General features: G+C 43.2%; 4 protein-coding genes and 1 long non-coding RNA gene across 7 annotated transcripts; 3 read left to right on the top strand and 2 right to left on the bottom strand.

Moving 5' to 3' along the window:
* Nucleotides 1-26535: 26535 nt before the first annotated feature.
* On the bottom strand, nucleotides 26536-90969 carry nf1a (neurofibromin 1a). 3 transcript variants are annotated; one of them, XM_041045516.1, is made up of 57 exons: nucleotides 90786-90969; nucleotides 79836-79979; nucleotides 78483-78566; nucleotides 76972-77162; nucleotides 76739-76845; nucleotides 76381-76448; nucleotides 76156-76231; nucleotides 75025-75182; nucleotides 74742-74915; nucleotides 73841-73969; nucleotides 73640-73714; nucleotides 73413-73544; nucleotides 73094-73231; nucleotides 72887-73000; nucleotides 72289-72368; nucleotides 71991-72114; nucleotides 71511-71757; nucleotides 71159-71232; nucleotides 70846-70929; nucleotides 70045-70428; nucleotides 69560-69699; nucleotides 68897-69019; nucleotides 68610-68693; nucleotides 68394-68510; nucleotides 67841-68022; nucleotides 67517-67728; nucleotides 67155-67316; nucleotides 66957-67054; nucleotides 66017-66152; nucleotides 62956-63018; nucleotides 58713-58871; nucleotides 58124-58221; nucleotides 57198-57344; nucleotides 56965-57111; nucleotides 55941-56051; nucleotides 41893-42325; nucleotides 41419-41759; nucleotides 40359-40561; nucleotides 39272-39465; nucleotides 39047-39187; nucleotides 36675-36954; nucleotides 36277-36491; nucleotides 36117-36178; nucleotides 35884-36025; nucleotides 35299-35400; nucleotides 34585-34725; nucleotides 33829-33955; nucleotides 33391-33522; nucleotides 32979-33114; nucleotides 32496-32656; nucleotides 32277-32399; nucleotides 32014-32132; nucleotides 31798-31898; nucleotides 31511-31653; nucleotides 31314-31360; nucleotides 30761-30977; nucleotides 26536-30536 (listed from the first exon to the last, which is right to left on the bottom strand). In XM_041045516.1, the coding sequence occupies exons 1-57, from the start codon at nucleotides 90843-90845 to the stop codon at nucleotides 30394-30396; spliced, it is 8325 nt and encodes a 2774-aa protein (XP_040901450.1). In that variant the 5' UTR covers nucleotides 90846-90969; the 3' UTR covers nucleotides 26536-30393. The 3 variants fall into 3 exon arrangements, with proteins under 3 accessions (XP_040901450.1, XP_040901451.1, XP_040901452.1); XM_041045517.1 differs by having other exon boundaries at nucleotides 70045-70425; XM_041045518.1 differs by lacking the exon at nucleotides 62956-63018.
* On the top strand, nucleotides 42649-43872 carry LOC121186739. The gene is made up of 2 exons (XM_041045521.1): nucleotides 42649-42770; nucleotides 42942-43872. The coding sequence occupies exon 2, from the start codon at nucleotides 42966-42968 to the stop codon at nucleotides 43620-43622; it is 657 nt and encodes a 218-aa protein (XP_040901455.1). The 5' UTR covers nucleotides 42649-42770; nucleotides 42942-42965; the 3' UTR covers nucleotides 43623-43872.
* LOC121186736 (mucin-5B) lies at nucleotides 45625-50302 on the top strand. Its single transcript, XM_041045519.1, has 2 exons — nucleotides 45625-45738; nucleotides 46349-50302. Exon 2 carries the CDS (start codon nucleotides 46386-46388, stop codon nucleotides 47652-47654), a length of 1269 nt encoding a protein of 422 aa, XP_040901453.1. The 5' UTR covers nucleotides 45625-45738; nucleotides 46349-46385; the 3' UTR covers nucleotides 47655-50302.
* omgb (oligodendrocyte myelin glycoprotein b) lies at nucleotides 50724-55219 on the top strand. Its single transcript, XM_041045520.1, has 3 exons — nucleotides 50724-50915; nucleotides 52143-52355; nucleotides 53022-55219. The coding sequence occupies exons 1-3, from the start codon at nucleotides 50911-50913 to the stop codon at nucleotides 54001-54003; spliced, it is 1200 nt and encodes a 399-aa protein (XP_040901454.1). The 5' UTR covers nucleotides 50724-50910; the 3' UTR covers nucleotides 54004-55219.
* A 7299-nt stretch (nucleotides 90970-98268) lies between the features above and the next one.
* LOC121186751 lies at nucleotides 98269-101562 on the bottom strand. The gene is made up of 3 exons (XR_005894544.1): nucleotides 101416-101562; nucleotides 100103-100214; nucleotides 98269-98302 (listed from the first exon to the last, which is right to left on the bottom strand). It is a non-coding gene; the product is annotated as an uncharacterized LOC121186751 (long non-coding RNA).
* Between the last annotated feature and the right edge of the window lie 9215 nt (nucleotides 101563-110777).

Below are 110777 nucleotides of genomic sequence, written 5' to 3'. Positions count from 1 at the left end.
TCTACTCTACCACACACACATGCAAAATGCCAAGACGTCATCAGGGAGGATGTATTAGCAGGAGAACGATGCCCCCCCACCACCACCACCACCTCCACACAGAGTTCCTCCCTGTCTCGGTCTGAGAGCTGCAGATTACAAGCTCCAGCAGTCATGAGTAGAAAGGTCAGGGCTTCAGTGTGTCAGCAGAGACAGACTGGCCTAATTTGATTCCTCCTTGTCAGGTCTCAGGGATACATATTCATTATGAATTCCTCTTGTCCTCAGAGGTCCACAGAAACAGTCTCTCCACGACTCGCTCACTATTAGAGAGACACAAGCAGAGAGCTGCTCTCTGGACCAGAAATAGCTTCATGAACTCAGAAGTGGATCATTCTTCTCAAGGACAAATGGGCAGAGAGACAGTGTTCGAATGGAGACAATTTCTGTTTCCTTTAGTGCACGTTCAGATGGAAGTGACTGACAATGTTTCCCTTAGCGGCAGTGTTTGAGGACAGGGCTGGATGGGGACACCCCATTACGAGTTCGGGTCCAGCACTTTGGTATCTCTACTACAGGACTTCTGAAAGACCAAAAGACCACTTTGCAACATTGCACATTATACTATTATTATTTGTACAGACTTTCTTCCTCTTAGTACTTCTTTCTTTCTTCTTTCTCTTATTTTAGTATTTAAACTTTTTTTTTTTTCTTGTTCAACTTTGTGTGTTTTGGGACTTGTCAGTCCAATTCGTCTGTTTTTTGCACCAACAACACCACGTTAAATTCCTTGTATGTGTAACATACCTGGCAATAAAGTTTTCTGATTCTGACTGAACTTTGCTGAGAATAGTCATGGTCAATAGAGGATGATTCTTGATGAGTCTCATGACCCCTGACCTTTCCTATAGCTCTGCGCCCGTTTCTTCTAAATCTTTCAGTCCTGGTTGGTATGTGGTTACTGTGGTAACCACAGGTGGTGGTCACAGCATGTGCATCTGTTTCTGTTTCCTCGCAGCAGTCGACACTGGTGTCAAGGACGTCTTCCTCCAACCGTGAGAACAAACATTCTTTGACCTTCAGTGAGCATTTATTGTAACCTGAACCACAACATTTCTCTAAAGTCAACCAAACCTTAACAACATCAATGGCACAAAATCAGTTTTTGAACAATGAGCAGGTTTGGAAAGCACTGAGCGATGATGTTTCTCATGGATGACAAATCTGTTCAGATGTTTAGTTTAGAGGACATGTTGAGATATATGAGTGCTTATAACTATATAAACACACTGATTTCAGTTTTTTATAAGGACTGATTTCATTATCAGTTCATCAGCCAACTATTCTCTTGGTTCACTGATTAATCGCTTGGTCCAAGGTGACCAACAGTAGAAAAGCCGTAGATATTCAGTTTACTGTCAGGGAAGACTGAGGAAACCAAATATTCACATTTTAGGAGCTAGAATCAGAGAATTCTTAGCATTTTTGCTTAAAGAAAAAACTTGAGCAGTCGATGATCTAAATTCCTGTAGATTATTGTAGATACTTGGTCCTGAATCAAAGAACTGGACAAATTAAAATGTTAATCTGTCACATTTCAGTTTGGTCTAAAGTGGTAGACCAACCTACTGACACTGCCATTACTGTACCCCTGTGTTTTTTTTTATTTTATTCAATTCAATTTTATTTATATAGCTACTTCCACAATCACAACTGTCTCAGAGCGCTTTACAGAGACCCAGAGCCTGAGACAGTGGCAAGAAACTGCTCCCTTTGAACAGGAAGAAACCTTGAGCAGAACCTGGCTCATATGGGGACCCTCCTGCTAATGGTCGGGCTGGGTGAAAGGAGGAAAAGGAGGAAGACAGGACAGCTGGGAATGGAGGAGAGGAGGAGAAGGACATGCAGCATATAAAACATGATACAAACAGGGCTGGCAATGGACAATGTTAGAGGGCCAGCATTCAGATTACAGAACAGTTAGTGGATAATGTGTGCTCAGCAGATTACAGTTATGATAGGAAACAGAGCACAGAAGCAATAAACAGCAGCAGGTGGGTGGAGCCAGGACCACAGACAGAGAACATGCAGCTCCGGAGCCAGAGATACCTGCAGAAAGGTACAGAGAAAGAGAGACCAGAGAGAAACAAACACAGGACTGCGGGAGAGAGAGGACACAGAGTTGATGACATTTAATAAAGGCTAATACATGTGAGAGTGGGTCTGAGGAGAGAAAGAGAGAAGAGGTCTGCAGAGAATCATGGGAAGTCCCCCAGCAGCCTAGGTCTATAGCAGCATAACTAAGGGATGGTTCAGTTGCCTGAGCCAGCCTTACTATGGGCTTTATCCTTAACTGTAACAGTGTCTTTAGAAATAATTGTGACTAACTATAGGTTTAGTCATAATAACTAAGACTGTAGCTACAACTAATTATAGCCTAAGCTTTGTCAAACAAAAAGGTTTTAAGCTTAATTTTAAAATTAGAGAGGGTGTCTGCTTCCTGAACCCAAACTGGCAGTTGGTTCCATAGGAGAGGGGCCTGATAGCTAAAGGCTCGGCCTCTCATTCTACTTTTAGAGATTCTGGGAACGAAGCAATCTGTTGGGATAATATGGTACTATCAGCTCTGTGAGATATGAAGGAGCCTGGCCATTGAGGGTCTTATATATAAGACAATGAAGAGAAGTTAATACAAGACTAATATGATCTCTCTTGCTAATTCCAGTAATAAACTTTGGCTGCAGCATTTTGGATCAGCTGGAGGCTTTTTAGAGAGTTAACTGGACATCCTGATAATAGGGAATTACAGTAGTCCAGCCTAGAAGTAACAAATGCATGGACTAGTTTTTCAGCATGACTCTGAGACAGAATGTTCCTAATCTTACTGATATTGTGCAGGTGAAAGAAGGTGGGCCTAGAGACTTGTTTTATAGGCGAGTTAAAGGACAAATCCTGATCAAAAATAACTCCAAGGTTCCTCACAGTTGTACTGGAGGCTAAATGAATGCCATCCAGAGTAACTATATGGTTAGATAGACTGTTACTTTTATTGAAACCAAAAAGTCAGCTGATTAATCAAGAAAAGGATCGGAAGACTGATTCACAGTGGAGAGTTAAAATGACCTGCACCCCCACCAACAACAGTAAAATGCTGCTTCTTTGTCAGTCCATGATAACATAGGATGTAATATGTACTTTCAAAACTCTTCTTCGTCTGTTTTCCTGATTGTACTTCAAAACTTTTACGTAAATAACATTTTCACTCAGGACACTCAACTCAAGACTCTTACTAGTATTGGAGTATTTTCACAACGTGTTATTACTTTTATTTGAGTAAAGTATCTGAATACTTCATGCTCCACCACAGCCACAGCCACTCTGAGAGCGTAGCTAACAATGCTGCTGTGCCGGCTCTTGCTTTGTTGCTGTGTGGAGGTGGTGAAGAGTTTCATCCATCGCTGACTGGTCCACCTGTGTCTGCAGAGAGCTCTTCGTGCTTCTGTGTATGACACTCTTCACACACAGTGTGTATTCATCACTGTCTGACCCGTGGATGAATATACTGTGTGCCTGGGGTGTGGGGGGGGGGGGGGGGGGGGTGCGGGGGTGGGAACACACGCTTTACTGCTACTGGAGATGACACACATACATGAGCAGACACAGTTTTACTTACCAAACTGGACCAACAGAGATGTAGGACAACAGAGAATGTGAATGTCAATATCTGATGGTCAACCACACACACACACACACACACTCACACACAGAGAGAGAGAGAGAGAAATTCACACTGCTGAAATCCATCACAGTGGAACAACACAAAATCAGACATGCCCAGGGGTAAGCAGAGAGAAAGGGCACACATACCAGCTGGATATATGTGTGTGTGTGTGTGTGTGTGTGTGTGTATGAATATAGTAAAACAAGGGTGTGTACGTACCTCGGGGGCTGCTTGTATGGAGTGGTATTTATGGGGAGCAATTCACTGGGACAGAAAAGACCTGCAGGGTTCAAATCACACAGAGGTCCAATAAAGAGGAGGAAAGCCCACAGGTGGAAGGAAGAAAGGAAGGAAGGAAGGAAGGAAGAAACCTGAGGAATTCATTCAAAGAAAAAAAAGCTTCCAAATGAAATGGCTGTGAGAAGAGTAAGAGAAAGTAAGAGTGATGTTTGGATGTTCGAACTGTGTTAGTGGACGAGGGTCATGTAGAACTGACTTGCTGGAAACCATAGTGGTGTAAATCACCAGACTGGACACGGTGAGGATGAGGTCAGACTGTGACCCCAGCTTCTTTCATACTCGCCTGTCAGTTACTGCTCTCAGCTTCCCCCTGAAAACAATCAAGCTTTTATGAAGCTGAGGTGGCCTGTCATTTCCCAGAGTGCAACCTGAAATGTGACCCTACTGTGCACCCATCCAACAACGCCCCCCCCCCCACCACATATACACACTCACAGTGAGTGAGAGAGAGAGAGAGAGAGAGAGAGAGACTAAGACTCAAACACCGTCCACAGTGTAAGGTATTCTTCCTTTGTGTACAGTAAAACGACAACATCTCATCCAGAGCTCTGCCACTCACTCAAATTGTGACACGGTCTGAAGACCTGTAGTCCACTCAGCTGTTCTGGAGCTGTCAGTCATATCACATTTTCATCCTCAGAAGGTGAAATTTGTCCATTTGTCACGTGAAGTTCCATGGCTCTAATTCCACATCATATACACTTCAAATAAAACCAAAAACCTGATCTTAAATACAACCACCACATCCAGCGTTGGTTTACTAGATGTACATTAAACATTAATGAACATAAATTCACCATGAATCCTCTGACTGACTTCATCTTTATCATCCGTAACACTCTTCTATCCTCAAATAACAGAAAAGAAAAAAAATGTTATAGTAAATGTGTTGTTATAAACGTGTTGGGTTTTGGTGTAAGCATTCAAAAGACAACCAAACTTAACACACTGCGCATTCTTAAGGTGTATCAAACATGTTGAACATATTTCCTTGTTGTTTATTTCAGTTAGATGAGACAAAATAAGCAGAGGAGATGGAAACCATTGCAGAGCGGCCCACAAGTTTCTCTGAATGTGCAGATCAAGGTGTGCTCTTTCTCCTAATTTCTTACTGAAACAGGTCAAATCGCGTGTTGTGTGCGTGACAACACATGTGGAAACGAATGACTGCAGGGATTCGTTAAGTGTAGATAAGCTCCTCACAGCATGCATCATCTCTGCCTGTCTCTGTCTTTTTCTTTTTCAAATACAAACACATCAGCTCTGCTTTAAGCTGCGGTGTTTAACCACATTCTCTCAGTCATGTGTGAAATAACTGGAGAGAGAGAGAGAGCATTTGGTTTCCAGGCTAACTTTGAAGCAGCCAGTGAGAAAGACAGAGGGAAGCATCCAGCAGCAGACAGAGTCACTGGCCTAAGAGCAGCCTGTCTACATTTAGACAATCATAGAGACGGGACTGTACTGGATCATGGTTTGGTTGGAGAAAGTATTTTCCAGTTTTTTATACTTAATCCACTACATTTACTTGACAGCCAAAGACAGGAGTTTGTTTCATAATGAGCCTGCTCTCCCATTTTTTTCTCTTTAAAGGCACAGTAAGAAAAAGGCTGTTTGCACTATTTTCCCCAAACTTCAGTTATTTTTTCCCCTTAGCTGTACTTGCAGGTGCCCAGTGTTCACAAAATCACAGGAACCAGTCAGAATTTTCCTGGTACAGAAAAATGACACTGGAACTCATAGCCTGGAGTATAAAGATGAAAGAGTGTTTCTGAGAAATGAATGGGATACTTCCCCCTACCACAGCTGTAACTACCTGTTTAACACCCAGCCTGCATTTGGCTCTCTCTAAGGATGCTGATGTTCCAGTTGTCTACACAAATGCCACAGGGAACATGATTCTGCATTTTCCATTGAACTTATTTAGTCCTGAAACGAGCTGTTCAGACCAGGACTGTACCTCCACTTTAGTTTATGTGTGGGTAGCCTTTAACAGCACTTCACGCCATCCATGACCCGGCCTGCTTTCATCAGCGTCTACTACAAGCTGATAGGCTCGCTGAGCTCCAGCACACATCAGCAAATCAATAATGCTTTTTTTAAATCCTAGAATCTGCACGGTGCAGTTTTCCACCAATCAATGAAACTCAACTAAACTTCCACAGCCTGAGCTGACACTGACGCTCAACAGCTACGGGAGTCACGCTTCAATCCAACTGTTGACAAAAGCAGGCACACACATTTCACAAGGTGCAAACAGTAAATGTTGGTTTTTAGCATTTTACTAAGAACACCTCACTAACACTGGGTAGTTCCTTTCTGAGCTAAGAAAACAAGTTTGCTAACGCCCCAAAAAAAATGACTCCATGGTCTAATTAACTCCCAGCAGTGGATAACTCCAAATAAATTACACCAAGAAAAGTGAGGAATCCAGTTTTTAACTACTGCATAGCAACCAGTTTCTCAACCACAGTAAGGCCAGCAACAATAAGTCTTTTCTGGTACCCAGGAGCCAGCAGCTGTGATAAATCATTCAGGAGTAAAGCAGTTACAGACACACTCCCAGAACGTCCGGCAGCCAGGAACACGAGGGAAGAGAGGACCCTAAAGCAAAAAGACAAGTGATGAGTAAACTAAAAAATATTTTAATTAACTCAAAAATCACTGGAACAGTCCAGGGCCAGAGAACAAAACTTAAACAACTAAAAATCATCCACGAAGGAGGGAAAACGACTGGAAACATTAAACACAAAGCAACTCAAAAAGTCCTTACTTGAAATCAACAGGTAACCAAGGTAAGTCCATGAGGTGGAATAGAAACACAAGGCACAGATACAGGAACAAACATGGGGACTTGGCAAGGCAGAAGTACACATGGGAATCAACACAGGTAAATGGAGGGAAAGTAGACAAAGACAGGAAGCAGAACATTTTCTTAAATTAAATGAAAATAAAACTGAGATCATAAATTAAATGAAAATAAAACACAGCTTCTCCTATGCCACTGCTTATCCAATCACACCAGACCCTAAGCAAAAAGAAAACTTGGAATACTATTCAACAACACTCCTAAATTTGATAGGCAGGTTAACACAGATGTCAAATCTAGCTCAGAACGACAGAACGATATACACTACTCACAACAAGTTAGGGATATTGTGAGAGACTCAGTGGATGTCATACATACGGTGTTTGTTTCACTTCAGAGATTTTTGGGATATGGAGGCAATTGTATTGGGGTGATAGACGCACCTCATTTTGTGTTTTCCACGTAATGGTCTCACTGTGTACAGTGTGCCTTACATATTGGGGCCAAAAACAACCCTTTTCAATGTGGCATCAATTTCAACATTCTGTGGGTATAAAAAGCTGGTATTGTCAGCAAGTCATTCCAAGTTCACCATTCACTTCACATCATACTAGGGTTTCTAGACAAACCATTCGCAACCGACTCCACCGCTTTGGCTTGAATGGCAGACGACCGTTGCAGGTGACTCCACTGACACCAAGACACCGCCGTGTATGTTTGCAGTGGGCACAAGACCATGTGACCTGGACAATGCAGCAGTGGTCTACCGTCCTGTTCACTGATGAGTGTCGGGTCACCTTGCATAGAAATGATGATCATCAGCGTTGCTGGAGAAGGTGAGGTGAGCGATACGCCGAGGTCAACATGGTCCCCAGGGTTGGCTTTGGTGGAGGAGGTGCAACAGTCTGGGCAGGCATCACCAGTCAGCGCAAAACAGATTTGGTTATTGTAGATGGCTCAGTCACTGCACGTTCTTACCTCAGAGACATCATAGAACCCATCATCATCCCCCAATTCTGCCAGCACACCCCCAACTTTCTGTTCATGGATGATAATGCTCCACCACATCGCGCCAGAATTGTCACAGCTCCACTTCAGGAAGTCGGAGTGTCTCATATGGTATGGCCAGCAATGTCCCCTGACCTGAACCCCATAGAGCACGTCTGGGACCATCTGAAGCAGAGACTGGATGATCGTACCCCACCCCCACTTGACCTGGCAGAACTGCGTGTAGCACTTGTGGAAGAGTGGAATGCATTGCCTCAGAACAACATCATGAGGCTAGTGAGGAGCATGAGACGTCGCTGTCAAGCTGTCATTGCGGCAAATGGTGGAAACACCCGCTACTGACATTGTCAATTTTTGTTATTTGGGGCTATCTTTGTTATTGTCTAAATTTTTGGGGTAATAAATATTAAACTAATGAAAATGATGTTTCTTCTCATTCATTATTAGTAATATAAAAGGGAACTTTTACTTATTTCATTAAAATTCAGACCAAATAGGAAAAGCACTCATATAAATAACAATATCCCTAACTTATTGTGAGTACTGTATATGAGCTCTAAGCCCTTCTTAACACTTAAAGATTTAGGGAAAGTCAGCCACAATCTAATTTCATTGTAAGACTCAAGAGTCATATCACATGAATGTGTGCGCCACACTTAATTTCATTTGCACTCGTAATGTTGTTGGAGTATATTACATCTAAGTGGAACCTCCACTGTGAGTTGCAATCATTCAACACATGTATATGCTTTCATATTCACCCAGTCTGGCTCAGAGTCATGAAAGCATGGCATCAGACATTTTTCTATACATCTTTTGTTCATTTTCATAATTTTGCACTGACACGTTTGATACAGCTCTGTGCTGTGAAGTATTTGAGACTCCAAGACCCACAATGCCCCTGGGCCATTCTCAGCGAATGCTGTTGACATCACAAGGAGAGGAAATGTGTCACTATTATTATTCCCTGAAGCAACACTGACTCGCACTGTGGTCACTGATGCATGAGCTGTGTGTGTGTGTGTGTGTGTGGGCTGATATAGTTCAGGGATGCTTCTTCTGTGCCTCAGCACCTTAAGCATTGTGTGTGCTGAGTGCAGTAAAAGTCTGAGAAAGCATCCCCACCCACCACCACCACACCACCATCTTTAAACATACACAGATGTTTCTTATATCTTCTACAGTTGAAATGACAAACTTGAAATTGTTAATGAAAAAAAAAAAAAAACTTCAGAGGACTTGATCATGAATGACTCAGATTCCATAAATAGCAGCTCAGTTTGCTTAAGCTTGCTGGTTATATGATTTGTGATACTGGAAATTCTAGAACTCTCAAATTCTCAAATTCATGGAAACCAAAAACTGAACGCACAGAGATGATTCAGTGATGATCTAATCATCTCACTCTGGGCAAACAGGTATATTTCCCAAAATGCTGATGTGATGTGATGTTTGTCTGCAGCCCTCTTCAGTACTTTTAGAACACTTCATTGTGTTGTATCTTAAATTTAAAACTGTTAATTATTACATTTAAATTACTCAACCAAACTGAGTAACCGGGCAAGAATGGCCTTGGCCAGGGAAGTGACCAAGAACCCAATGGCCACTATAACAAAAGTCCTCTGCAGAGATGGAGAACCTGCTGGAAGGACTAGCAGTTCAGCAGATCTCCATCAGTCAGGCCTTTATGGTAGAGAGGTCAGATGGAAGCCAATTTGAGTCATATGACAGTCAGTTTGTCAAACAACATTTGAAGGACTCTGAGACCACGAGGGACAAGATTCTCTGAGGAACAATGGCGTGGCTTCAGGACAAGTGTCTGACTGTCCCTGAATGACTTTAAGACAAGTCTCTGACTGTCCCTCAATGACTTTAGGACAAGTCTCTGACTGTCCCTTAACAGCTTCAGGACAAGCCTCTGACTGAAGATGGAAGTTCACAGATGCTTCTTATCAAATCAGACAGAGGCTGAGAGAATTAGACAGGAAGACTGGAACAAACTGCACAAATCCAGCTGAGAAAGCTTGTACAGACTTGCACAAGAAGACTGGAAGCTGTAACCCCAAAGAGGGTTCTCAAGAGAACCGAATTAAGGGTCTGGATATTTGATAAATGAGAAATTCCAGTTTTTACTTTTTAATGAAACTGGTAAACACATTTAGTTACCTCCTGGGACTAAGGAGGTAACTGGTCTATCTCCACACCTGTTCGCCTACCTCCACACCTGCTGCTCCCCTGAACATCTGTCGTGTGTTGTTTTTAAGTTTCCAGACGTTTTTCCCTGTGCCTCAGCCTACCTGTGTTCCTGCCTGCCAGCTGCACCAACCTGCCTCCTTATGAGTTTACATTTGGGTCCTTTCCTTGTGTTCCTGGCTTCAGCCGTGACAGGTAAAAGTTATTTTGCTGGTGTCAGAATTTGATAAAGATTTTTCTTTATTGTATTTTAGGATAATATTCACTTCCCGCTGTGGTTTTGAAAAAGTAAACCAATAGTAGTAAGTAATAGTAAAATTAGTTAAGGTATGAGAATGTATTTCACTTTTTCTCAAAACTCAAAGAGCATGAACATGAGATGAGACAACGTGAGGCCAAGAAGATGATGAAAAATAAAGCAACCCAACTTCCTGCTGGCTCAGTGGATTCAGGAGCAAACCACACACACACACACACACAGTATATAATACGCCCTCTAGCCTTGGCTGCTCTTTTCTCCCACAAATAGGTTTCCACTCATTTATTACCAGGATCAAGAACAGATGCCTTCTCTCCACTTCACTTTCTCTTCCTCTGACTGCATCTGATCTACTACCACTCAGATACACAGAGTGGAATTATTATTATTGGCCTGATAATCACTAACAAACAGTTTTGAAATTAAATACCAGGAGAAAGGTGACACTAAAAAATGATTCCCTCCTGGCATGCACATTATCTGTTATGCGGTATTCTTCTTGGAACTTGTGCAACGTGCCTTTTTCAAACCCACATCAGAACTCATCTAGCAACAAGAGGTTAAAATGATGGAACAGTGGGAAATCATTTCTATAACAGACTTTATAGGCAGGATACAAGACAGGAAATGAGATATTTTAAGCCACCTTATACATTTTGGATGTCTCAGAGATCTGTAAGAGGTGTGTGGGAGTGTGGGGTCCAACCAGCAGGCCTGAAAAGTGTTGAACAGAAGGATTCTGAACATTCTGATGGTTCTTCTTATACTACAGCAACACCAGGGTCATCACATTTAGACATGTTTACTCCCCTTGAGAACAGAATGTGCTCAGAAAATTTCATTGGCATTCTGTCAGTTTTCTTGATTCATGAATGCAAGTGGAAATTTTGGTATCATGTTGGAGCTGGAGGAAAGATAAGAAATGAGATAAAATAAATTAACACATGATAAGACTCTTTACGCCCAGAGGGAAAATTCAGTGTACACAGGGCAGCTTGAGTTCATGCCCAGGCACATAAACCAATGGTTTTATGTTGGCCCCAGGTAATAAATAACAAAGGTCTTAAAAACAGGTTTTGACACAGGGCCCTCACATGATAGGGACACAAGTTTGGCTGATGAAGCAGGATTTGCCTTAAATGCTGTTGTACTTTAATGGTGCAAGTTCCCTTACAAATGTACATTTGTTCATATTTACCAAAACCCAGCAAAGTGCAGTGAACCCTGGACTTTCTGTACCCACTGGTTGTTGCCCACTTTGCCCAATTCATAACTTTTAAACTTTTAAACTGAGTTCAGCTGAATTACATTAAATAAATGACATTCAAAATACATTTCAGACAATACCTTACAAAATCTGGACTCAATGTATGTTGTACACATACATGGTACAGATGAATGGGAGAAATAGGGTACAGTATACATAAAAATATACACAGCAGTATATGTACAGCAGTAAATGTAAGAATGTATTATAATCTAAGGTATATGTATAATTTAAATAGAATTTAAAATTTTAAAAAACAAATCTTTGACAGCAATTTTTGCTTGCTAAATATAATTTAGCTCCATTTATCCTGACATTAGTCACAGAATCCTTTCTCAGTATCAAAGTAAGGTAAGCTAAATGAGAATGTTTTGTGATCTGTTTTTTTCCTCCTTATTGAACATTGTGTTTGTATAGACATCAAGCTGAACGTGTCATTGTTGGTAGGTTATTGGCTCAGGTAACTCACCGCACCACTCCAGTCACACTGATCCTGTCTGGTAACCACAAGAGAATATTTAACTCAGTGTAATCACTGCTCCTAAGACACCCCTGGACCTTGGTTCAGTTTGCATAAGACATCGACATCAACGAATCACCAGTTGGAACCATTTCTGTCATTCCCACTTTCTGCAGTCTGCCTTGTCTCCCATAGAGGGCAGCGCAGCTCCTCCCAGTCCCTGCTCCTCCAGAACTCTCATCCATTTCTGCTGAGTATCGTGACCTTGGAGAGATCCTCAGAGACGATTTGGCAGTCTTGCATCTTCACCATGCCTATGATTGTGCCATCGACCTGCTGCAGGTCGCATTGACTGTACAATCTTTCCAATCCAGACAGGGAGGCAATGGAGAAATACAGTATACCAGGGACTCGCTCGCTGCTGAAATCATCTGTCCCTCCTCCTCTTCCCTGGGGGCAGGATTCTTCTTTGTGCCCAAGAAAGATAAGTTACTTTGCCCATGCATTGATTTCAGTGGTATGAACAACATTACTGTCAAGAATAAGCATCCCCTACCTCTGTCTTTGAACCTCTGCAGGGAGCCACAGGCTTCACTAAACTAGATCTCACAAAAGCCTACCATCTGGTGAGAAATGAAGAAGGCAATGAGTGAAAGACGGCCTTCAACACACCACTTGGTCACTTTGAATACCTAGTTATGCCCTTTGATCTGACCAAAGCTCCCACAGTCTTAGCTTCCACTAGTGAATTTTTTGTACTACTTTTTGTTTGTGTATCTTGATAACATCCTAATTTTCTAAAAGGATAAAAGCTGTAGTGGAATGGTCCACTCCATCAACTCACAAACAACTGCAAAATTCCAGGGATTCTCCAACTTCTACCATCAGTTCATCAGGAATTACAGCCAGGTTGCATCCTCAGGGATTTCAGTAGAATAGCATCCCCAGCATTCTTGTTTACCTGGTAACCAGAGGTTGAAAAGACCTTCCAGTGTTTGAAAGAACGCCTACCGCCTCTGCCCTCATACATTATGACCAGTCTTGCCAGTCGAATAGACTCCGTCAACAGGCTGTTAGCTGTCAAGCTAGCACTGGATGAGTGGAGGCACTGGCTAGAAGACAGAGCAGGCATTCGTAGTCTGGACTGACCATAAGAGCCTGACCAACATTCAGTCAGCCAAAAGACTGAACTCCCACCGAGCTTGTTGGGCCCTGTTTTTCAGTTGGTTCAATTTCACCATCACCTACTTCCATGTTCTCACAATGTGAGAATACCTCAGAAGAAACTTGCTCTTGTCCAGATGCCATCCTGCCTCTGTCTGTGTGGTGGCTGGCCTCTGCAAGGTGAAGCCCATGGTTCGAGAGGCTCAGTGGTCTCAACCAGATCCAGGTAGTGGTCCACCTAACAACCTCTTTGTCCCTGACTCAGTCCATTCCCTGGTTTTACAGTTGGCACATGACTCCTAACTCACCTGCCATCCTGGAATCACTACCTGCTCCACCTGTGCCAGGGGAAAGGCTATTCACCATCCAGCCGTCCCTGGTCACATATAGCTCTGGACTTTCTTACAGGTTTATCCCCATCACCCCCAAAGGAACATGGTCATCCTTGTTGTTGTGGACCATTTTTCCAAGGTAGTTCATTTTATGGCCCTCTCCAAGCTTCCCTCTGACAAAGAGGCAGCCAATATGCCAGTAACCCATCTGTTCCGCCTACGTGGCATGCATCGTATCAGACCATGGACTTAATTTATTTCTCAAATGTGGAAGCCCTGGGTGCTACAGTCAGTTGGACATCTGGTTTCTAGAGTAACAGACAATCTGAGATAGCCAACCAGGACCTGGGGGTAGCTTTGAGATACATTACCAATCCAGCTTCTAGGAGTTCACACTTGACTTGTATTGAATAGGTGCATAATTTCCTCACCAGCACCGCCATAGGTCTGTGTCCTTTTGAGTCCTGGTTGGGTTATCTGCCTCCCTTGTTTCCTTACCAGCAGTCCAGAGCAGTCCAGATACTTGGGCCACACTATTAAGGAATCCTGACCACCACATTGCAGCACCAACACATGAACCAGGTCAGAGCATTTGACTTTCTTCCAAGAATATTCCATTGAAGGCTGACTCCACGAAACTCTCGCCTCAATACATTGGCCCCTTTGAAACAGAAAGTATTGGTAACCCTTCTGCAGTCAAGCTCAAATTACCCAGCTCCATGAACGTGCATCCCACATTCCTCATTCCAGTCTCAGCAAAAACCAGTCTCTAGTCCACCCAGCTTGTTGATGACCAGCCTACGTTTACAGTCCCACAGCTCCTAGATGTTCATCATTGGGGCTGGGGTCTACAGTACCTTGTGGATTGGGAGGGCTATAAGGCCATTAAAGAGGTCATGAGTCCCAAGGTCCTTCATTCCTAATGTCCAGATGGTCTAGGAGTTCCACCGGACTCACCCTGACAAGCCAGGCGGGTACTGTGAGGAGCTGACAGTCTCTCCCTCTTTCCCAGTGTTTCCTTTGTTTCCCTTGTTTCCTGTGTTTGTCTGTTTTCTTGTCTGTGTGTCTAATTCTGGACTGTAAGCAGTCTCACCCATCCTGTGTTTCCAGAATCCCGTGTGGGAAAAATCGAAAAATAAATGTCAATCATAACTGGAAGGATGGTAACAATGGTGCAGCGGCTAGTACTGTCACCTCACATCAAGAAGGTTCTGAGTTTGAACCCGCTGGCTGAGGTTTCTCTGTGTGGAGTTTGCATGTTCTTCCCATTGTTTGGGTTCCCTCCAGGTCTTCCAGCTTCCTCCCACAGTCCAAAGACATGCAGATTAGACTCAATGACAACTAAATTGTCCATATATGTGATTGTGAGCGAGAATGGTTGTTTGTCTCATTACATCATATGATATTAACAAAGCCTTGATACCTGCAGTGAGAGAGAGAGAGACCCTATGATACAGCTACTGCCATCAATGCTTGTACTGGTCATATTATCACCCATACCACTGCCTGAGGTGTTAGCAGGACTATCAATGCCACAAATAACATCACCCATGGTCCTTCAGGTATGCTCCTGAGTGCTCCTTCACATCCATTTGTACAAATACCCAGTATTCGACAGCTGATTATCTTGGATACTCACTGAGCAGCAGGCACATTCAAAAGGTCTCCAGAAATTTTCTAGTTAAGATGTAGCCAGTGTTTTATTTGAAGGTTAAGCTCCTCATCAAACCAGCACACTGCTTCAATCATGACCAAATGTCAGGCAGGCAGCTTTGTCAGCAACATAAAGAACCAGTGTCTAAATGAGACAAGGGAGTCAGTGGTCAAATTACCCAGCATTCATTAGAATCAGCAACAAGGGCTCTCATTTCACAGTGGAACAGGAGGGAGAGCTGAGGAGGGAGAGCTGTGGCAGTACAACCTGAAAAACAGGCCCAATATTTGTGATATTCAGTACAGTGAAGTAATGACAGTAGTTTTAACAGCACAGACACAGCCTCCACCGCCTCCACCTCTGGATACATATTCACAATATCTAATAAGATCACAAAAGGCGATCTTATTAGATGGAGTCTACTGGCACACAATTCCTGCAGAGGTTCTATTTTCTTTCTCTTAAATATTAAACACCCTCAGTGGTTTAACACAAAACCTGGGCCCTGTACACAAGCAGCCTCACAGGGCCTCCTTATCTCCCTCATGCATCCATTGTCATATTAAGGAGGTAAGGGGAAGTAAATATGCAGATCATCTCTGTTAAGGTCTTCATTGTACTGTCAGCAAAAGACAAAGGTGGAAATCCAACTGTCCTACATTGAGGAAGGATTACTACAGAACTGGATTTCATAATAAAGGACGACCACATTAGACTGGTATCATATTTTATTTGCAGAGTTAAGGTGAATTAGTTTCCAACAGGTTTCCAGTGATGATTTGAACTTAAAAATATAATATAAACTTAAAATATATATATATGTATTTGTGAATTTAAACCAGATTGTGTGAACTGTGAATATTCTGTTTCCTAATCTGGACAGAAAAAGTGGTGGATCGTTGTTTTGCTGCACTAAGGCAGAACTACGCCTGTGATGATGATGATGATGATCATGATCATGAGGTGATTCACTCTCTGATTGCGTTTATCAAAGTGAACACAGCATCAACAAGATAAGTAGTGCACTGTTAGCTAGCCAGCCATGTTGTACACCAAAATCAACCCATTCTGAAACACTGCGGGCAAGTTGTGTTCACAGCTGCTTTCTCTCTGATACTTTTACTTCTTTTCTCTTTTTTGAACTGTTTTTGATCACCCTACTGCAGGAGTGGACTTTCAGAGCAGGGTGGGCATGGAGGGGATCTGTGGTTGTTTCTGTTTGAACTATCCCTCCCTGCATGATTTCAACCTGATCCACACAGAGCAGAATACGAACATATCTGGCTGATTCGAGTTGTCTTTATTGAAGAACATCACTGGATAAAAGCCTCCATTGCAAACATCAGCCTGAAGGGCCAAGGTGATGTGACTCCCCCTGGTTCTTTTAACTTACAGTGAGAACTCAAGCTGCTGCAGCTGACAACTGATGGTGCTGAATCGAACAGTAACAGAGGTTTCACAGGGGTCTATGCTTGGTCTACTACTTTTTCTATTATCTATAAATACCATCATTGGCTTTAACTCAGTCTTTGCCTTTGATGTCCCACAGATTTCACCTGGCAGTCCCTGCTGGCTTGTTTTCATTTTCTCCACATCTGCCCATGTCCCATGACTGTCCTGTGATTCAAACGGATTTAAATGGTAACCGTGTCACTCCTGCTGAGTCATACTACATAAATGCTGTCTGTCATTCCTACATCATAAGTTTAATCAGCTTTACTGTGTGCACCAAATCTAACCAATTAACTAATCTGCTAAACAAAAACCTAACCAAACCCCAACCACAGTACTGACACATCATAAAACAGATTTCCTTTCTAACAGTGATGTGTAGCGTGGTCCTGCTGATGGTGGATCAGATCTGTTATTGAATCTGGAGCACCTGTTGGCTGGCTATGGTGAGGGCAGTGGAGATGAGGAGCCTCTGTCTTTCATCTGCCCGGGAGGTATGGAGCTCTGAGTCTTGATTTCAAGGTGATTTACTATGAGGATCATAGACAAAAGAAGGCAGGAATCCAAAACCAGCCTTTCCTCTCCTTACAGTGAAAACACAGCCATAAAAGACGGAGAAGACAGAACCAGTGTCTCTCTGTCCTGTAGGCCGGTCATGTTCAGCCCGGCCTCCTGCCGCAGACGGTATCTAAATGCAACGAGCTAAATAATTCAGCTGACCGAGCAGCAGGACCTGAACTGGACCTGCTCAGCAGAGCGTGGATTCTGAACTCTCATTAGCACCACACAGGATCATATTGCTCCAAGTCACAGCACCCTAGGCTCTTAAAGAGCCACTCTTTTTTACATGTCAAAGCTTTTCACAATGTGCGAAACTTCTGGACTCTGCTGGAGGGATGAACACCATTCTTTCAAAAGATACACAGTCTGACCCTGTTCAGTGACGTCTTCCCCATAGATCTAAATGTAGATGTCACTTTAATCGCTATTCCTGTTCAAACAGCCAGTTGAACAGTCTCTGAGACTGAAGCTCCTCCATCTTAGATGGAAGATCTTTTCCTCTTCTTCTTCTTCCGCATCTGCATTTATGTTTGTCTCATTTAATCAGGTTTTTCCTTCCATTCATCTCCCTCTGTGTGTATACAGTAAAACCATTTTCTCAGTTTCTAACCAGCTGACATAGCATTTTACAGTCCACAGCAGCATGGCTTGAAAATTCATGTCTTACTACACCCAGCATTAAGAAAAATGCATCAGTTCTTTCTTCCTGGACTCAGCCATCAACACAAGTTAAAGGTAAAATTTCAAGGCCAGTGGACCATGTGTTGAACAGGTGTCTGAAGTACAATATCTTGGCCTCAGGTTAGAATCTCCCACCTACTTTGTCTCTTTCTCTATGTTTGGGTCCAGTGCAGTTCACTGTGTAGCTCAGTGAGCTGCACAGTAAAGAATTTCTAGGCAAAATAACAGTAAAGAGCTGGCAGCAGAGACGCCAGCTCTTTTACTGTAGGTGTTTATCTTTGTCTGACTAGATGTGGACAGTCCTGTTTCAAAGATCAATCTACTCGGCCAGGGAGAGATTATGGTCACCTTGATGGTCATTGTTGCACTCCCTAGCTTTAATGTGGCAAATAATAATGTCATTCTGTCAGAAATGTCTAAAATCCTACATGACAAAGCTCTCACCGTCTTCCGCCAATCTGCTCTTTGTAAGTCACCAAACGAACTGATCGTGTTCCAGCTGTAAAACCAGAGGACAGCTGGACATCATTTGGCATCAGTGAAGTTTTCAGCTCATCGTAGCTTCATGATCCAGAATCTGGGCAGACAGACACCCTGCAGATAGGCAGTGAAAATGTGCAGCTAATTGAAATGAGCTCTTTTTCATCTCCACAAGTCTGTTAAACAAAATTTCATTTTATTGTACATTAGAAACAGTAGAAATCATTGGTTTTATATTGATGTCATAGGATGGGATGCATACAGGTCTGAATGATAACTAGGCTCAGTTTCAAGGATCAGCTGAATTTACAGTCCGGTCCCTAAGAGTCCTGGTGTTGATGGAGAAGATGTTTGACAGAACAGTCACATTATTTAGTTAGATTAAATATAAGTTAGTGACTGACTGGAGATATTTGATGGCTCCTGCACCTGTGGGGCTCTCCTGTACGTCAGTCTGTGTCTCATTGTTACTGACACGTAGACTGTAAGATTCAGAAGCAGATGAGTATTGTTTTAAACATACTGTGTCAGCTGTGGAGTTAGTCATTGCTCTGTCTCTCCCTGGGCATTTAGTTTGTTGTTCGGTTGGGTTTAACCTTGTCTTTCATCTCCACACAACACTGTTACTAATGTACACGCCTTGAGTTATTTTATATTTTGTAGTGAAAAAGTCATGTTTGTACTTCCTTTGAGCACTCCACAACAACAAGAAGCTGCTCATCAAAGCCTCATTCCACAGAAGAACGGAGAAGACTGTCCTGCCAAGAGGAATGACAGCATCAGCTGTCATATATGAGTGACATCGCCCCCTAGTGCCTGTAGCGGCCCCCGGGCAGCTGGGAAGCCAGAGTGGAAGGGTGGCTGTAACAAGACAGACGGCCCTAAGAAGAAGCCCATGGTTCATCACCAAGCAGTTCAGGTTTCAAGCAGGTTCTCCCCACTCAGAGATACACCTGCTGACAAACCAGCTCTGATTATTGGCAGCTTTATTATGAGAAACATGAAGTTAGCTACACCAGCAGCCGTGTTGCCAAACGTATTCCTGGGGTCAGAGTGGGAGATGGGGAATCCTATCTAAATCTGCTGACTGAGGATAAACATAAATACACTAAGATTGTTCTTCACACTGGCTGTAACAACACCTGGTTACACCAATGGAAAGTCTAACATGAACTAACATGAATGATGAGTCAGTGTACACACGATCATAGAGAGTCGGACTCCGTAGTTTTCTCTGGGCCCCTGTCTAATCTGACCATCGATGACATGTAGCGTCACATGTCATTGGCTGTCGAGGTGGTGTCCAGCAAACAACGTGGGTTTTGTAGATAAGTGGTGGACTTTTTGGGGGAAACCTGGTCTGACTGAGGAGAGACAGCATCCATCCCACTTTGGACGAAGTAGTTTATGAGTAAACCAAAACCATGACAGACCAGAGGTCAGACCAGGAGGTCTGGAGGAATGGAGCAATAATGTGTGTTTTCTCACTGATTTCTGCCGCTCTCTCTCTCACGTGATGAAAGGCTCTAGCTGTGATGACTTTAAGAAACCTACTATGAGGAGCAGGATTCATCATTAATGACCAAACCAGACCATCTTGATGTTGTTTGAAAGGCCTCAATGAGAAAAAGGTCCCTTCAAAATGTTGTTCCCCCAGCTGCTTCCTGAACAGTGTACTTACACAGACACACACACACGCAAAGCACTCTCTGGTTATAGTTGTAGGATTTCAACTTGAAGTGATTTCGTAGAAGAGGGAGAAAGAAGAAAGGAAAATGTGGTTACAGAGTTTTATTAAGGTTTGTCACAAATTTGAGCACTGAGGGTAGTTTTCTCACCTTTCTCATTTTTAAAGTGCTCTTTTGAGTCAGAGTTGAGAGACTCGAACATGTTAGAGCAATTTCCAGTCATAAGTGCCTGATGGCCAAATAACGAGGAGAGGAAATGTTCAGCAGAATGCTATTCAAACACTGTATTTCTAAACAAAGAATCTCCAGAGGGATTCTGTTTCCTGCCACGCCCTTAACTGAACCACTTCCACACTGGATCTTCATGGTGTTGAGACACATGGTCGCCCACTTTGCTAACGCATCTTCTTGTAGGAAATAAATGCAGTAGAATCCTGTGTAGAATGGCTGATGTGAGTGTACCTGCAGCTCTGTGGGTTTAAATGGCTGTTTAACAGAAAGATATGTGGTGATTATTCACACACACACACACACACACACACACACACACACACACACACACACACACACACAGAGTACATACAGGGTCTGTGCTCTGATAAAGCTTGAGAAAACAGGGAGGACAGACATGGTCAAGGCCTGGACTCTCTGCAGAGAACGGAGGCTTAGCTAAAGAGAGATGTCTTGTTTTTTTCTGACTGTGGTTTTTCTCTCTCCAAGCAACACGAAAGTACTTTATCTGTTTCATTGTTCTGCCTTTCATCTCAACACTTTCTCTTTTCTGTCTGCAGAAATCAATAACGTTCTCCTCTTGAATAGCTCTAATTTTCTTATGGAAATGAAAACTTAGGTTTGGGCTTTAGGGTGTATGTTTCTGGTTTAATAACTATCCAAATTTCTCCTCTGGCTCAGGGCTGGTGAACAACATTCCCATGGAAGATACCAGGATTACCTGGAAGGGGTCGTTTGGACTGGACCTTCACGTGGTGGAAATCCATCCTCTCTGTCATAGGTGATGGTTGATGGTTGACCAATATCACATCCACTTCAAAGTCTGGCAGGTGTCATGGTACCTGTATAGACTGCAGGATATTTCTCCTTTCCTTGTGTTCTCCTGCTTACCCCTCCCTTGTAGGTCTCTCTCTCTCTCTCTGTGTCTCATCCTGCTCCAGTCAACACCACCTCCAGATTGCATCAGCCAGCACACCTGCCTCTCATCAGTTCATCAACAGAAGTACTCCTGATTCTCCATCCAGTCACCACCAGATTGTTCAGCCTTGTTCTGTTTTATAACATCAGGCCAGCTAGCTCAAGAGTTTTTTTGTGCTTCTCTCTTGTGTGCATGTTTCCTAAGAAATGTCTCCTGTGCTCCAGGATCACCCTCTCCTGTTTACTGTCCATGCTTGACAGTAAACAGGATGGTGTACTGGTCAGGACACAGGAATGAAGATAAGGAGACATAAACATAAACTACTGTAAAGCACGGATATCTATATCTATCTATATCTTTCTATATCTTTCTATCTATCTATATCTATCTATCTATACATATATATGTATAGATAGATAGATAGATATAGATAGATATAGATAACTATAGATAATTATAGATAATTATACATACATACATACAAATGTATATATGTATGTATGTATATGTATGTATAGATAGAGATAGAGAGAGATAGATAGATAGATAGATAGATAGATAGAAATATAGATAGATAGATAGATAGATAGATAGATAGATAGATAGATAGATAGATAGATAGATAGATAGATAGATAGATATGTGTGTGTGTGTGTGAATGGCACATAGTGTGTAAAGTGCTGGTATGTTAGAAAAGCTCTTTATAAGTGCAGACATTTACCGTCTCAGCCTGGCAGACTGGTCGGAACAGTGGTTAGAAAAGGATGAACTGCTTAGGAAGGTTTCTAACAGAGTGAAATGACCCAGAGGAATCCAAGCGTCAGCCATGAAGAGAGCAGGTCGATTCTCTAAAGGCCAGGTGCTTCAGTGCTTCCTCTCTTATTTCCTGTAGCATAAGGTACAGTGGACCATCTTTTCTGAAAGGATGGTCCCACAATTCCTTGCAACAGCAATATTTAAAGCGACACACATCGATAACATCTGTCATGGTATAATTATGTACGATTGTGTAAGTGCAGGATTCTCTCAGCACCACGGCTGACTTTTTCTAAGTCCTAATGACTTCTCCTTCACAGCTGTCCTTGGCCTCATGACCTTTTCCATCAAGGAAAAGTGGTCAGGGAAGGACATAGGACATCTTTTTTTTTTTTGACACTATGCTTGTTAGTAGGACACATTCAGGGTTGGTTCAAGTCTGAACATAGAATTTACTGTTACTAAGAAAGATGCAAAATATGGCTAGTTATTCTTTAATCTGAAGAGGCGGTAACAACAGGTGGAGTTAGTCACCATTGCATCTAGATGCTGTGTGATGCATGCTGGGATACTTGTCCACCCCAAATTCACACACACAAGAGGCTCATGTTATAGACCACTTCTATTACAACTTCAGTGTGAGCAGATGTGACTGTACTGATAGTGACAGAGAAAACATGATTTAAGTGATCTAATGCAGATGTTAAAACAGGTCAGTGTTTCAAAGAGAAACAGAAACAGAAATAATGTTTGAGGGCTGAACTTGAAAGAAAGAGAGGTTTTCAGTTCCAGGAGATTCAGGCACTCAGCAGAAGTGGCCTTGAATCCATCAGAGCTGGTAGGCAATGTGCAAGCTTTCACATTATTACCAAAATAAACACCCCCTTTGTCTAACAGCACACATGCAACATTTAAAACAACATATTTATTAATATTTTCCAGCAGGCGCAGTTCCTGAGGAGGAGAGTTATCTGGTGGAAAACAGCTCCACCCTCTGGCAGCAGGGCCTCATTATTCCACCGTGCTGTTCATTCTGATTATTTCAATGTCTTCAGCCAAGGAGCTGGACCTATAGAGAAGGAAAAGACAGGACAGAATAGATGACACATTGTCCTGCAGTGTTATTAACAGCTGGATGTGAATCATCTGCTCACTGTGTCAGTCTTTAAAAAGGAAAATTATTGTTTTTATGTTTTATCTTGAGCCCACAATAAACAAAAAAACCCAAAGTTTCATTTCTGTTTTTTTTTCTGTTATTGTGCGTTATACTGTGTCATATTTTACTATAATGACCTATAATGTAGTTCATTATAGCTCATTATAGTGATGTCACCACCTTCATCAGTGGCGGATCAGGTCAAACAGGAAGCATCATGGTCACATACAGATTCCACAGTAAAGGGGACGTAAATTGTACTGTCTGTGTGTGTCCTCACAGCCGAGCTAAAGTCATGTGACCTGGCTCGGGAGCTTGGTCATTCGTCATCTGAAGGCATCGTTTCTGGACTGGAGACCATTCAGAGTCTGTGGCGTCTGGGTCGGCATCAACATCCATCAGCCACAGCAGAAAGTCAGAAACATGTAAACAGCTTGTTCTTCATCCTCAGTCTGACAAACAGCAGAACTGGACAAACAACAGGACAAGTTCATGATGTTGGAGGAGTGGTTTCACTGATCATCATGTCTTCCACAGCAGGCAGTGAGTCTCATCTCAGCTCTTCAGCAGCTATAATGGATCATTTTTCTAAACAAATGAAAACAGTGTGAGAATGTGAAAGTTGCAGCTGAGCCCAAAGTGACACCTCCTCTGGGAAAAGCAGAGAAAATAATGACTCAGTTAATTAGTAAGTCATTAGCACACATCACCAACTGTGCTCAGCTTGTGAATTTGTGTGGGGATGTTGTCCCAGACACCCAGTTCATAACACTGTAAATGCAAGGACTATATAATTTAATCAGTAGGTCATAACTTCAACCAGCATTGTGTTACCTCATTCAGCAGCAGACATTTATTCAAATGAAAATCTTGGAGATCGATGCTTTAAAAATCGTTGAAGTGTGGTTTCATTGAATGACAGCTCATTTCCAGAAATCAGACCAACACACAGCTGTGTCATTAAACTCAGTATGAATGATAATTATTCACATTTGAACTGAATCAACAAACTGGAGTCCAAAACTTGGTCAGCCTTTACTATTCAGTGTGCTCTGAACTCTGTCTGACAGACAGGGTCAGAGTCTAATGATGACGGATTAACTCTGGGTTAATACTAGGTGGTAAGAAAGTACAGCAGCTTCATAAAGTCTTCAGAGCCCTTCATTTTTTCACACTTTATTATGTGTGATTTGGTTTTAAGTGGAGAATAAAGCCATTTTGCTCCTCAGTCTCCACTCAGTGACCCACAGTGAGACAGGGAGACTTTACACTGTAAAGTGTGAATTGTGGGACATTATATACACATGTGTGTGCCTTCCTAGACCAAATGCAGTCAGTTCATTTTTCCACAAATGGACTTCAGTCAAATTCTAGACTCATCTCAAGGATGATTAAAGCAAACAGAATGCAGCTGTCATGGTTCTGGACAGTGCTCCAGGTGTTTTTCCCTTTTTCCTTGTGTTTCCTGTGTTGTGTGCATCTCTCTCTCTCCCTGTGTGTGTGTGTGTGTGACTTCCTTCATCACCGGATTCTCCGCTTTGCCATTCGTGACCTGCCTGCCTCTCATTCATCGCCCATCTCCTCTGATATCCAATAAATTCAGTTCAACCTGCTCACCTGAGCAGGTTCTGCTTTAGGATACTAGTCTATACACTGAATCGGTCTTGGGCATGTTTCCTCCTTGTGCTTTTAAAGTGTTGTGGGGGTTTTCTTGTAGATTGTGCTAACCTTATCCTGGGAAATGAAAATTGGTTTGATGTTAAAAACCCCACATTAACTGTCAAATTCCAACTTCAAACAAAAATGTTTAAATTTGCTTTGTATGGATTTTGTTGGCCCGACATCAAGTTTTAACAAGGACACGTTTTGTTGTAAATGAAAAATCAATATACTGAGAGAGCGGATGGTGTTTTACCAAGTTTTGACAGATATCAATGTCAAAATGAACAAACTTCAAAATCTTAGTGGAGCTGGACTGCACAAGTATTTGTAAGTTTCACTGGATAAATTACAAAGACAATAACCTTTTATTGGAACCTAAAAAAAAAAAAAAAATCTTTTGTAGCCCTCTGGACACTGTCTGTAATAGCTACACTAAACAACAACAATGTGAAGTTGTTGTTTTAAAGGAGTCAAAGCCCGTCTGTCCAACTGAAAACACTGAAAATCTGACATTTCTCCTGGGTGAAACTGCTCCATGGCCGCTCATTCATGATCAACAAAAGGCAAATGATTTACATCGGAATAGTTCACTTACATTATGAACTGCTGAGTTTTATATCTAATGCAGATATCTCACTGGTTCTGCTGGTCCACTCACCCAAACTGCCACGCTTCATTGTTCGGCAACACAAATGATTTCTTACAGTTTCGAAAGTCAGCACCTTGGCCTGGAGTCGATGCTGAAGAGCAGCGAGGACGTGAACCTTTACTTCAGGGTGGTTGTGGGCATGTACACAAAAACAGGGAACGAAAAAGACAACAAAAACAAAAAAAGTGAGGATGCAGTCACAATACATGGCCATGAGGTGGTGCCAAAAGCAACTTTTTGGGATGTGTTTAAAAAGCTGTTGTGTTTCAGCAGCTGTTACCACGATCTGCCCATGTGACTGACTCTTCTTCCTGGAGACTGTGTCATTTCCTGGTCTTATTTTGAAACTACATTTCTTGTGTGTCCATTTACTTCCTGTCCTCATGTTTCGTGTGCAGCTGAGAAACATCTAAACAGACGGAGCAGCCAGATTCACCCTTCCTTCTTCTTTCCAAAAAGAATCAAGGGTCATCATCAGATATTTTTCAATCCAACACTGAGCCAAAAAGAAACTGTTCATAGAGTTTAAATTACAGCACCATGGTGACCGCCACTGACCTGAATGCTGTTTGAAACCATCGATATCTGGAGACATCTGGAGAACATCTGGGTTGGTTTTTGTAGCATTTGAATGAAGATTTGTGGAGATATAGCCGTAAACCAGCTCTTCTTGTTCTGAAAACACAGATTACAGATACAGATTGATGGATTCTGATTTAGAGTTTTGTAATTAAGCCACGCCCACTTTAATCAGTCATTAATAAATGTATGCATCGGCTGAGCTGTGACCCTATATCAAGCAGATTTCCTATGAGCCCATGCTGCCAATTACAAAATAAACTTTGTGTGTTTGTGGCGCTTATAGTACATATAATGCATACGCTTAGTGAGAACCCCTGAACATGTGTGTCAGATTTCAGGTTGATTTCAGGTGTGTTCATCCGTTATTGCAAACTTCTGATAGAAACTGATGAATCAAAATTCTTGTAATCACATCTGATCATGATAATCGATTAAGTATGTGCAAAAGAAAAAAACATCTTTAAACACATTCAACTGCCATAAAGAAAAATACTTTCCATAAAGCACAGTTTTGGGTTTAACTTAGTTAAAAAAAAAAGAGGGTTTGTGTTTTATCACACACAATCAAATAATGTGGAGAGCAAAACATTTTATTACTAACACTGGAATATTTCAATTTGTATATTATTATACAGAAACTAACTGCTTTACAAAAACAAAATGATACAATATCACATGTATGTACAGTGTAGTAAATATACCATCTCAAATTGTACACAAAGTATTTACAATTGTCACACATACTGCATTAAAAACAAAACTCAGACTAATACTCTACAGACATTAGATTTTGCATAACATCAAATAAAACATGCCACACTTTGAGGTTTTTCCATCTTTACAAACCCATGACTGTTTTTAAATTAGTGCAAGTCAACCACTTGTTTAAGAGGTTATGGATATATAATCCTTACTACTTCCATTCACACACAAGTCAAACTAAAACCTGGAAACAATGGCCATCTGCTATAACACGGTGCTCGAATAAAGCTTGCCTTCGGATTTTTCCTGGTTGTGTTTTGTTAAAGGTACACTCGCTGATTGCGTTATTCAGGGTTCGTGGACGTGTCTTTGAAGGAAATCAGGGAGTGTAGCTTAACTAAGAACAGTGAGACGGCGAGGAGTGGCGAGGAGAGACAACAGAGAGACGATAAAGATATACGATGAGACGTTTCTGGGTTGAAGTCCCGGACTTCCAACCAACCCCCCCCCCCCACCCCCCCACCGTCCTTCCATCATGGACCTTCATAGGAAACTGATGCAAAAACATCTTGTGTGTTAGAAAGAAGGGACTCTGAAGCGGGGACAGGCCTATTTACAATGAGAAGAAGGGCTGCTGTTCAGCCGGTCAGTATGGTCCAGCTCTGCTGTGTTCAAGTTAAAAGACACGTTTCATTTATTTGTTCAATCACATCAGCAGCTGAAGCCGAAACACACAATGTGACCTACTACTACTCGTACTCTGACAGAGCCACGGGCCAGCTGTGCTGAGGTGTGACAACAGGCAGGGTTTGGACTTTTAAATGTGTCCAACTGTGGACGAACTCTGGGGAAGTAATATTCTGACTGGCAAAAAATAATTTCTTGGTTTGGTCCTTATTCACTTAATGAGAGCAAACGTCAGAGATGGAAGGGCAGTAAGAAAAGTTCGAGCCCAGTCCATTTAAACTCATTCTTTCCCTTCATGCTGTTCTTTATGGCTGAACTACAACATGTTGTTTCTGAGGCTGCCTAGAACAAAAAAAACCTTTTCATGGCGTTCAATTGAGTAACCGTGTGTCGACTGAATGAACTGCGTGGACAGAAGAAAATAACACTTCCCCTCAGTCGACTGCAGCACAGGGAAAAAAACCCAAAAACAAAAAAACAAAAACACACTGTGACATCCAACACTTCACAAAAGATGTGAGGCTGAGCAGCGGACGAGTGGAGATGCTGCTCAGACCAAAAGAAAGTCAGAGTTGTACAACAATACTCAACTCTTGCCATGCATAGATGTTAAGGCAAGGTAGAAGCGTTTGACCAAACCGACCCCAGGGGTTGGTGGGGTGGGTGTAGTGGGGGGTGGGGCGGAGAAGGGAGCGAGTGGAGCTCAGGCTGGAACAGGCTCACTGTGGACCTGCTCCACCAAACAACCCAACCAGTACACCAGCTGCTGTCAGTCTGCTAGTTTTAGCATGTGACCATCTCTACAGCTAACCTGTCAGCGTGTGTTTGCACTCTCTCGGCAGCCACTGGTTCCCCCGTCATTTCAGTACAACACGTGAATCGGCCTGCAGGCAGACGCAGTCCATCCTGGTCTCTGTCAGAGAGCTGCTTCTTCTTCTATGGTCGTGCTGATTCAATGTGCCTGAAAAAGTCCAATAAAGACTTTTTAACATGTCTAGAACTGAAACCACGTGTCTGTCTGTCTGTCTGTCTGAGGTGGACCCACAGAGTCCTCATAGTGATGAGGATCCCACCACTGTTGAAGCACTGTGGGTGAGTGGAACATTTGACAGTGTAAAAAATAAACTGCTCTGTGATGAGAGCTCTCTCTTTGGTTTTCGATCATGCGGATGTCTGCGTCGGGCTCTGCTCTCTCTGTCTACGCTCTGTCCAAGCACGTGCTCTCTCTCTCTCTGAAAGTGGATGAAGAAGCCAACGGCCGCCTGAAAGGTTAGAAACACAGCTGAAATACCACAGCACGCTCTGCAAAAAACAGTCTGCGCTGATGTGATCTGTGGGGCGTGAGTTTGTGTTGCTGCAGCACAGAGATCCTGTTTGGTGTCCACCAGGCTCTGCTTGCTCACCAGATGTGCTCTGAGAGGACGGACGGCAACTATGACCTGAATGATCATCAGCATAGCTCTTAAAGGAAAAATCATTTGTCTCACACTCAGAGTTAGTCAGAGTGTAAAAGGCTTGACTAAACTAAACCAGATGTTTACTGTCTCTGTGGAGTCTGTGCTGTGTGGGAATCAGAGACAACACCACAAAATAGAGCCCAGCTCTTTCTGACAAAAGTGTGTGTGTGTGTGTGTGTGTGTGTGTGTGTGTGTGTGGCTACAAGAAGAATCCAAGTGCTGACAGTTGACTAGCTGTGGCAAACGATATTCCACCTCTGTCACAGCGACAGTGAAACAACCACCTGCCACAGGTGGATTTGTCCTTTAATGAGCCCACAGGACAAACCTGTCACAGCTGCGGGTCCACTCAGACAGCTGAGATCAAACAAGTGTTGTGTGTGTGTGTGTGTGTGTTTTGTAGTAATCGATAAGAGCTCAGGACTCGGCTTCCTGCGTCACCCGGCTGACAGCGATGCGTTCCCTCTGCTCGCTGCACAAATAAAATGGGTGGCTGACAAAGGAGTTTGAGAGTTGAGGATTATTGCCTATTACACAATTTTCATTGTCACTGTGTAAACAAACGAAAAGTCAATGCTGCTGAAAATACACTTAATACTAAAAATAACCAACAAAAAAAAACAAAACAAAATAAAAGCAACTGCACTAAAAACAAAGAAAGGAAAAAAAAAAAAAAAAAGCTCGGAGCTATTTACACTGTTACATTTCCCCTAGTGTTTTGCAATCTTCATGTTGATTCTCTGAAAGTGTTTTTAAAAGAAGAAGAATTTGTGTAGCACTATCTAGCTGTACAGGATAAATACTTTCAGGCAACATGGGTATATGGATGATTGTATACTTGACGATCATTGGAGGCCAGTCGCGACGCAGCTCGTGTGAACTCGTGGTGATATGGACGGCTCACCTCCATAATTAGTACCTGTTCTTTGTCCCCAGCAAGGTTTGACTTTTACTTTACAAATTGTACACATTGAAAAACCCTGACAAAGGCACACCATGGAGAAAACGTCAACATCGAAATTAGCATTAAGGACTAGTTATACATAATCTGTCTATGTAAAATATGTACAAGGCTGGGAGAGGGGAGCTGACGTGTCCCAGCAGGACCAGAGCCCGGGTCCTGTCTGACCCCCCCCTCCCACCACCTCCGGCTGCTGCTGTCATTTGGTCCATCTCGCTGACACAGGAGTGTTTATTTGTGAGGAAGGCCAAGGGACGCGTTACGGTTGAAACACGAGCCGTCCATGTCCAAACTCAGCCTTCATGTCCACACTTCATTCCCATCAGCCTGTTCTGCAGGTTGACATGTGACGCCCCCCTCGCTGCGGGAGTGTGATTAGGAGCTCAAACACGAAGAGAAACCGATCGACTGAAGCTTCTCCTCCACCAAAGATCAGGGAAAAAAAAAAAAAAGACTTCAAGTTGGTAATACTCCTCCTCTCTTCTTCTTCTGCCAAAGCAACAAGATGGAAGAAGAAGGAGGAAATAAAGAAGAGTGGAGTGAAGCATGATGCCCGGCAGACTGGGGGGAGGGTGGAGAGAAGGTGGTGGAGGTGGAGGAGGTGGAGGTTTGGTGTTCTCTGGTAATCAGACAATCTTCTTAATGCTGGGTCTCTTGAAGCTGCCGGCGCTGCGCTGCTTCTGGACCTGACTGGCTGAACCGTGGCGAGTGCGGCCCCCACTGGACAGAGCAGAGCTGGGGGAAAGCTGGACGTTCTCCTTGTCCACACCTGGAGGGAAGATGCATAAGACACAGTTTTAAAGCTGGATAAGAGGCCCGTGTTTACGGTCTGTAACTACTTCAGGACAGAGTCCAGGATCCCCCTCTGACATTTCCTCAGAATGTCTAATGGTGGCAGTCTGACATTAGCAACTAATGTCCAGTAAGACAAAAACACACATGATGTATCATTCCAGGTGTGTGTGTGTGTGTGTGTGTGAGAGAGAGAGAGACCTGGTGAGTGCTGCGAGGTGGCCAGTGAGGTCATGGAGTTGGACAGGTTGAGGTTGGCAGTGATGCTGAGCTGGCTCTGGCTGGTGGGGGGGTAGGGGGAGGTGGGCGTTCTCAGCTGCTCCTCCCCTCGCTCCTCGTCAGCCGCCGGCAGGTAGCTGTCAATCAACGCCTCCAGAAACTTGACGATCAGCTCGGCGTAGTCCGGTATCTGGGTTTGCTGAAGGGTTAGAGAAGAGGAACAAACGCTGTGATGAAATATGGCTGGATGACACCTTCACTTTTAATACTCTCCTTCAAAGTTTTTAAACCCAAACAGTGCCAATCTTGCACTCTCTAAAAGAAAAAAAAAATCTTGTTTGGTCCATATTTTTTAGCTCTTCACCTGAGTCCGAACTATACACTCTGGATAGTAGTGGATAATAGTGTCAATAAACTGTGTTATCCGCAAATTAAACATGTTTTAAACTGCTCTCTTGTAAAAGAGATACTGTACCTGTTCAAATGAAAGTAAATAAAGAAAAATGAAAAGATGACAGGACAGAACCATACACACCTTAGAGAAGGGTCCAGCAAATCTCCAAAGTCCATTAAAGCCGAAGCCTGTGAAATGAACGGAAGGGGAGGGGAGGGGGTGGGGGGGGGGGTAGTTATCAATTTCAGCCATATTTTTAGGAAACCTCTGTCCAATCTGCATGACCAGAGTTAACCTGCTTGTCCTGTACAGAATGTGTAAATGTCAGCATGTATTACTTTGTAAATAGGAGGGCTGGTACTGAGGGGGCGACTCCTCATGGTACACCACACTCTGCACGATGCCGTGGACGGGATTCAGGAGGTTGGTGTCTTGGCACATGGACAGCACAGTGTTGATCTTGGAGTCCAGCAGGTTGTGGCTGAGGATGAGACATACATACAAACACCTTTTGTTAAGTCTGTATAAATGATACTCAGTATTAGGGCTGACCCAAACGTCTCAAAGCTCACACTGTTGTTGTAGAAATTGATGTAAAATAAACAGCCATGTGTTGGCTACTTACACAACTGGGAAAACCTTTGGGAAGACAACGCTAGCTTCAGCCAAGTACTCGTACAGAATCCGCTGGTCAAAGTCATCAGTGGTGTATTTGACCTGGGTGGCCTGGAAAGATTGGAACACGTCTGTTAACAGAGTCACTGTTAACAAGGATGAAAACTCACAGCATTTGATTATTGTCAGTTATGTTCCACTGGTTTGAACTGGCGCGTTTCCTCACCAGCACAGTGAGCAGCAGAGCCTGGATCTTTGGGTCGGTCAGCACCTCCTCATCTAGCAGAACGTTGGACTCTGATACAGACACTTTACGAAGGTGAGAGTTTCCAATTCTTTGCGTCTCTGAAATTATAACATGGGGGCATTACATGAAATATCTCTGTGAAGACTCTCAGTCATGCTGGTCGTGGTATTTCTGAAAGCCTTCAGAAATACATTAAATGTCTCTATCAGCTCCTTCAGGAAATGCCAGGATTGTACTCTCACCTATTTCATAGTCATTCTCTGCTACGCGCCTCATCTTGGGAGGGGTGGTCATACCCGACTCCATCTCTGGTCTCTTTGGTGCTTTGGAGTCTGATATGAGATGATCAAAGCTCTTCCTGGTGCCTGGACAACAAACAAGCACAACTTTTTTTTTTTTAGGGATGCTCCACCTGAGGAAAGATCAACACGTACGATACACAGCTAAGGGACAACTCATACCCAGGAGCTTCTTGGTGTTGGCCTGTGAAGGCTGACCCATGTCAAGGCTCATGGACTTGCGTGTTCGTGGGCTGATCTGGCCAACTGTGGGGTAGTGATGGGCTGAAAGGTAGCGTTCGGAAACCTGAGGTGACGTCCACGGCTGAGTCTCTCGTAGAGTTCTGAAAGGAAGGTGGACGGACAGCGTGACGATTCCGTTAAAAGCTTAAACCTGAACAACAACTGACACAAACCAAACTATGACACATTCTCACCACCTCTGATTCTCACTTTGCTTCAGTTATCTATCAGATTTAAACTCTGTTTGTTTTAAGGCAGCAGTCTGCACCATGGCTGAAACCCGAAGGCAGTGCACAGATGCTTAGGGACACACAACTAAAAGAATAACCTCTTGATATCCTATCATCCTTGTGATTCTTCAGACACTTTGTGTCTGGATCAGACCACCTCACCCTTGGTTTTCTCCTGTGTTCACTGGCTCACCTGCAGCTGGGATCAGTGATGTGACTGGAGTAGGTGTCCATCGGTACCGGGTCCATGGACAGGTCAGAAATCAGTAGTGACTTCCTGTGTTTGAGGCTACAGCGACTTCGGACCTCCTCAGATACAGTGAGCAGCGCTGCACCAAACAGGAAGAGGTAACAGTTCATACATTTCTTCTTCGTTTCTTATGTAAAGGCTCCAAGCTACAAGAAATGACTGGATGCACAAAGAGGCAGCAGCTGGTAAATAAATATTAATACAAAAATACTCAGTGCTACCAATTTATCACATGATCCTGAAAGAGTCAAATCTTTGCATACCAATATTGTTTAATTACCAATGAATACATTTTTCTGTGCTCCATCGTATTTCTTCAGTAACATTATATTATGTCAATGAGTGTGTTACATACCAGCCAGATAGGCCACACTCTGGGTGTTGACCTCAAACTTGTCACATTTCAGATGTTTGCTGATGAGAGCCAACAGTGTGTGCAGGATTCTCACTGTCCTCGCCACTGTGGTGGGTGATGGGTGTCTGTAGCCTAGAGACACAAGTTAGAGACAGAGTTTACAGACACTGATCCAAGGTTGTTCGGCATGTTAAAACATTTAGAAGCAAAATATATATATATATACAATGTTAAACCGTCAAGTCTGAAGATGACTCTGACTTCCTTCATGAAACTTCACTTCCTGTTGAAAATGAATTGCTAAAAGCACAGATGTGTGTTCACTGTTGTCGTCACGGTTTCTGTGGTAACACATACACCCAGTGAGCCAACAAACTGTGGCGGTTGAGCACTGGATGACTGCCTGTGAATGTATATCCCTGTTAGCAGGTGCTTTACCTTTGAGTAGGTGGCCCACGAGTGCAAAGTTGAAATTGGCGCTAAAATTGAGGCCCACAAAGTGATCCATCTGCTTACAGTGCCACTCTAAAGGACGTCTGATCTCCATGAACACTTCTTCAGGACTCTGGAGGAAAAAAGATCAGGAGGAAAAGAGGTGTATGAGGAAAGTGTGCTGGATCATGTCAACATTTCAATACGTCAACACATGTCTGGACTGCAGAGCATGAAGCCCTCATTTCAAAGATGACGGTGCAGAGACCAGAGGCCCTGGTCTACAGAGTGTCAGTGAGTCGTCCTTCTCCATGAGAGACAACCAGTGCTGTTCTGGTGGCCCATCACCACCCTCAGACACGTTGTTTTTCCTTTGTCACCTGTCTGTTTCAGTCATCCAGGTTACTGTACAGTCCAGACCGGAAGTATTTGGACAGTTACACATTTCTTGTTTCTATCGATGAGTGTATATGTAAATTTAGTGCATTTAACCTTAAATATACAATACAATGAAGTGTGACAGAGAGTATGAGAGTGTAGATATGAATTTAGCATGAAGTTATTCTTTAAACACACTATCATGCGTGCTTTACCACATCTCACTGCGGCACGAGTGAGCTGTCCAACCCAAATGATGGACTGACTATGAGAAGTGCTGTGGCTTTTAGTTTACACAACCTCAGAGTGTGTGAATGGGTGAGCAGAGGAGACCTAGTGCTTCTTTCGGTGGTGTACAGCATGCGGTTTGTACGTGTGTTTTACCTTGTCATTAAAGACGCGCATTGTGTCCAGAGTGTGGAGGTTCTGCTCCAGCAGGGCTGTTCCCGCAGAGTACAGGTTCACTTCATCCAGCTGCAGCACAGCTACTGCCACCCAGAACAGAGCTTTGTGCATGGGAGACTCCTGTAAACACACACACAGGGTGGAGCTCATTCAGACAGGAACTCACACACATTGGACTGGAGTTACATCAAGTAGCTACTATGTCTTGTATGTAACTAACTAACCTCTCTTTTAACCTGGAACCTTTATCCAACCTTTACCTAAAACTAGCACATGATTGGCCTCGTGCCCAAAGCCAACCTGACATTACCCAGTTATACTCACTAATAGAAGCTATCAGGGTGAACACAGATCCAGTTACAGCTGCCAGGGAGAATGAGCCTTAGCACAGAACATGGGGACATAGGGACCTCAGGGACCCACATTCCAACACAGCTAAGTAGGTTTTTTTTTTTTCAGTCTGGAGATGTTACACCTGCCTACCAAATTCTGTTCAGGTAGGAGCTTTGACTCTAAAATTTTCAAAAAAAAAAATTTCAAATACTGAAACAGTTTGATCAACCTGAAACTTTTCATTCATTTGATAAAACTGAGAAACAAAAGTAAAGTAGACAGAGACTGTTCTTAAACCCCCAAACTAAGAGCTGCAGGTAAAGTAAGACTGGTTGAAGGTGGATTTACAGGGCTGTATACCTTGCTCAGTAGAGGCTGCAGCTTGGTCAGAGCAATGACTGTGGCCTCTATTAATACTTGGCTGTTGTAATTGTCCGGTCCCTTCAGACAGCTCTCCAGACCCTGTGATGGTGGGATGAGGACAGAGGTTAGGGATGGAACAGGAGCAGGAGGGAGGGACAGGAAACGATGAACAGACAGTAGCACCTTATATAGAAATTAACACCAATGAATTACTTAATGACTGCTAACAGACAACCAGCATAAACGCTGTTCTACAGAGTCTAATTACATCCTGTTTAAGAGCCCGAGGGTCACAGAATTAGACAGAACACATCGAGGTGATGGAAATGTGTCCATCTAATGATGAAAAACAAAGTTGGTAGTAGCCTAAGTTGACAATAAGACAGCGTTGAAGGGCATGTGGACTGCACCTTCTACTGAAACACACATCATGTTCATGTTCACGTGAAGATCCTCAGTCATCCAGGTCATTATATTTCTAAATGGTATTCTATGACACCTGGACTTGTTTGAGGTTCTTCATCCAAAAGGAAAAGCACAGGTCTGAAAGGGAGAGTTGTGTACATGAATGTGTGCCCTCACCCGGTCTATGCTGAGCAGAGGGCTCGCTTTGCTGAGGATTCGAATGATCTGCTTGATCTGGCCGTGGCTCACTCTCTTACTGATGCAGCCAAACACGACCAGCGCTCTGGGCTGGAGAGACGGGTTATACTGGAATGCAAACCTGGAATCCAAACACACACACAAACACATATGAACCACACTGCACATTCATGTTCTTAGCACAGATGGATGGAGGACGGGGAGGTTCATACTTCTGTGCGAGCTCTGTCCACTGGTCTAACCACTTGCAGGCTGGGATGTCCCTCATACAAGCCTGAGGAAAGACAACACAGAGCAAACAGACTGAGAATCTCTTCCTCGGATAAAGGAGGGAAAAACTGATGTCTATAAGGTTTGACTGTCTCTGCTGACCTCCATGATCTCCAATAAGGCCTCAGTGACGGTCTCCAGGGAGGACAGGGCGAACGTCTCCCTCTCGTAGGAGCCCGGTGAGAAGGAGCGGTCCCTGTAGCTGGAGCGGAAGGCAATAACGGCAGCTGACTTGACTTTGCTGATGCCGAACAGCAGGTAAAACTTGGGCAGGGAGAACTCAGTCAGGCTCAGCCTCAGGACCTGCTTTGTCTCCTCTGGAATCATCCAACACAGCAACACACATTTATTTTTGATAAGACTCAAGTTATTTTATGTTTTTGTGAGTGCATCCACTATGGTGTGTTAGGTTGTTCTTTCCATGCACTGTGAGATGACTGAAATGCTACACTACAGCAGCAGGCTGCGGGCCTAAACGCACAGCTGAAGTCAGTCCTCACCGCTGAAGTTGAGCTGCGAGCAGGTGCAGAGGGAGTGGATGATGTTTATAACCAAGCCGTGGGTGGAGGCCCTGAGGGACAGCGGCCCCGTGGCTACCAGCAGGGTCACTACGTGGAACAGGTAGGGCAGGTGGGCTGCAACATCCAGGGAGTTGTTGAAGGACAGCATAAGCATGTAGCGTGCCAAGATAGCGATGTCGTCCCACATCAGATGCTGCTCCAGTGTGGGCGTCGGAGACAGGCACGTCTTGTCTATGATCTTACACATCCGACCAATAACCTGCCACAAAGAATGAGAGAAGACCAAAGTTCATCTGGAGTGCTGTTTGTCTTCACCTGATGAATCTCAGCCCTGTGTTCCCTGTCTTTTAGCTCTGTTGTTGGTCTCCACCAGCTTCTGAGAGAAATACCTGTCTCTTGAGCTGCTAAATGCTCCACTATGTTCACCAGCTGCTCTCTGCCTGTGTGTGTCTGCTGTTTGCTGCTCAGCAGGTGGAGGACAGAGGCTTTTTCTCTGAAAACAGTGAGAGCAGAGTTTGTGGGCCCCAAATTCAAACCAATGAGCCGAAACAGGCTTTGACTACTGAGTAGATCTGAGCTGATATTCTTCTGTGGCTTCATCACTACCAGCTGCCCTTTTTACACTGCACATCGTTTGATTTCATTGGTGATTTAAAAATAACAATTAGAGCATCAAATCAACCCTGAAAGAGGCTTTAGTTAATGTTATCTTCAGCTTAATGCTGGCGGCTTACTTTAGCTTCAACAAGGCTATTTTTAAGTTCTCAAACTCCAAATGTTACAGCTCACATCAAATAAAGTCATCATGTCAAACTTGTAGTGAGACTTTAATCATGTTTTGATCAATCTATGGTTCCAAAACCTTTAAGAACATGTCCCAGATTCACTGACAAATAAGAGTCGGAAGAACCAGTGGACAGTGAGGAGCCTGGGAAAACACTGTGTGTGTGTGTGTCTGTGAGGACATGGAGCTGATGTGCTCGACAAAATGACTATGGTTAAAAACCAATCAGAAAACAGCATTTATTCAACCCTTGAGTGACAAAGAGTTCAAGAGCAGCAGACAAGGGTCCATTGTGCTCAGTAGGCTGTCCTGCCATGACATCAGACAGTAACCCTGTGGATAACACCAGCATAAACACCCCTGTATGATCCCACAGACATGTACACGTGTTCATCTGACATCCTTTCATTCTGTACAACACTTTGGTAAAACTACACTAAACCATAAAGGACAGCAGCACGTCGACTTAAACACTAACTGGTTTTTCTTAGTCAACAACCTTCACAAAGGCCACTATTCAGTGCAGTGCTGGTGTCTGCCATAATAGGAGCCAGGGGCTGGCTTTTCTTTTGTGTCTGTCTGTGTATGTTGTGTTTGTTTAATCTGAGTAGCAGGCTGAATTTGGATCCAGAGCAAACAGATGATGGATAGTGAGTGGATGAGATTGTCACTCTGGATTCTCTAAGTCAGGAGACATTTCCAGCTCCGGATTCATTTCTTCCATTAGTAAGTAAATCACTATTTCATTTAACGCTGATTTCTAATACCGAAAATAAACCTTTAACGAGAAAGATGTATTCGTGTTGTGGATTATAACTTTTTAGATTTTACTTCAATAAAAATGTTCAAACCTCATCGCAGATATGTTGCCTAAAATGCCTTGTCAAACTATAGGGGTAGCTGGGTAGCTGCGGATGTTGGTATTTGTACGCAGGCCTGCAAACTGAGGTGGGATGAAGAAGTAGAGGAGATGTGAAACTAAACCTCTGCATGGGGCTAACTGTCTTACTGAAAGTGGAAATGGAGCATTCTGGTGAACTCTGAGGTGAAAACGGAGGAAAAGGATAGATTTTTAACCTGCAATAGGTCAGAAGAAACAGGACAGTAACAGCAGAGGTGGACTGAGTGCAGTATGTGCATGTGTATTTCTCTGTTGGTCTGAAGCAGGACATCATGTGGTTGTCATTGCTGCTGGGTCCTTTCCTTCCTCAGCCACCTCTCTCTCTCTTCTGCGTTTTGAAGACTGGCTGCAGTGAAACTCCTTTTCGTGCATCATGCAGCAGAGGCTCCATACACACAGAGGTAACAGTGGTGGTACAGTAGCTGTACAGAAGCTCAGTGAATTTCGTGCCTTACAGTGGCCGGGAGGCTACGTGCGGCTGGTGTGTGAACTGTTACATAAAGGACGTTCTGATGTTTTGTGCTGTCGACTCAGGGCTTTGAAAGGTTAACAGTAATATTTTCAGGCCTCAGTAAAGAGAATCTGTCCAGGTTAACATACGGGCTGAGTACCACGTCTGTGCAGACATGATTCCAGCATGTCTAACCTCACAGTGGAGAGTCTCACCTTGCTGGAGACCAGTTTGACATTCCCTGAAGCCAGAGCCACTGCAGTATCAGCCATGACCTCGGCTTTGATGGAGCCCAGGCCTCCTGTGGCACTGGTCTTAATGAAGCTGTCCAGCACCACATCCAACAGGTCTGTTATCTGAAGACACAGTGACAAAGTTAGAGGCCAAATCCACCAGACATTTTTTTTTATACTCAACAAATGATGCCATGGTGCACTCACCTGGCCCAGACTGCCCCAGATCTTGGCCTGGATAGAGGGATACATCTGCTTTTCATTGATGGTCATGGTGATGAGTTTGTCCAAAATCGCGGTGACACGCTGGCGCTTGGCGTCGTCGTTGTGCTTGCAGAAGCGAACCAGGTTGAGTAGCCAGGGTGTCATGTATTCCAGGCAGAGATGCTTCAGCTCAATACCTGCAACAGATCAACGACGAGACTGTCAACACAACTACTGGTTTACTTTAAAACACAAGGTAAAGCCAAAGTCAGCATCAGGTCGATGCTAAAATCAGAGAGAAAGATTTTCACTCTACATCAACGGAGTTCACTCTTCAGCCTCTGAAAACAGTCGGCAAATATCTTTTGAGGTCTGCAGGAGAACAACTGTGATGATGCCATAGTGATGTCATCAGCGTTATCTCACCCTGGGCTTGGCGACTACAAGTTTATGACAGAAAGGCAAGAGAGGCGAACAGGGAGGGACTAACAGACTGATACTGGCTACAGTAATGTAGGATTCTGCCTAATACAGACACAGTAGTTACAAATTAGAAGCAATATGGTAAGATGGTCTACTTGATGTAATCAAACACTTTTAACTTTTAGAAACATTAGAAATTGGATAAATGGATATGATGGCAACTATATTTGGATTTTACTAAAAAACATTTTTAAGATTGAAAATGTTAGTTTTAGATGTCTTAGCGCCTTGACTGGAGTGTTTCAGTGTTTCAGAATCCTCAGTGCTGTACAGTGCAGCCTTGTGATACACTGCATGACACCCGCTTCACATCACGGAAGAGACCCTGAATATTTCAAAGACAAGGATTCATCATGACTTTTTATGACCTTCCAGAACTAACTTAAAAGTCCTTCCATCAACTGTAACACTTGTCCTGACTGGTTGGTTATTTTAGTCTCTGAGGGAGAACAGGACTTTAAGGATGACAGTACTGGAGGCTGGTCCAAACTGCTTTGGTTCAGCTGTATGTATGGATGCCTCAGTGCTGCTGATGAAAGAGTGAAGGGGTCTGAAGACTTCCTGAATGGACTGTATGTCTTCCAGTGTCTCTGTTGAGTGGACTTACTGGACTTGCTGAAACCTGAGATGCACTCCTCCAGAAACTCCAGAGTTAGATGGGGTTCGTTGGCAGCCAGAGTCTTGCTGATGGAGACTATGAAGAGGGTGTTGTTGGCTGGGATGCAGAGGCCTGACGTCTCCAGCAGCTGGCCCTCTATCTTTAGGTTGAAAGTGCAGGTCAAAGCACACAACAGATTGTAAGCCGCAGACCTGGATGTGAGAAAGACAGCAAGTCAGAGGACTCGAGCCCAAGCTAGAGCAGTGTAGAAACAGTTTAACCATTCCTCAGTTGTCCTTTTTCCCCCAGATAAATTTGGACAGATATAACAAATTATTTTAAATGGAAAAGTCAGATTTGATGTCAGGGTGTTTAAAGCCCTGAACCTTCACAAACTACACAACATGGCTCAAAGTAGGTCTTAGTTCCACTTAAGGGAAGTCTTATGGTTACAGTTTGCAATGTTTTTTTTTAGACAGTAATGTCCTTCCCACTTTTGTGCTCTGTCGTCTCTTTCCTGTTTCAACATGACAATGTCCCCATGCACAAAGCAACTCAATAAAGAAATGGTTGTCCAGTATGCTGTGGGCAAACTGGACTGGCCTGGACAAAAGGCAACTTTGGGATGACTATGAACCATAAACCAGAGCTCATCACAGAGCATGCTGTAGTAGCTGAATGGGAGCATTTTAATGCCCACGTTTTTGAAATCACACGTTCTGTACAGACATAATGCTCAAGTGACCACATACTTTTGGTCCTGTAGCATAATCTAACTCAACATGTGTGTAAAATTACCTTTTGTGGTTTTAGCAATGTAAACTCAACATGTGCGTCTACATTGCTAAAACCACAAAAGCTAATTTTACATTTGCAGCCCAAAAGGTAGGTGATTAGAAATGTTGGTATCTACGAACCCTCATACAAGTTTAGACACCAGTTAAACTTTAATCTTAAATCCTTGCTGTCTCACATGGATCAGACCTCTTTTCTTTTGCAGTTTCATTTCTTTCATGAAAGCTGGAAAGACTATTTCCTAGAGTAACTCTACATGTCCTGCAGGACTGACCTGAGGCTGGGGTCAGAACTGCCCAGGTTCAGCAGAGCGATGTTGAGCAGAGTGCCAGGGACATCTTTTGGTCGGATCTTGGTGTGCTGTGGGATGGAGTCGGGCTGCGATAGCTCCCAACGTGTCCGGATGTGGATGATGGACTGGACGATGGCATCACACTCCTGGTGCATGAATGTGAGCGGTGTGCCCTGGTTGGCCATGGTGAGGGTGAACTGGCTCTCATCCACCAGGCAGATCTCCTCAATCTCTGAAGCGTAGTAGACGTCGTTGAGGAAGACCGGCTGTCCAAGGACGCGGGTCCGCTCGGCTGAGGTTACCTGCACTGCTGTCGAACCCACCTGATCAACAAGAAAAGTGTTGTTTTAGGAAACCCAAGGCTTGTCTGACTTTCTCTAATGAGTTTACTAATTTCCCCTAATCTAATCCAGCACTCAGCACCTTTTAGTGGTACTGCTATACGTGTATTCTTACCTTTATCGAGACCTTGGTGTCTTTGTGTGCCAGCTTAAGGGCATTGTGGAACACTTTAAGGTCTTCCTCCAGGGTCAGAGTAGCAGCAGGCAGCTTCTGTTGGTCGGGTTCGATGTGCTCAGCCAGCTTAGCCGGAGAGTCGATGAACTGGAGCCGCTTGCTGCCCTTCAGGCCAGTCAGCAGCCGCTCATGGTACTTGGTGTACTCCCTCACCCAGGTGTTGCAGTTGTAGACATAAACAGCTGCTACGTTCTCATAGGCAAAGCCGGGAAAGACCACAAACCACTTGGACAGGAAGTCGGTCTTGAAGCGATTGCTGGGTCCTACATGTGTCAAGTCCACCACTATCTCGTAGGGCTTAGCATAGTAGGGTTTGAGGGTAAGGAGGACATGGTAAATGAGCAGGTCGCCATTGATCTGGCCTGTTTTGAACCTAAAGAAAGGAGATTAAAATAGACAAAGTCAAATTTAAATGCAGGCCCCTTTTAGAAGATGATGTATTATTTGGTTAGGTGTGACATTTATATATGCGCCTCTCTAGAACTGTTCATAACATAATGTGTTTTGATTTCTGAGAAACTACTTTTCATTTTTATCTCTTTTCTTGTAAGAGCTCTTCAGCCTCTGTGGTATCAGACCAGAGGCCCTGAAATAAGCAGACCAGAAATATACACAGACAGGGGGTGAGGAAGTGAGTTCAGAGCATCTCAAGAGCGCGTCTGCTGCAGGTGTCTCAGTCCATCTCTCCACCACGACTACCACCGTAAGACTACTTCAAGAAAATTTTGCTCAGTTTCTTTCTGAATCACTTTGAAATTGAAATTTCTTCCTACTGAACATGATACAAATCAGATAGAGAGAAAGAGGTAACCTCGAAGGTAAAATAAACTTTGTGTATTTTTTTCCGTGGGATTAAGAAAGTAGTTGAAGAGTCACTTCACCAGGGTGATTCAGTATATTTGAATTGACCTTAAACTGTAAATTTTCAGGCTGTAAATGACGCAGAGAGTTCAGAGAGTGTGTTTCTGACTTGGATTTATTCTTTGCAGAACTGTCTCAAATTTCAGAGCACAATGGAAGGAACCGGAACGGCTCTCTGGATGGTTCTCCTGCTCAACCAGCTGCTGTTCTGTTCCACCGACGCAGGCCAACACCTTTCAACTATGCCGACAAATATATCCAATACAGAAGAACAAAGCTCCACCACTGCCATGCAGCCCAACCTCACTACTACTGACCGCACAAACTATCCTGATACAGACACCAACGGCACTCGTGCCGACTGCTTGATCGACACTGAGATGGGTCTGATTGCTATAGGCTCCGCGGGGGGGCTGATTGTCTGCCTGCTGGCTGCCATCGTGGTACTGGCATGCCAGGTTTGCCACCTTCAGCGTCGTGTTTATGCTCCCCGAACATCCCGGTCTAACATGGACTTGGTGAGCAGTACAGGCTACTGGGGAACTGATCAGCCAGAAGTCGAAGGAGTGGTCGGGCCGTGTGACGCCAGTGTCATGCTCGAGGAGGTGAAAGCAGACAGCAACATAGAGGAAGAGAGGCTGGCTGAAATACAAGAGGCAAGGGGGGATGCTGGGGCAAGACTCGGGGAAGGGGCCACGACAATGGCCTTTGACCCAGAAGAGAAGGCCAGTCAGATGCAGAGCTCCAGCTCCAGGGACTCCTGTCTTGAGGTTCCCAGGGATCTAGAGGACATGCCCCTTGTTGTGTGAGGAAGTAACCTCAGTAAGCTCCAGCCTCAGACACTTCAGACAAACAGCGACAGTTCAGGTCAAGTGCTGTGGTTTAACTTCTCATGTTTCATTCACATTCTTTTCAATTTATTCCACCTCACAGAATTTAATTTCAACCTGAGTAAAATGTCAGAAATTGGATATAATAGTCCTAAAAGAATATAATAAGAGTTTTGGCACCCCTACCAAAAAGGGTGGTTTTTTTATACCTTACTTAAAGGAAAAAAAAAAAGACATATAGTCATATTAAAACCGACAAAATTATGTTTTTAATCAGGAACTATCTGATCAATGAATAAGTAAATCTTATAATCCATCCAGTCTTTGATTTTCAGTGATACAGACATTTTGGTTGGTAACAAAAGAATACTGAAGTTCAATATCCAGTCCTACTAATGTGGATACATTTTGATATATGATTGAAGCAGTGGGATTTGTTCAAAATCACTCTATTTATATATTTACTCTATCTATAATTACAAATGCTTTACGATAAGAACAGCGAAGCTGACTGTAACTACACTCTGCCACCTGGTCAAGTCTTTAGCCAGGAGTAAAGCAGCAAACAGGTCTTCTTCAACCGTTACACATGGGAAACACATATCTGAAAAAAAAGTGAGGTGTACATTTTTCACGACAATTTGTTAAGTATAACTTTTAAACATGTAACATGACGTGCTAAATATTCTTTACGTATTTGCTTAGCAATTTCAACGCTTGCTATAAGACTGCTTGATTGGGCTTTCTCTCTCTTTCTCTTGTTTTACAACGTAACTGAGTGAACACAATAATTTAAGAAACAGACAAAAAAGGATGCACAACAACAAATACATCAGCACACACTTTTAAAGTATCAAAGATCTCTTTGACATTGTGTGCTGTTAAAGCCACGTTGAAATGATGGTCAGAAAGTTGGGTACAATGTCTACTAACAGTCCTTGGTCCTTATTGTATTACTAAATGTCAGTGTAGCTGTCTATGACCTCTGACCTTTCCTTCAGACTTTGTAATATTACTGTTCTTTTATAACTCGTGTAGATGAAAAAGAGCCTGTTAAATGTGAGGTTTTAAATAAATGGATTTTTGCATTGTGTCAATGTCTTGTGCTTCCTGTCAATATTCAGAATTCAGGTCACTGTGCATATATTTATACTGGATTCTACAAGGAGTGTAGAGCTATGGAAAAAAAAAGGGGGTTTGAAGAATAACGGTGAGAAATGATCAGCCAGAAGTAAAGAGAGTGCAGTGAGCACAAATGTTTATTATGATTATGGGGAATTGTGTTATTCAGTGTGCGTGACTATGTTGTGACAACTGCAGGAACAACAAGGTTTGGGGGGACGGTTGCACGCTGACTGATAGTGATCTTTGTGTGAGCTAAAGCTTGCAGTCAGAGGTGAACTTAGCACTCACTATATGAGATACTCTGGTCGTTGCACATGGAGAAGTACTGCACAAGAGTCAGTGTGTAAGCATCTTTTATATGAGCTCCCTGTGCTTTCACACAGGCAGGCTGAGCACAGAGCAAAGTTTCTGATGTTAAATCACCTGTATCATGTAAATATCACATATCATATGTGCACGGTTCAGTCGCTGAGCATGTGTTCACATTTCCATGCCTCTCTGAAAGAGCAGCAACGTGGGCCACGTGGACCTGCATCCACTGCTCTGCTCGATGACTCAACAGAAGAAAGGGTCTGAATTTAGTGGCTGCTTATGCAAGACATCAGTGTTTTTGTCTCACAGATCATTAAAGTCACTTTACTGGCACTGGTGCTCAGTTCAGCGTTTTGGTTACACATTTTAAAAGAAATAAAGCTTTTTGATGTGATATATGAAAATGTTTAGCATAGCTGCCTGAGACTGCAGAGGGCTGTCATCAGTTTCACGTCATCACATTTCCTGTAAGTGTGACAAACATCGGGCTTGAGATTTCAGCCGACAGAAGCCCTCCATGTCATTAGTTCCTGCTTTCAGTCAAGGGACATCGTGCCCAACAAGCAACGGTTAGAATATCCTCAAGCTGTTTCACTCTGCACACATCCTACAACAACACAGCTAATGCTTTACGGAGGATTTCAGTGTCAAGTCACTGGTAAGTACATTTTAAATTATTAGCGTAGTCTCGTTTGCACCTGTGATTTTTGAGAGCTTTGGACTGATGCTGGAGCCAAAAATGGGGCACAGCCCTCACAAAAACGTATTCAAACTGAGCCGAGGATGATAACAGCTGTCTGTATACAGACAACTTGTGCATTTTGGATGGATTTAAACAGTCCGAACCACAACAACTTACCAGTGACAATCACAACTGCATGGCCTTGAAGCCACTTGTTACTGAGAAATAAAGTTGATTTAAAATGTTCAAAGCAATATATATATATTTTTTAATTTTCTTGATTAAACTTTTATTTTAATATGGTTAAATATAAAGAAAGACCAGGGGAGAGGTGAATGTAAGTGAGACGAGCCTCCCGACTGCTGTGTGTATCGTACTGTATGTGTTCATTTAAAAATACCAGTATGCACCCATGAAACACATGACTGTATAAGAGTTGAATTTTGAGGAAATGGTGCAACATCAGCTTATGTTTCACAACACCATCTCTTGTTTGTCAGCTATTTCCTCATCAAATGAGACCGCTTTGGTGAATTGGCTGTGTAACTTCCTAAATAACTTCCTAAACCTCCTCTGTTCTAGCTAGAGAGACACAGCAACAAGCCAGAAAACAGAAGAAAATAATGACCATCAGTTTCATAAGCCTCGTTTTCATATGGCTGCTGCCACTGGCAGAGAGCAGCGCAGTGACATCTGGCCAGAGTCACAACTTCACCGATGTGACGACAGGGGAGGCAACAGGAAATGAGTTCACTCAGGGCCACCTGACAACACAGGAGGCATCCAGCTTAAATCCACTCTCACAGGTCTCTGGTCATAACACTGCACCATCCATTACAGCTGGTGTAATTCCAACTACAAAACCCAGCACTAAACCGCTCCTGCACACAATTCAAATGACGCCTCCTAAGACATTGTCACCGCTGAATGAAAGCACAGCAACCAACTCCATAATGTCTCAGTTAAACAGGTCAACAGCAGAAGAGACCCCCACAACATCAGCAACAAAGGCGGAAAACAGTTCAGCCAGCAACCTAACCACAACTGCAAGGGTTCCTCCAATACTAAGCAGCTCCACCCAAAGCCAAGCCAAGCCATCCACCTTCCAATTGACGAGTGATGAAATGACCCATCCATCTACACATCCAGCACAGTCCACACCGCTGCCCTCTACAGCAACCACCTCTACCAAGCCTGCTGCCAAGTCTACAAGTCCAGGCCCAGTCACAGGTGGTGATGCTACACTGGCCACGACAAAGACACCGTTAGTCCACATCACCAGCGCAAAGAAAACACTAAATTCATCAAAAGAAGAAGCAAAGTCCAATAAGGGAGAAAAGCAGGGTAAAGTAGTGGCAGGGATAATAGGTACAGCCCTGGTACTGATGATGGTAGGATTCCTGGTCATCTTCATAAAGAAACGAAAGCTTCAGAAGCAGCAGATAACGACTGCAGACTGGGCCGGGCCTTCACCATTTCTACAGAGTGGAGCTGACAATGGCAACGTAGCACTGAGGTCATCTAACCAGATTTCTCTCTCCAGCTTCCTGCCTCAGAGACTGTCCAAAAGGTTGTCCCTGCTACAAGAGACAGATGAGGAGTTAGAAGACATGACACCAAGTACCACATTTGGAGATAAAGGTCAAGGGAATACATCTGGAGGACAGGTGAATGGAAAGGATGCACCGGAAATGAACGGGACTGCTGCAGTTGTTACAGAAATGAAAAGCGAAGGAGACGTTCCAGAGACTGTTGAAAACTCTGTCTTGCTTTCCACAAATAACAACTCAGAGGCTGCAAACCTCAGTCAAGAATCTGAAAATCCCCCTTCCCCGCCTGCAGCTGTGGAAAATGATCCGGCACAATTGAATGATGGCCTGGGCCAACCATAAGTGAGCTTAATGCCCAAACCCACCCACCCCAACACATCCATGAGCAGTCACATTCCCTAAAGCGCCACTGTCACTGGTTTCTAGGCAGTAGCTGTGACTGAAAACATAGGAAACTGGTCAAATTTTCTTCTAAATTATAGCTGTCAGCAAGGCAACTGTGTCTCTCCCCATCAACACTTCCTCACACCTCAACCCTGCAGGATTTCCTTTATAAGTATGTAAAAATGTCACCCAGGCCTGAAGTCAATCTAAAATGCTTTCTGCCCTCCCTGACCTGTGGAGAGTACTACTGTTGAAAATAGAACCATTGGGGAAAAAGGGCCACCTTTGTACTTATCTCGCAGCTGATAGAGAAAAGCAGAAGGAAACGTGGTGGTGAGGGACATGCTAATGCTTTCAGTACATGACAGGAGCTGGCATACTGTTTAACATATGAGTAATGTAAAACGCTGATGAGGAAGTGTGAATAGGGAAAGGGGTGACTCACTTTTCATCTAACAGAGAACTTAGAGAGAGTCCACATGACATGAAAATAGGGGGAGGGGGGGGTAAATCTGGTCTCACTGATTCACTGTCTGCAGGGTAATGTGGCATAAACATTGGGCAAGAGAGAAGATTCAGTACCCTCTGCAGTGGAGGTACATTGCCTTTTTATTTTATAGGTCATGTTTCAGAATTTTCAGAATCATTTAACAACAGCACATTTTTCAAGGATTTGTCAAGTTTGTGTCATAAGTCTAAAGATAGCCTTACAGACTGATCTGCTTACAAGGGAGTTTTGATCCTCCAGTGGAAGTGTGGACACCACCATCATAAAACAGAGGCCACTCACAACGCGGCTGTCAGCACAGCCCATCCTCCCCAGGCTCAGCTCTTTACAGCTCCCAGCTGCACATATTGCTGACTGTCAGCGTCTTTCTATGGGACACAGAAATGGGACTATACTCATATAAAGCTTTGGAAAGCAACAAAACCACTGAAATGAAACTATGCAGAATGAAAACATGTAGAACAGCAAAGCTATTGGATGGATTCACTGTGGACTGTTGCACTGGCCTTTGGAAATATTATTATAAATGATCCATCAGCATGAGCAAATAAACGTGATGATTTGTTGTTGTGAATCTGGATCTAGAAGCATTTCAACTCATTTCCATTATAACTGCCTGTGCAGCCTTAACCATGTTGTAGTTCCTCAGCTCAGTGTGTGGTTATGGGGTTTTCATGATGTACCATTTTCAGGTTATGAGTCATGAGAGGTTTGTACTTAATGTCGTTGTCAGGTCATCTTCTTCCTTTGCAAGTTGGTAATGATCCTGATGCTTTTTTAAAAAAAAATAAATGTCTCTAACTTTATATGTTGTATATTTTGACTTCTGTTGTGTTTCTTACATTGTATCTGAATGTGAAGTAAAGCTAAAGCCTAGTGAAACTGGTTTCTGAAACATCTGTGAGTGGTTGCACTTGTGGTTTTTATTGTCACATCAAAAACAAACCCACTTCCACATTTCAAATTGTTCTACAATATTCACTGGTTGCCTCCAAAAAGCTGAACTATGAAAAACAGTAAAAAAAAAACAAAAAAAAAAACATTAAAAACCAAGAAAAACCATGGTTTAAGTTAATTTAAGTTGCATGCAGCACTGAATAGGTCTTCACACTTGTGGGGAGCCTGTGGGGGGAAATGGCAGCCATGGTGTTAATGTAGGCTGCATGGTTTGGCTGTGAATTTGCATGATCATCTGATATAGAACCAATTAATTAGACGTCAGTCGCTTATCTGTATCGTGCATGACGGCAGACACATGCAAAGACAGACCCTGAGCACAGACTGCAGGATGCTGGCTGAGTGCTTTTGCGACCATTGGACACTACATGAACGAGCAAGACGTTATTCCCTGCATGGAGTGCGTGGGAGCGAACGTGTCGCACATTTTGTATCACTTCCTGTGTCCAGTATGTGAAGTTGGCACCAAACACGCATGATGTTGTTTTATATCAAGTGTAGAAAAAGTTGACATGGCAACAATTGCCTATTTACATATCCATATTTGTTAAATACCAAAGATGAAAACACACAATATCTAATCTAACAAGTGGGACTGTATACAGGTGTGTGTGTCAGTGTGTATATATGTGTCTCTCTATGGTTGTGAGGACATTTAAAGTTCATGTCGAATAAAGGTTTCAGGTTAAAAGAGATCTTTGTTAGCTACATACAAGACATACTAGCTACTGGATGTAACTCCAGTCCAAAGTGTGTGAAACACACTAACATCAGCGTCGTGGTGTGGCTGTCCAGTAACCTAACAACATTACAGTTAGCCACTCAACGCTAACTCTACTTTGTGTCTTCTGTCACAAAATCAGCTCTAGACTTTGTGTCATAGCTGCTGGCGCTAAATTAAACTTGTTCACTGCTGATTCATCCGAGGCAGGTTCCCATGTCACTGTCACTGAGAAACTGAGCCGGCCTGCAGAGAAGAGAGCTGTGAAGTGAAGAGCTGCTGCTGCTGAAGAACGAGAGGAAGACACCGAGGGTGGTTTGTTGACCTGGTGACATCATGAGTCCTGGACCACACAGTGGCCCCGCCCACCATTTTTGCGTGGGCGGAGGCGGTGCAAATTTGTTCCATTGTTACTTAAAAAAAAAAACATGATCAGTACAGCTTTGAAAAAAACAATTCCTGTGACTTGACAGAATGTGCTGACAAATCTTTCCTTCACTTACAGTGGATGTCACAGATAACAGGTCTGTATATATACGTGTGTCCACAACATAAATGAGAAAAAGGGCTCGGTAGGCAAATTAAGAGCCATTGTTTCTTCAAGTGTGTGTAAGAAAGCATGTGCATAGGAGAGTGAGAGCTGCCGCTGTGAAGCCTGCTGCTGTCAGCACACACACACACACAATACACACACACACACACTTACACACACGCACTTTTCCAACTCTAGCTTGCCTCATCAGCAGCAGAGTGGGCTGGCTTGCTTGCTGCTATCTCCCCCCCCGCCCCCCACACCATCCCCACCCCCAGCTCTCCCGCTGCATCGGGAGCCTGCAGAGCGGTGAGCAGGACGGGAGCCGGGTGCTATAGCAGGCAGCATGTTTCATGCCTCACCACGACATCCACAACAGGAAGAAAAAAGAGCGTGACACATCACCTTCTATCAGAAGAGAACCAACAGAAACACGAAGGAAAAAGACAGCCGGAGCTGGAGGAGGAGACGACAGGAGAAAAGGAGAGATGACACGATGAGGTGAGTGACTGCAAATGGAAAGAGGAGGAGGAAAAAAAAAACGTACGACCCACATACACCTGCTGGGCAGGGCAGTGAGCAGATTCCTCCTGAATCCCGTTAATGCAGTAAACCACAGAGTAATTGTTGTGCTGGTTGGTGAGGAAACAACTCCCTGCTCTGTCACTATGCAGATTTCTCCTGTTAGTGTTCCAGTGGCGACAGTGGGAGAAGCCATGTTACAGTATCTAAACACACAGAGGAACCACAGTAGAGCGACCGCTGCAACCGTCAAGAGGGACCATCAGACAGCCTGAGGAAATTTCTGGAATACATTTCAAGGGTGCTCACGTGTCCCACGGTCCTGTGTTTAACAACACAAACGCACACGGACCTTCAATCTTTAGATCAGGACGTCTGCAGTTGTGGACACACACTTATTGTATCGTCTCAATGCAGCACTCTAGTCCCACTGGCAGAGCTTCAAGCCAGTTGGCAGTCAGGATGACTAGCATCCTTATAAAATGTATCAGGAGCAGAAAGATGCTGTGTGCACCACTTCAGAACAGGACTGGTCCTGACAGGACCATGTGACCAATGGCCTGGGTTTAACTGATGGGTCACAATGATCAGACTGAAGCTGAGCTGAAGTTTGGTGAGGACTCCGGTGCAGGAACTTGAACTGAGCATCTGTGATGCCCATATAATTGACTAAAAGGTCGACCGTCATGGCACAGAGGAGGATTCCAACAGAATCCACAAAAGACTGTGAAAAACAAGTAGAAGACAGTAACCAGATCTCATTTCAAACAAAAGCACCCGTGTTCAGGAACTTCCAACAAAGTATTAGGACACGGCATTCGATTCATCATCTGGGAACCATGAAAGTGTCAGTCCATGGAGTACACTGTGCACAAAGTCTGACCTGATGATGGCGACAGATGAAAAGTCCCTCATCCAACAGCTGCTGAGATATTTCAGTCTGGACTAAAGTGATGGACCGACTGACCAACAAACCTACACACACACACACACACACACACACACACACACACACACACACACACATATTCTGCCGTGTGTCACTGAATTGATTCCATTTTCACATTAAGAGTTGGGACAGGGCAGAATTTGTAATAATACTGTGGAGTTACCACAATAAAGCAAATCCATTGTGCATGAAACAGTGTAAACTCTTCCAACTCTACAATCACCTCAAGAAGTCTAACCCTCTGTATCACTCTGTAGAGGCCTGACCATGCCTGCCTGCTCTGCCTCTCTGCTCTGCCTGCTCCTCCTGCTGCTGTGTGGGCTGCTGGGAGGTTGGGTGCTGTCTATCTGCCCCACTGTGTGCTCCTGCAGCCGGGGACACCGTGTGGTGGACTGCTCCTCGCGAGGCCTAACCAAGCTGCCGCCTGGCCTGCAGCACAACATCCGCTTTCTCAACCTCTCTTTTAACAGGTAAGCAGGTCCCCAAAAAATCTATTCTTTACTTAAAGAGGTTCAGGTTAGAGACAAGAGAGATTACAAACAGCTGAACCTTTTACAGGCAACCAACATCCCATCAACATCTTCCCTGCCTCCCTACCAACATCATGTTCAGCAACACTGTATATGCAGTAGTCTTTATTTATATGTAGTGATCAATGCTGTTTATTGACTCCTAACAATACTGTGTTGCCCCCGAATGTTGCACCATGTAGGACCTGACTGTTAAAAATACGTGGCTGTCCTAGATTAGGATCAGTCTGTGGCTCTCATATGACTAAATTAGACCATCCCATCTAAAGCTTTCACACTTGCCATCTAAAGTGTCAGGATGATGAAAGTAACTGCAGCGTTGGTGGGGAGGCACTCACAGTGCAGAGAGGGCACGGTGAAAAGAAGAAGCAACTTTCTCCCTCTTACTCATGAAAAGGTAGATTCTCTGTTTTGGTATAAGCAGTAGCCCACGGTGACTAACAAACGTAAACGTAAGGAAAACAAAATTGTGGAACACTCATTTATAGCAGTGGCTGCTGCTAGAAATGAGTGTTACAGATCCGTAGTGTCAGAACAACAGCAAACTGTTGACTGTACGTGTATATGAATGTGTTTTTTTTTTTTAATGCGACATTCCTCTGACAGCTTGCAGGGTTTTGACAGCCAGCTCAGCCACTATGCCCACCTGCGCACACTGGACCTGTCCTACAACCGCATGGAGAGCCTGCCCCCTGCCTTGCCGCGATCTCTGTGGGACATCCGAGCGGCGGGGAACCACCTACGCTCGCTGGACAAAAACGACACAGCTTACCACTGGAACCTGAAAGTGCTGGACCTGTCGGACAACGAGCTGGAGAGGGTGGTGTTCATCAACAACACGCTGCCCAGCCTCCAAGCTCTCAACCTCAGTCACAACAGGTTCTGGACTGTGCCAACAAATATGCCGCACAACCTGGAGAGCATTGATTTGTCGCATAACTATCTGGTGCAGATCCTGCCTGGATCGCTGGATCGGCTGCCCAGGCTGACTCAGTTCTACCTGCATGCTAATCGCTTCTCCTGGTTGTCAGAGGGGATCTTTGATAAGCTGACGGGGCTGGAGGTGATGACTCTCGGAGATAACCCGTGGGCTTGTGAAGAAGAAGAAAACATGACAAGGCTCCTGCGATGGGCTGAGCAGACCCGTGCAACTGTTTTTGGCTGCCCCTGTTACACAAGATCCATCTGTGGACAATCCCATGTGGCAACATCAGGGACGGGGTGGCTGATCACGGAGCCACCGCTCTGGGTTAACAGCAGGGGTGGAGGGCAGGATGGTCAGTCGCCTGCAAGGACTGCAGAGGTCACGTCGGGTTACCAGGCCAAATCTGCGCTTTTTGAGACAGGAATCTATCAGGACAAAAGAAGGGTGAACGAATCTGAGGACCATGTGGTGTTTGTCTGGACGCCATCCACAAGTTTTGACAGCTTCTCCGCGCACACAAGCACAACAGCACGTCCTCGGTCGTCGACGAAGAAGCCCAAAGTAGCTAACTCACACAATAAAGGTCACGGCCTCCTCGTTGAGACTCAGCAAACTGTCACCCTGACTGTTTTAGTAATGACAGCAGCATTCAACACCTTCTGAAGCACCTGGACCGGACACAAACTCTGCTACTTACCAGATTATTTTAGACAGTGAATGTATGACCAAGTAACTCTACTTAGCACCTTCTTTTTCCCCTGGTAAAAATCTGCTGTGACTGTTACTGCCTTCTGTCACTACCATCATCCTTCTCACGAGCTCAAGATGTGAAAACCCAACAATGTCTCTCAAATTCCTGTACACAAAGATAAAACTGTACAAACACACAAGACAGGAAACTTCTCAAAATATCTGTAAACATGATTCAACTGGTGTGGTAATATCAATATGCTTTCACACTGACAGACTGCTGCGCTCTATGCTTCCCTCACAATACTGACGATTGTGCTGCTCAAAACTGGATTTACTAATACACATATACATACTGTGTACATATTCATTACATTATAGAACATTCCATATAGCGCCTGCTGCTCCCCCAGCTCACTGTCACTGAGTTGTGGGGGCAAAAAATGTCTACACAACAAATTAGTTACCGGTAAAGGGCTAGTTAAATGAAAGAGTTCAAAGGAAGACGTTCATATAATAGTTCAAGGTGTTCCTGTCTGCAGCTGATATAAATATAACATGAATAACAACAGTACAATGCAGTGAATCCCCTATGATGTAAGAGAGTATGCAAGAAAATAAAGTCTAAGAAATAAAAGAAAAAACAAAGCACAAGAAACAAATAATCAAGTTGAAAGAACAGAGGAAGACAGCCCATCAAATGTCCAGCCCGTCAAACGTCCAGCCCGTCAAGCTTTCAGCCTTCCTGTCAAAGATACTCCACAAAAAGTTTACTAAGTCAAATTCTCTGTTTCTGGTGTGTTTAGTAAGCTCTGTTTCCTAATCAGAACATTGGTGCTGCTTTTTTTTTTTTTTTTGTTTGTTTTAACTGGAAGTCTATTCAAAACTACCCCCGCCCCTCCTCCCCCGCATGGCTACTGGCAGCACTGTGAACTGCAGCGGTGATTACACTGGGCAGCAGTGAAGGAAGCGGCTCGGTCTGGTCTGGATGGCCAAACCTGCAAGCATTCAGCAACTAAAAGAAAAAGGGCAGAGCAGAGCGCAGTCTTCCCTCCTACTTCCTCTCGCTTCAATTTCCTCTTCCTGACTGATGATTCAGAAGAAAACAGCTGAAGCTCAGTGGGTCTACAATCTGTCACTCAAACACGTTCTGCCTTTATTTTTTTATTCACATCTCAAAGCACTCCACTTGCTGCTGTTACAGGTGTTTGATTCAAATACTGCAAATGTCCTGCAAATAAAAATACCAAAATTAAAAAAAAAACATAGGCTGACACTTGGTCATGTATGTTCTGACTGATAAGCCTTTTATAAGGGTTTTTATAAAAGCCATCATCATCACAGTTGCTTCACAGTTGTAGTACGGCAGAATTCACACATCACAAAACCGAAAACCTGATTTATCAGAAAGAGAAACTGTTGAGCGGTTAGAGCAACCGCTGTGGGTAGGTGTGTCAACATCTCGGATATTTCGTAAAAACAGCACCCGCTGGGTATGTTTCACCACACAGACACACACATCAGCATGAATGACCAAAAAGCACAACCATATCATAACAGTCTGAGCACTATGCCAAGACAAGCCAATTAACATGTCACACTGACCTCCAAACAGATACACCTGTATGGTGTAACCCCACGATAACTAACCAAACTCCACAGCTAACGCATGAAGACTGTGCAATATGGCTGAAAGCAGAGATGTCCTGAGCCGATACTGGTACAGTGATCAGGCTTGGAGCCAATCCTAATGATCGGTATATCAGATTCAGAATCAGAAAAACAGCATAACACGCAGTTAAGAAAGAGGAGGTCAAGTTTAAAAGTCAAAACTACTATAAATTAGTAATACTAATAAATACACAGTGAATAGAAAAGAGAGGGAGGGAAAATGGATGTTCAGGTCCTACCTGCGGGCCACGTAGTAGAACACTGGGTTCCCAGTCTTCGAGGTCCCTGCTTGGTAGAAGATGTTAAGGGTCTTTAAGGCTTTGAACTCCTCCTTCTCATGGACCTGGTGCCTGAGGAGCAAACCAGAGAGCTTCATTTATTTAACATGGTTTGGGACTCGGTGTTGTTGTAACATCAGGTTTTATTAGAGGTTTTATTGAGGACATCTGTCCATAGCATTTGACCAGTTCAACCAGTTTAGAGTTGCTGCAATATGTATTTAAGAGATCATTACTAAGAGGGTTTTAGTTTGTGAGTGCAGACAAATTGAAGTTGTAGATAACCATTTGGCTTAAAACATGGACAGAGAGACTGAGTGAGGGAAGATTTAGCAGAGGAAGAACAGCAGCTACAAAAACCCTAACTTCAGCATGAAGTCATGAAGTTTGCTGCTCAAAGGAAGCCAAAGAGGAAACGGACCGAAACTCAGGAAGACACTTTTAGATCAAACCTTAAAGCAACAGTGACAAATCATAGATGTTCCGTCATCTGTGAGAACGAACGCAACGGTGTAACTGCATTACCGCAAGGAGTGATACCGTTAGAAAGAAAAGGCTGGAGAAAGGTGGAGAGAAGTGATTATAAAGCACTGTCAAACTCATCCAAGAGCTGGATTTAGAGTGAGAATATGAAAAAGTGTCTCTGCTGCAAAGGAAAAAAATAAGGAATATGCAGAGAAAATTCAAGATTTATGAAATCTTACTGACATTGTGAATCACACACACCTTCCTTTATGCAAACGAAGAGGCGGCAAGTGAGAGTTTAGAAAGAGCACGCAGCTACACTCCAAAGCAGTTACACCATCCAGGATGTATTCTAACAGTTCTAACCATTTTTCAACGTGTTTGTGACATTGAATGTGACACACCAGAGAAAAAGAGCACACAGAAAGGCAAAAACCAGAAGCCTTTTTCAGCCAGTTGCATATATAAGTGCTAATTTTGGAGTAAGAGGGTCTAAATTACAATCTGGTAGGAAACCCACCTGGTCATGAACTCCTCAAACTTGGAGCTGGTCAGATTGAGACTGGACCAGTGAGTGTCAGCCACAGGTTTGTGTTCAGGAGGTCCCAGGTAGGCCAGCAGGGTGGCCATCTTGTCAAAAGGTCGCCTGCCTACAGCCTTGTGATCTCTGGGAAGAAGATCATAATTCATATTTTACAAACTGAGTGCTGAGATCATACAGCAGCACATACTGCTAACAGCACGTATCCTGACCTGTTACTGGAGAGGTACTGGCCGATCCTCTCCTGGTTGTTCCACAGCAGGCGGTGGAGGGCTAGGACGTTACCATCACTGATGAAGGACAGGCTGTGGTTGACAGAGTCGCTGGGTGGAGAGTCAGACGCTATGTCCAGGAAAAACCTGTGATGGAGAGAGGAGAGCACACACTCAAGCTACAGACAGGTAAAGCTCTACAGGTGGCGCCTCACTGTGTTAGTACACCACTGCAATCTGTACATCTCCAGCTTTACTCGGAACTATAAATACAAATCCAATCATGAACTGAGTCTCTTTAAAAAAAAAAAAAAAAAAAAATAGGTAGAGTTCAGTTTGTTCTTCACATGTTCCCCCTCTAATTCCACCGTCATGTCATGTGACAGTTTAAAGACAAACACCTCAGATGGCCTGGACCATAAAGCCTGGAGAAGTCGTGGTGTTGTTGGCTGTGCTAACAAAGACACAACACTTGTGTGCAGCTCAGAAACCACCCCTGAGGGAACAGACAGCTTGATAGAGAAGTGATGCTCTGAGTCCTCTGGAGGCAGGTGATGCAATTTTCTACATGAATCACGCTTGAGGTGGTTCAGCTAACACCTCGCTTTTTCTTCCATCGCTCAGAGGGCTTTACAAAGGTTGCGCTGAAGCTCCTTGACGGCTTCTAACCTCGCCCTCAGAGTAGTGATTACATCCTAGCATGCTGATGACGTCACTGGGCAACACGTCCATTTTGTTGACCCAACACAATAAAACATTTATTTTCACCTCTTCTTTCACAGTAACATCAAAAGCTAATAAATAGATGGTTCCATCCTGCGTGAGAGAAGACGGTCCAGATGTTTCAGCACAGGAGAAAATGTGTGTGTGTGTGCGTGTTCACAGAGTGAGTAAGGTTCGTCAGCATCATGCTCCAGGTGTCTTACCTTCTGGCTGAATCAAAGTTGCTCTTCACAAAGTCATTAAACGGCCTCATGTGTTCTTCTTTTGTAAATAAGACATGGTTTGCAATGCTCTGCAGAATCTGATGGACAAAGACAGAAACGAAGAAGGAGAATATTAAAACCTATCCTGACTGCCAGCGTAAGCAGGTCTCCACCTGTTCAGTAGCTGACATGACTGAGCCAACCGATGAACGCTGTCTATTTGTATTCTGTTAGACTGTGTTTTTAGCTTTAGCAGGTCTGTATGGTTGGAGTTCTGTACGCATTCTTTACCTCCACTTTGTTCAAACCAGCTCTAAACAACATACAACCACACACCCAGACTGTAAGCTGCCACTGTAGCAGAGAAAGCAGCAGCTTTCACTGTAATAAATGCATTTCAGTGTATTTCCCTGCATTCAACACTAGTGCACGCCAAGACTAGGGTTTAGTTTCATCCTCTACCACCGTTAGTTTCATTTACTCAGTGGGAACAGTGGATTATACTGTGACATCCTTCCGCTCAAGCGAGCACGTATTTTGGTTTAGCTGTTGTATGTGTGTCAGCTGCCGTTCTATCGACCAGCCTTACCTTGGACATCAGTTTGAGACCCCGTTCTATCCTGGGCAGAGGCTTCTTGTCCAAGATGCCGGCCTCGTACGGAGACACAATAGCTGGGTTGACGAAGCGCAGAAACATGGCGCTACCCACCGCACCGATGCTGTTCTGTGGGAAGCGCTGACTCACCACCTGTGTGAAAGAGGATGGAGGGAGCAGGGAAAAACAAAAGGGAAATGTAGAACAGATGGAACAAAAGAGAAAGGGTTGAGCAGGGAAGGAGAAAATATTGAAAATGGACTTCAGTATATTTAAGAGCAAAAGAGGGAATGATGAGAATAATAAAATATACACATATCGACATATATGTGTGAGAGAGCAGAGTGAGGTGAAGATGTCAGGCTCAAGAGGAGGAACAGTGGAGGAGGACACATAAAGAGAGACTTCATTCTGGGCTGTAGCAAGAGCGAGAACAGACTCAAGTTACAGCCCGAGAAAGAGACAAGAGGAAGAGCGAGACAAGAACCCAACCGTGCCCTCTCTGCTGGTGAACAATGAAAACTGGAAGTCATCACCAAAAAAAAGAAAGAAAGAAAGAAAGAAAAAAAACAGGAGGCGGATGATAGATGTAGAGCCATTAGTTTATGGTGTGAAGTAGTGGATGAGCCGTACAGGTGATCATCCAAAAAATATAGACTGGGCCCATACAAGTACAAGTACCCATGAGTCATTCCAGGGTACAACAGCTTAAGGCTTATTTTTGTAGTTTTGCTCATCATTCCTATCAGTAAAAAAAAAAACAAAAAAAAAAAACAACCTATGAATTAGCAATAAAAAAGACGAGCAAGAAGGTAAAAGGGGCAACTCAGATCAACTGGCCATCATCCATGAGGTTTCACATGCAGTCAGCACAGCCACACACACCGAGCAATGTTTCAAACACCATGCAGCAGGCCTGGCTATAACCCACGGCTCGTCTCCCTGTCTGACTTCATTCCCAGATCTGAGCGGATCTTTGATGAGTACAATATGATCACACCTCATAGAAATGATGGCAGGAAACTATGAGAATAAGACCCACTTTACCATAAAGTGCAATTATTCTCTGACACAAGGCTTTTACACAGCTGGAGACTATTTAACCTTTCGGTGTTGTCAAAGTGATACTCCACCCAAATCCTGTCTATTTTCCCACCATAAACCTGACACAGAAGACAACCAACAGCTACTCAAGCGGTGACATGGTTTGATTCAAATGTCCACAGAAGCTTCTCAAACACTCAGTCTGGGCGGAGTATCAGTCTATGACTGTGAAGTAAGAGTAGGGTGTTTAAAAAAAAAAAAAAAAAAAAAAAAAAAGAAGAAGACTGAGCAGCACATCAGGAGGAGTCACGTCCAATAAAGGGAGGAGTGACGTTAACCCAGACAACACATACTGTGTCCGCATGCATGAGCGCACACACACACACACACACACACACACACACACACACACACACACACACCCATACGATCATGGTTCAAACAAGGCCTGAGCTGTCTATCTATGCTGAGTTCCCTCTCCCTCACATTTTCACTCACAGCAGCCGCCTTAGTCTGACCCTCCTGATTTTACTGTAGCATCAACAGTATCCAGCCAGACAGAGGGGTGCAGTGGGCGGGTTCACCCACAGCTGGTGCCTAAGGAACTCCCTGACACACAAATAACAACCTAGACTAAATGTTTTTTCTTGCTGAACAATGCCCTACATGGAAAAGGGTAATAATGAAGTTTAGTAATTCAGTATTCATGTGTTCATTTTTGTTCTTGTAAATATCAAAACCAGCATTAACAATATAAAAAAAAATAAAAAAAAATAAATAAAAAAAGTCAAGAGTGACGTTTTGGTTGGATTTTCACTTCCTGATTGAGATGCCAGCTGTAGGATGTTCATTCTTAAAGAACTTGTGCTTTCTGTTTGACGGCAACACGTCATGTTCACGTGTTCAAACAGGTTTGTATTTCCAGCGCTGTCCCTAAAGCCTCAGCCCTTTGCATGTTCCTCCACTCAAATATAGTCTTCATCAAGTCTCATGAGTCTTCTTTGCAGTCGCATCCCTTGTGCTCTGGAGATTCAACCAGAATGTCTCCTGCTCAGACAGCCAACCATGTATATATACAAACATACATATATATATATACATTTACACACACACACACACACACACACACACACACACACACATACAAATTAAACGAAAAACTCGAAAAATGAGTGAAGAAACAGGATGACAGTGCTGTCTTAGTGAGGTGTTGAACAACTTCAGTGCTCCCTGGACTCATCAGACCATTCAGTGACTCCTCCAGCTCTTCTGTGGATGGAGACAGTGTCATCCTGTTGCCCCAGTCATTTATCAGGTTTTTCCTTTGTCAGTCATACATATACATACATACATACATACATATACATATAAATATATACACACACATATATATACAATGAGGCAAAAAAAAGTGTTTAGTCAGCCACCGATTGTGCAAGTTCTCCCGCTTAAAATGATGACAGAGATCTGTCATTTTCATCATAGGTACACTTCAACTGTGAGAGACAGAACGTGGAAAAAAAAAATATTCAGGAAATCACATTGTAGGATTTTTTAAAGAATTTATTTATAAATTCCTGTGTAAAATAAGTATTTGGTCAATAACAAAAGTTCAACTCAGTATTTTGTAATATAACTTTTGTTGACAATGACAGAGGTCAAAGCTTCCTGTAGGTCTTCACCAGGTTTGCACACACTGTAGCTGGTATTTTGGCCATGCAGATCTCTTCTAGAGCAGTGATGTTTTGGGGCTGTCGCTGGGCAACACGGGCTTTCAACTCCCTCCACAGATTTTATATTGGGTTGAGGTCTGGAGACTGGCTAGGCCACTCCAGGACCTTGAAATGCTTCTTACGGAGCCACTCCTTCGTTGCCCGGGCGGTGTGTTTGGGATCATTGTCATGCTGGAACACCCAGCCACCTCTCATCTTCAATGCTCTTGCTGATGGAAGGAGGCTTTTGCTCAAAATCTCACGATACCTGGCCCCATTCATTCTTTCCTTAACACGGATCAGTCGTCCTGTCCCCTTTGCAGAAAAACAGCCCCAAAGCATGATGTTTCCACCCCCATGCTTCACAGTGGGTGTGGTGTTCTTGGGATGCAACTCAGCATCCTTCTTCCTCCAAACACGAGTTGGGCAAACTTTAGACGGGCCTGGATATGTGCTGGCTTAATCGGGGGACACGTCTGGCACTGCAGGATTTGATTCCCACGGGATGAGATCTTGCGTGGAGCCCCAGATCGAGGGAGATTATCAGTGACCTTGTATGTCTTCCATTTTCTAATAATTGCTCCCACAGTTGATTTATTCACTCCAAGCTGCTTGCCTATTGTAGATTCACTCTACCCAGCCGTGTACAGGTCGACAATTTTGTTCCTGGTGTCCTTCGACAGCTCTTTGGTCTTGGCCAAAGAAAATGACAGACCTCTGTCATCATTTTAAGCGGGAGAACTTGCACAATCGGTAGGTGACTAAATACTTTTTTGCTCCATTGTGTGTGTGTGTGTGTGTATTTTATATGTGTGTGTGTGTGTGTATATATATATATATATATATATATATATATATATATATATATATATATATATATATATATATATATATGAGAGAGAGAAAACTGTGGCTTCAGAAAAGTCCCATCAAATTCAGACATTGCTCTTCATATATGGTGGGAGAAGGATACAGTTGAAGAATCCAACCCATGACAGAGAGAGGTCAGTTTATCAGAATATTTCATCTAAAGACCATCTATGTCTTTTATATGGCAATGCCAGCTGTGAGGTGGGCAGGTATGTGTGTGTGTGTGTGTGTTTGGGGCTGGTGGGGCGGTTTGAGTCATATAAGATGGAGACACATGATTTGAATGCAGATGAAACGTTCTGAGAAAATGGCTCTCGGAGTGCAAACAGAGAGTTCAGAGAGAAAAGAGAAGAGAGAAGGCCCCTGTTTCCTGAGAACTGTTAATCGAAAATACATCAAATGGTGCCGATATTAGTACAATGATTTTCAGAGAGGGTTGCAGACAAAGTTGGATATGGAGAGAATAAAACATTTCCATAGAAACACCAAATCAAAAGCAAATTTTCAAAAATGAAGAAATTTAAAAAAAAAATGAATAAGATGCAAAAAAAAAAGGCTTTTTTGCTTTAGGGGGGAAAGTGTCTGAGGGAAAATAGATTCTCCAAACTTACTGCTTTTTTGTTTTCCTTTTTTTCTTTTACTGTTGCTTTATTCAGTAGAGAGTGGCAAGTAGCCTACAGAACAGAGATGAGCACAATCATGGTCACAGCACCAGCTTAACACCCACACACCCACACACCCACACACACACACACACAGAGCACAGCCCTAACCACTTGAGGTTTCAACAAATTCACATCTAGCAAAACACAGAAAATCAAAACTGCTGTAAGAAAAGGGTTCATCGCTGCTTAGGGGACTTCAAGCGTGTCCATGCATGCGTTGGTGTGGTTTGACTTCAGCAGACTGTATTTGTGTGTGTGTGTGTGTGTGTGTGTGTGTCTACACAGCTGCAAACGGAAATCCAAGATGGAGTATGAGAAATCAAAAATGTCAATACATGGAAAATCAAAAATCCACACCACTTGTCATGGGTGTGGGTATGAGGCACTCTGATTTAGTAATAACTGGAAAACACTTAACGATACAGTCTGTTCACTGAGTTGCTGAGTGTGAGCGCGTGGAGCTGCTTTTTACTGTAGTGAGGAGCGAGACAGCAGCAGAAGCATTGTGAAGCTGCTCGGAACGTTCAGGTGGAAACAACAGCAAAGTCAGACTTGGTGCTCAGTGGAAATGGTATGTGTGTACTAAGGTTAGACTCGAAGGATTATCTGGGGATAGATTTGGTGAGGCAGGCTGGTCAGCTGTCATCCTCCTATCTTGTGATCACACCTAATCCATCATTAATCCCTACCGACATCCTACCAACAGGGTGCTAGTGAGAAGCCATACATTCCTTCTATAACCAGTGTGAGAATTGAATTCTCAGCAGGAAGTCAAGCACATTTCGCCAGGGTTGTCTCCTGTTACAGATCCTGGTATGATTTTCATGGACAGGACCTCAGACTGGGGCTGGGATGAAGGAGACTGCCTGGTTTAGGGACCTCAGGATTACCTCTGCTTCTTGCAGAGATGATGTGCTTCTGTTGGCACTAGGTGGGTCTGCAGATGAGTGTGAAGTGATTGGGATGAGAGTCAGCACTTCCAAATCTGAGGCCATGGTCCTCTGCCACGAAATGGTGAACTGCTTCCTACACACTGGGAGTGAGTTGCTGCTAAGTGAAGCAGTTAAAACTATCTGGGGGGTCTTGTTCACAGTGAGGGTAAAATGTGAGGTGAGCTGGATGGCAAAGTCAATATACATTCCAAACTTCCCCTATGGTTCATGAGCTCTGGGTAGTAACCAAAAGAATGAGACTCCAAATACAAGCACAAAAAACCATGCTGGAGAGACTATAGATCTCATCTGGTCTGGGAATGGTTCGGGATATGCCAGGAGGGGCTGTAAAACGCTGCTGAGGAGAGGGATGCCTGGACTACCCAGCTGAACCTGCTGCCACCACGACCATAAGCAGCAGGAAATAAATGATAAGAAACCCTAACCCTTTCTAACCACCTCAAACAACCATGTCATTTTAACTCCACACAGGGTTAACTGCAAAAGTCTACGTAGAGCTGCCAGATACGATGGAGAGTGAGACAGCAAGATATGAGGCACACCTGACCTGATGATGAATGTGCAGCAGCAGATGGTATTTACAGTTGGAAAGATTCAAACATCACAGACTTACAAATCATGTCTAACAGCAGTCCCATTTCAGAGGTGAGAGTCCTCATAACACCAAGCAGTTTCCTTAATGTGGGAGAGCACTGCCCCAGAAAGTGGCAGACGGAGGACATCACATCCTCATCCTCACATTTAGTAAAACAAAAATCAAACACACACTCTTGTTATCACTGCGTACAAACTGGACAATGCACAGCCATGTTGTGTTTCATGTATTTAGTCAGTGTGGCTCTCTGTAAATATGTGTGAGGTGCAATCAAAAAGTTCTGACTTACGACTGCTAACAAACAAAAACCTTATCTGATTTCAATATGACTGCCATCCTCTTTGAAGTAGTCACCTTGTGCCGTAACACAGAAATGTAGTCCTGCTGGGCTGGAGGTTACTGTGACTTCCAATGCTGCCAGTTCACTTCTCTCTCCCTCTCTCTCCCCCTATTTCCTGTCATCTCCCTGATGTTCGTACCAAAAAATAAAGACACTAAGACACTACCCCCATTTAATTCTCACAGAGATCGTGATCATGATCAGTTGATGATTTTGTTCTCCACTCAGAGGCAAAGGATTAGGTGTGATCACAGTTTGCATGTTGATCGCCATCACGTGTCTGAATCACTGTGGCGGTGTGGTCTGGGAGATTGTCGGACCCCATCTCAACCAGTTTTCTGTAAGCAGAGCCATGTTTTCCTAGTTTTTGCCATCGTCAGTAAGACTCCGTCTTCACCTGGTGTTAGCATGATCTGTGTCTGGTTGTGATGTGTGTAATATGTCTGAAAAGGTCAATGAATTGATCCGTAGAAAACAAATAGGCAGCAGTTTAATAAAAGACTCACTGTTATAAATTTCAAAAATGCCACGGGTCCAGTGTCTTAACTGTGAGCGTTTGTTGCTTCTCTTAGTCTTCTGTTCCAGTGAACTGAGTCTCTGTCAGGTTTTGGACTGTTAGTCAGACAGAAATTTTAATATCTCATGTTAGGAATTAAGAAATGGTGATGGACATTCAGTCAATACGTTCTGACACTGTATAGATCTAATGACCAATCCACTACTGGAAAAAAAAACAAAACAGAAAACAGGTCAGTAAACAAATAACTGCGATGATGGCAAAACCTAGGAAAACAAGGTCCCCTGTCGTGTCCCAATGGTGCTTCAGCAGTTTGAAAATCCCGGGGGTGTAAAGACTGAGCACGTGGAGCTTTTGGGCCATGTTAAATGATCAGAGAGAAAGGTCTTAGAACTGATACAGCTGAAAGGGTCTGTACAGCTATGCACTGATGCCTGTAAGGTAGAGCAGTGAGTGGAGCAGCATCAGGAAATCTCAGAATGAAGAGGCAGGAGCTTGAAATGTGTAAGTGACACTGCACACATACAGTTAAGGGCAAAGAGGCTGGGTGAGCAGCTGGGGGCCTTTGGTTGAGTGGGGGTGGGGAGTCGGGGGGTCCCTACCTGGTAGAGACAGTGGCAGACGCTGCGCAGCTGTGGGGGGAACTCGCTGGATGAACCGATGATGGCCTGGAAGAACCGCTCAGTGATCTGCAGCAGGTTCCTCTGGTTCTCCTCCAGGTTCTCTCCTTGTTCCAGCCTGATGAGACAAACAAGCAGCTCCTGTCTGTAAGGCCTCATGTTTCAAAGACCTGAATCTGATTGGACAATGACATCTAGTCATTGACAAGCCAATCACAGAGCCTAAGTCCAATCAGAGGTGCAGTTACTTTGCTCTTATGCTAGGTAACAAGTTGTAATGCACTTATTATGTCTTATTATAATTTTCTTTTTTTTTTTTTTTTTACAAATCCAAATATTTTCTACACAAACTTGAATTTCTCATGCAGATTTATTTTACAGCTTTACAAAGGTTGATTTACTCCTACAAACTGTTGTGAACCTAGTTTAAGCCCACAGTCATCAGTCAATGTGAAACTTGAGCTGACATCATTTGGAAACACACAATGAACATTTGACAACATGCTGTTGTGTTAAAACTGAAGGACGTCACAGCATTTCAAATGAAAGGAGGATTCACCACAAACGTATCTAAAACGCAGCTAAAAGACAGATACCCGGGTCTGTTCACAGAACTAAGGGTGAGTAAGCTAATGTTGGTCAGCTTAGCCTACTGCTTATACACTGATTATATGGTGTGTGTGTGTGTGCGCGCTGTAGTATCCAGAATGGAGGGTACCCACTACCAAAATCCTGGTATAGTGACATCCCTCACACGTGCTGTAGAGAGAGTGTCCTCTGTGCTGTAATGCTTCCCTCTACTGTTCACTCAGTTACAAACCTCTGACCAACTACAGACCAGTAACAGTAGTCATAGTAGTTATTTTTATTATCTGGCAACATGAACACTACCTGCTGTCAAAGCAGAGATGCATGGACTCACCTGGTGGGGTCCACCTCAAAGCTAATGTGTTCAGGAGTGGTGATGACCCCTCTTAACAAAGGCTCCAGTAGTTTCTGCAGGTATGCTGCCCCGTATACCTGCCATAATACAGCATGGCACAGGGTTAAGCAATTCTCTGATGTTCGACGCTGGCATTTGTAAATTATATTATGGCAGGAGTTGTGCTGTGTTTCTCACCTTAAAACAGAAGGTCATTATTTTGCTGGCCAGGCTGTTTCCTCTGAAGAGAGTCTGCATGGAGTCGGCCAGCTCCACCTCTTTAGAGAACATGTTCCATAGCAGCTGGTAGAGGAGGTGACGGGAGTCGAACAGCGTCACCAGCACTCGGGCCAGCTCATCCTAGGAATACAAAGAACGCATATACACTCACTGCTGGAAAACTTTTACGATATTTTAATGTAGTTTTTTTTGGCATTTTTTTATTCCATATGTATGCATAAACTTTCAGGGCCATACTTATTTAAATAGGAGGACATATTTAAATATTAACCGTTAACATGATGTTTAAAATCAATCCTAAATCAGCAGGTGGTACTCACCCACTGAGACCCAGGAACCACGTTAGCCAGAGCCATGGCAATGGGAAGCTCTCCCTGGTCTCCCATCATGGTGACCAGCTCCACCAGCCTCTCGAAGCGGTCAGCCAGCACCGTCTCGGCCAGCGTGTCGAACTCTGTTCCCTGCTGCAGGATCTTGGTAAGAACCTCCATGAAGGTGGCTCGTGTCTGCAGGTCCTTGTGGTAGCCCAGACCTGGAGAGGGAAAAAAAAATCAATACTGGCACTTGCGGGAAAACTCTGCCGAGATCCTCACAATCAGCTGTATTTTCCCCAGGGAGTGGTAGTAATACTGTGGCTGACTTACCAATGGAGTGCATGAGGCCACTGTCTACGTTAGCGTTGAGCAGGTTGGACATGGCCAGGACGGTGCAGTGGCGTAGGGAGGCCAGTCGGCGAGACATTCCTCTCTTTCGTCCCCCCACTGCCTGGCCCTCATCCTCCACCTCACTGCAGTCATTCAGCAGGTTCATGAACAGGGTGAAGTACCTGCACAAACGACAACAGATCAGTCATTAGAAAAGGCGGCCAGCCATGTCCACGTACAGCCATGTACTGACTGAATTATTAATTATTCTTCATTATCTCTTTGCTGTGTTTGTCAGCTGGTTGTACACTTGTTCTCAGATACTGCTAAAGCACTGCTGTCCTCTGTGCTTCTCCAGCAGAACCCACTGCTGCCGCTCACAGCTGGTGGTCCTCCGGTTTCATCTTTAAATATCTTAAAATGACTGTTGTTAAGGTGATTTCAGGATCAGGTGCTGCAGGGGCACTGAGGAGTTTTTTTTTTCTTTTATTATCAAAATTCAGATTTATATTTATATGTATATAAAGGAGGCTGAGTGCAGGTGTATTCTTACTTGAGGAAGAGCTGAGATTTGGCCTCCATCAGTTCTACTCCGTCCCCCTCCTCTGGCTGCAGAGGAAGACCAGCTAACAGAGACACTACTGCCTCCATACTGGCTTGATCCAGGTCCCTGCACATCACACACACAAAGGAGAAAACAGTGAGAAGGGAGCTCTCTCAGCCCCTCACAATGCATTAGTGGAGATGAGCACATGTAGCCGTGCTGCACCTTGTCAGGCACTTGATGTCATCATCAGCAGCTTGGTTGGAGGTTCCCATCACCCAGTCCGTCAAGTACTCCACCATCTTGTTCCTACAGTATGAGTGAAATAAATTAGCATCTGAAGACAGCATAATGTGTCACCACCCTCTCACACTCTGAATGTGTTGAATTAATATGCTTATTTCCTTTTCTAAGGTCTAATAAACAAAAAGGTAGCTGTGTGGAGACCTGGAAGGGACTTTCTCAAAAACCCAGACCGATGTGTGCATCCCTAACCATCAGCTGCCACTCACCTGAACTTCATCTCCTGGCAGAAGGACAGGTCGTCTCTTCTCTCCATCATAACCTCCACCAGCTGGCACAGCTTGGTTTTGATCTGGATCGCATGGACCGCGTTGCCCAAGATGCGCACATACCTGAGGGGAGGGAAGGAGCACAGGCCAGCATCAGTATCAGACCATGACGATGTTCTGTCTTTAAGTCACACTACAGAGAAAATGAACTTTGCTGTTTTTACATCTGGGTGAGCTGAAGAATAAACTTGTATTCTTTTCTCTTCTTTCTGTCCTGTAGCTCTTCACAAATATATGACCAGTACTACTTATTTTTCTACTTCTGTATTTACCTGTAACTGTAACATTAAATGATTTTTTTTTTTAATTTTTTATGGTGGTCATATTCTGTAAAAGGGTCTTTACACCATTTTTCCATGATTTGTCAAAAGGCCTGTCTGCAATATTTAAAAAAGCCCCATACAGACAGGAGCAGACAGAGAATTGGAAAAGAGTTGTCATCATTTCAGACAGTACAGTGTAGTTAAAGGTCCCACCAGTCACCACAGGGTGCCACCAAAACCACCATTATAGAAAACTGAAGAAGGCCTGCGGTGAACAGCCCAGTACAACCACACCTACAGTTCATTTAGACAGTTCCTGGGCTAAAAGAAAGGTCCTGACCTGACCAGGTTGAGCATCATGGTCTCGATGCTGGCCTGTCCCAGGTGTTCAGAGCTGCCCTCTGTGTGGTTATCTAACAGGTTCTTCATGATGGCTATGGTCTGCTCCACAAACTGGGTGTTAGTGTCATTGATAGGAACCTGAAAATAGGAGGACAACTGAGTACATTTCAGACAGAGACGTAGCTGGGGTTCCACACGCATAACAACGCCCACAAATAACACTAAATATTACAATAAATATAGCAGCTTTTTAATTAAGTACCAAGATCAGAGATTTATCAAAGATGTGTCCTTTATGGATTATAAATTATACAACTTATGTGTTTTCTCCAATGGCCCAGTCCAAACAGATTTGGGATGGAGGAGATATCTGCCCTTCAACAGTGTCTTAAACTGACTACACTCATCGGGGCCATTGTTTTTGCACCACGCTGGTACAAGCCAGACTGTCACATGATTACAAACAGCCACAGTTGCACTCACCGGTCCCTGTGTGTCAAAGAACTTGCCAATGCTGTTCCTCAGCTTGTTGAAGAGCATGGGGTAGAGAGCGGGGCTGAGCTCCAGCCCCAGCAGGTCTTTAACATTAGTGCGAACATGTAGGCCCACTCTGTCGTGGCCGCATACGAGCAGGGCCAGGAGCCGGTCCAGGAAGCGGCTGACGGGCGTCTCACTGGAGGCCGACGAGGAGCAGGACGAGGCCGAGGCCATGGGGTTGGATACGTCACCCATGGAGATCATGGAGGGTTTGCGCTCGCTACTGGGGCCCATAGGCGGGCTGTAGGTGGCCGGGCCGGGGGTGCTGCGCTGCTGGAGACACACACCCCCCAGAGCACAGAGGAAGCCGGTCATGTTGATCCACTCCTGCTGTAGGGGGGGACACACAACAGCATAAGACGGCAGATATTGATCAACAGGCCATGTCCACTTTCCCCAATCTATACAGCACCTCAGATCTAGGTTAGCACTTGACCCCAGAGCATGTGCACCAAATTTTGGTGTAATTTGATCCGCTGAATTTACAGATACAGATTTGTACCTGTGGTGCGGGCTTTGCAATCGTTTTCCCCCGCCATGGACCGTGATGGGAAAAATCATTCTGTGCTTCAGATTCAAAAGACATGAAATGAGTAAACTAATGTTTCTCTGGGCTTTATGTGACAGCACCCCCACCTGGCCAGTCAGTGTAACATCTACACTAAACCTGTCCAGCACTGTTTGTGGACTGGACTTCATCTCTGTCCATGAAGTCCAGTCCACATATCCCTTGTGTAGCATCCTTACCTGCCCATCATCAGCCTTGTTTTTGGGAAAGTTAAGAATCTGTTTGGTGGCCTGGTCCCATTTAGAATGTGTGTCCTCCCACGCCTGAAGTTGGAAACAACAAACAAATGCAGATTAACAACAGAGCACAAACAGAGATAAAAGAAAACTATGCAGTGAACAATGCTAACCCGATATGATACACATGGAAGTGTATGGGTTTCAATCATAGTGTTTGCTACATGAAAAAGGTGAAGACTGATACCATGCCATGTCCAAGGGGATTCATTTAAAGAAGACAGTAACACCCACTGGAATTTGGACTGAATCTTACCTCAATGTTTCCCGGTGTGGGGTGCTCTATCCTCCTTAACAAGGCCATCACCCTCTTCTGCAAGGTAGATCGGCCTGAGGAAACAAGAACCACACTGTAAATAGAAATGCTAACGTCTAGAATTTGTACTTTTGTTTACTTCTTCTCTTTCTCTGGAGGAAGGCATCCCATTCTGCTCAGTGGAACAACTGGGAACTGGGAGACCCTTAGACACAGATTTAACAGTACACCATGCTTTTTATTTGCACAACATTCATCTATCTAGCTGATATTCATAATGTAGGGGTTTGGAGGCATGATTTTGGTGGATGAGGATGTCCCTCTTTGGGCCCTTGGAACAAGCAGTACTGACCTGTTCCCATCATGTTGCTGACAGAGGCCAGTTCGCTGAAGGTGGCGTAGTTGGGCAGGATGTTCTGGACGGGCACCTCGTCAGCGGCGCTGCGGATGTCAGCCTCCTCACAGAGGTGGCGGAAACACGACATGGCCACCAGCACCGCCTCAGTGTCCGGACTCCACAGGAACTTGTAGAGACACACCTCCAGCTTTGTCTGCGCCTGCCGGCAGATGGGGATCCCACCACCCATAGTGGCACACTCCTGCAGCGATCGAGGACCAAACACACAGTTTACACACACATCACCGAAGCCATCACAACACAATCCACAAGGACTGCGCTGCTCAGGGGGCAGGTGAAACTATACCACTGAGTATTCACTGACAAAGAGAGACCACATCATTTACTGTTACACTGGTGACTACTCTGTCATTAACTCTTGTCTTTTAGTTGACTTTGTCCACCTGTTGACACTGTTGTGAGATGGCACCGCACCTTGTTCTTGAGCAGAAACTTGTTCCTGCAGATGAGGATCTCCCTTAACCACTTCAGAACCTCTGTCCCATTAACCATCTGCTGGGAAATCAGCTTACGACAGATAAGGAAAAGCACCTGTGAACTGAAGGAACAAGCAAAGAATGAGAAGTCATCAAAAAAAAAAAAAAATTAAAGAAAGGCGAGATGTCACTCAAACCAGTCACAGCAGACAACTGTGTCTCCATGGGTATGACTGCTGATTAGACCCCCCCCCCCCCCTTGTTTTTTATGGAAAGATGAGAAGACTGTTGAGTACCTGATGTCCCAAAATGTCTCTATGGGGGCATCTGGATTCCACAGCTCTATGGTCTCTGGCTGGTGTAGAACTAACAGAGCCTGGAAACAGACAGCAGTAAGAGGAGACACAAATAAAGCTTTGTCAGCAGAGGTTTGACACTAAACAACAGGTTTATGGTAAAGAACAACAAAAATGAAAGGTTCGAGTTTTTCATCAGTATAATGTCCCACATATATAATGTATGAACTTATTTATCTCAACCGCTCAATTACTGTTAAGCTCAATGAAACTTAACGGTGAACTGAAAACTTCCTGGACAGTTGTTTCACAATAAAAGCATTCCAGCGATTTATCAGGGATAATTTCTCCCATTCTTGGTAGTCTTTTATTGTGAAACATCTGCAGGAAGCTTTGAATGAAAAGTCGGGACATCTTGGCCTGTACTCCTTCAATTTGTACCCTTCTTTGTTTCCCCTATGATGTCTAAATAGTACAGTGATATTCTTTATGTCCATAATGTTAAGTGAAATCTGTTTTGATTTGTTTTCTTCCAGTCAGAGTTCCCCTGTCCTGTGCCACAAACTGAGAAACATCGGCGGTGGGTTTGGCCTCTGACCTCCATGGCTTCTTGTGAGAGCTGGGTGGTGTTGCTTAGAGCCACTAGCTGCACCAGGCCAGTGATGAGCTCTGCTGTGCTGCTCTGCATCTCTGGAGCTTGTTTCACTGGGTTCTAACACACAACAACGCAAACACAAGTTAAACATCAACAACTTTTCTGTCATTCCAGTTGTAAGAAATAGAGCTGAAATGAAAGAACACTCACATGCAACATGAGTTTGGGGTCAGCGTGGATGAGTTTGACCAGAGCAAGAAGGAGGCACTTGTAACTTCGAGTGTCCAGGTCTGTGGCTTTCTCTTTGAACTTAAGGCTGGTGCTCATCTTCCCTTTGAAGGTCAAACTCTGTAGGAAGGCAGTGGGGGGCACTGGTTAGGATACTTTTTAAATCTATTCTCCAAAGTCTTCGATTTAGGAGCTAAAGAGTTTTGTTAGTTCATCATCCCTCTGTCCCAAACCTCACTCCTGAGTATGATCTGGCATGTTTTATATCATTAAGTGATGTAGCATGTTGCTGTCCTCTCACCGGTGTCATGCGTATTGGAGGGTGGGTGCTGACACCTTGGGTCACCCGGTTGAGGGTATCTGAGAACATTAAGCGAAGCTCTCCAGAGTAGCAGTACACTGCATCGATCTTGGGCCACCAGTCCAGATGGGACTGAAAGGAGACAACGCGGGACAAGAAATGATTAGAGAAATAAGACATCAAGTATTTTATCATCAGAGATGTGTGAAGAAGTTCTGCTGACTTACGTTGGTGATTATTCTGTGCAACGAGTTGACCAGGACAAAGTGAAAGGTGGGAGGGGAGGAGGAGGCCAAACAGACCTTCAGGGCAGAGAGGAAACACTCATGAGAATTACACAGAACTGCTGATAGGACACACAAGCTCTGTGCTGTTCGCTATGGGAAACACTACAAACAACAAATCAACATCGCTTCTTTTCAGTTCACCTTAAAGTGCTGGTTGTTGCGAGGATTGATGCGGAAACAGGAGACAAAGCAGTCCATCATGAGCTCCACGTCAGCGTTCTGGCTGCCCGCCCCCCTCCAGAAGGGTTTGGCTGGGTTGAACAACAGAGCCTGGTGGGACAGGGAGGGGCCACAGGTCACTTCAGGTCATTCAGGTTTGGCAGGATACACTCCTAACTAGTTACAAAATACGCTCATAGAGATGAATCACTGGGGACCATTGGTACATTCAGCTGTAGGAGTATTCAGAGTAATAAATTCTGGGAGTGGATTTTGGCGCATTATTGACTTTCTTTGGTGTGAGTCCTTGAACGCACCTTTCTGTAACCTTTGTACTAGAGTTCTTTCTCAATGTGTTTGAGAAAGAAAGCTCTGCCTCCCGTCACAGTTTCCTCAGCCAGCTCCATACCAAACTCCAACAGATCATAGGAGTAACATTTCAGACTTGTATCTGAGCTGATATTGGCCTAGAACAGATTTAGTGCTATCAGCACCAGCTCATACGTTGGCTAATAAGAAACTGCACTAAAAATGATAAGCGTATGTGTCATTTCCGGTTGCTAGCATTTCTGGGACTGGCGTCTAATCACCTGCTGTACATTTAACCATTTAACCACTCGCTCACTCACAGCGCACTCCTTCTTTTAGTGAATTTTTCTAACTAATCCTACAGTAGTTCACACCCTGTTCAGATCTGCGAGTTTCTTTAGCTTCCCTCAGAGAATGAATGTAACTGAAGGAGCAGAGTTACAGGGAATTTCAACCTTTTTCAGATTACTGGGTTTTCTAACTGCTGTCAACAAAGTAGATACGAAGAGGGAAAACTGGAAAAGAAAAACACAACACGAAGAGAGAAAAGTCCACTTTCAATAACTGGTCAGACCTTGAGATCCATGACGATGGACTGGACCAGGAGGAAAATGGTGGAATGATCCTCCCAGTTGATGTAGGTGGAGGCTTTACACAGTTTGACACAGGCGATGGCAGCACTCTCCATCAACTGCTTGCTGCCACCCTGGCCCGCTAAAGCTTTCCGCAAACTGTCCAAAAACAGCTTCTGTGGACATAACGGGACAGGAAGGAAGTGTGTGAGTGCTAGAGTCAGTCTCTGCTCTGTCTCTGTGTGTGTGTGTGTGTGTGTGTGCGCGCTTGTTCTTTCCTCCCACCTTGTTGGCCTTGCTGTCTTCCACAGTGTCTTTGGAGATGGTGTGTGTGATCTCTGGACAAAGGATGAGGAGGATGATCTGCAGTGGCCACACAGCTGCCTTCCTCTTGGCGCTCTCTGCAAAGCTGTCCACCAGATCAAACAACTTCTCTGCGGCTTCTGAACACACACACACACACACAGTTGATGACAGCAACTTCACTTTCAACACTTGTCCTGTGGAGTATCCATTAAGCGACAGGAAACCTGAACAGCTGACTATCGTAGTCTAGATTGTAACTGTTTGGACAGTTATACATACATTGATGTTCTTCAGGTTCTGACCTTTAACACAGTCACTTTCATCATTCATCATCATCACCAATTAATGCCAATGCACCAGCTCCACTGGCAGCCGTATATATGTCCAAGCCATAACAGAACCAGCGCCATGTTTGACAGATGAGAGGCTGATTTTTGTTTCATCAGTTCATAGCACGGTGTTCTACAACTCTCCTGGTTTCTTTATGTGGTTTTTTTTTTTGTGAACTTGCAGCCTGACCAGGGGTTTGCATGTTGTGGTGAATCATGAAGCTCACCTACATCCATGCTGTGTGTAAAACGTTGACGTTTTCTAGTTTTCCTGTGTACACCAGCTTTTTTTAAGAACACACAACTTTACCTCAATCTAAATGGCAGCTCTCAGCCAACTCTGAGCCACGTGTGAGCTCTCTGTGCATGAACTAATGAAACGACACACAGCTGCCAGACGAAACACGTAGTAGCCAAGTGTCCAATTACTTCTGAACCCTTGCAATGTTGGCACTGTGTGTTCAAAGCCCTGTATCTCCCACATAGTTCTTTCTGCATTGATGTGAATCTACTTTGTACTTTGATGTATTATCCACAGACTGAACATGCTGAAGCTCAGAGCCTGAAACCAACAAAAGTGGAACTGTCCAAATACTTATGGCCTGCACTGTATAAAATGAGACAATAAAAATGTATTTACCATTTATTTTAATCCATATACCATCTATTTACTATTTAATCAAATCAAATCAACCCAACCCATGGGCAGATTTGATAAATCTATATTCAAAGAAACCAATCAAATGTAAGCATGGCTGAATTGGTTTGTCTCAGTTCACACCTGCCATATCTGTCTGCGGTCTCTGGTAGAGCATGGTGAACTCATCCGGGTAATTCTCCACCCAGTTCCAAAACGCCTGCAAAGAGAGAACAGCACGAGTAGAACACGTATGCACGTAAAGCTGTGGAGACTGTACACTTCTACACACAAGTCAGAGCGTGGTAAGAGCTATTCAAATGTTAGCTACTCCAGCGTGGGACAGAATCAGTCCAGCAGAACAAGCACCTTCTCTAAACTGTTGATGACAGCGAGCTGGGCGGGTTTCCTCAGAGCTCTGAACTTCAGTACAGTTTCTGAAAGACAACAAACAACATTAGAATCACATCACAAACCGTGGTTCAACCTCCATCTCTGTGTCTTTATCATTTCTTCCACATCTAACAGATCAGTACTGACCTAATTCTTTACCTGACCCTAACAATGGATGGCTCTGTTCACCCAGCATCGTTACAGCCTAGCGGAATTCTGATCGGGAAAGCCCCGTTACATCTGAAATGTGTGGCTGAAACCACCAAAGAGCACGGTTTCCTTTCAGAAGGTCTGAGCCTGTTAATGTAAACCCGTAAGAACATCAGCAGTGAACCTTGTAGCAGCCTCTTCAGCTTGGAGCAGTCCACGTTGATGTACTGCATCAGCTCTATGTCGTGAACATCCACGTTGTCCTCGGAGCACACCGTCAGCTCCTGGAGCCTGACGAGACACAAACGAGCACACGTGAATCCTGCCGCTCTGGATGCAGTTAAACAGACTGAGAAATGAACTCAGTCATTTGTAAATCCCTCTCTGTGATGTGTAAAATTCATTTACGGTAGCTACCTTGTGGAGATGCGGCTGAAGACAGCGTTGAAGTTGTTGCAGCTCAGAGAGAAGAGGACGGCTGAGGCCGAGGCCCGGAGCTCAGCAGCGTGTTGGTGGCCCTCACGGTACGTATAGATGAAATGGCAGATCTCCGGCAGCAGCTGTTTGACCAGCATGGTCTCATCCAGACGCAAGCAGTCCTTAGATTGCTGAGGGGGACACAACAGAGAGGAGGAAGACATTCAGGACAAAGGCCTTGGTGTGTTTCATTGAGGGGGCGGGGCTCAGAACGAGGAACAGGTCAACACGACGTGTTACTGAATGGCCACTGATGCAATGTGACAAAAACCATGGCCCTCGCAATTTCTGCATTTTCTCACAGGCTGCCAGGAGCCCGCACAAATCCTCCATCACAACACCTAAAATAACCACACTGACCTGACTGAGCAGAACACGTGTGGGCCAGGCGCTGCCAAGCTACATTCCATTGTTATGATAAAATCCAATGTTTCTACTATAAGTCATGAGTTTAACTACCCTTCTAAATCAAGATAAACTTGACTAATCTCAAGGTATCTTAACAGGTTAACAAGATAAGGTTCCAATCAGCCACAAAAAGCTGGTGGGTACAGCCATAGTAACCATAGCAACAACGCTCAGTGCTCCAAGCTAAATTACCAGTTTACACTGGTTACACTAGAACTCAGTATGTATTAGTCCATACTGAGTCCTCAGTACGTATGATGTCCTGATGTCTTTTAGTCTCTTCCCTCATCATGTGCTGTCACTTAAGGATCATTCAGTTCAAACAACACTGTCTTTCTCCCAAGTGTTCTGAGATCCTCAGCCACATTTCCTGAGAACTTTAGGCCGTGTTCAGGCCTGACATTAACCTGCATCTCTGGTGATCCAGTCACAGGTGGATGTATGTATTAATTGTAAATCAATACAAGTGGTATAAATCCTGTAAGCTGGCTTTGTACCCCGAAGTCTATTATTAGTGCTGTGACAGTGGTTTCAACAATATCGCCCAGCCCTGATGATCACAGATGGAGACTGGAACAATGTTTGGACATGATACAGAAATGGAAGAGCAGTAGGACCTATTACAATCCACAAGCACAATGTTAACCACCAATACCGACAGGTACCTGGCTTCCATCTGACTGTGAATGCTAATGACAAAAACCCATACAGGAAGCTAAGAGCAGTTCCCATTAGGGGCTAGACAACCACCAAACACCTGAAAATGTAATCTGGACCTGCTGGTTTACAGAGCAACCTCCCAGAAACAAGGAGAGCATGACTGAAGGAGGATAAGTACATTAACAGAGGTTTGTGCCTGGGTGAGCACAACGCAGCAGGATAGATGCGTTGTCAGGATCTGATTTCACATCCTGCACATAGATGGGACATAACAGCCTGCTCCCAACACAAAAAACTCATCACGAAGGTGTGGATCACAGGTCATCACTGAGACGAGATCAGGTCATATCCAAAATCTCTTTAAGAACAGGGGGGACACTCACCCCAGCCAGGCACTTCTCCAGTGTGTCCAGGATGATGAGCTGGGAGAGGTAGAGGTTCTTCTCAGAGGCTTCTCCAAATATCCGCTGTGAAAACAATCACAGTTCAAATGTTACTGACAGCATCTGCACACTGGGACACAGCATCAGGACAGCTAATGTCTTTATGTGGATCACACCTCTTTGGACCAGTTACTCTCCAGGAATTAGAAGAATTGTCTAAATTAGATCAATGTGTCCCAGACTCTGAATTCCCACCCTTGGGGGGGGGGGCTACTTTTTATAGGCATTGTATCATCCCTAATCTCTTCACCAACTTCCTTTTCCCATTCTTCTGTTGTTAGTTCATTTCTATGCTTTAACATTAAGCTAGCGATGCTGTTTTAAAAGACTGCATTCTATTTTGAGGTGTTCCTAATATTCTGACCCCCCCTTGTGTATGCAAACAAAAACAGAAATGCTCTCAGTAAAAAGTCCAAATAGTGTATTTTGTATTGGACTTTATTATTTTTAACCTACAGAAGACAATCCATAAAAGTTTCACTGTACACAAACGTATGTCTTTATTTATGTTGTGTAAAATCACATGCACAAAAATATGGAGTTATGTATATGGATCTGCAAATATACATAACTTACTCTGTAAACACTTCAGCGTTTGTGGCTGCATTTGTACGTGTGAAATGGGTTTTGCACATTTGAGGATCATCTCCTGTCAGTTTGTGGGCAACGCTGCTTTGCATGCGCGGACCCCATCCCCCTTGGGTTTCGACCCGTAAAAATCTGAGGGATTACAATAGGGTTCCTATGTCAGCGGACCCCTCAGGCTTGGACCTTTAAAGTAATAATAATAATAATAATAATGATATCTACTAAAACTATGGGTTTATTCCAGCCCTGGCACCCCCTGTGCTGGGGCCCTACTAATAATCCTTCGGATTACAATAGGGTCTTCACACCACACCATGCCCAGGCCCTAACAATAACAGTAATAATAATGATAATAATAATCCTTAGGATTACAATAGGGAATTCATTCTGTGCTTAGGTCCTAACAATAAATATAGCAGTTCCAAGAGTATCCTCGCAGCAGTTCGTGCTCGGGCCCTAAAAGTTGTGGATAGTGAAATATTTGTGGATCATGGTACACATCTGTGGATTTTCCTCTTTGGTTCACAAATAATAAAGTCCAATAAAAATGTTCATACTAGGAAGGTATCACTTCACTAACAGTATGAAGAGGAGGAATGAGCAACCAGCAACCAGCAAGTCTTTCAACAATGACTAAACTACAGAGTCTGTCCTCTGACCTCTGCTCAAACAGAAGAGGCACAGAAGAGGAAGAAGCCCACTCACCATGTTGTTGACATTTTTGAGGATGGTGGTGAGGCCACTGATGACGAGGGAGAACTTGTACTTGGAGATGTTGATCAGACATTCCTTGTTGTGCTCGGTGCTGACTTTGGTGTGGGTGTTCTGGTGAACAACTTTAATGGGAAGCTGAAGGAAAAGACAAGAGAGGGTGGGGATCCAGTCAGCACACTGTTCGGCTCATGGGATTATATTACGTTACATTCAAGTCAATTCATCATTACGTTACATAACACAACACTGTGTTGGACAGTGTTGTAGCATTCACATCAGATCATACTCCACATGTCCAAAACTTATTTTATAAACTCATCAAAGAGATCAAAGTTGGTGGCTTCACCTTATTGTAGGATACACTGTGCTGCACCAGAGAATACATTTAAAATTACTGATTGCTCACATGGCAATAAAAAGATTCAGTATTTCACAGTATTTCTGTGAAGCCACAGGAAGTGATGATACAAAGTGGAAAATAAACAATAAAATACGATTATTTTTCAGTCTCAATTATTAAGTAAAGATTATATACAAAGTGCTTAACATAATAAAAAAAAACTATATTAAAAACAATATAAAGCAACAACAAATAAATGAGTAAAGAAACAAACAAGTACAGAAAATAAAACTGGAGCAGCTATTCAGACAAGCTAACCAAGAACCCAAGAGTCTAGGGATTGCAAGGATATTGGGTTTATAGTGGGTTTGAAGGACAGCCAGTCTTTTCTGGTCAGCGGACCTAAGAGCCTGATTGGCTGTATAAAGGAGGAGGAGGACAGGAATATACTGGGGTGCTTGACCATCCAAGGCTCTAAAGGTGAGCAGCAGTATCTAAACAGGGATAGAGAATTTAATTGGGAGTCTGTGCAAAGAGGATAAGATTGGCGGTGTGATGTGTTGTTTCAAACGGATGCAATTTGGAGAGTTTGGAGACCTTTCAAAGAGGTTTGATTCAAACAGGTAAGACAGTGTTACAGTAATCTAAACGAGTGAAGTTGTAAGGATTCATCTCCATCTCAACTTTGGTCACCACAGATTTCAACTTTGCACTGTTCCTGAATTGTTAAAAACAAGAGCACATACACTGGCTGACATGATTATTAGACAGGGACTGATCAAAGATGACACCTAAATTCCACAGGTTATGCTGAACACAAAAACTAAAGGGCCCTGTATACTGCTTGCGTTTGGAATTATATTTTCAGGATTAGTTAGAAGAGCTTCAGTCTTCTTTGCATTTAACTGAAGGCAGTTATCAGTCACCCAAATCTTGATGGCATCCAAACATTCATTTAAAAGAGACAAAAGATGATAAGAGATACCTCTATACAGCTAATAATCTACATAAAGAGAATAACATGGGACCCAGAAAAGAACCTTGTGGGACACCACATGACAGAGGCCTTGCGTTTGACATGAACAGACCCACAGAGACCGAAAACCCCCTATCAGCAAGACAGGATGAGAACCAATCCAAGGCAGTCCCGGAAATACCCATCAACTGGTTTAGCCTGTTTAACAGAATACCATGACCAACAGTGTCAAAAGCAAAGATGAGATCCAATAACACCAATACTTCTGCAGGTATGAAAACCTGATTTAAAGGAGCCATACACACTCAGGTGAAGGAGCCAGGTGAAGGCTTAGTTTTCTGCAACAATTTAGTGATGTCCTCGAAAGAAAGTTCAGGATTGTGGAACCAGAAACACCAAATGGTGTGATGGTTTGATGATGGCAGAATATCTGCTGATATCTTTGGCTTATGGTCCTGAAGAGAAATCTTTCTTTTCTTTTTGTTTGATTAAATGAGGGGATCCTTCACCATTTCATTCAAACTGAGACAAGTGTTTTAAGGGGAAACTGAAATTCAAATTACAAGAATCATAAACACAAAAAAAAAAAAAAAAACATATGATTACTGACAAGGAAATCCTCCAAGTGAACATTATCAGCAGTTAGACCATAAGTCCAGAGTATGCCCTGCTCTATGTGTGGGTCCAAAAACCTGTTGTATAACCTCAGTAATAAGAAGAATTTCAGATGCACCCTCAGAGGTTTCAGTGAAGTACAGAAAGTCCATACTCTCCCTTAAATACGTGTTTGAGGAGAATTGTCTTACTGGCAATAGAGAAAGTGTTAAGAAGAGCAACACTGACGTAGGACTCATCAGGAGCGGCTCCAGCAGAGGCAAGAGAAAGCTGGTGAAGTGGTGCTTGCTGAGACAATGTCCTGAGGTGAGACAGCAGAGGGGGGGGTCCAGAGTGGGTGTGGCTCAGAGAGACCTGAGCGACATGCTGAATGTCACACCGACAGAGAGAAGCAGCCGGAGGTCTGAATCTCCAGCAGACCAGAAAGTGAGCGAGACATGAACCTGACGCACAGTTACACAAAGAGTTAGCCAGGATCAAAACAACAAAAGGAAAATATTTCCACCCAAAGAGTTGGCCAAACGTAATACTGCAGAGGAGTATGGAACGATCTGGCTAAGAGAGGAGCGAAGGACCGGGGTTTAAATACTGCTGGCTTCAGCTGGAGGTGGTGAGTGGACTGGCAACAGGTGCACATGGGAGGAGGAAATTGGAAATCTATGTCCATCTATGACTGACTGACAGACAGACAAAAACGAAGAAATACAAGGGAGAGAAAAAGCAGAAAAATCTGGGAATGGGGGACAGATGCTGCATTGCCATGACACTTTTAGGGTCTATCTGTGCACATGTCTGCTTTCATGCATGATACAAACATGCAGCTGGTGGATACATTAAGTTATGTTTCACTCATAGGTTCTGCATTGGACCATCATGCAAACTGTGACACCATGGCTGCCACTCCCCCTACAGGCTTGAAGTGCAAGGGCTCATTAAACGCTGCTTAAAGCTTTAATTATTATTATTAGGGCCCAAGCTATGAGAATGCTAGGAACCTATTGTTATTGTAGAGATTATTATTATTACAATTATTATTATCATTATTATCATTATGCTGCAGAAACACATTTTTGAGAGTCTTGCGATGCTCAAAAAATCCAATCTTACAATTCCAATGTCTGAATATTCTTAAGAATTAGAAGTTCGTCGCTTTATGAAAGGGTGTACTTGCATTATTATGCTATTATGTTATCATATCAGTGGCATAAATGGTCTTGAAATAATATTAAAAAAAATTATTATATTGTTAATCGCATTTATTTCTGGGACAATATATCATCCAAAAGCCGTTACTGTGACAGACCCAATCAGGGCTTGAACTTGTAATTATTTTCATGACCTATCAATCTGAAATTGCTTGATCAATCAATCATTTGGTCGATGAATTGTCTGAAAATAAAAACCAGCCATCGCAATTATTGTGTTTCACCAACAGTCCTCTGTTGTAAACTGACGGTAGAGGGACGCTGAAGGCCTGCATCAGGCCTAAAAATCGCTCTCCTGATTGAAAGTCTTGGGACCGGACGTGAATATAAGCCCATGGCTGTATGGTGAAGGCACACTGTCACATCATCACATGCACATAATGAACGATGTAAAACAGGCCATGTCTCTGTCTGCAGCCTCGTTCAGCACAGTGTGGTCAGTGGGCTCTTTGTTTCACATAGCCAGGCCAAGCCATTCCTCTAAAGGTCACACACACACACACTCAGTGTGCGCTTTATAAGGTCCACCTAGGTCGAACTAAGTCAGTCCAATTCAACAGTTGTGTAGTAAATCCTCCTTCATGAAGGCTCTAATGCTCAGTTTGTGATGACACTGTTTTAGAAAGGCGTTGATTCAGCAGTTCAACTGTACTGACTGATACTGATAGCCGTTTCTAATATGCTGCCGAGACAAAGTAAGAGAAATACTTCTCGGTATAACTGAGGACAGAATCTGTGGAAACATGTAGCAAAGGTCCATCTCATACAGGTGGAGCAATGCAACGTTTTCCACTGCAAAGTTCCTCATTCATCTGTAATTGGCCCAGGTATGTTGTGTCTGCCAGCAGCCTGGAGCCCACACATGAAGTTAACCACAACGAGAAGAGGGGCAACAAGTTAACACTAAGAGGGGCTAATCATTAAAAGTTAGCATTAGTCTGCTGATAGTTACAGGTGTGTACATATATTCAACGTGAAATGGGCAGAGCATCACAACCACAAACTACACCCTCTAATATTATCATACAGTTGAATCAACACCTCCCTATAACTATTTCAGCACAAACTGAAAATCAGGACCTTCATGAAGGATTTATTACAGAACCACTAGATAAGATTAGTGTTAGCTAGGTGTTCATCACAAACTGCTCACTGACTGTACCTGCCCCGGGGCGGTTTGCCTAAACTTAAGGTTACATGTACATCTGCCTATGTATTAAAATGCAGACAGTGACAGCTGAAAGACAAACATGACACCTGTCTGGGGCACGCAATGCATTTGTGCAAAAGTCTGAGATTAAAAAACAAGTCATGCTTGTGGTGGAGCTGGGTAATATGAAGACAGTGAGATGTGGAAATCTCCACTGCTGTCACTCCCATCCACCAATCATGCATGTACAATACATATAAATACATGTACTGTATGTATACTGTATTTATACCATTCAGCCACAACATTTTAAACTTTTAAACCGGTAATTTGTTCTAACGCTGTGTTGTATTTATTGACAGGTCTAGTAATACTGGGACAAGCATTACACAACAATCTATGTGCAGTATGTTATAGATCAACCGTCTACATTTCTGTTTTTGAATGCTGAATCTTCACTGTGTGCAAACATATCAGTAATACTGTTCATTGTGATGTGTAGGAAAATGTTTTAAAGGCTAGTCTCCTGCTCAAAGATGAGTATATACTCTGAGGAAAAGTCTCACTGTTCAATTTGTCCAGAACACAAGCAAGCTTAATTTTTCATTTAGGTAAATCACCATAGTAACCTATGCACCACTGTAACTTAACCTGCTTCAGAACAGGTTCACTTCAGAGGATCAACAACATAGCTACCATCCAGTCAGTTCACTGGGAAAATATATAGCTCAAACATATCATTTGAGATGGTGCCACTCCTTAATATCTGTAGGTACATTAGACCAATGCAAATCCATGGGACAGACAGATTTGAGCTATACTGCCCATTTCTAATACCAAAAGCCTGTCATAGGTAGCAGTTTCTTTTTCCACCTTTCCTCCATATATATGACCAAAAAAACGCAGACAATGTGTAGAATTAGATTCCGTCTGTGGTCTCAGCTCATTAATACCATATATAAGGTGCTTCACTGAAAACATTTTAATTGCCAAGTGCTTTGTGACGAATAAATAACTGGACAACACACACAGCTCCACTGCTTCACGATGTGATGTGTCAAATAAATAACAACCCTCACTGACTCTGGTCAGGTCAGTGAGGGTTGATAACACACTGTGATTGGTCAGTGAGCACAATGCCAGCGCACGAACACAACACGCTCTCGTTTGCACTGTAAACGACAGTAGCACACAGAGGGCCAGTGAAGAGAGAGACAGGGACAGTAAAAACTTTATGGATTCTTTGGCCATCCACCAGCCCACTGATGCTGCAGGATTTCTTCCGGTGCTCCCCATGGCCAGTCCCACTACTGACAGACAGGCCATTGTCAATGTGTTTGTGAGAGAGAGGAAGAGAGAGAGAGAGAGAGAGAGAGAGAGAGATAGAGAGAGAGAGAGAAAGAGAGAGAGAGTGTGGGGTAAGGAGGGGCTGAGCGAATCAATGCAAACAATTGCAAGCAGCTCTACTATGACATAAGATTTTACCCATTTGAAATAGTAAAATAATAATAATAATAATAATAGCAGAAAATAAATACGTGGCCTTCAGGGATGCTATTGTTGATTTATTTGTGGTGGGCTGCCACAAATAAATCAATGTATGGGAAACACTGTAAATAGCTAGCAGTTGGGTGAGTAAGACCACCAAAAGCCGTAGCTGCTTTCCAGTGAAAGCCTTCAAATGGTCGGCCAGTGGAAGGCTTTAATTGTTGAGTGAACAGTATTAACAGAAATTTAACTACAGCACAGAGCCGAGTGATGACAGCTGATATGGAGACACTTGGTCAAGATTACAGAAGAAAACAACAGCGATGAAAGAAATGCGTTCATCCTAGTGATGTCATTAGAGCTGCTCCTATTCAAGTAGCAGTCGTCAGTTCAAGCTATTAGTCTCTGTACGTTCACGGTGTTAATTATATATATACATATATTAAAATTTTTATTTTATTTATTTATTTATTTTATTTTTTTTTTTGGGGGGGGGGGGGGTTGGTTTGAGTTCCAGGGTTGAGAAAGAATGTTATATTAACATTGTATTATATTGTGTACAGCCTTTAAATATAAAGGTGCACGGACAAAGTGCGCCACCTGTTAACAATACCAGCTAAAGCAGTAATGATTCTGAATGTGGGGACAAGAAGAACAAGGAGGTCATTAGAGCAATGCTAAGATGCTAACATTAGGCTACAGCCCCACATATGTGATTACTGCCTAATAACCACAGGTACTAGCCGTTAAAACAATGTTTTCCATGACTGATTGAGTGTCGCCACTTCCTGTGGAGTTTCATTTTTTTTTTGCCAGTGACCAACAGGCAAATCAAAACTTTGTTGACTAAGGCTCTTCCCATCAACTAATGTTTGCTTGACTATTAGGGGGCTACCATAGGTGTCATATCATCACATTACTGCATTAATGTGGTGACTAGAACTGCAATCATTAGTCAATTAACTGATTTGTCAATCCACAAAAAGATTAATTGCAAGTGTTTTGATAAATCAAGTAATCAGTGCATCAATTGTTAAGAAAGAAAAACCAAAAATTGTCTGGCTCCAAGTTCTCCAGTGTGATTATTTGCTGGTTTTCTTAGTTGTCTACTATTGGAAACTGAATAATTTGGAGGGGTTGTACTGTTATTTAGACAAATCAAGAAATCTGAAGACAGTCTTCACCTCCTTATGAAAATCTTTCAATTCAATTCACTTTATTGGTACCTTCGGTGGACAAAATGGTACTGTAATCAATAATGATACTAATGGTTAGTTGTAGCCCTAGTGGTGACCACTGCAGCTCTAAGTACTTATATCTGGATCATAAGTCTGTTGAATAGGCTTATCAGTTTCATTAAGCAGTGAAAGAACAGTTCACATTCCTCAAGTTGAGTCAGAAACACTCACATCCATAATTGCACATCATTTGGCTGAGACTGAGTTGGCACCAAGTACATAAACAGGAAGTGGGCCACAAATCTGCAATGCTTTCTCCAATCTGGATCTGAATTTCAGTGTCCTCGCATTGTACGTGTCAGCATTGTACTTCTAAACCAGATTCTACAACAAGCAAATGTAAAACATTTGCTGGTTTTAGCTACAAAATGAAAAGATCGGCTGCTTTACAGCAGGGGAGAGAAAATATGTATAATAAGACTTTTGTCAATACAAGACATTTTATTGAGGAAACTGAATTCGATGCTTTTTTTTAGACTTTTCAAAACCTGCAGACCCCCTGATAATGCAAGAGTCAAACATAACTTGGGCTTGAAGGGGCTGACCTTGGAATCAGTAGTCTGACAACAAAAGAAGTCTGATCACAAAGTGGACTTGCTTGGTATCCCCAAACCTTTCAGCCACATCTCATGGTCTAAGCAGATACAGCTGAGACTGATTTGATTATGTCAGACAGGTGACATGATTAAAAACAAAATCATCTCCATGACAACAGAGCAACTCCATCCACCAGGATGTGGCTGAAAGCCTGAGAAACACAAGTGACTGGAACTTTTGATTAGAGCTGTCGATAAAATCGATTCTCCTATTCTCATTTTATTTTGTAAGGATTGATACGTACTTGCTCGCATATGAACTCGCGTCATTGAATTCACGCATGCGCGTGGTGTGAAGCTACCAAACAATCAACATGGCGTCAGTACGCAGTGTTTACTGTCCGACGTAATTTAGTAATGCCCAAGTTTGCACTTTTTTATTTTTAACGTTAACTAAGCATTGCTTACTGTCCGACGATGTTCATTGTTTGGTAGCTTCACACCACGCGCGCATGCGTGAATTCCATGACGCGAATTCGTACGTGAGCACATACGTATCAATCCTTACAAAATAAAAGGAGAATAGGAGAATCGATTTTATCGACACAGCTCAAGTTTTTGGTTTTTGTGTTCTTGATGGAGCTGTACTAAGCAGACATATTTTCCATCAATACATACACAAACATATATATACATATGCGTGTATATACACATATACACACACAAACATTTTTTAAAGCTTTTTGTTCATTGCCACACTGATTCCTGAATGTATTATTTACATCGAGCTAGTTTAGTAACAGTTAGCCTGGTCAGCCTGTTAATCTCAACACATAAACCAGACAGCTGTTAATTTGTCCAAATGGTGGCCAGTTTCCCACTAGCAGTGAATAAATCCTTTGCATTTAATAGCACCAGTGACTGGTAATAGTATAGCTTTTCGCTAACTGCTAACTGTTGCTGTCTGTCCATCTGTTGGACAGACAGCCATCTATTTAACTTAACTTACTTAACTTTAATAAAACAGTCCTTCAATTAAGTAGATTAAGTTTTACATAATTTGATTTATTTAACAGGGGACCTCAATTCTGGCCTATGGCCTACTGACCTCTAACATATATATATATATAATTCTTTTATTCTTAAGACCAAGAACAGCAGCAAATCTCCACATTTGAGAACCTGGGGTGAAAATGTCTTGTTAAAAAAAAAACCTGCTGATTAATTTTCTGTCAATCGACTAACTTATTTATCTCAGCAGCTCTGCTCAACATTAGTAAATGTTAAAAGACTCGGACCAGATCAGGTAGGTAGAATAAACCTGATCAAGATACTGGATATATAAAACCCATCCCATGTCAAGATACACCAGGTCTCAGAAATACCCCACTTTACCCCCTGGACATACTGGAACTGTTTCCTAAAATGTATATACGATATACACAACTGAAGTCAGCAAGCAAAATAAAACTAAGCAGGGTCCAGGCCAGAAATTTACTGATTTACTGACTACTGATTTACAGTGCTTCTGGTGGTCGGAAGCTGCAGATGAACTTCAGTAGTTTGTTCGTCCCTCCTTCCACAACAGATCCACTTTTAACTCCAGGGAAATTATTCAAAAACACTGTGGGACACTATACTAATCACTCATGAAAGGACAGCTGGGATGCAGACTATATTTTATGAACACAGGACTCATTTTTAACTTAGGACTCGTTTTAACGTAGGCCTACTAGGCTAAATGTGCACTTCAAAGCTATGTTATGCAGTAAAATTAAATATACCATGGTTAGTAGTTTATGACCAATCCATTCATATATTAACTGTACTGTTATTTCTGTACGTATCAGCTGGTCAACACAGGGAAAGTATTTCAGCACATGTCATAAATGGCATGTTTCTTGAGCGAGAAAATAAAATAAAGAGAGTGCAATGCTTTAGTTGGGGCTTAAGGTAACAATAACCAAGAGGTGGCTGTAACACCTAAAGCCACTTTCTTCTGACTGCAGTAATCCATGCTGAGCTGCTAAACCCCAGCTACAATCCATGATCTGTGGCAGCTAACACCAGATGCAAAGACTCCTGACGACTGAATAAAGCTGATTACTTTTAAATAACAAACACAAACTGGGTATCAAATTTCCATTTTAACAACAAAGACACTTAATTTTGGTAGTGCAAACGGACTGGACTGCCTGACAGAGAGCTGAAGACTACCCTCTTATATCCATACAGTGGCTTTTTTTTTAATGTAACTGGTCTTATGAAGTATGTACATAGCTTGACTCTTTACCCTGCCAATATATCACAATTGCAGGTACTAACCAGTGAGTGTTAACAGTTTTAATTTAAATAAAATGAAAATCATTGAGAATGTCAACTGTAGCTATAAACTCTGTACAAAAAAATGAAGTAAGAATAAAGCTTCACGGTTGCTGTTTCACCTGTCATATCAAACAGGCAACCTGACAATGGTAGTTCAGACATTAGCTAGCAGGAACAGCAGCATTAACTCTTACTACTGACGCTTTCTCGCGTCTATAGCTTTAAAAACGTCTGTAAACGTGTATTTGTTCACATCGATGCAGCATGCTAACCATGGACGGAATATGACACAATGGGCCACTGGACACAGACAGGTAAAAGGCCCCACACCCATCCTACATAAGACCCTCAGACTGAAAGAGACACAAAACACCTACAACCGTTAAGTTGTTTGGTATCATTTTGTGTCTCTTTTGGATTGTTTTGTGTCTCTTTGTGGTTGTTTGCTTCTCCTCACGGTAGTTTTGTCTCTGTGTGGTCACATTTTGTCTTTCAGCTGAGCTCTATGGCTTTAAATCAAGAAATGCTAACAACAACTTCAAACAGAGGCTCTGGCCCAGCGGCCCGGTCCCCTGACCTCTCGGGCCCCTGTGCTTGTGCCTGGTCGGCCGGTTCAGTTATCCTTCCATGATGCTAACCCAGTCACATCTTATTTGTTTACATTAGACAGCTAGGCCTGCTAATGTTAGCTCCCTAGCTGCCGTGAAAGAGCCGTAAGCTGCGAACTTGAACATACACAGAGTCGGCTGTGCAGTGTGAAACGCCCCTGACGTGTTGTATTATTGTGTTTTATTAAGCAGCTGACTGGCTGGCTCCGTACAAAGCCTGGGACAAATGTGCTAATTGACGGTGTAGACGGCGCTAGTTAGAAAGACGACCTCCTCGGTGTTTTACAGCAGGGACAAACAGTACACATCTCAGAGCAGAGCGTGTTCCCAACGGGAAAACGGCTCTTAAATCCGTCTGTAGAGAGGACCTGGTCTGTGCTGATGTACCGTCATCCGGACTGCTGGGCCCTCAGTACTACAACAGCTTGCTACACCCATCCCCTGAATCAGCCCATCTTACCTGCTCATCAAATCTAGTAATCACGGCCTGGACCCACTCCACGGGTTTGTGAGCCGCCATGGCCGGGTGGAGGGACACCGCAGCGCTGTGCTGGCTAATCCAAGGTGGCAGGCCGGAGCTGACACGCTTATTTCTGCATGAAAATCTGCCCTGAATCGACGGGAGAGGACCACAGGGGCGAATATTTTTCCCTTTCTGTAGGATTCACCATGCCACCGCCATGACACACCACCGGAAGTCTTCTTCAGAGAAACTAGTGGGAGGTATGGGAGACCAGGCTCAAGTTGGTTGCAGTAACAAACACCACTTCCTGGGGCGATCTTCAAAATAATGACATCCACCGACCAAACGTTTGTCCAGTCAATGACCACATTAAGCACATGTAGAAGGTCAAATCTGTACATGTTCAAAGAAATCCCACTGGTTCTGTTAAAATGTTGTTTTACTGTATTTCTAGCTCATTGTGCAGTTTATAGCATCCTACGCCTGCCTGTAAAGCAGCTAAAACTGTGAAGTGGGCGTTAAAACATCTGGACTCACAGGCATAACCCGACATGGTGTTATTATATGTTGTGCTCAACCATCCACAACACATATTTTCTCGTGATTTTATTTTTGCGTTTTATTTTGAAGTTGGATTTTCCTCATTTCCACCACAAATGTCGCCAACTCCTGCCCATCGTCAGGTCGTTTGACGCGCATGCGTCAAATAGGGTCAGGCTTATGTTTTCAGTCCTGAGAATGATGTTTTTATTTTCATTAATAAGCCAGAGCTCCTTCTAAATGTTAACAAAAACCGATGCCCACAGTCTGTAGACTTCACTCGGGCATAAATCTCAGTCCTTAATCTATAGGATGACTAAGAAGTGAATGTTCTGTGGCACCAAGCACAGAAGCACATTGTCTCTCTAAAGTTCTCTGAAGGCGAAGACAAAGAAAAAAAGCACACTGTAAAACGTTTGCTAATTTAATACATTTCACACAGTGACTCACGGTGAATAAGGTGAAGGCAGCAAGCACAGTTAATAAAATCCAGCATGCTGACCATCTGGAAAGGGAGCTGTGGATGGATTAAGGCAGTGGGCTGAGAGTGGAGGAGCTTTTTAAAAAAATAAAATCTACTGCAAATAATTTTCCGAAGAAAAGAACAGAGACAAAACACAAAAGAAGTAAAAGGAAAAATGAAAACAGAGTGAAGATGATTATTAGTCATTTGTAGAATTTCACAGAATGTTAAATCCTCACAAAGTGTCCAGTACGTTGGAGCCAACAAATCACAGTTTTTGTGGTTTCACAATGTTCCTCAGTGAGTATTGATTGATTTCAATGGATCGTCTGTAACTCCAAGCTCTGCTTACGTGACTCAGCCTAAGTATTACCACAGTGTCCCTCTTGCCTATTCTTGTATTACACTGCAGGGCCCACACCTACAAATCTTCCTCTCCTACTTCCTGTGCTCTCTCACCCATAGAATTTATTATTACCCCCCCCCCCCCCCCCCCCCCCCCCAAATCATAACAGAAGGTATCTCAGAGCACTTTTCATATAGACCAGAGGCCTGTACCACAAAGCAGGTTCAGGATTCACTGAGATCACCTGTACTACGAAGCAGGTTATCAACTGGATTTATCCATCTGGCTACGAGCTCGTTCATGTGAAAGAGGCTGAGTGTTACTTATCAGAATCAGAATCAGAATCAGAATCAGGTTTAATCGCCAAGTACGCAAACACATACAAGGAATTTTTTGCCGGCAGTTGTTGTCTCTCTAGTATATAAAATATAAAAATATTTTCAAATATACAAATATACAAATATGTAATGTACATGAAAAGCAGCATCATTAGATTCATGAATAAAGTACTTAATATGATATGAAAAGAAATGGTGATACATGCAGGTAAATTCAGTTACAGCAACATGCAAAACTAATGGTCAACAAGATCAAATGTAAACAGTTTGATCACATGACTAGAATAGAAAAACACTAGAAATAATTTGCAATTGAGTCAGATTGAGGATACAATGTTCTTACTGAAATAGTAACAGATTATTATGAGCACGTGAAGCAGGTAAAGAAAAGTTAACATAATGTCAGACTGTTTCTGCTGCCAAAGCAGAGAGGAGAGAAGTAGTTCATGTCTGATGAGGTCAATCTGACTGAAATAATTCATTATTATTATTATTACATTTGTAATCATGGGAAACAGTGTGAGGATATTCAGAAGGTTTAGTTTTAATGAACAGTCATGATCACAGAGAGATATTATTTTGAGCTGCAGTGATGGAATCAGGATTTCTGTCATGGACAAGTTTTTCTGCGTTTTTTTGAGACAGGATGTGTCTGATGTTTGTAATGTGACATAGGTGAAATAAGGCAGTCCTTGAAGTTTGTTTTATGTGGTTGTTAAAGAACAAATCCTGATCAAAGATAACTCTTAAGTTACCACCTTAAGATTTCCTAAGTCCCATGTCCCATGTGCAGCATACTCATAATCAGTTGCATTTCTTACGATTGCTCTGTATATCATCATTAATCCTGTCACTTCCTACCAGACATCAGAAGACATCAATGATTTTCTCACACTTTGTAACTGTCCTCTCTCCATGTTGCCTCCATGTCATTCTCTCCTCAAACCAGACACTCAGGAATTTGACTGTTCATACAGCTGGGAGCAAAAAAGGAAGTATCACCAGAACAGAGACACAGGGGATGTAACTACAAAATAAAACAGGAACTACCAAACACACACAAAATTAGAGTCTCTAAGGGGGCTGATCACGGCTACCTGAGGTCCTGCTGTGAGGCTTTCTTTTTAAAACTCTCTTTTAGGACTTTCTTTTAAGACCACATAACTTTGACTTTGCCACTGAAATGATAAAATCCCATTCCTCTATATATGTCACTGTTTTGTCTAACGCCTGCTGGAGTTGCTCGTGTACCTGGTCTAAATTTAGACCTCTTTTCCATGTGGCCCGATCATCAGCAAACACTGACACACCAAAACCATTCTCCACTTTACAAAAACTATCATTGATCGTTAAACTAAATAGAACTGGGCTGATTAGTCTTCCCTGGAGCGTTCACAGGACATAGCCCCACCTATTCTTACTTGAATAATACAATCTCTCAAAAAGTTCTTGATTCAGTTTAGCATCCTACCTCGTACCTCACTATCATACAATTTTATCACCAAACCCTCCTCCCCAAAAATATCAACTGCGTTCTCAATGTCAAGACATACGCCCACAGCTATTTGCTAAAGTCTAACACTAGTGTGAAGCCCATGGTGGATCGTTCATTCTTTTTGCACACGTCCAAGCTGCCATGTTACTCTGATTAATGCTAACATCTGCTCTTGTGCCAGACCATCCAGATGCTGAAATAACTGGGACCCTGGCCTGTCCCATCCAGGTATTGTGTCTCTCCCTTTCTGAATGGCTGCTTGGGTTCTTGCAGTGAAAAGAGGGTATTCAGTACATTTTAATGATCATAATTATCATCTCTAGTGTGAAGTTCTCACTCGTCAACTTCTCCCTCTTTTTTGTTTGCTAAGCTTAAGTCCTTCGGGCTTTGCACTGGTTAAACACTTTAGCTAGCATGTATGCTTCAGCTTAGTCGTCAGCTGCCTCCCATCCCTCAGGCTGTAAAAGTGGTGTTGAAGATGTCCCGTACAGCTCTGCTGTTTAATGCACCAAAGCCCATTTCTTCCTAAGCTTTCTTTGCTGCACAGCCAGTATCAGAGATCAGATGCTGACTGGTCACAGGAACATCTGAAATGAAGATCAAAATAAACTTTGGCAGCATTCTGAAATGTCTTCACTGTGACTTTATTAGGAGCAAACAAAATATCAAAAAACATGGCAATGTTACTATACTACACAGAGTTACAAGAATGACACCAATTTATACATTTTTTACACAATAAGAAAAAAACTATCATATACAACTGCCTGAATAGGAAGAGTTACATTTCTTTAGAAAGACAGACTAAGGGTCCAAATGACCTGTGATATCAGAGATATCAGTTACTGTTTTCACATCACAGAAAGGAACTTAAATCCTGTGTTTCATTAAGTCCACAAGGTTCAGCTGTGTTCAATTCATAAATCCAAAACCCCCGGCCTCTGAACTGGTTAATCAAATTACCCTTCTTGCACTCTGTCACACTCTTTCAGTGCCAGTAAATCCGAGGGAAGTAGCCGACCCATGGTTTTTCTTTAGCAATGGTATAACCCGTGTTTCTATTTCTTATGCTCAGCAATTCTCAGTTTGAGATTGTGTTTAGTCTGGCCTGCGTACATTCTTTTTCATCACATTTCTTTCCCGAATGAGGGTGATTAAATTTGAGCTGTGTGCATATTTCCACATCTATAATTTCCATACACTTGTTGAGAAAGCCAGTTGGTTTGATAACTATATCTCTGACATTTCTGCAACTCTTGAAGTGATTCAAACTTGGGTCAAATTCTAAGATTTAGCATAGACGCTGTACAATACTCACTATAAATACTAAAGTCATTGTGTTTTCCATCTGTTTAATGGGCACATTCAGTAATTCTTCCCAGTGTTTCGGCTGGCTTTTGCAATTGCTCGATCAACCTTGAGATGTTTCTTTAGCCTTAGTTTGATAACCTCTACCAGATCTATTAGGCTGTTATTAGGCTGCTAACAAGCTCATATCCCTCCTTGCGACTCCACACACTCTATACCAACCATGAAAAGGGGCTGACACTGTTCTGACAGCAACAACTCACTGGCTCCCAGACAGGGGAGCAGCCAGGTTAGCTGATCATGAAATGTGTTTTTGGTCATTAGCAGCTAACAGTGAATGGAACACACACTCTGTATATGATACTTTCCTCATGAGGCCATGAATCTGGACATTCAGAGCTCCTGGCATCATATGTTCCTCTTCTTCACCTGCTGTACCTGGTTTCTTTTTCATGGACAACAATCTTTGTCCTTGCAGCGACTATCAGGGCCTTAATGATCTCGCTGTCCAAACAGGTGCCCTCTTCCCCTCATATTTACTTCATTTGAACTGATGTAGGGTGCCACTATCCACACCAAACTCAACCTCAGAAATGCTTATTGTCTTGGTGGCCACTGTGAGTATCTTGTCGTACTTTTTGGTTTCTGTGATGTTCCATCTGTCTTGTCCCTGGTGACTGTAACCAGTTGCAAAGGTTTTTGGGTTTTGCTAACTTTTATAGAAGATTAATCAGGAACTGCAGGCTGTCCTTAAAATAGCAAGGTGCACACAGGTGTTTCAAGGAACCTGTGGAGGAGTGGAGACAGAGTTAGAAAGATGGAGGACCTGGACTATGACCACACAGCTGTGAGACTTAACTCCTGTCAAGCTAGATGGGTGCTGTTTTTCAATCAGTAAGGAAGACTTACAGGAACACAAAAACAACAGGCAAGTCCACATGAACACAGGGAAGCAAACACTGAAACAAACTCAGGAACCCACACAGACAAACTGACCAAAGAGACAGTGGAACACAGTCCCTAACCCTAACCCTCACCCTTCAAGACATAAGAGGTAATTGGTAACAGGTGACACACATTTGTGCCGGGCAGAAAATCACAAAAGGGAGGGAAAAACACAAGGACAGGAAATAACTTTGGAACAGAGACACAAGGGATTTAACTGCCAAAACAAAACAGGAAATACAAAACAGAAGACAAAAGCCAGAACAAGAGTCGCTATGGGGGCTCATCATGACTCCACCCTATTCCAGCAACCTGTGTGTGTCAGAGCTGGGGCATCTGTGAGTCATCTGCGTAGCAGTGAAAAGAAAGGTGGTGTTTTTGAATGTGACCAAAGAGATGCATGTAAACAGAGAACAGAACCAGACACTGGAGATTCTGTTGTTTAAGTATCAAGAGGAGCAGTTTAATCAAGCAAATGAAAATGAAACAGAACCTATTTTACAAAAGGTTCTGTTTCATTAAATCATTAGCACAGGCCCGTCACCTTCAGGAGGTCACTGAGGTCATGTCCTCTGTTGCTGTCTCTGGAGATAAAGTTTGTAATCGACACTTGGTTGCTCCTGATAACCCTGGCTTTTTGCTGTTTATTTATTTCAGCACTCAGTAGTCTGGGGGCAGTGAAAATGGGAACTGAAACAGTTATCAATCATCATCATTTTATTTGTGTCACCTCCTCTGCTGGATGTCAGTTTCATGTGTGACACGTGACACTCCGATTTTTAGTAAACGGACGCTGCAAGGGCTCAGAAGTAACTGGACACTTTGAGTACTAAAAATACGTGTGGCAGCTGTGTGTTGTTTCAACATGACTTGGTACACAAAGAGCTCACACATGGCTCAGAGATCAGTGAGAGCTGCTGTTTACTATGAGATTTTACTGTACTTTAATATTACACATGAAAATTTAGGTCATCACAACCAGAGACCAGAGTTCAGTGGTGTCCAATATTACCTGATTACTGTTTTATGACCAAGACACATACTTTATAAGTGAACTCATCACAGACTGTGACAAATAAGAAACACATAAATGTGCAGAGATCAAGAATTCTGAAACACTATACGCCAAACTTTTTTTAAAAAAAAATTCATTTATTGAACTGAAATAACACCATTGCAAATCAGTTAAGGCACCTTGTTATGTCTGCACAGATGTCATGAATGACTCAAAGGCATGGTTATCAATAACTTAATGGACACATTCACATTAAAGGTGAAGAAATTGAGGCGTGTTTGAACGTTCTGGACTGAGGAGAACACGTTCTACGACCACATTCGATCACATACCAGAGCACTGCCAAGTGAGGGCCATCTGCAGTCTCAGACAAGACTTGAAATATTCCCAACGGCACCAAGTCCCAACAGGAAAACAGGTTCTGACCGTTCACCAGTTGAGACTTTCTGATGAACACCTCTGGCAACACCTGGCAGGCTGTGCAGGAGTCCTTTGGTTTGTCTGATATTGCATCATTTTGTAAGACATCAACGTGAATCCATCTGCTGCTGTAAATGAGCGGGTCGTCCTCATTTGTCTGAAGGCACAGAGGAGAAACTGCAACTCTGCTCAGCTGGACTTCTTCTGTCTGCAGCTCCAATCCCGCTTAAAGCAAACTAACACACTCTCTGGAGGAGGCTTTCATTAAGACAAATGGTAGGCAGGTCTCTGGCCCACCGGTCACTACAGAGGGACGGCTGTCACATGATGGGGGGGTAATCCTTTGGGTATAGCCACTGTCAGTCCGTCAAAGCCCAGTCACTTTAGGAGTTCATGTCTCTGGTGTAGAACTGTGATAGCTACTCAATAGCACCGGGCCTGGTGGCCACGTACACAAAGACCACGATGAGCAGGACCACTACAGCCAGCGTAGGCAGGACCACAGTGGCCACCTGCTGCCGGGCCTCCTGCATGGCCTGCTTCCGCTCCTTCTTGTCCTTGGATGTTTCTTTCTTAGGTTTGCCTTTGAGCTGCCTCATGATGTCTCTGCAGCCGTTTGCTCTCTGTCTTCACTCACAAGGAACCTGACAGAGACAAACATTTCATACTCAGTCGGCTTTCAAGCCAGGTTATAAACAGCAGAGCAGCACACAGGAGAATGTTTTCATATTCTTATGTTGTGTGTCACAAACCTGTTGTAATATCATCTGTTCATAAGGTGGGATGTGTTTGTCAGATCACTAGCATAAAATAGTGTTTCATTCATAAAAATGACACCCAGGAGCAGACTGAACAAGAGTTTCTGAGGGGTATTCCACAAAGCATGGTTAACCTAGACTGGCACAAAACCCTTGACTTTCAACCTCAGATGAGTTCCAAAAAGTAGGTTTTGAATTATTTTTCACTTTTGTAAAAGACACCACCTAGTGGCCCATGTGAACCAATTTTGTACAGAACCTCAGTGTGGCACAGAAAACCACTGGTCCAATTTTAATGTTAATCAGACCAACCTAGGTAGATTAGACCCAGGTAGGAAGATTATTCCTTCTTTACTTCCTTTGTATGAGTCCTTTCTTCATAACTTGGCCTATGTAGAGTATTAAAAACTCTTTGATCATGAGAATACACAAATGATACGTGCAAATATTCATGCAGATCGTTCTTACAGCCTAAGTGCAATCTGGAAAAACTATTTTAGCATATTTCATGGTTTTGTAACGAAAGCGCCACCTAAAGGTTGATTAGCACCACATTCTGTACAGAGCCTCAGTGGGTCCTGAGGAACGACTGGACCAAGTTTCATGTTAATGGGAGTGACTGTGGTCAAATTGAACCAATGACAAAATGTGCAAAAATGGGGTATTCTTGTCTGTTTAGCCTTAATTGAGGTAAATTTCTATCACAGTTCAGTGGGCGTGCTGAAAAGGATTCAGCTCTGTGGAATGTATGGGTGAATTATTTAGAAATGTAGATTTTTGTAATAAGCCACGCCCACTTTAATCAGTCATTACTAAATGTATGCATCGACTTGAGTCATGACCCCCAAATAGTGGAAATTTCATATGAATCCATGCAGCCAATTACAATAGAAATTTTTCATATTTGTGGCGCCCCCTAGAGGTGAACTCAACATCCTTTAAAACATAAGCTTAATGAGAACTGTATGTGTCTTCGATTTCAGGTTGATATCTCAACGCGTTGATAAGTAATTGCAAATTTTTGAAAATGACCTCTTGATTTAAAAAAAAAAAACTTAGCTTGTAAAACAGCAAAGGAACTGATGTAATGAAATTCATGTAATAACTTTTGATCATGAGAGTGAGAGACTGTATGTGCAGAGTTTAAAAAAAAAACAAAACAGACATGAAAAGTGTTAAAGTCTCATCGAGTGACCTCTTCAAAGTGTAGGAGAGGACAACAAGCAGAGGACAGTGTGTCAGTGATAAAGAGGACTAAGACAGGCTCTGCTGTATGGTGCTTTTCAGTGTGAAGCTTATGATGTGGAGAAACTCTACAGGTGACCCCTGCTCATCTTTGCTGATGAACTTGTTTGGCATCATGGTTGAAACTGATATTGGTCCAGTACATGCTGGACAGTACATATTACCAAAAGAGCACTGATATCTGATGAATATTCAAATCTGTATCTACAAAGAGGAATCAGGATGGATTAAGCGGTAGAAAATGAATGAATGAAGGAACCATGCTTTTAAAATGTCTCAACTGATGAAACAATTATCTCAACAGTTGCTGGTTAATGTTCTGTTGACCGTCTAACTGAACATTCAACTAATCATTGCAGCTCTATTCTAATCATACGCAGTGTGTGTATATAGTAAAATAAACCCCACCCCCCAGCAATGTCTGTCAGTTGGTGGTTTTACCTTGTGGCTCCAGTTGTGTGATGATTTTAAAAACCTTCGTCTCCTTCATATGAATCTGCCTATCTCACGGGTTGATGGTCTGTCTATGAGCTTCTGGCTCCTGAGGATGAGTCTGATGAAAAGTCTTTGGTGAGACCAGGTTGTACAGGTGATTCTGCTCCACTGGTTTCAGGTCCTCCACTGCCTCGCCTGGGCTGCAGCAGCCGGTGAGCTACAGTGTTTCCACACTCTGCTTTTAAGAAGCAGCACTGATCCTGATTACCTGATCAATACTGTCCACCTCCATTTGTACTGGTCAGCTTGGTTAACTGATAGATCAATAGCACAGCAACAGGTGGAGCTGACAGTGAAATGTACACACATCATTACAGTTTTAATATTTCTTTTTTTTTTTTCTTACAGTCAAATAAAAAACAACAGCCCTACTACACATACACAGAGCTGCAACAGCTGCAATGATTAGATGAATTGATTAGACAATTGACAGAAGGATAAATCAGCAAGTATTTTGATAATCGATTCATTGTTTCAAGTTATTTTTTGAGAAAAAGAAAAGTCAAGTTAAGTCAGTACTTATATAGCTCATAACAGAAGTTGAACCTGTTCAAGCTTCTAGGAAAGTTCTAGAAACTTCTGAACCCCTGAAGCAAACTCCACAACCGGTGAGACCTGTGAGGAGATCTCAAACACCACAGCAGACACCACACACACACTACACTCAACACAGATCTGTTCATATGTTCCCGGAGTAACTTCAGAAAGTTAGTTTCTGGTGTCATGTGTTAGTTAAACCTACTGCATGTGTGTGTGGGGGGGCTACAACCACCAACACCTACAACAACCTGAAGCACCACAGCACACAGCATCACTGTACATCTGCAGATAACAGCAGTCTACATGTAAACACACTCATACTGTACTTCAGTGCTAACACACAAAGTCCTCATACTGCTGACAGGACAAACAGCCGCTCCTGTAGTCCGGTAAACACAGTATCGTGAAGTTAATTTCCAGGCCCAGCGGCAGTGTGTCACCCTATTCCCACACCGATAAGGCAGAAACTTTACCAGCACACTGCGGGGCGTTGCACACGCACACACACACACAGCGTCCCGCTGTGTAGGCCAGTCAGTCCGGGAGCCTCATGGCTGCTCCCTGTCTCCTCAGGCACTGCACTAAGCTGCCGAGGAAGTGTATCCGGCGGGTCCTCGTGCTAGTTAGCACGTACTAACTTTGGGAAAGGTGAGCTAAAGCACAGACAGAAATACCGCTGACGGTTCAATAAGTGAGAAAGGCACGGAGGGTTATCTTACAGCTGAGTCAGAGTGCTGAGAAGTTAGCTTCGGCCCGCTCCTCCGCCGCGTCTCCTGAAACCGTCCGGAGTGTTACAGCATAAAGTACAGCAAGTTAGACACGCTATGATCCTCACGGAGCTCGACGTGGCAGACAGCTGAGGAGCCGCTGCAGGACCACTGTCAAGTTCACTGATAGGGCAACACGGGCACTTCCGGCTGTACCCTCCAGAATAAAACGATGAACATAGGCAGTCTGTGCAGCCAGGCTCTGCGCTAACAACCCACCTGTTCCGAAGTGATTTTCTTTTTTTTTTAACTGTCTTAGTTTAGCAGACGTGGATTAAACGTTCGTTTTGTTTTTTTCAGACAGTACCTAACCTAACTAGACAGCTAAACAGTCAACACAGCTTAGTATATAAGGCAATAGGCAACGTTTCAGGTAACTCTTACCACCGTCCCAATCAGCAGTGTGTATCAGTGTGAGTCAGAACTTCTCAGATTTATCTGCTGTTCGTTTGTAAAACTGTACATAGATTAGTTTAAACTAGCTACACCTCCAACAGCTACAACAGTAATATTTCATAAGTGTTCTTTTTTAAGTACTTGTGTTATTTATATGTGTGCCTTTAAGCCGAGATTCTCTGAAAAACTTCGTTATGCTTGCAGAATGACAATAAAAACTCTTGAATCTTGAATCTTGAATGACACACTGATGCTTCTAATAATGTCATGTATAATAACATATCAGTCAGACAGACCACTTTTACTTTAATACTTAAAATGCATTTTGCTGCTAATACCTATATACTTTTACTGAAGTAGGCCTTTCTGTGCTGTATTAGGCACCAAAGGTGTCAGGGTCCCTGACTCAGGGATCTAATTATTTTTGCTTTTATAGAGAGAGTTGGTTTTTGACTCAAATCTAACATTTAAGCAACGTGAAAAAAAACAAAACAAACAAAAAAAACCCCTCAAACATCATTAAATTCAACAAATTTTCATTATATGAGATGTTTTCTGACTCTCGAGTCAGCAAAAGCTTATATGCATGCAATGTTATTTACTCACATAACTTATACACTTGGTCGCATACAACAGAGAGCATTACCCATCAAGTCTCTCTTCAAGAAAACAAAGCCTCCACGTTTTCATCATTGTAATATCCTGAGTAAGTATAACATTTTAGACTTGGACCGTTATCAGACATTTTTGGATGTCTTTATTTTTACCACTAAAGGATTTTATACATTAAAAGAAAAATGGTGGTGGTGTCTGTTAGTCGTGGACTGCACTGCCAGCTTACATCAGGAACTGAGACAATTACTCAACCTTTAAATAAATTCTGAAACATTGGTTGAAAACAAACCAGTCATGTACCCATGTGTAAATGACTTTCTCATCTGATGCCTGTTCATGATGGCCTTTTGTCTGTTTTGTGTTTTACCGTTTATTGTAGCTGGTCTTCATGGTTCAGTGTAATATGTCTACATGTTTGATGTTATGTGTATAAATGTTTGGTATGATGTCCGATTGTTTCTGTGGTACCTGCCTGCTTTAGGACTACGGATTAAATTTAGCTATTGTGTTAATTCTGGCATATTCACACTGATGCTCACTGCTGACATGTTTATCGATGTGCCCCCCAAACTTGGCACATTCATCAATGCATCAGAGGTGGCATAACTTGACAGCCTAAACGCAACAGGTAGTTGGCCTTTTTCTTCTCTTCTCTTTTCTTTCTTTTTTTTTTTTTTTTTTTTAGCATTTACAGGCTTTGTACTTAAAAAACTCCTCCCAATGAACTAACCCAAGTGACTTCAGATTTGGTCAGTATAATCTAAAGACCATTGTGATGCTAAGCCATGAAGCTTTTCAGGTTTCGCTGAAAATTTTGATGTGCCACCATGAAACAGGAAGTTGTTGTAACTCAAATATACACTGAACCAAACTTCACATGTCTGATAAGAGTCCCAGCTTGAAAACATCTAAGTTATGATATTAAGTGATGGTCATAGCACCACCTAGTAGCAACAGGAAGTAAGCCTTGTCATCATGTTTTATGATCTTTTCTTCACTTCTTCAGTGCTTGGGCCCAAATATAGTACTATGATAACTACTACTACTACTACTAATAATAATAATAATAGTACTAATAATAATAACAATCAATTCAAAAACAATAAATTCTGTGAACTATTCTGTTTGTTACTTAACGAGAACAAAAACATTATTTAAAAAAATTATGACCAGAACAATTCTAAATATTTATCCAATCCCGAATGAATCCCTCCTAGGGTTCAGGCCAGTCCTGGAACCAATCAGATCCATGACAGGCCAGCACCTTTCGTAAAGTCTAGGGGAGATCCAAACAGGGTTGATGCTAAACTGCTGATGTTACTGATGTATTTTCTTTAAACATGAGCCTCAAAAACAAATTTTTCATCTGGCGTTTTGCATTATTTTACATTTTATGGATTATGTCACCTTTTTTATCTTTTATATTTGATTGATATTTTACCGGGGTTTTTTAAAAGAAAAAGTCAGGAGGAGGAGAATGTGTGAAAACAGAAAAATACCACTTATACACAGAATCCCTGTTCTTCAGTTGTTCTTAATATAAAATGTGTCTCTAAAAGTGCCTCCAACCATGTTAATGCAGCCTCACTAAATGTTAGCTTGACAAAATGGAAGAGGGACCTCAAAAGCCCCAGACTTATGGCAAGTCTTTTTTGGTTATTCAATTACCCACATTTTTTAGATGTATGCAGAAACTGTAGATTGTAGCAACAGGCCAGCCCTCCCAGGAAAAACTCCCATAAGCCCCCTCATCATCTCCTAATCAATTGGGTTGAGATTATGAACTGGGCAGTTTTATTCCAGCACAGGAGTACTGGGTGCTTTCTAGGATTTATAGAAAGATTAACAATGAAGCTGCCTTGTTTGTTGTGCTCAGTTCAGTTCAGTGAGTGTGCTGTCCTTGCTTACAAACCCAGTTTGCTTATGCAAGTGCAAGAATGTAAGGTAAAATGGGCTAGCATCTGTCTTATTGCCAGTACTGTGAGCTGGACATGGTTGTTATGCTCAGTGTCCCCATGTGGCCTTTAATCGTTTGTAATAATCTGTCGAGAGGCGGGGTACACCCTGGACTGGTACTGGGATATAATGATTAGCTTATTAGCTGTCTGAACTTTGTGGAGGAGACAAGCATTGCTCTGAAAGGTAAGGCTGGTTTGCCTGTAGATGTTTGGACGCAAGCATCTTGACAACAGGCCTTTGGATGTGGTCTCCGTATCCTGCCTGTCATTGAGTAGTGAGTCTATCTTTTTCCTGCACTTGCTGAAATTCAACCTGCTGATAAATTCAGGGTAGCCAGATCTTAGGCTCTGTTCTAGGGAGGCAGTGTAACTTCTGTGTTTCACAGGATGGGCAGCACACTGTGGCTCTGTCTCAGGCTCTGCTCCTTACTCAGGCTGGAATGTACGGCAGTAACAGCCAAGTACAAGCTCTTTATATTTCACAGGGCTGGTGGCGCGCTGTGGCTTAATTAAGAGGGAGCACTTGAATTACCACCCAAGTCTGACAACTTGACTAGATTGTACTGAATGAGGTCATCAATGGCTTAACCAAAACTCTTACAATTCAATTCAGCAATAGCAAACTCTTATGTAATACTATGAGGGCTTAAAGGGGTAGTTAACAATAACCAGAGATAGATTTCTCAAACTGCTTTAGCTAAACCCAGTGAATAAATCAATTCTCACCACAATGCGCTAGTTTGTAAGAACAGCTGGGCGTCTACTCCTGTGGCAGACCAGTGGTGCTGAATGTAAAGACTTTTGGCTATGTTAAAAACTTTGGATTATACTGTTTGTTTGGTATTGGCAAAAATCACGCTGAAATTAATATCGCACAATTATAAATGATTTCCAACAGAGCACTGCCTCATAAGGGGCACCATTTTATTTTGTAAGCACAGCAGCATATCAGCTGTAGCTGTCAGAAATAATTATTACATTAAGTAACAAGATTTCATGTAAATTAAACCCACATTGGGGCACCACCCTCAAAAGGGGAAAGGACGGCCAATTCACCAAAATTTACCATATCAATAGTTAGTAAAGGCTGAAGCATGTGTTCAGAAGGGTAGAGGTTGGCAATATTCACTCTTGTACCACTATTAAATAGACCTGCAGGCATATTCAGCATTTATTTAACAAATACCAAACATGAAAACACACAATATCTAATCTAACAAATAGGACAATATACAAAGTGTGTGTGTCTGGATTAGGCAGTCCCTCATTCCTTGTGCATCCTCTCTGTTCCCCTCTCTTGTGTTTCCTGTCTGTCTCTGTTTCGTTCTTCTACTTGTTTGTGTGTGTGCTCCAGCCTGGGTGTGGTGACCTACATTCTCTTCCCGCCAATACTCCTGCACACCTGCTTCTCATCTTGTCATCAACCCACCTCCAATGTTGCTGCATTTAAGGACAGGTTCTTCATTCATTCCATTCCACATTCTGTGCTGTCTCTTCTCCTTGTGCTTGCCTTCCTGGGATTCATTATTGTTTTTGCTTGTGCCACAGGTTCACCTGCACCTGCCACTGGTATCCAGTCACACTTTGGCCTTGTCCACACGAAGATTTTTTGTTTTAAAAAATTTTACGTAAACACAGCATCGTCTCAAGAAATGTATGTGTCCACACAAAACCACTGTGGGTGCTGTAACGGTGCTACAGAAATACACCAAAAACAGAGAAGAAGACATGGCGCGTGCGCATAAAACTTGTGTGTTAAAACATAAAAAAACGCAAGAAGAAGAAGAAGGAGAAGCTGTTCTCCATGTCCACTTGTTGCTTACGGTAATAGTAGAGGAGCAGAAGATTTTGCTGTAAAAGCCAAAACAAGCTCAGTAGCCTCTGCAGCATGAACACAACCATTGTTGCTGATTTAAAAACAAAAAACCCTCAGAGCCTCACCAGTTTTCCCGTTCTCTGGAGGATTATTCCCACGGCTCACAAATGCAGAAAGCAATCACAATCTAAAGCTATCCTCTTAGAACACCATCAGTAGAATCTCTTGGAGAACCATCAAGTCATGATTCATCAAGTAACTCCGTTAACTAGCCAAGTGTCTCTGTTAGCCTCTTTGCATTCCCAGGCAGCTACCTCTGTGTTTCCATGGCATTACCTTCACAGCCAGTACTCAGGAACCCCTATGTCATTGATGTGGAGTACATTTAGGGAGACCAAGAGAAGTACCCAGGTTTTTACTTCAATGGTCTATGGTTTACAATCAGAGGCCAATGACTTTCTTTTCTGATGAAAGTAAGGTACATTTTGTTATGGGGTTGTTAAGGAAAGCTATGGTTTTGGCAGAGGTGGAACATGCCAATGGTGGGGTAAGCACACTTTCTTACAATGACTTTATTTCATGACCACCTTGGTAATTCTTGGTAAGGAAATCAGACTACTCTGTGTTCATGTCCAATTTAAGCATGAGCAACCACAAATTATCCACCTTGGCCATGGTGTAATGACCAATTCTCCTTGCCTCTCCAAGCTCTCTCCGATTCTGGGGCTGAGGATAATTTCATTGACCAAGATTTAGTCATGCAGTCTGATATAGCCTTAGAGCCCATTAAGACCCCAATCACAGCCAATACCCTGGCATACTATATGCTCATGTTTCTCAGCACACCACATTTTAATATAATTTAATTTTCTATTATTTATTAATTTTTAATTACTCTCTGCATTTTACCCACACCAAGTGAACGAAACACACACACAAGCATGCACATGCACATGCACAAGAGACCCTCGGGCAGGGGGCTGCCTACTGAGGCACCCGGGGAGCTGGGGTGGATCGGTGCCTTGCTCAGGGGCACCACAGCCATGGTCGCAGAGGCAGGGAAGGCACATCTCCTTCACTGCCACTTTATCCGTTTTTTTTGCTTGGTTGAGGAATCGAACCCATGACCCTCCGATCTCAGGCCGGTCCAAATCCACACTCTTAACTTGCTGCGCCATGGCTACCCCATATCTGTTACATAAATCACGTCTGGCAATCATAATGAGATCATCCAGCTAAATGTCATTGTAATCCCCAAGACGCCATAGTCCTTGGTTTCCCTGGTTAAAACAACACAATTCACATATTTACTGGGCCAATAACAGAAAAACAAGTTGGAACTCGGTCTGGCCTTTACACTGTCTGCAGTCTGCTTTATTTCCCACAGAGGGCAGCATTACTTCACCCAGATCTGCTCCGCATGGCTAGTCCTACCAGTCCTGTTGAGTACCATGACCTTGGGGAAGTGTTCAACATGGCTCTCGCCATCTCCTTGCCACCACATTACCTATATGACTGCGCCATCTACCTACTTCCTGGAGCTCCAGTTCCGTCAAGCAGGTTGTACAACCTGTCTCTGAAAGAGAAGCAATAGAGAAATGCTTAAGTAAGGTATCTTCTTTGTCTCTAAGAAAGATAAGACACTCCATCCCTGTGTTGACTTCTGTGACTTAAACAATATCACATTAGGAACTAATTTTTCCCCTGCTATCATCTGCCTTTGAACGTATCCATGGCTGTTTTCTACAAGTTTGACCTCAGGGGCTGCTGGAGAATAAACTGTTCATGAAAGCTGAGTATTGTGAATTCCAAAAGGAAACGGTGAGTTTCCTTGGATATATAATTCAGAGCGGGCAGGTAAAGACCCAGAGAAAAAAGTGGCAGTACCAGGGTGGCCAAGCCAAACTCTCCTTAAACAGCTTCAAAGATTCCTGGATTTCACCAACTTTTACCAGAGATTCTGACTGAGACCACTCCATTCACCAGCCTCACTTCTTCCACGACTCCATTTGTCTGGACCCCTGAGGTGGACCAAGCCTTCAACAGTTGAAAGACCTGTTTACATCAGCACCTGTCCTGGTTCAGCCTTACCAGTCCTGTCAGTTTAGTCAGTCCCGTAGAGCTCAAAGCATCAGACATTGGAGTGGGTGAGGTGCTATAACAATATTCTGGGGCCGACCAGAAACCCGAGCCTTGCACTTACTTTTCCCAAAAACTGTAACCAGCTGAAGAGAAGTATGTGTCAGTAACAGAGTTACAAGTTGTTGCCAGTGGCCTGAGACAAGGACTCAGATGGGCCTTTTGCTGTTTGGACGAATCACAAGACCCTGGCCTATATCCAAGCAGCTTCACGTCAGGCTCGCTGAGCTTTGTTCTTCAGCCAGTTTTACACTCACTTACGGCCCAGGTCCCCGAACATCTAACCTGACACCCTGTGCAGATTACTCCTACTCCTGAGGAATCCTCCCCCAATGAGATCTAAACTGGGTCCTGGTAATGGTCCCACTAATCGCTTGTTTATGCTCAATTCAGTCCAGTCCCAAATCCCAAAGTGGGCACACAACTCATGCACATTGACCAGTGGTAGCCAGTGGTGGAGGAAGTACTGAAGCTTAGTACTTAAGTAAAAGTACATATGTCATGTCATCATCTGCCACTTATCTGGGTCCAGGCCCAGGTCGCGGGGGTGACTGCTGCCCAGTCCACAATGCACCTATGAGAGCCCATGGGAGGCAGTGCCACACAAAAGTACATATATCCCACAAAACTCAAGTGAAAGTGGAAGTACTACATCAACAATCTTACTTAAGTAAAAGTAATAAGTACTTACTTTTAAATTTACTATAAAGTATTTTTTTCAAGTAAAAGTACTCACACAGTGTGTTGTCTCAGTGTCGGGGCTGTGCCATTTTTAAAAAAGATTACTTTATTGATCCCTCCTGGGGAAATTACTCTCTGCATTTTACCCACACCAAGTGAACGAAACACACACACAAGCATGCACATGCACTAGAGACGCTGGGGCAGGGAGCTGCCTACTGAGGCACCCGGGGAGCTGGGGTGAATCGGTGCTTTGCTCAGGGGCACCACAGCCATGGTCACAGAGGCAGGGGAGGCACGTCTCCTTCACCACCACCGTATCCGTTTTTTTTGCGCTTGGTGGAGGGATCGAACCCTCCGATCTCAGGTTGGTCCAAAGTCCAAAGCCGCACTCTTAACGTACTCCCCCAGATTTTGATAAAGAATGTAGATATACTGATTTATGCCTCTGCCTATGTCACTGCTCACAAGCAACTATACAATACCTGCTTAAATACGGCCAAAGATGACTGTCTAATTCTGAGCTGGAGGGCTCAGGCTCATGCTCAGCTGACGTTGGCTCTGGGTTCATGTTGATGTTGCATGTCGTTTCTTCTCGCCAGAATCAGGCCAGGCCACTAGCTTGTGCTGCTACCAAATGTGTGCTCCGCCATCATTGGAGGTAATAGAGCCACCTGACTGGTTGGCAATGGCAAACAACGCCTTAACGCAATCAGTCTATTTTTTTTTTTCATGCAAGATTTTGAGGAAATAATGTTCATAACGTAACGAGTAACGTTAGTAATGAAGTACAAATACTTTGTTACATTCCACCACTGGTGGTAGCTTGTTGTTGGGTCCATGGGTGGGTTCCACACAATGAACCGTAGACTAGTCCTTCTGACCACTCCCAGGAAGAAGCTGTTAACTCATCTTCCTCTTGTGCTCAGCCTCATCCAGCTTAAGGTGCTTCATATAGTTCTCTATGGCAATGCAAAACTTTCCAGAATTCACGCACATGCAGTAGAGGATGAACACAATAGACAGTGACTTTCTTCATGTGAAATATGTTTTGGTTGTACCTCAAATTATCAAGGTTTTGAGAGGCATTGTTCAGAGTAGTTTTTGAGATTTTACAGATTCATATTTCACCATATCTTCACAGAGTCATCTTTGGAAGATTGACAGAACATTAAGACAAACATTTAAACTAACGTAATTTCTTTCACCTCTGTAATTGCTCGCTGAAGAATTCTCATATTATGGAAATCCGCTCTACCTGTAGACTCTCTCTCTCCCTTATTCCTTGTACTCTCCCCAGTTCTCCCTCCCTTGTGAGGTTTGTTTGTCCCCATTTTGCTGTCCTTCCCGACTGTGTGCTGTGTGTGTGTCCTGCTGGGTGTGGCTTTCTGATTCCTTCTTCTGCCAATCCACCTGAACTCCTGCTGCTCGTCATCTGCCCTCCAGTCTCTGCCAGATGCTCATCAGCATGTTCCTAACTTTGTGTTTGCCTGTGCCACATCCAGCTCTGTCTTTGTCTCCTGCTCCTTGTTAGGATCATCTGTTTACCACCTGCCATGCTGGGCCACCAGCTCCATTGTCTATTAGCTTCAGCTTACCTGTTCAACTTACCTGCTCAGCTCTGCCATTCCTGTTTTCAGTCATCTGTCAAAGTGCAACAAGAGATTCTGATTACACATATGTAAATGTGCGTGTATATATGTATTAGC

Source organism: Toxotes jaculatrix, chromosome 9, assembly GCF_017976425.1.
Source record: "Toxotes jaculatrix isolate fToxJac2 chromosome 9, fToxJac2.pri, whole genome shotgun sequence".
Taxonomy (NCBI): Eukaryota; Metazoa; Chordata; class Actinopteri; family Toxotidae; genus Toxotes; species Toxotes jaculatrix.
The sequence above is the reverse complement of the archived record's forward strand: the minus strand, read 5'-3'. Positions and strand labels throughout refer to the sequence as shown.

What these genes read in the sequence shown, in the direction of transcription:
- LOC121186739 (XM_041045521.1), top strand. Translation starts at nt 42,966, where the DNA reads ATGGAAGGAACCGGAACGGCTCTCTGGATGGTTCTCCTGCTCAACCAG.
- LOC121186736 (XM_041045519.1), top strand. Translation starts at nt 46,386, where the DNA reads ATGACCATCAGTTTCATAAGCCTCGTTTTCATATGGCTGCTGCCACTG.
- omgb (XM_041045520.1), top strand. An exon ending in CTCAACCTCTCTTTTAACAG is followed by an intron (nt 52,356 to 53,021) that starts GTAAGCAGGTCC and finishes TTCCTCTGACAG; the next exon opens with CTTGCAGGGTTTTGACAGCC.
- nf1a (XM_041045516.1), bottom strand. Translation starts at nt 90,845, where the DNA reads ATGGCGGCTCACAAACCCGTGGAGTGGGTCCAGGCCGTGATTACTAGA. An exon ending in TTACTAGATTTGATGAGCAG is followed by an intron (nt 79,980 to 90,785) that starts GTAAGATGGGCT and finishes CTTTTCCTTCAG; the next exon opens with CTTCCCATTAAAGTTGTTCA. An exon ending in AAGACAGCAAGGCCAACAAG is followed by an intron (nt 74,916 to 75,024) that starts GTGGGAGGAAAG and finishes TTATGTCCACAG; the next exon opens with AAGCTGTTTTTGGACAGTTT.